Here is a 144,179-nt window from a genome sequence, read left to right as displayed (position 1 = left end):
GTAGTTTGGTAAGAGGACTCGAGAAAATGGCAATGTGTTTGTAGGTCATAGGCAAACTAAGACAGCATTCACTAGGTATGACGGTTGGCTGACTTTCAGCCTCTTCAACATTGTGCTTGACAATAAAATGAAAAAAACAAAAAAAATCTTTCCTAAAAGCAAATGTTATCCAGGAGAGGTACCTTTTGAATTGTTTTATATTCACAAACTCAAACCCAGTTTGTGAATCTGTTTTCCTCTTCCTTGGACCTATCTGTAGGACAGGGTTTTTCAGTGCCATCTTCTGGTGGCATGATCATCAGGAAGACCGTGGCACTGAAACTGATGTAGGGGTGAGAAGATGAAATGTAGACACAGATATTTATTTCTGGCAAAAAACAGAATGACACAATTTGGTGGCAGACTTTTTTTCTGCATGATTTGTATAGTTTGTACCATGCATTGTCATCCTTCAGTACATACACATATACATATATGAATTTACTTATAAACAAATAAATGGAGCATATGAAACATTGTTACTTCTGTCTAGAATATGTGAGAAAGATTTTCATTCAAACAAATGCAAATGTGAAAATAGCTTCTTAAGGGGAGTAAGCTTGCTTATTTTACCATCTAATAAATACTTGCTCTATTTGGTACACAACAAAATGACAGCCCCATCTTCTCTGCCAGAGAAAACATGTAATTTTTGCAAAGGAGAAGAGAACAGGGCCTTTATCAACACTTTATTTGCTTACTTAACAGCAACCTCTCTGTGCCATCTTCAAGGATATGTGTGCTGAGATGAACTGAGGACAGAGCTGGAGAGAAAGGAAAACTTATGCTCAGATATTTCTGCAGTTCCAGAGTAGAACTGAGCATCCATAGACAGAATCCTTCTCCTGTGTATGAATAACACAGTCCTGGATGACAAACAGAGGAGACCATTCTGGAGACACAACGCTATTTCTGTGACCCTCGATGGCCCCTGCAGACCATGGAGCACAGTGGTACCTTTCTGCACATTTTAATTGTGCAAAGCAACTGGCAGCTGCTGTAAATTGGAGACATTCTTCATCTCCTCTAATTTATTTGGAAAGTTGATTTGGCACGCAGTGGGTAAATGAGCACAGAAATGGTTTTAAGTTACCTTGTTTTGTTGCCTCCCCCACTCCTCCCACTCATCTGCACAGCGCTGCCCTCATCACCATTCATCTCTCTGCCACAGCAGTAATACGCCTAAGTGAACCTCTGTACAGGTGCTCCATTTCCTTTCTATTGCCTGTATGAAGCAAAATATTTGATCAAATTATTTTTTTCACTTCATTTCATATTCTAATACCCATATTTCATAGAAGGCTTCTTTTCAGTCCCTTGTAAACAATCTCACATCATGGTCAAGAATATTATCTCCAATTTGCATTTTAATGCAAAGAAATGAAGATGTGTTCTCTTGCAGTTAACAAGAAACAAAATGAAAAAAAGCTCTGCTTAAGTTCATTGTGTTTAACATAAGGCTTACTTAGCAATCCCAGGCATTTAAAGAGAACTTTTCTTCTGTTTATAGAAAGAGTTCATAGAAAATACTACATTTTGTAATCAAATAAATGTTAGCATTAAAGTTAATAGAAACAAGACTCTGATGGTTGAAAGTGATTGTATATTGATCATGTTGGCTGCACCTTGGAAGGACGAGTTAGCTGCAGAAGTGCAAGAAGTCCTGTGTCACTAGTGACGAATCCTGAACGCCACCTTCTCTGAGTCTGATATTGACTCTTGCATGTTTCTTCCCAAATATCAATTACAGAACCCCCTCCAACCTAGTGTGAAAGACCATCAGTACCTCGCTGGATATTTTCTTCCCCATGGAACTTGCTAGTTTGATTTCTGACTGAAACAATACCGTTGCCCAGATGAAGGAAAGCTACCATGTCTTCAAACTAAAATTGTAGATCTAAGCAGCTTCGTGCATCTGTTCTTCAGAGTGAACAAGCACAGGTGACACATGAGGGTGAACTTGGGGTGAGAAGAAAACACATTGCAGGTGGACAGTGCAGTGGGTAGGATGACATGGGGTTAAGCCATCCAGGGAGACTTCAGCCTTGCTGAAGACATCTCAGGGATCAGCCGTTCAGAGATCCAAACTAGGATAGGCAGGAATTCCCTTCTGCCACTGGCTGATTCCTACAAAGCTAAAAACAAGGAGAAGGACAGAACAATGTAAACATAATAACACAGTGTTCCCATACTGGACCAGAACGAAGGTTCATCTAGCCTGCTAATCATATTTTCAGCAGGCCCATCCTGGATGGTTTAGCAAGGAGGAAAAAATGGCTCAATGCAGTACCTCATTGCAGCAGAAAAAGTGAGGCTCTCCTCCCACTCCCACTCCCTTTTCCCCTCTCCCCCTTTATTCTGCTCCTGGCTGCGCTTTCCTGCCCCTTACCGCACACTTGTGAAGGTGCTTGTCAGGTCTTCCATGAAGCCAGTGTAACCTGTTCAGTGAGGAGGAGTTTTCTAAACTGAATCTTGCAGGCATCACATCTGGTTCAGGAGATGGAGCAAATTACACCGACAAGAGCAAGGGAGAGAAACAGAAAAGGAGGCAGAGGGAGCGAACCCTCCTGCCTTAAGCAGCAGCAAGCTAGTATGTTTATCTGACTGCACATGAAAAGACAGCAAAACTGAAGTGTTTATCTATTTCAAAAGCTTGGTGAAATAATGCCCTGCTTCTAGTGGTGTAGACTTGTGAGCTGGAAGATGTGCAAGTGACCACACTAGTTTTAATGAGATCCCTCACATGCTTGACATTAAACATACACCTATATTGTCACATTGGGGATCATTTTATCAGAATGAAGTCCTTAATCGATGGGTGGGAATAGAACAGTGCTGCCGACAGATATCCAAACCAGCTCTGCAGCGCTATTACTTCCACTTTACAGCTCTTACATGCATTTATTCACAACAGCTATTGAATGAGCTGCCCCAAAATTTCAACAGATAACTTGAAATCAAGACGATCCAAGAAAGTTATAACTACTTGTGTATGTATAGTAGAAGAAATGTACTATAAATCGCCTTTGAACGTGATTACATGCCTGACATTGAGGCTACAATTATATCTATATTTTATCCTTTTCAAGAACAATTTATTATGGAAATACAAATTTCTCAGAGATAAAGATTCTTGCTATTGTGAATCTTGAAACTGTGGTTAAATACAAACAAACAAAAAAACCCCAAACAACAAAAAAAACAGCTGACAGTTGCTTTTGAGTTCTGGAGTGATTTTTATTTTTTTCGGTGAGGTTTCTCCTCTAAATCAAAATCAACATGGACAACTGAAATCTACATATTCCTTCCAAGATCTTCATTTTGGAAGGAATATGTAGTCCTATTTACTGATAGCTTTGCAGAGCACCAGTCTACCTAGAGATGACACAGATACAGAAGAACTGCAGATGATGTTTTGAAATAGATCCTTAAAAATACATCTTAACAGTATACTCTATATTTCTGCCTCCACCAACAATTCCAGTCAATTTTAAAAGATGGTAAGACTCATTCTCCATTGCCCTGCTGTTGGTTTTAAGGTTTTCTGTGTTACCAAAAAGTTTCTGCCAAATACCACAGCAAGAAATGCCAGGCTAAATGTTCTCAAATGCAAAAAACAGATATTTGTTCTCCACTGCTTTGTATTTCCTATTGTCAAACGCAGCTCTGCAAGCCACCTGAAGAGTGATCAGGTGAGAATTCTCCACTCCTGTCAGGAGGGTAGGTTTAATACCTCCTTTCAACCGTGCCTGTGCTCTGCAAAACAGTAAGGAGGAGGGTTATTTATGTGTTCTTGTACAAGTGAACATAAACAAGTGGATGCTCCAGCAAACTGACAATAGACTACTAACAAAGGGCCAGATGCTCTTATCCTCTTACAAGGGTGAAGAGGGACAAAACGAGTAAATATTTATATTATCATAGTGGCATGTAACTGGAGCTCAGTTGTGGAAGAAACAGTGATTTACCAACATGTTCCTCCTCTCTTGGGAATCCACATAAACCAAGTGAAGGTTCAGCAGTGAGAAAAAAATTCTGATGAAAGGACTAAGCCAGATGAGAGAGCTACAGTTTTTCAGGACGTACTTTTCTCCGGGCTCAGAAGATGACTAGCAAAGAGCCATGTTTTCCTGGGCAAAAGTCACCATAGATGAATATGAAAGGTCTACCTGAGCACATGAGAGAAGTTTATATGTATCATGGTTGAAGCCTCAGCAGCAGCACCTCAGAAATCTTCTCTCCCTTTGGGACCTCTCCCTGCAAGATGATTCCAGCCAGAACATCCTTAGCTGTTGTGTCACTGGCTGCTTGTGCCATAACTCCACCAAGGACAGCCTTCCTCCAAAGGGCACCTGGCAGGCTACAGTGTGTAGATCATTCCTCATCTACTGTTTTTTTCCAGCTTGTCCACCTTTATCCCACAATTACTTAATGTCAATGGTCATCAGTTCTCCTACACTGGACACCTGAACAAGGCTTGCAAGCCTCAAATGTTGGACCCCTGTGTATTCCCTACTGAAAGATCACAGAAAGCTAATTTTGCACAAGAACTTACAATACAATAAAATATTTTGCATTTCAGGCATGTTTTTGATCCTAAAGGACACTTGCTTTTGAGAGTCCTTGGAATGTGATTGCAGGCTATTTATGTCTATGCTGTGCTTGGTCTCAGTTCTAGGGCCTTTAATATGTCCATAACTCATTTAGGTGAATGTTAAAATTGCCCCCAGCCAATGGAGGGCAATAGAACTGCACTCTCTGCAGGAACCAAGAGAAGAACAAAGATGCTTTTTGGATGACAAGATGTCATCTCTTCAGTGCATCTCTGGAGTGAAAGAAGGCAAGCAAAGTGTGTTGCCTGATGCTCGTCCTGTCCTTTGTGGATAAGAGATTGAGACACCACCTTGAGATGCAGATAAAGAGCAAATTATATATTGGTGGAGTGTTGGGGAAAGCACACTCGTAGCTGGGGTATTTACCATCCCAGGAGAATCTTTGAAAAGCAATCACATGTGATGACATGGACTCCTGAGCATTTCCTACACTATTATGAAATACCAGTGGCAATCATGGGGATAAACTGGAAGTGATGACAGGAATGGCAGAGGAAGGCAAGCACTCAAAATGTGGTGCTGTATATAATGAAGAATATCCCCATATGTACTTAAAATGCTTAGCAAGGATTGTTCTATAGCTGTGGAGGTTACACTGTACTGTGTTGGAAAAATGATTCTCCATCATGCCCAGCTCACTGCAGAGCACCTACAGCACAGGCCCAGGTGTGAACTTACTCCGAGAGGTAAAAACAAAGCCGCATTATGTAATAAGATTTAATGATTATTTGAATCTCTTTTTCCATCCCTGTGGATCATTGATTTGACCTTCCTTGTTTTGTTCTCGGAATATTGCTAAAACAAGTTATCATGTTCTGAAATTAATCAGGATCATTTTTTGTGTAACCCTGTAAAAGTGTTTTGATTCCTGCTTTCTCTCTTCAATAACGGAACACTAACAGAACCAATATCTTTGCTAGGAACTGCAAAATATTTGCAAAATGTTCAGATTGCATGGCCATAGGGAACAAACATGTAAGCTATTATGTGCATTGCCTGGGGTTCAACCCTTATTTTCTCTCAGAGGAAAACAAAAGCAGACCTTTTAAAGCCACCACTAAGGAGATTTCTATTTAGAGAATATGCAATAACTCATATTGAGACAAGATTTTAATCTCAGCAAAGCTTTGGATAATCTGCTGGCACCTGTGTTTGCTGCTCTTCCACCCCATTGCACCGCTTAAACTGAAGGCCAAAGGCCGGATCCTGCAAGTTGGTTTGTGGCAGTGGTCCTGCTTATGTGAGTGAGAGTCTTGACAGAAGAGAGGCAAAGCTTTTTCAGCATCTGCCCCTGAAAGTGTCACCTATGAGGAAATGACACCAGCGTCATCTTCTTTTATATTCCTTTGGACCTTCTTATTCTTTTCAGCAAGTACTGCACTAGTCAACATTATTTGCCGTGATACATATCACACTGATACAGTATGCTGACTCGCTTGAGGAAAAGGTGTGAAGTACTAGCAACTCTGAGGGAAAAAGGTAGAAAGACATTATCTAGGAAGATTTTTGAAAGAACTGGGAAAGGTTTCTCAGATGTAGATCTAAGCTACTGGACACATCAACCTGTGTGTGCTCTGGAGATAATTTTAGAGTGGATTCATGGTATGAGCAAGTGGGGACATTTTTCAGTGCTGTGTAGATACTATTACAGATACTGTGGAGTCTTGTTGCTGCTGAGGTCTCTGTACCTGACTAAGATATGAACTCCAGCTAACAAGTGTCACATTTGTAATAGTTAGATTTCTGCAGCTCAAGGAAAGAGAAAGAAATGTAAAAAAAAAAAAAAAAATGGTTTTATGCATGATAATTCGGGCATGCAGTGAATGGAGTTGTAAAAGGAGATCGCGTGGCTGGGAATTGAAAAGAAAAAGATACATATGATGTATTTTACATGGGTTTCATCCTCTTAAAAATGAGCATTATTCATTTGAAAGCGTTAAAAATAACACCAGATTTCTCTCCTTTGATTCTGTGATTCATGCTTCCCATTTTAAAGTCTACACCCTGTGAAGAGGAGTGCATTATCAAGTAAAGGAAAGAGGCTTGCCAGGGACAGAAGGTAATTTCCCGTAGCAGGTGCGTACAGCAGGTGGTACGCAGTGTACCTGCAACGAAAAGGTAGATTTAGGCTAAGATTTTATTTAATATGGAAAACTTATTGCATCCTGAGCCACTACTGGGGACGTGCCAAAAATTGTGTCTGCAGCATGATTTATTACGTGAAAATACCACCAAACTAATCAGTGGAGTTACTAATTAATACAAATCTGCATTTTTGCATAAGCAATTAGTGCAAAGAGAGTGCAATGAAAGAGGAAGTTTGACTCATTTAATCTCAGTGTCTATTCAAGCGGAAAGACCCACTAGGGCAAGGCACTAGGATCTACATTTGGATTTTTTTTCCTTTTGATTAGTTAAAGGAACTAAAAGGTCAAATTATCAATATTTAATTCAAATGGAAATGCATTTGTTCAAGAGGAAAGAAAACACTTTATTTAAACAAGGTGGGACTCTGGGGGTAAATGCCTGGATCAAAAATAATTAGATTTTGCAGTTATAACAGCATCTAAATCCCGTCTGATAAGAATCCTTTTCCTTAATAACAGAGGTGGTTTGACACCGATAGCAAAGACTGCTGATGTTATTTAAACTCTAGTTCAGGCGGTAGCTGGCCTACCAATACAATTTAGACATTTGCTTTAATGATACGTACTTCTCTGATTTGTTCGGGTTGGTTTTTTTTTAATCAATTTGAATTATATTTTAAATCTATTGTGATTTCATAATTGTGTGCACTAGACTAAAAGAGTAATTTAAAAAGCTGATAATTAAACCTTGGTGGTGATGTATTTTCCATTAACTAAATAGAAGTTTACATTTATAGAATTAAAACAACAACAGCATTTATCTAACGGGGAAAGGCTCAATAAAATTAATACACTGAATCTGAAGGGGGGAAAAAAAGAACAGAAAGGCACCGTAATCATTCGTACCAATTTCGAGCCCAGCTGTACATCTATCCTAGAGAGTAGTCTGTGCGATACAGGCGCACGCCAGCCCCAAACCGGTACCCGAGCGGTATTTTAAAGCCTTATTCTCCCTCGGTCGTTTCCGAGCCCAGCAGCTGGAGCTCGCTGATGGTGGCTCGGAGCGTTCCGGGCAGCCTGCGGTGCGGTTATCCGCGCCTCCCGTCCCCTCCTCTCGCCTCAGCGCCGGGCGAGGGGCGAACGGGGGACCCGGGCGATGGGCCCGAGCGGGCAAACCCTAACTGGGTTAGTGCAAACCCTAACTGGCCCTGACCGAGCCCGGCTCCCCGCGCCTGCGGCCCCGCAGTGCGGTGGGACGGGATGGCGGGGCCGTGCCGAGCCGGGCCGGGGAACTGGAGGAGCGGGAAGGGACACTTTCCCTTCGCTTTTTTTTTTTTTTTTTTTTTTTAGTTTAGGATAACCCTCGGGCTTTACGTGGGAGCCCCGCTGGAGAAGGAGGGAGCGGGGAAGGTGACAGCGAAAGGCGAGAGCGCGAACAGCCCGGGCCGCTCAGGCAGTAAATCACTCGCTAAATTGTAAGCGCGGCTTCCTCCCTCCAATAGCTTTAAGCTATTTGGGGAGGCATCCTTTTCCCTCACTCTCGCAGGTGCAATATGAATCAATTATCTTAATTAAGATAATGCCGCAAACCCAAGAGATTTCCTCGGGAGCGGATTTCGCGCTCCGGACAACTGTAAGGCGTTTCCACAGCGCTGCTTCTCCCCCATTCCCCCCAGCGATCTCCCCCCTCCCCGGCCCGGCCCGGCCGGGCCAGGAGGGCTCAGCCTCGGCGGCGCCCCGCGGAGGGGCTGCGCTCCCGGCCGCCGCCCGCCGCACTGGGACCCAGCCGGCCCCGGAGCTTCCCTTGCTGCCAGGGCCGGGAGACAGCAGATGAGGCGGGAGCCGCCGGGGCCGGGGGCGGCCGGGCCGGGCCGGAGCTTTGTTGGGACGCGTGCGGTTCGCGTGCCGCGCCGCGGGGGGGGGGGGGGGGGGAAGAGAAATAGAGGAAGGGGGGAGGGGGAAGGAAGGGGAAGAAAAGAAAAAGAGAAAGAGAAAAAGAAAGAAAAAGAGAGAAAAAGAAGGAAAAAGAGAAAGAGAAAAAGAAAAAGAAAGGATTCGGGGGGAGGGGGGGGATAATAAGCAGAAGCCGAATTAGAAGCCAGATGGAGAAGGAGGAGTCTGTAGGTCAGGGGAAAAAAAAGAGACGCTTGGAGCGATAAAATCAAGGGGCTGGGGGAAGAGGAGAGGCAGGGAGGGTGGGAAACCGGAGCCGCAGAGCCAGGGGACGGCCCGAGCGGGGAAGGCAGAGCCGGCCGCGGGGAGATCCGGGAGAAGAAGCGGTGCCGGAGCAGCGAGAAGAACGGGAAGGATGCAGCCGGCGCGGCAGAGCCTCGCCGTAAGAGGAGCGCAGCGCCGATCCTGCGCCCCGACGGGCTGCCCCGGGGAGCGCCTCATACCTGCCGGCCCGGCTCCTCCACGGCCACGCGTGTCCCCCCTCGCCCAGCACCGCCTTGGGCGGACCCAGCCCCCCGCGCCGGGCTCGGCGGGCTTTAAGCCCGTCTGTCCGACTGCCTGGCTCTTTATTTGTCTATCTACTTATCTGTCTATCGACAATTTGTTGAATTTATTTTGTTCTCGGGGAAGCGGACCGTACTGAACACGTTCAGAGGCACACGAGCATCATCCCACAGCTCTCACCGCTCCCCGGGACTCAGACGGCTGCCGCTGCCCTCCTCCTGGTGCTTTTGCCCAGTGGTTCCCCAGCGCCCCACATGCCGGGTGTATTCCCAGTCCGTCCCATCCAAAGGCAGGTGACATTTTCCAGCAGCCGAGACAGGGCTGGCTCAGCCCCGTTCCTCTCCCGCGCCCTCAAAACCTCTTCAAATCTCACCCACTTCCAAACCCGCTCCCCTTCAGCAGCGCGGCAGCCCCGGTAACGGGGTCGGTCGCGCTCCCGAGGGGGCGGCCGGCCCGGGACACGGGCATCCTTCCGCCCCGCGCACGGGGGGCACCTCTGCGGGCAGAGAGGGGCGAGGACTGCCGTTAGGTGGGAAAGCACCGGCGCTGCCCTCCCGGCCGTGCCCCAGGGAAGGGCCACAGCCGCCGGTGACCCGAGCGTGCCCCGCTCCGACCCGGCCCGGCGGCGCACGCCGCGCTGCCGTCCCTGGCTTCGCAGGGAGAAACCGGCCAGCTTGGAAATTAACAAAACGGTTGCCGGTTGCCCTTCGTATTTGATTACCGAGGAGGCAAACACCCCCCGGAGCCCCCTCCTGCCGCCCCGCCAGCCCCAGGGCTATGTAGGTCACGAACAGGAGCGAAACGTTTTAAAAATAACCCGACCTGGAAAAATATCTTTCGAATTGGTCTCCGCGGGGCGGAATTATCGGTTTCGCGTTTAAAGCCGCGTGAGGCGAAAATAAATTCTTTCTTTTATTTTCCTTTTATTGATTAAACCTCCGGATAACGCGTGCCGGCAGCAAAGCTCCCCGCGTAATCACGCAAGGGGGAAGATCTCCCTGGCTGAAGCGCACCTCCAGAATCTGGCGGCGTTCGCAAACTCTGCCGTAGAGACGTTTAAAGACTCAAAAAAAGCCATCGCACCGGCATCTTTCACCCAAACTCCCCCGTTACCCGGCGGCATTTCCATCGAAAAAAGAGCCCGACAAACCAACCAAACGGGGAAAGCGGGAACAGACGGCGGGACACACCAAGGGGCACAGCAGCCCCGGGACGCCGTTTCGCCCGCCCCCAGCACCGGAGAAACCCACGGGTGCCTGTGGCGGCGGGAAGGACGGGGACAGGGAGGGCTCCGGGGGCCAAAAGCTGCTCGGGGGGGTGGCGGCGGGGACCCGCGGAGGCCGCGCCCCGGAACAATGGGAACAATGCGGATCCGCGGGTCGGGGAAGGCGATCCCCCTCCCGGCGGCGGGGCGGGCGAGGTGCGGAGCGGAGATACCGCTCCACTCCGCTCCTCTCCGCACCTCGCCCGCCGCCGGGGGGGGGGCGGGGGATGTCCGCTCGGTGACAGATGGCGTCGCCCGGCGGGCCACAAAGGGCGTGGCGGCTCAACGGGCGGGCGCGCGGCCGCATACAAATAAGGGGCGTCACAAGGCGGGGGGGGACGGGGGACGGCCACCGCCGCGTCTGACGTGGGCGGCCATATGGCGCGTGCCGGCGGGCGGGGCGGGGCGCGGGGCGGGACGCAGGCGCGTTGGGGCGGTGGCGATCGGCGGCGGTAGAGCCAGGTCCCGGTGACCGGCCTCCCCGCCCCCCCCCCGCCGCGCATCCTCGGTCCCGCTATATAACGGGGGAGCCCGGCGCTGCGCAACCTCGGGAAAAAAAAAACACACACACACACACGCCACACGACCCACGCGGCGCCCTCGCACGGAGAGGTTATGAGACCGTCACCGCGCCGGAGAGGCTGAGCAACGGAGGTAACGGGAAAGCGGGTTCCCTTCCTACCGGGGAGGCTGCGGGGTCGGGGCGGGCGGGACCTGCTTCTGCCGGAGCGGCTTCCGTCTAATGTTGTCGCTTGCGGTCGTGGGAAGCGGCGGTCGTTCCTGCGGGTGTGTGCCGGCTGCTGTGTGTGCGCACACCTGTATCCATCCATCCACAGACACATATATGTAAATATATATGTGCTTCCATACATATGTATGTAAATGTATATGTGCTTCCATACCCATATAATATGTATATGTGCGTCTGTCTACACACACGCATATTAATATATGTCTGTGTGCTTCCACCTATACACCTCCTAACTTCCAGCTCCCTCTCCTGCACGGCGGATGGCCGCCGCGGTCCCCCCGCAGGCTGCGCCCCGGCAGGCGGGCGGGCGGGCGGCATTGTTCCTGCCCGGTGTGCCCGGTGCGACCGGGGGGCGGCCGCAACCCCTCACGAAAGGCCGCCGCGGGGAGCGGGGGGAGGATGCCCCGTCTGCGTCGGAGGGGATGGCGGAGGCGGAAAGCCGGGGCTGGTCCCGCACCTGTTACCGCGGGCGGGGACCGCGCGGCGCCGCCGCTCGCCACTTCGCCACGGGCAGCCGGCGGCAGTCCCGGGGACGGAGGCGGGACTGGGGGAGGCTCGCCGAGAGGGGTTGAGCAGCGTCGGTCGCGGGAGCAGGTGCCTGGCGCTCGTCGGGGCGGCGCGGGAGCCCCGCACAAGTCGGCGGAGAGCGGCGGGGACAGGCGTCACGGGCGACCGTCCGTCCCTGTGGGAGTCCCGTGTGTCCCCGTCCCCCGCCTTTCACCTTCCACGATTCGGCAAATGTACTTTTTTGTATTTTTTGTTTTTTAAAAAAGCCCCGCTTGCTCTGTCCGCGTCGTGCCGCTTGGGCTGCCTCCCGCACACGTAATCTGCTTATATTCCCCGCTAATATCAGCGAGTTACATAATGGCATTTGAACATATGTCAACTTAATTATACGGGAGGACCGCGGAGACAACTAAAAGTTTGCGCTGGCACCGTGGGGAAACCGCGGCTTCCCTCGGGGGCGCCGGGGCTGGGGGAGAGTGTGACGGGAGGGGGGAGCGGGTAGCTGCGCGGGGCCGCGGCCGCCGGTGCGGGTGCTGACACGGCTCTGTTCTCTCTCCTCGACGGCGCAGAGGCTCACCATGACCAAGTCGTACAGCGAGAGCGGGCTGATGGGCGAGCCCCAGCCCCAGGGGCCCCCGAGCTGGACGGACGAGTGCCTCAGCTCCCAGGACGAGGAGCACGAGGTGGACAAGAAGGAGGAGGACCTGGAGGGTCTGCACGCCGAGGCCGAGGAGGACTCGCTGCGGAACGGCGAGGAGGAGGACGAGGAGGACGACTTGGACGAAGAGGAGGAAGAAGAGGAGGAGGAGGAGGACGACGACCAGAAACCCAAGAGGCGGGGCCCCAAGAAGAAGAAGATGACCAAGGCGCGCATGGAGCGGTTCAAGCTGCGGCGCATGAAGGCCAACGCCCGGGAGCGCAACCGCATGCACGGCCTGAACGCAGCCCTGGACAACCTGCGGAAGGTGGTGCCCTGCTACTCCAAGACGCAGAAGCTCTCCAAGATCGAGACCCTGCGCCTGGCCAAGAACTACATCTGGGCGCTCTCTGAGATCCTGCGCTCGGGCAAGAGCCCCGACCTGGTCTCCTTCGTGCAGACCCTCTGCAAGGGCCTTTCCCAGCCCACCACCAACCTGGTGGCCGGCTGCCTGCAGCTCAACCCGCGGACTTTCCTCCCGGAGCAGAGCCAGGAGGTGCCGCCACACGTGGCGGCGGCGGCGGGGGGCGGCCCCTTCCCGGCCCACCCTTACCCCTATCAGTCTCCGGGCCTGCCCAGCCCGCCCTACGGCACCATGGACAGCTCCCACCTCTTCCACCTCAAGCCGCCCCACGCCTACGGCGCCGCGCTCGACCCCTTCTTCGAGAGCGGCCTGGCGGAGGGCGCCAGCCCCGCCTTCGACGGGCCCCTCAGCCCGCCCCTCAGCGTCAACGGCAACTTCTCCTTCAAGCACGAACCGGCCGCCGACTTCGACAAGAGCTACGCCTTCACCATGCACTACCCCGCCGCCGCCGCCGCGCTGGCCGCCGCCCCCGCCCACGCCGCCATCTTCCCGCCCGCCGCCGCCGCCGCCTCCCGCTGCGAGATCCCCGTCGACGGCCTGGCGCCCTACGAGGGCCACCCCCACCACGAGCGGGTCCTCAGCGCCCAGCTCAACGCCATCTTCCACGACTGAGCCTCCCCCCCCTCCCCGCCCCTCGGCGAGCCCGTCGCCCGCCGGTGGCCACCGCCTTGTTTACAGGGGGCAGCCCCGCTGCCTTCGGGGGCCGCCGCGTCCCCGCTCACCTTCTGTCTCGCTTCTGCCCCTCGGGGCGAGGCTGTAAATTCGGGCGTAGGGGCACTGGGATCGCGACAATTACCTGATCGGGATGACAAAAAAAAAAAAAAAATCACAAGCAATAATTAGGATCTATGCAATTTTTAAACTAGCGATGGGCCAATTACAAAATATATATGAAATCTATATTTTTCAACCAACGTTTTACTACTTGTTACCTTTCCCATGCTGAATTATTTTGTTGTGATTTTGTACAGAATTTTTAATGACTTTTTATAACGTGAATTTCCTATTTTAAACCATGCAGCTTCATCAATTTTTATACATATTGGAAAGGTAGAATTATATCTAATTTATACAAAATAATTTAACTAATTTAAACCAGCAGAAAAGTGCTTAGAGAAGTTATGTTGCCTTAGCACTTCTTTCCTTTCAAATAGTTGAAGAAGAAAAAAAAATGCACAATCCGGGCAATTTCTTTCCCATTAAAGTCTCTTTTTTATTGGTTTTATTTTCTTTTTTTTTTTCTTTTTCCTTTCCCCCCTACAACAAGAACCAGATCCCCTAGGTCTTGAGAAGATATAAGAACGAGAGACTTTTATTTTCTATTAAAACATATCAATTCAACACATTACTTGCACAAACTTGTATATAAAGATTATAAGCAAATGCCAACACCCTTTTTAAATCGAAAGCTGCTTGACTATCACATACAATTTGCACTGTTTCTTTTTAGTCTTTGAACCCCTTGGCATTCCGTGGTTTTGGGTTGGTTTTGGTTTTTTTTTTTTTGAAGAGAACTTGAAGATGTTAATGTTTCCAGGCGATATAAATGCATGATTTTATACATGTTCACACAATCCGTGGTTGTCATAAGCTCATCTTATAAATCGGAACCTAAAACTAATCAGGTTGTTAAAGTCGGGCTATATACCTATTGTAGTCGATTAGTACGGTAGCTTGAAACAAATTCAAACCATTTAATCCGTAATTAGAACAATAGCTATTGCATGTACAATGCAGTCCAGAATAAGTGCTGTTTGAAATGTAACGCTGGTTCAACTGGAATCAATCTGTACTGTAATTTTGTTTGTAATCCTGTATATTATGGTGTAATGCACACTGGGAATTTAGAAAAACATCCATCCTTTGGCAACAACATAGTATTGAACATTTGGTCGAATGTTGCATTTCTCCTTAAATGTGATTTTTTTTTTTTCTTAGTGTAAGTAATTCCTATGGGATTATTGTTTTATTCGAATAGCTCATGAAAGGTGCAACACTTATTATTTGTAGAATAAAATTGGACTAAAAAAAGAACACGGATTCTTTCCTTACCGTGAGGGGTTTCGGGGGAAGGGCGGGGGTGTGTGTGTTGTGTTCGTTTGTTTGTAGCGAAACCGGCCATTTGCAATGCTGATTTGTTGAATTAGGGAAACGGGGGCAGAAACGCGGTTTCTCCCCCCAGAGCTGCGGCTGCCGGTTCGGGCTGCGCCGAGCGACCCGCGCCCGCTCCGGCGGCCCACGGGCGGGGAGGGGAGGCTGCCGCCCACCCGCGGGTCTCCCCGCCCAGCCCACGGGCCCCCTCGGGACCGGCACACCGGGAAAATGCCGTTTCGGCCCCGCCGGCGGCAGGTGCTCCTTCGCCCCCCGCAAGCCGGTCCTGGATCCTGCGCTACCGATTCGCCTTCCCGCCCCCCAGACGCGAAACATGTGTTTCTTTAATCTTCGCTGATTATTCTGGGGCTTAAGAAACCCGGAGACACGACCTGCGGGACAGCAATTCCCCTAATGACCAGTAACAATTATCAACAGGTCTTTGCCTTCGACCGTCAGAAACAGATTTAAGAGGTTCCCTGAAATACCTCGTATGAAGCCTTATCACAAAACTATTTGTATTTCCGAAATATTCCACTTAAACCCAGCCGAAAATGAACAGGCTGTCCCGTGGCTGAGGGCATTTTTTTTTTTTAATTTTCCACGAGAAATCAAGTTACTGACGTCTATTTTAAAGGTGTTTATAGTTACAGAAATCCAACGAGTAAGCGCTGCAAACCTGTATTAGTACCGCAGCACCTTCACGGCCACTCTTTCATGCTAAAAACGGGCTGAAAATTAATTGCGACGCCGGCTCATGCGTTTTTGCAGCATCTCCCTGCGCTTTGCCCGAGCGCGCAGCTCCACGCTCCGAAACTGCTGCTGCATCTGAAAAGGAAGAAAGCAAAAGGCAACTTTTCAAGTACCCGATTAACCTTTCCCAGTCAGCGGCGACGCAGCTAAATATACCCTAGATAACCCGAGGAGGGGAAACGAATGACAATTTTTCAGATAAAATTGAAAGAGCTGACCCAGGCTTGCTCGCCTTTTGGTTATGCGCCTTCTTCTTAAACATAAAGATTCTTCTAGTCAGTCAAGGGGCAACTCACATGCCACCATCTTTTATTCAAAGGCAGGCACAGATGTTCCTTCTGCAGGGGAGGTTTTAATTTATGAAAATGATATTGTTTATGCATGAATGCACTCTGCATAACACACAGTACTTCCATCTGATGAGAGAAATACCACAGAACCAGTGCCAATGTCAGGAACATATTCTGCAAATTTAGTCGCTTAAATGTTTAATGAATATTTGGAAGGCATTTCCAAACCACAAGAAACCTTTTCAATTACCTTTTCTTTTTCCATGGTTAATAACAAAATTCAACTCCTCTAGCCAATGCAATTTACTTAAAAGATCTACCTAGGCTATCTGAACGTTTGCTACTGTGATACTTTAGAGAAAATAATATTTTAATGTTATGAACAACCTAATAAGGAAAATTAATTAGGCATTTTGGTAACTAGAGGCTCCATTTTACAAATCACTTGTGAGTTTTGTTATTTCAATTAGTTTAGTGCTTTTTTTCCCTCACCCTCATAAAATATTTGAGATCTTCCCCCCCTCCCCTGCCCCCCACCCTTTGCTGATGCTTCCATGATATTTAGTTTTTGTTACTGTTAATATCAAGCCAAATCTTGAAATCTCTGCTCATGACTCCCACAGGAAGGTCTATCAAGGTCTCTTTCAATGGAAAGAATTACTCACACTGTTCCTCTCCTATGAACATATCGCTAATTAACTAAGGCGACAGTGGGATTATCTAACTTCCACATGCAGAGAAAACTCTGGGGTTGAGTCATACCCACACACATGCTGGTCATCCAGTGGAGGCCTAGGACTCTATTTTTATGCCTTGTTGGGACCAATGGCCTTTGCCTTCTGCTTTATGCCACGCTTCCAACAACAGAAATTATTCTGCCACCAGTGCACACCTGAGAAGACCCTGGTGAAATTTTTGCAGGTACAGTGCATGAGTAGCAGCCATGACTTGCAGCTTTTCCCGTCTTGGTTTTTGGAAGCAACAGAAGAGGGTCTGGAGGTTGTGGCCCCATCGTTGCCTGTGATACAGCTATGACGAAGGGGTCTGAAATCATGGAATTCCAGGTTACATCCACAAGATGTTTGAGAGGCTGAAGCCTCAGGTGGTACCTAGCCCAAATGAAAAATGTGCCTGAACATCATCCAACTTTGGCCCAGTGCCTTCAGGAGAATTTTCCAAGCGAAGGGAAATAGATTCAAGGAGAACCAAGATCCCTGGAGACACCAGAAGACAACTGAACATCACTTTCTCCAGAAGACACTGTTCCACAATTTTAATAAACTAATATAAAAGGCAACATACAATCCCAGAGGTAATAGGAATTAATAGAAATAATCCTAAACTAAGTCTCTTTGAGCAAGTAAAACAAACCTTTTCTATCATCTGAAACTGTAAAAATTCTTGCAATTATTTCAGTATTGTAACTGGTCAAAAGTGGATCCACCATGACCTTAACAATTCCTTTTGACATATTAAAAATGAAACTCTTTTTTTTTGAAAGAAAAAAAGCCACCACAGTACTTCTGTACAAAGAACCGTCTTGTCAAATAGTTTTAGAAATCACAGAGTTAAATTTCACTTCTCTTGTTTATATATATAGTATCTAAAGATAAAAACACACAAACAAACCCCACTCAGTTCTCACTCATTCCTATTGAGGAAGAACTCACAGAAATGAAAACTTGGAGCTCTGCCTGGTGCCATATCAGGGAAAACACGCAGAAATTGGTCTTTATTTTTATTGACCATGAGGGGTTGTAGAGTAATTATTTCAGAAATTGTAAATGGTCTACACTCTTCCCTTAGCTGAAAATCCCATATTACAAAAAAACCTTGAAAAATACAGTACATGAGTATGTGTTGAAACAGTGTGCTGAAGATCTACAAATAGACTGTTCTTTAAATAGGTACATAAGTGTTTTTTAAATAATTCATATATGTATTTAACAAACTGTCAGAAGCTATGCAATACAAAATTAAAACTGACAATGCTCTCAAAGCATTCTCTTAAGTATTTAGGTTGCCTACAGGGTATGTAAAACACAGAGTATCAGTGCTGGCTTTCAGTTTCCCAGTTTGTAGTAGTTTGCAGCATAAAGTTAACTGCATTTTGTACAAAATAAAATAGAAGCAACTAAGTTTTACACTATTTGGTGAACAAAAAATGGAAAACAAAATTCAAAGTAAAACTTTATTACCTCAAAAAGATAGCATATCAACTTTAACTCGAAGAAAAAATAAAATGTCTTCTGGTCAACACATTCTTATTTTATATTCCTCCCCATTATCACACTTTCGTCTATTTTGAATAAGCTCAGTTTCAGCTCCCGGTGCTCATACAAATGACTTCAACTTCAGACTCCATTCTTGCTGCTTCTTATTCTTGCACAATAATTTCACTCGTTCTTGTGCTCCTCTTTGCAGAGATTTGTCCATCTCCACAATTCTTCAGAACAATTTATGACTACACTTATTGTGTGAAAATTTCGGTGTTTTGCTTAATGTCTCTTCTTTGAAGTCAAGGAAAAACAACACAGCAGACATGAATTAATATTGAGAACTGTAAAAGATTCTTTTCTAGAGTAGCAACATAAGAAGGGAACGTAGTTAGGAGAGCTCATATTTGGGAATGAACAGCTGAAGTGTAAGTCACTACATGCTAAACTTCCATCGTATAAACAAACCCTGTAGCCAGAAAAACATACAAGTCAAGGGTATGCTGCCAGTTTCAAAATTCAGATTTATGTAGAAACAAATCTCTATTAGCCACTGAAACAAGCCAGCTACAAGAAGTGTCCAGTTGAATCCTCCAGATTGGACATAAGGTGTTTTCCCCACAGCATCCCTTCATCTCTTCTGTCTTAATTCCCATTCTGTAACTTCAGCATCATATTACCCATGAATCAAAATCTGGCCTTCCCATTTCTTGCCTATTCACCTCACTACATTTTTCTACCCATTTTTGTTGAGGTTAGAGGACTTATTTTCCAATAGCATGCTTTAGCTGCATACTGTCCTCCAGTAAACACTAGATATACTTCCCTTGCTATTTCTGCCAGAGGTTGTCCTATCTCCTATCTTTCTTCACTTCACAGGGTTCTTCTAGAAAAGACTTCTGAGACTTCCACTAATTCCTAGACAGCAAGAGATAACTTCTTTCATCCAGAGGGAAACACAGTTAATTAAGGGGAGGTTAGCTCATCTCCTACTACCTCTCGTCTGGGCCCAAAGGATGCTCTCCTTTCCTAGTTTAGCAGCCTTGAGCACAGACATGTGCTCCCTAGCATGGCCCAACATCTCCTCCAGGTCCAGACCGCTAAGAACAAGCTCTAAGAAACCACAAGGGGGATCTCCCCTCCCTCACTCAAGAACTGTGTTTACGAAGCAGCTCTCACCCCTAGCATCTGCCTTGATGATACCGCAGTCATGCCTGTACCTGGCCATATCATGACCCTCTCCACAGATCTCATATCCTCACTAGACCTTAGACCTGCCTTGACAGTATAGACTTTCCTGGTGGCTGCTGGGCTAGTACAGACACTGGTTCCTGCCACCAGGCCAGACCCTGACCTGGTGATTCTGCTTTTCAGCTTAATGTCAGACCCACCTCATTGCAATAGGTTTATCTAACTCTCTGAACTCTTAGTTGAACTTAGCTACATGAAGCTCTGTTCACCTTGGTCAATTATATGGGGCCTTAACTGATTTGTAAATACTCTCAGCTGCATTCCTTTTATAAGGTAGCCCACCCTTCCTGCCTCTTAACACTCCCTTTGTGCTTCTGGCTGCTAGGGCCCTAAGGCTACTACTGAGCCGTATAAATCCTTATCGGTCCCACCTGCAACCTCCCACCAACCCCGCCCAAGGGTCTGGAGGTCTATTTAAGATCAGCCTGGAGGTATCAGTCCTTTTAGAGATGCTGTGGGATGCTGGTCTCCAGTTCAGCTGTGGTCCTTATCTGGCTACAAACACTACTAATCCAGATTTGCAAACTGATGTTCTGGCCTTAGCCCTGACTCATCATTGTGAACTTTTCAGATGACTTAGATCACTGGGGGATCCTAGCACCCTCCCCTGAGTGACCTTGCTCAGGTACCACCAGGTAGGTCCTAACCAGAAAGACCTCTGCCTTCCTCGCCTTGGGGGTCCCCCTTTGCTGCCTGGCTGGTAAGGAGCAGCTGGTCCTTGCTCTGACAATGGTTTTGCTTTCCTTTCTGGTCTGCCTTCTGCACCCTTCCCCCTCCCCCCCCCTTCTAATTTACTTAAGCTATTTGTTTAAAAAAATAAAACAAAAAAATGTTAAGACAATTTCTAAGGTAGCTCCACTGGCTCTCTAAGTAAAATAGACTAATAGAGTAACCTGGGATCCAGCTTATAAAACACAGTGCAAACTGTTTTGTGGATTTAGTTCTATGATTTTTTTTTTCTATTCCAGGTATACTATAAGAATGCACACTTTCCATACTTATCACTAGAAAAAGAGAATAGCTATGTTTTGCAGAGAATTGCTGATGAACCAAATGTCCTTGTGTGCTGCATATTTAGTTGCCCTTAAATTGAAGGAAGTACATTAAATTCAAAGGCAAAGAGTTACTTCATGCATGGAAAACACAAAATATTTATAAATATTTGAAGAATATTTCTGGAGGCTATCTGAAGAGCTGCAATATTTAATTTTGCAGTCTACTATAAAATTCCTGCAACACATTTACTGTTTGTCTTGTGTCTCACTTTTTTTCCCTCTGATATGGAACATCACACCAGATTCTACATGAGATCACCAATACATGCAACCCTTTTTACAAGAAAATGTAAGGCAGTTCTATGTGTGAGAGTACTAGAAATAGTCTAGAAATGGATAAAATGATATTTCTAGACTATTCTCTGCTTTTTTCCAAATTCAATTTACAAATCTGGAAGTTTTGAGTTTTTTAAAAAAGTCTATTAGTGTAGATTTGCTTAGAATATTATTTTTCCACCCAGGAAAAACTGTCTCTCTCAGACTTAAAAAGGATTGTGGGGATTGAGCATTTGTGAACAGTAGTAAACCAAGAGTGAACAGACTTGTATGTTCCTCCTATGGTTTTTGTTAGTATATACAGTTCTCTTACTATTTTACGTTTTTGTCTACTACATTAAAAGATGTGTAGATGTAGTGCTTAGGGACATGGCTTAGTGGTGGACTTGGCAGTGTTAGGTTTACAGTTGGATTCAATGATCTTAAAGGTCATTTTCAACCCAAATGATTCTATGATTTCAGTATCTTAACAGTTACTGATTTAATACTCCCTTCAAGCAACATCAATAAAAGGGTGTTAGAAGTTTTAATGACATTAGTTGAAGGGTATTACAAGTCTCTTAGGAACTGTAAGTCTTCCAATGATGGTCATAAAACCAGCATTATTTTATGGTTCTAAGACAGTTATCAGCTTATCCTTTCCTGTACCTTATAAGAAATTATCTGGTGACAATATATAATATACGTAGATGGGATGGGTTAATAAACATCCCAGAAACAAATATAAATGACTACAAGGGATTATAAAGGTCATAGAGCCCCAAAATTGATTCAACTATATCCAGGTTCACATTGTGCTTTATCTTCTAGTTAATGATTTAGCTTTCCTTTTGAATGACATCAATGCAAACACATTAAAGATCACTGATGCCAAATAACAGACACACGTTTAATTGGTACATCTACTGTTGTACCAGAATGATAAATTGGTAAGGCAAGCTTGTTTGTTTGGCTCACAGTTTTTCCTGCCTTGTCACTCAGTTATCTTTAGGCAAAAAGAAATATTATTTTGCACAAAACTTTCATAGTTTACATACAATTTCAATTGTTTACACTTTATTTTATCTGATTACTCTGCAGTCAAGATATTTATATCCCAACAAAGAAGATCTAAGGGACAAAAAATATCGACACAAAGTCAGAGTAAGACTATTGACACTAACAGCTGCAAGCAAGCAGAAGCTTTATGAGATCATGTTATGATTCAGAAAAGCAAATTAGTGAGGGCTATATTGCAGTGAAAGCTGTATCAATGGCTCGATGCAAACTGAAGAGCATTTACAGACTGCATATTTAACAAATATTCAGAGCATACTTTAAACTTGGCAAAGTAATAGATGGAAATAAGTATAAAAAAGCTGTACCATAGTGACTTTTAAAATGTGTGTTAAAACTGTTTTCTCGGGTACATCATTAGCGGCTTGGTACAGGTTTTTCTGGAACTATTAAGAAAGGCAGCTTAAAAGTTGTGAACTCCTGTATCATCTCATGGACTCTTGGCTGGTTTGATTGCAATCAGATTTCCTTACCTGTAACAGCATTTCTCGAGTGATGTAAATCACAGGAAGAGCCTTGGATATTTTGACATGTGGTTTGAGCTGTAATTTGTATCGATCTGTAAAAGGCAAAATTTTTCATTTATTGCTTTATTTATTAGGGGGACAATGTATATTTGTTTTATTACAAATACTAAAGATAAAATTACTAAACTGCTTATTTTAAAATGTCCTTCTTATGCACTAATAATGTACTGTGACATTATACCACTTGGAACTAAAAAAATCCTTGCTGTTCTGCTTCAAGTTAATCCCTTATAGGCTCAGGAGCACCTTATAAATTGGAGTTGATGCTGGAGAGCTGTAACATGAGTGCCATCAGTGAATCTTACAGCACCTGTGAGCAAAGCTGTCACACCTCCAAGCAGTAAAATCTATCATTTACAGAGTGGGAGCAAAGACGCATGTCTCCCTCCTCTGCATTTAAGCTCTGAGGGTGAGGGACGACTGCGCAACGTTCTGCGTACTTTCTGCTTTGGCCTGCTTGATAGAGAATCTAGTGTTGTAGGAGTTTATATCCCATTCTGAGTCACTGCGTTCCTCAGTTGTTATGGAGGGTACATGTAATTGTGATACCTCCACCTAGGTTTAAGATAATACTGTTTTGCAGCACGAATGTCAACATGGTATTTATCTTAAGGCTAAGCCATAGTCACAACCTGTGAAAACTTGACCTTTTTAGTATGAAAGGGCTATTATAGCTTCATGTCATAGTTTTCTAAAGCTAAATAATGGTACTATTTCAGTGACAACAGGGAAGCAGAAGACATGCGGGACCCTGACAAAGCAAACAGACGTCTGGAGCTAGGGAGTTCCTTCATTGCTCTCCTCGGGGAAGTAAGAGTAACTTAGGGGAGTGGAACCGTAAGAAGCCAGAGTGCCTTTGGGCCGTTCTCGCTGTTACCGTACCCGATTTGGGGTCCCGGTGCCCGAGGCAGCCTCCTGTGGGCGACAGCAGGGCCGCCGCACCGGCCTGCGCCCGGCCCGGTCTCAGTGACTCGGCGACGCCCTGCCCCGCCGGTGGCAGCAAGGGCTCCGCTCCCCCTCAGCGGCGGAGGGAGAAGCTTCCCGCGGGAGACCCCGAACAGCCCGTCCCGCTCCTCTCCCGCCGCTGCCTGTGAGCGAACTGCCGTACCTTCCGGCGGGCAAGCGGCTCCCGGCCGCGGACGGGCGCCCTCCCGCCGGCCCCGGGGCGGCCGCGGCCCCGCCTGCGGGGCGGGGCGGGCGCTGCCTTGGCAGCAGCCGGGACGCCGCCAGCCGGCCGGTGTGGCGGGACGGCGGTGCCGCCGCCATGCTGGGCGCCGCGGCCCCCTTCCTCCGCCCGCAGGGACGGGCCTGGCCCGAGCGGCGGGCGCAGGCGGCGGCGCCCGAGGAGAGTCGGCGGAGGGTGGTCCCGCTGTCGGCGGCAGCCCCGCCGGCCGAGGTGGGAGAGGAGCCGCTCCTCAGGGGCATCTTCGAGATCAGCAAGAGGAGCTGCGACGTGGTGCTGAGCGCCCGGCGGCTCCGCTGGAGCCCCATCCTGCCCGAGAGCCCCACAGGTGGGCCGGGGCGGGGGGTGCCGCGGGGGCCGGGCCCGGGCCCAGGCGGGCGGCGGGGCAGGGCCGGGCCGGGCCGGGCCGGGGCGAGGCGGCCTTCCCGCGGCGCTGCGAGGGGAAGGCGGGCCGTGGCCGGGGCCTCTCCGGACAGGGCGAGGGGGGGTCGCCTTAAAACGGGATTACAGCCAACTGGTTAAAGTCGGTGGGGTGTCCCTTCCCTTCACGGTTATGCTGGTGATTAAAAAAGAAAGAGAAAAGAAAAAGTTCGTCAGGCACTGAGTGTCTTGTATCTGGACCGACTCTACCTGGCAAGAGCCTTTACTTCTTGGTGGGTGATAAGAAAAGGAGGAAATGAGAGAGATGTGTTTTTATGGCTTCTTAGCCCCAGGCAGAACAGTAAGAGGATTTGACTTTGTTTTTGCTGCATCAGCTTTTTTTGGCTTAATCTCTTTGACAGGTACATAAACTAGAGTGCGTACAGGTGGGTATGGTTTTGTGAGATGTGCCTGGGTTTTGTGATGAGGCTTCTGTGGCAGGTTATCCTTGCCCCATGATTTTCTGATAAAGCAATGTGCTGCAAGAAAGTGCTGTTATAAAGGATTTGATCAAGTGAAACATTATACACAAAAGTTTTAGAAGAAAGGGAATGCTCCTTAAACTTATCCAAATAGCTTTTTTTTTTTTTTCCTCATAGGAACTCTGAAAAGATGAGCTAACTTTCAAAACTAAATAGATGCTCTTAAAAGTACTTGTATACCGCAGTGACCTCCCAGTGCTTACATGAAGGAGAAATCAAAGTTGCATTCAGGAATGCAGTTTCCCAACAGCACAGTTGCCTTCTGGTATGGCACAATTAGCTTGTCTAGGCCTGGAATACCAGTTTTATTTTAGTACTGTTTTGGATAAAACTTAAAACTTCATATATATGGGTAAGATCCAACAGCCATAAACTGGGCATACAGAGAAGCAAAGTTTCTTGCGCATACCAGTTTTTTCCATGTTATGATAATCTGTTCCTCTTCAAGGTAGTCTGTATGCTGCAGAGGCTTGAGAGTGGTGTGGAAGCCTGCGATTCCAGTGCTGCTGCAGAGAAATACTCAGATGCTCACAGCTGAAGTCCTTATGCTTCGTTTCATGTAACCATGTTGCTATACCAGAGCTACTGAAATCAAACTAATGTGGTGCCATGCACAGCTATTGACTCTTATCCTCCGAATAGCATAACCGTGTTAAGGCAGTGCTGTGTCTGGACTAAAATACCAGCGTTTCAGCAGTTCCTTTTCTTTACTAGCTTCAGTAAAAAAGACAGTTGTGTCTTCCAAATGCTGGGTTTTGAAGTCAGTGGGAGGCTATGAGTTTTTTCTATAGGATTTCCAAATTCTTGAATGTCAAGTACTGACATTGAAGATAACGGGATTTTCAGTTCCTCTGTTGGTATAGATCCCACCATGTCATCTGTAGCTGCTCCAATCTCTCCTTGAAAATGAAATAATCTTAAAAGGAAAGCTATTAGGTTGTTTCTGAGACCCTTCTATCCTTCTGGCCACTTTGTGATGGGAACACAATGATCTACCTCAGCATTCAGAATACTTGTGACCCCTTCCTTCGGGCCAGCATGGCTCGGTGTTTGCCTGCTGGTGACTGCAAATGAGCTGAGCAGGAGCTGAAAAATTCACCATGTAAGGCTTGTTGCCCTCACAGGGATGAATCCAACAAAAGTCTTGCCTGTGTTCCCTTCCATGTTGGATACAGTAGGTCAGGATGGTTTAACCTCTACAGTTCCTATTTTAAGACAAGACCTTTTTTCTGTGATGGTCACTCCAGTCTGTCAAGTCAGAGAACTACCAGGTGGTTGCTTTCTCCCCTTTTCTGTGACCTCCCATCCCCAATAGTTCCCCAAAAGTACTCCTGTCTTGCTGAGGTTGTCATTTGTCATCTGTAGTTCTGTGGTTCCCATCATATGCTCTTACGTGTGGTAGCTTGTGCAGCCTTGGCTCCTTCAGCTTCTCCTAAACAGAACGGAGAGCTCTAGCATAAAGTTCCCAAGCAGGTGACATCTGCTGTGCCTGGGCTTGGTCATATCATGCTCACATGTGTGTAGTTCTGCCCCATTGCACTGCTTCTGTGGAGCTTTTGACAGCATGATTAGCAGGCAGACTTCCTTTACTCTCCCTTTGATTTCTGCAGCTCCTGTCTCCTTCAGGGTTTTGGCTACCAGTGCTCGCTAAAGATTTTTGATGGCCTCCTTTGTTGTTCGCTCTTCAGGCTCGTAGTAAGCTCCCCAGCAGCCTGCTCTCCCCTCTCAAATAAGCGTAACCCATTATGAATTTTGCGTGATCTCTATTACAACAAAGCTTTGGGCAGAAGTAAGGCCTGGGCAGGCAACTGGATGTGGAGCCTGAGGGAGCGAATGTGTCCAGTGGGAATGTGGGCAGTGCCAGGCATGGCTCGGCTGCCCCCTCTGAAACGCTGCGGTTACAGCCCGGGCGTGCAGCTTGGCTCAGCCTTTGCTTCTCCCTGGAGCCGGATACCCTTTGACCCATCGCTGGTTGCCTGCTTTTAATGATGCACTGAGCACTGCAATGAGAAGTGGAGCACACGGTCAGCAGTTATTAGTTGTTTTTTTTTTTCCTTTGGCTTCTTTCTATGTGGTTTTCCTATGCTATAAATGTAATCACTGAAATTAAGAAAAAACAAGACTTTGCTCTCTGTGTTAATAGTGCAGCCCCAAAGTGTAGAGCTTCTCCTTTTGGATGCTGCTTCAAAACTATAGCAAGGAAAGCTACCTTTAGTACAGATTTAAAAATTCTGTGTGATTTTTAGAATTTCCCAGAAGATAGTAAGAATGACTGCATGATGGAAAAAAATAATCATTTACATTTAAGAACAAATGCTCAAAGTGAATTTTTTTTTTTTTTTTTGGTGTGTGTAGCTAAAGTTTGAAAGCTAACGAAATGTAGGGGATCAGCAGCAGTGGATGCGGGAATCGTTTGTATTTTAGAACAGTTTCAGTACAAAGTGTCTATTCAGTCATCTTTATGCTGTTCTTCTAATATGGCTTGTTTTTTGTTGTTGAATGAGAACTTTAATCCCGATGTTTCTTTAAAGCCTTCAGCACCTTTTTAAAGATTGCCACAGAATTTCCCGATTTACAATAATTGCAGTTTTTCAGCACATTTCTGGCAGATAGGAAATGGAACAAGAGTGGCGCTTGCTGAGTGTTTTACTGGTATGTGAAGTCCAGAGGCTTTTGATTGTTGTGGAAAAACTTTTTTTAAGTGTAGTTTCTTGTGTGTAGTGTACTTGACTGAAGGGTGTGTGAAGTTGTTCTCTCGGACTGATAGCATTTAGGCTGGACTGAGTATTTGGATAATAATAACTTCGATAAAAATTGCTTTTAAAATATAAGTATTTGAACATAATATTTTAAATTAATTGACCAATAAGAAAGTAAGATCTCTAGAGCAATCCAGAAGTTAGTGTATTAATGAATATATATTTTCATAATGAAGTAAAAAAGATCAATGCGCTGTTTAAATGTACTATTCTTATATATAGTTCTTGTTGATATTAATCTAAAATATAGCTTTATAGATATTCTACATAAGTGCAGCAATAAGAAAAAAAAAAAGCACTGATGTATTGCAACAGGGAAAGAGTTAGGAATAAAGGACTTAAAATTAATTCCGAGTGCATAGTGGCCTGCTGCCAAGGCTATTTAGGAACAGATGTGGCTGAAATAGATACCAATAGTCTGTTTGGGATCTCTAAAGTAAGACATCTGTCAGTCTATCGGTCAGTTAGGAATAATGGAAATGGGAACTGGCTGTTACAAAATGTGAATTTCTGAAGTTCCACATTGGTCAAATTCAAAGCTTTTGATTCTACTTCTGACGTGTAGAGAACATAATTTCTCTAAGTGGCTTATCTATTGTCCAAATAAGAAAACTATTTTTAGGGAGGAGACATAAAAATAAATAATATGAAGTGTATGAGGTGTACATGTATCACATTAATATATGACTTTAAGATGTAAATTGAAGGAAGAAAGCATGCAGTTTTAAATAATTTCATGGTGTCTGAACTCCTAAGACACTTAAATTTTTTTCAAGGAAGTCTATAAAATTAATGTCTTTTAGATAGGTGCTGCATGAAACTGCAAAAGAATTTATTAATTTACATCTTTCTGGGAAAAATTAAAAATATTTAAGGAAATGGAGTATACTAATTAAAGGTCTCTTAAAATTTGTTCTTTATTTCAGGTGACTTCTAGACATAATGTCTTGATTCTCTGTGTGTCTTTTATCCTTTATCAGCAGATCAGTTTATGTGTATTTGTGGAACAATTTACGTTTTTTCATGCTTTCTGGTGTTTTTCTTGTATTTCATATCTTTATGCACCTCTCTGCTTATGTTGAAAGGGATTAACATACCCTGGGCGTCTAATAGTAGCCTTTGCATGTACTTTAATTCTCTGCCTCCAAAGAAAGAGATCAGATATTTAAATCTTCCCGAGAATAAGTTTCTATGCTAGGTCTTGCAAATTGTATTTGTGTGTGTCTGGGTTTACGTACATGTTGAGTGATGTGTTAACATCATACATGTTAAATCACGTGTGTTAGTGAGTTGTAGGGAGCTATGTAAGTTTGAAATAACAAGATTTATTTAGCTTTCACACAATGTAGTAGTTTGTGGCCTTTTCTTTTTAATGCAAAGCGCTTTTGTATTGGTGATACTGTGGTTTGTGTGATCTTATAGCTCTTGTAGGCCATAAAATGGCAAGTTTTGAACTTGCCGAAAGGTGATGGGTTTTGTTTTAGCGGTTGGGTGGGTTTTTTTTCTTCATTTCTCCTGTTGCACTATGTAATAATTGCACCTTGCCATGTACTGTTATAGATAAAGTGCTTTATTCGTCTCCTCTGCCTGCCTGGCGAGCGAGGGACGGTGGCTGGCCGGGTGCTTGCTGTATTACGCATCATCAGGCACTTGGCACACCAGTAACAGGCCAGATGTAGCTGGGGCTGTGTTTTGGCTGAGGAGCAGGCCAATTGAAGAAAGACAGGTTGGAATCAAGGAGCAATCAAGAATACTGCAGTGGGGGTGAGCTGATATATTATGGGAGTATAAGGGTTTTGGTGAAGTACTATAGGGGTGTGGGAGGGATTTATGGGTTCTATGGAGAAGGATATTAGTGAACGGAGGGGACACTGAAGGTGTTGGTGAGCAGGTAGGAAGCCATGCAAGGTGGTGCTGTAGTGTGTGAGATATGCATGATACAGGGTAGGGAAATCTCTAGAAAGTCAGAGGAGACATAATAAGGTGGTGAGGGAAAGAGAGGTAGGATGCAAATTTGTTAAAAAAAAAATAAAAATTCTCAAACTTCCATAGAAGAATCCTGTTCATAGAATAACTGCCAACTCTTTTGTCTATGCTTTCTGTGCAAAGGTGTGCAAGAGTAAATTGATGGTTTTGCTTATATACCGTGATATAAAAAATCCAAAAGTGCATGTTAAAAACACATTGGTATACTAAGCAATCTTTGATGTCCATGCTAGTGCTGTTTTCATGTCCGTGATAGTGCTATAGGGCTAAAAGATCCTTCCTCAGTGTAGATCAATCTTCTTTTTAAATCATTAAAAACAGAATGCAGGCAAATCCTTTATCTAAGCTTAAATCTTATATCTCAGTTTCCAAATTGCCCTGTTCTTCAGCCTGTTTTTTTTTTTTTTTTACTCCTCTTTCATACTCTAGATGCTGTTGTAGTCTTTTCTTGATTGTCATTTTACCATATCATCCCTGAATTTGTACCCCTCTACTACGCACCTTTACATGTTTTCTGTTGCATCAAATGTTGCCAACTTAACTTGACTTCCAAGTATAGTTTTTTCGGAAAATGCATAGTTTCATTCAGCCAATCCCTTCCATTTAGAAGCAGTGCTCTATAAACATCCAAGAAGCTACATAATTCCTGAAGTCCTTTCCTAATTTTATAGGGGTTTTATAATGTCCACAGGAAACAAATACAAAATCTGATGAATAGCTTGGCCACTCAGAATCTGAGACTGCTGCCTACTTTCTTTGTCTGTGGTTGTTTCTCTCCTTGGACTGCATGTAGAACGTGGTTCTGTAGCATGTTGTGTGAGCTAGTTGTGGGCATCATGGTGCCTAATTGGGTCTTCTGCTACAGTAAATCCATAAAAACTTGCTTCCATAGTTGTTACTGTTCATGGTATTAAACAAGTCTAAATTCAGAATATGATGTTCCTTTGCATTTTCGTATTTTGCATCTCAGAAAAAGACATGTTCAGGTTAAGGCATTTCTGTCTGTAATTTACAGTTACAAAATTGAAATGAAATTAAAACAGGAAACTGTCATCTGCTCTTGTTGGAGACAAAATAAACAAAACTTAGATAAACAATTTTCCTTTCATTATAGATATCTTATTTGTTAACTATATATGTTACAAAAGCAGCAGGTAAATAATAATTGTTGCGACTCTGCAAAAAAACAAACAAATAGGTATTGGATAAAAGGACTCCTTTTATGTTTGCTGTTTCATTTAGGTATATCCAACTATATTATGCACTTTCTTTAGAAGGAAGTTTATACTCCCCTACACTTAGTACTCCAAAAATACTTTTATTCTTCCTAGACAATTTATGAAAAAGGCTAAATGGCTGAAAATCTGAGAACATAAACCTGAACAATTGAATAGTCTTTGTGTACCTTTACATTAGTGGGTCATGGAACTAATGTTTTCCTTTCAAGGAAATCAGTGGTCCTGGTTTTTATAACTTATGTTGTAACAGTATGTGCAGACAAAAAACCATAATGTGTTGAGTATGTGATACACGTATTACCATATTGCCATAAGGAACCGCTATTATGTTAGACACCAACTGATTTCGTGATAGTGTTGGATTTCTCTCACATATGCTTATGTTTTTGTACAGATGATCCTTTAGGAACATCTGCTAGTTTTGTGGTGGTATCTGCTGTTTCCTTTCAAAATGTGACCTTTTTGTCATTTGCTACTGGAACTGCTATAGGATTGCATTATACTAAGATCCTTTTCTAAATTGATTCCTGTCTCGTAGACTTTAACTGTCAATGTTTGAGTTAATTGGGTTTCACCAGTCTCTGACATACTACGGAGTTGTGTGCAACTGTAAAGTTAATAAATCAACCTTTTAAAATACCATTTAATGATTTTATTGTATTTTTTTTTTAACTGCTAACTTGATAGTGACTAGAGCTTCCTCCTTCTAACTGTGTTTAGGTGGTCTCAAAAATACTTGTGTCTGCAGACTAAGTATAAGGATGGTATTTCTCAAACTATTTCACTAGGGAAGAGGTTTTGGAACTCCTCTCTTGCATTTTAGCAACCTTTCCCCCTTTAGTTGAAGTGCAGATAATATCCTTTGGACACTGATACCAGTTTAGGATCATATCTTCAGGTGTAGCTGAGTAAGTGCAATTGCAAGCACAACTGAAATTCAGTTGTGGATGTGGCACTGTAACCAGCAGGGAAGTCATGACCCTGTAAATGCAACCAAAAATATGGGTTCCTAGCCCATATTTGGCTAGTGTTGGAAACTCCTCCTTTTGGGTGAATTACCAAGATGTACTATAATGTCTCTTTCACAGGTAGAAGTTATCTGGGTAACTGGATTTTATGTAGTTACGATGAAGAGTTGAAGACTCTGGTATTTCCTATTTCTGCACTCTGGCTGAGCATACAAATCCTTTTTGTAGGACTTTTGTAGGATTTTACAATCAAACTGTTTTGCTGTGGCCCTCTGCAGGAAAAAATGGTGTGTTGATTTTTTGCAATTTGGAAATGTGGCTAATTATTTTGTTTCCAACATACGATGTATGCTTGTATAGAGATAGTAGTTACTTTCACATAATACTTTTTGTGGTTTTAAAAGTTGAATGTGTATTTAAGCATGCATGAGACTTAATATTTTGAAAAGTAAATAGATTTCCAGTGCTTCTTTAGCTTCCTTTATTGATATGCATTGTCTTCCAATTATACTTTTTTAAACTGTATTAATTCCAAAGGTGATTTTGAAGTTAAAAGTAATGGCTTCTAGTTTTCAGTAAGAATGCTTCTAAATGTAAAAAAAAAAAAAAAAAAAAAATTAACTCATTTAAAATGTGTTTATGGCTTTCTTGGTTGAACCTGAATTTCTATATGAACATGTATTTTATTACTGTCAAAGTATGCAGATTAAAAATGCACTGTTGAATGAGAACATTTTGCTTCCTATAAGGTGTTAAGGTAACTATTTTCCTATTGTGTTTCCTCATGGAGTCATAAACACCCCTCTCCCCCCTCCCAACGTAACTCCAGCAGAGCAACAAGAAATGTCCCACAAACCTGGAAGTTTTGTGATACTCGAATTACCAATATCACCAGCTCTTCTTTGGAGAAGAATCAATAAGCTGATTTTCACACAACATCCCAGTCCCCATGATTTAGGTATATTTATCAGGAGTGGCTTGTTTATGGTGTAGGATAGTATTAGCTGAGTTTATCTTTCAGTAATGAGTTTGGTGCTCGGAGATGACTGCATTTGTTTGAGGCCTTGAGCTGTATTTGTATCTTTATGATGCTTGTAAGTGGGAGTGAGTGTTTGAAAACGCTTATGTAGAGATTGAGAGGGTGCTTCTGATCTTATTCCTTTCCCAAATTTTCCCAATTTGTTTCTTTATAAGATTAAAGAATATCCTCGGTTTATTCTTTGATGGGTGGGTATTTGATTAAAAGATGTTTTTGGTGTGATTCACGTTTTTCACCCTAGCTGAATATTCTGAAATATTTCAACAGAGTGTCTACTGTAAATGCCAAATATTGAATATTATTTTATTAATATTAGAGATTAAAGGAACAAAAAACAAAGCACGGAACTCATGTGGAACTCTTTATGTCATTTATCAATGACAACATAGCTCTTAGCAGCTTTGAGATTGATGCAATAATAATAATAAGTGTAAACCCTTAAGCTGTAAAACTGAGAAAATGCTTCATGCCACACTTAATTTGGAGGTTTTGTAATGTCATTGTAAGCCAGAGCACGTGGAATGATTGTAAGCCACAACACCTTAGTTTTCGTAAAATTGGAGCTCAGAAACCAAAGTGGATCACAAATTATTCACGTGATCCCAGGATAACTTGTATAAGAATTAAAAATTATTTTCCATGTCCACGGCTGGCTTTATGTTACAAGGAATGATTAGTTTTCTTTACAAGTGGTAAGGAAGCTGCTGTTTTCTCTCATGGTCTTTTCGTAGTAGCCGACCCAGATAAATGTGTTTTTTTTTTTTTTTTTAAAAAAAAAAAAAAAGAAGAAAAGATAAAAGGTGTTTTACAAAAAATTAAAATTGTAGTTCTGAATTTTCATGTGAGCCTTCATGTATGGTAGCATTTCTGTAAGGGATTTGATGAAAGAAAATTCTACTTCATATGTTTAAGATCTGATGCAACTTCCTCTTGCTTCTTGTTTAGTTGTAGATGTAGGAATATATTAAATCTCTTGACAAAAAATACAAAGGTACAGTAATTTGGTTTACCTCTCAGTTCTCTAATCTAGCATGTAGCTGTTTCTTGTCTGTGTGTTGCAATTTTAAACAGACCTGTTCATGAACAGAATTCAGTGCCTAACTCTGAATTTCCTGGCCTTTGTCTATTTGGCTATGTAAGATGGCAGTTACTTAAATGCTTTTCGGCATGGAGTGATTGCCGTAGTTGTGGGTTTATTTGAACTGTGACAATATATCTCTTCTGTCAGTCCATACACTCAACTGAATATAGGAAAGTATGCTTTGCAAAGCTCCGAAAATGCAAAGCAACAGATGTTATGTACTGCACAATTATACGTATCCTGGAAACAGATCTTTACACAGTGCAGACAGTCTTGGAAAAACAAAATTTGACATATAAATGATCAAGTTAAGGGTAACAGCAATAAATGCTTACAACTAAATATAATATTGCAGATGCTGTTCTGAGTTTAAGTAATTAAATGCTCATCATTCTATTAAAACACCCTGTTTGACAGATGTTTAAAAATCATCTTTGTATTTATATTTTTCTGTATTGTTTCAGTACAGTATAGGAGAAATAAAATAAGTATTCTCACTTAAAAATAATGTCGTAGGAAAATGGCTTTTAAAAAAAGCTTAAGTTATTCTAACTTAAGTGACAATTCTTGTAAATAAATTGCTAAAAGTAAATAGGAAAAATTTCAAGGTAACTTGCTGGCTTTCTGTGTGAAAGCAGCACCTCTTTGCTTGGCTGATCTGTCGACTGTTCTGAAGATGGTTCAAAATGAGATTGCTCTTGTCCAAGTCCTCTCCCTGGTACATTGTTTGTCACAGGGCCTTTTGGAGACTTGTCAAACAGCTCTGTCAAGAAAGGTACTGAAAGATTTCATACTTGGATGGTTTTGGACTTCCCAAAGGCCTGCTCTGTCACATCCATGTAGTGTAACTGGGTGAGGTAATTAGTTAGGGACCAAAATTATCATAGCACCAGTGAATAAAATTATCGTAGTACCAGTGAACAATAACAGTTAGATGGCTATAGATAGTGCTAATACGTTGACGTCAAACTTTGAACAGATTTGTGGTTTCACGTAGTAAATTCTGCAGTTGACACATTCCAGAATAAACCTAAATATATTGGTGTTACAATAATCGGGAGAAGGTTGTATAAAGATGTTTATTTTTAACTTGGTATTATTAAAGGAAAAAGAATGCTTCTGAATATTTCATGTGAAACATAATGTTTCTTGGTCTCTTGACTACAACACACTCATTAAACAAGGCTGTGATTAAACTAAGAATATCCTCCAAATCCTTTTCTGTTCCATATATCTTTTGTGATGGAGGAGTAGTAATAACTACGATTGCTTTAGGAAACAATGCTTAGCAGAAGAGAGTACCTGATAAATGTTTGTAGTTTTCTTTTTTCTTTTTTTCTTTACTGTAGCACAAACAAAAATGAAATAAAAAGGGGTTTTTTTGCACTTACATTTGTTGCGGAGTTAATTATTTAAAATATGATGGAAACAAGCAGGTGGTGTTTTTGAAATTTCGTCCCTAGGTCTCACTTGTTTTATGGAAACCATTTGTGGAACGTACACACAGAAATTCAGTACTAAACTTACAATGTAATTTACACATATAGGCTTGTTTGTCTTCGTTAAAGCAGCTACTGCTTTTTACATTTGCTAGGTTAACAGTTTAGCAATATTAATTTGTATGCAGAAGCCGACTAATAAAATGAACTTACAGTAAAAAGAAAGCTGTTCTTAAATGTATTTCTCTTTGGTTTATGTTTCTAATGTTTGTTTTCTTTGTCTAATTGCTGAAGCAAAGGCTGTCTGAAAAGTTTGTAGTGCCTTTGTTATATTAACAATGTGGTCTGGAATGAGTACGGAAGAGAAAAAATAGCATGGAATAAACACAGAAAAGCAGAAATGTGTATTTGTTTGTTTGGGGACTGTTAAAATAGGAGTGGAAGAGCATTTAGAGCCTGTCAGTTATGTCTTACAGCACAGCTTCAGAGATATGACTGTTTTACAGATTGAACTAGCTAATGGGACAATGGGTCCAAAAGTTGATATAATTAAGCTTAGTATAATGTATTGGTCTCTTACCTGAATGCCATTGGCTTGGGATCAAGATCAGGAGCTATAATTAGACCATTCCTAACCTATATTCTTATATCCTCAACCTATATTCCTAATCTGGGGCCCCTAACAGAAGAAGGGCATGGACCTGTTGGAGCGAGTCCAGAGGAGGGCCACAAAGATGATCAGAGGGCTGGAGCACCTCTCATAGGAGGACAGGCTGAGAGAGTTGTGGTTGTTCAGCCTGGAGAAGGGCAGGCTCCGGGGAGACCTTATAGTGGCCTTCCAGTACCTGAATGGGGCCTACATGAAAGATAGTGAGAGACTCTTTATCAGGGAGTGTAGTGATAGCATGAGGGGTAAAGGTTTTAAACTGAAAGAGGGGAGATTTAGATTAGATATTAGGAATAAATTCTTTACCCTGAAGGTGGTGAGGCACTGGAACAGGTTGCCCAGAGAAGTTGTGGATGCCCCATCCCTAGAGGTGTTCAAGGCCAGGTTGGATGGTGCTTTGAGCAACCTGGTCTAGTGGGAGGTGTCCCTGCCCATGGCAGGGGGCTTGGAACTAGATGATCTCTAAGGTCCCTTCCAACTCTAACCATTCTATGATTCTGTATGATCATAGGTTTATTATGTGGAAAATGTCATCTGTCACTTAAACAGTTGTTAGGATTATTATGTTAAGGATCATTTGAACATAAATAGAGACTAAACCAGATGTTTGTATGCTCTATAAACCAACGGTTATTTAACCACATCTTGATTAGTGTGTGCAGTTCTGGTGTTCTCAACAAAGACGGTGTGGGACTGGAAAAGGTTCAGGGGGTGACAATGATTAATCGTAAGGAATGGCACCTGGATGAGAGTGATGGACTAGGCTGGCACTTTTTGGTCTGAAAGGGAGGCAGTTGAGATGGGGCCTGGACAGAGTAGATGGCTTTCCGTCTTCCAACATAAGAAATATGGTGCATCTAATAAGACTAAGAACCAGGCTCAAAACAAAGGGAATAATCATGCAGCAAGTAAGAGAACTGCTGAACTTACTGCCAAGGGATATTGTTAATGCTAAAGGATTTTGTGGATTCAACTGGAGATGGGAGACCTCATTTGAGTGCTGTTAAATGTGTAGAAACTGCAGTTAGTTCAGGGTGTCCCAAATGAAAACAGGTGGGGAGTGGAAAAGTATTAGTGGAAAATAGAATAAATGCTTGCTTTATTCCTTCTCTTAACATCTGTTTATGGCTACGGTTTGACATAAGATACTGGGACAGATGGACTTTTGCTCTGATCTGGTGTTGCTGGTCTTACATACCAGAAACCTGTTAAATTATATTTAAATTATATTTTATGTAAAAGCACATCACTAGTCTGTAACTCCATCTGTATTTGCACTACTAAGCAAGCTTTCTTGGTAGAATTTGACCTTCAGTTTGCCTAACCTTCCATTTGAAAGATACTTACTTTTATTGGTGGATTGATACAGTTTAAAGAATGTTCTTGTCTGACAAAATATCAAGAGGTTAATTTTACTAAATGTTGTTAGGAATTACAATACGATAACGGGCTGTAGAGGAAACTTGTATTTCTTAGCCATTAGTGCCTTGAAAATATTGCTCATATGTATGTTTATAATTACTATAGTGTTGGGGGTTTTATTTTTATTTTGGAGAAGGGAAGTTAGATTCCAAACACATTAGGTAAACTTGTATAGGATATGAGTCTGAAACCATTACAAACCATTCCAGGAGAGTACTTAGTTTCATCAGCCTCAAGATTAGGAAAAAGTGCAACTTCAATATGCTTAGCTGGAATTTTTCTATAAATCTCTTTCAGAAGATTTCTGATGTTCACAGGGCAGAAGATGACCCTCAATGTAAAACATCCATTCGTTATGTCAACAACTTAAAGATGTATGCCAAAGTATCTATTGTAATTAATCCTTGAACACAGGTGGTGATAATTTTCTTGCACTGTTTCACTTAAAGGCTGTCAAAGATTGTCTGATTTGTAATGTGTGGCTGGCTATGTTTAGAAACTCAGATGTGTTAAATTTACTTTTAAATGAACAAGGTAAGCTTAATATTGTGATAGAGGAAAATTTAGATAGAATAGTAACAATAACACACATACTGTGCAAGTGCCTGTTGGAGACAGTCTGAAGATGCATCTCTGTTAGTTGCTGTATGAGTGGTTTGAATATGAATCTCCCTCTGATCCTGTAACCATATGCGGGATCTTTATGCCATTAGTAAAATTCTAGGATCTGCAAGTAAGATACTTACTCCAACCTCATAGTGGTAATCCCTGTACCTATGTGTCCATGTGGTGTAATGCTAACATTTAAAAGTTTGGGGCAGTAAAAATTCATATGTATTATGAGAGCTTTGAATTGTATCTGTCTCATCTGACATGTGTTTCTCCAACAGTGAAAAATCATCTAAAACTGGATTTTTTGATATGTCGATCAGTAGTCTTTCTGTTAGGTTTTAGTACTCCTTAGTACTATGATAAGGAATAGGCTGCAATTAAGAATAGTGGTAAAAGTGGTATGTAGCTACAGTTACCATACTGGAGTTAAGAGGAGTAGAGAGAGATGTCAAGGAATTTGCTTAAAATAGCTAGGAGACTGCTTGTTTGAGGCTGTTGGTGTGTGCAAGGATGAAAATCATTGTGGAAAATTTTGAGGTGTTTTTTTGACTAGTGGCTCTGTTTTGAAGCAGTTGGTATACCTGTCAGAAAATAAGTAGGTTTCTGTATGTAATAGTATACGAATGTAGTTTGATGTAAAAGTGAAAGTTATTTCTATGCTGATAGTTAATTTTGAATTTCATGGTACTTAAGACTAAAATTTTATTCACAAAGCATTTTATGTATGCTGCATGTTCTTTAAAATGCATTAACTTATTCTACTTTATGCACTGGTTATTACATAAATCAAAACCAAGATGGAGATCTTTTGATTTTTGAGAATCTCATGAAAATTTCAAATCATGTGTTTTCAATGACTCATTGCCATTTATTCTTATAATTCCTGAACTGGATAACAACATAAAATATTAACATAACTCAAATTACTGGCTTTACCTGATAATTTTTGAGTGTATTTTGATTTCCAAAATAGCACTATTTATAATTTTCTTACAGTCTAATCAGATATTCCCCAAAATTCTTTTTTTCTGGAAAACATTTTGTAGAGCTATTGATACACTTTGCCAGTGTCTTCGGTACATTGTTTAAAATTTAAATTAGGTTAAAAACAATTATTATTTACAATTTTAGTTTTATTTCAGCATAAGTGTATTGCAGTGTGTGTTCAACAGTTCTGCTGCTAAATGAAGTAAGCATATCCTTAGCTTGCTGCGCAGATACATGGGCACAGGTGGGCATCTTGGTAGTGTGCACCATGCAGTGAAACACATGGCACTACACAACATGGGGCAAAGAGCACACAGTTTGAATTAAAGTCATTTTATGGATACCTTGTAAATTTGTGCTTGTTCATATACAGGCTGTAATTTCTGAAAAGGGTGTACATGTTTTTATATTGAACACTTGTGATACATGCGCCACTCTAATGTAGTTGTCCTTACTTTGTGGAGAGAGGCAGTATTGTATGAGCCTGTTTATGTCAATATTTTAATAATTTATCTTTATAACTGCTTTTGTCTATATTTATAGTAACATTGGCACCCTGTGTACAGAAGATACAATCAGTGCTGAAAGGAAACTTGCATCCATCTGGAAGCAATAAACTTTTCTAAAAGACTGCACAGTGTTACTTAATCCTGTGATTTCTTACTGTGAGTGAAATTAAGGTTTGGTTCAATTGTGTCACATCATATTGGTATCAAATCTTCTGTGAGAGCTTTGTCATAGTGTTAAGCTACAAACAAAATTTCAAAATTGATGGAAGTCTGAGAATGTAATTTCCTCAGTCACAGGATTATGCATCACTGCAAGTGTAGTCAATTCTATATGACAACATTAATTGTAATACCAGAAAGCTTCTGGAGTATTGCATTTTGTAAGCTTTCTCTTTATATGAAGGGCTAATTTGTATACTGCACAATTGGCTAAGCATACCTTAAATGTTGCATTGAATTCCAAGTCATTTCTGCACTATACATATATCATGTGTAAAGTATATTTTTAATGTGCCAAAATATTTTACAAAGTTAGAGAACTTTAGAGGAAGGGGGGGAAAAGCCCATGTATTATAAAGATCATCTAACAAAATTCTGTGGGGTTTCTTGTTGCTTTTGTTTTAAGTCTGTTACAAGTGTGGTGTACATGAACAAAATAGGATTCATTCATCCCTGCAGGCAAAGTGGTGTAGTTTACATTCTTCCTTTTCCTATGTGGCAACTGAGCTGAAGAGCGTTGGGGCGAGGGAAGGGATTTATGCTTGTCAGAGGATTCTGGTGGTGCTGTTGCCGTCTTTTACCCTTGGGCTAGCGTAGAAGGTACAGATAGAATGATACAAAGGATGGCTGAGTTTATGAAGAAAGCTCCTGAAAAAATAGATCAATGGCTTTATCAATGAGGATAAAGCCAAACACGTAGCTGTTAATCAATGAGAAGTTCATGGATGAGCTTATCTGGCAGCTGATAGCTCTGCTTCAGTACCTAAAAGCATGAATTGTTAATATACGTGAATTACCAATAGCTTAGGGAAGGAAATTGTCCTCTGTTTAGAATGGGATGTGTCTGTTCTTTTTTCCTGAAGAAAATGTTGGCTTGAAAATCTTTTCTACAAAAGACCAAAATTCAGATATTTGAGGCATGTAGAGTTCTCTGAAATGCTGATGTTCAGCACTATGGGTGGTTTGTAAATCTGTATTTGAGGCTGAAGCAAATCTTGTGCCAGTAAGAGTCCAAGTAGAACTAATTATTAACTTGTAGTTAATAAAACTCCGTGATGTCATGTGGCCATAAGAGGCTATTTTAATCCCCCCCATCTTATTTTCTGAAATGACAGAAGTAATTGCCATGATTATGACATAAATTAGTAGGTACAAAACAGCTTGTACTTGTGACACTTTTTTCAAATGAATGTAAAATTAAGCTTATGTTTCCTCTTTGGGGATTCTCCATTATCTTTCAGCTCTGCAAGCCCACTGTATTGAATCATGTAAGCCATTAGATCCCAGTCTTCTGTTTTATTTCAGAAATCTCTCTCTTTTAATAAATTCCATTATATGATGGTTGTATTGTTGGTCTGTGTAAAACTAGTCATTTAATCTAATGCTTGTGCTTGCAGAGGTTTTACAAAATGATGGAAATAGTTGATGTTTGTTATCATGTTATTACTCTGAAATTCATTACATAACTCCTTTAATATATTAATATTTTATATTAAAACCCCAAGGTTTCAGGCACGAGGTTTGCTGCTACTTTTCCAGTCATATGAAATTAGGCAGTATGTGGGCCATACTCAACATAAAATGTAGAGCTTTCTATAGTAAATTTATTTTCAGTGGCCTCTTTCTTGGTGTGGTGTTAATGAGGAAATTTAGCTATTAAAAAACACAATCTTTGCTGTATGCATCCTCTTAAATGCTTCAGGTTCAGAATCACTCACTGTCTGCCTTGCTTCCTTTCAGCTAGTGGTGGTGTTCTGTTGTCGTGGTTTCAGGCGAATTTACCAAAACCGGACCGACAGATGGCCCTTCCCCACCCCCCTCCCTCCCCCCAAAAGAGAGAGAGAGGAGAGAAAGAGATAAGGAGATTCAAGAAGTTTAGAATGAACTAAACTACTTTAATGAAGAATTAATATTAAAATAAAAATAAAGAAGAAAATAATGAAATAGATACAATATATACAAAACCGTATCAAGCTCCCAGGATGACAGTCATGTCACCGGCAGGCACTGGGGAAGTCCTGGACTGGAGTCAGCGACGGATGGGAACTGGATTCCAGCTCTGGAGTCAGGAACACACGGATCGGGATCAAAGGCAGATGAACAGAGTCCTCTCTGGACGTCGGCCATCGCAGGAAGGGTAGTTGACCCTTTGATCCCTCAGCTTTTATACTGAGCATGGGCAGATGGGGCAGATGGGATGGAATACCCCAGTTGGTCATGTTTGGGTCACCAGTCCTGTCCACCCCTCCCCACTGATGTGACCCCTCTACGTGTTTTCTGTTTCCGACCCTCTAAGGGGGCAAATAATGAAATTGGCTGACCTTGGTTGTTATAGCAATAAGTATAAGCAAGGGCCTCTCTGCATCCCATTCCTTGGCATGGAGCACAAACATTGGTCTGATCATTCTGAGAACGAGCAGTTTTCTCCACAATGTGCCGTTAATTTCAGAGAGTTAGAGGAGGCCTAGCTAGGATGTAAAGTTACAGAACAGAAAATTGGTTCAGTTTTACTTCAAACCGGGACATCTGTACAGCATTATACCCAGTAGATTATCTTGTTAAGGGGGCTTTTTTTCATTTCATCATCTCCTTCAAATTCTTTGTTGGAGAACAAAGGGGAAACGCTTTCTGAAGGTGGCACTTCTTGCGTGGAACAGCATTAGGCCTTGTGCTAAGCTTTAGTCACTCTTTTCCATGGAGGTACTTATTCAAGAAGCTATTTGGCTTCGTTTCAAACTACCAGTTTTGGTATGTTTTTCTGACAAGGTTCTGCTGTTAGCCTGTAATTAATAAGCAAGGTACTTCACTGCTCTGAAAAAGAGATGGGACAAGACATTAATGAAAGCTTGATGGATACATGTCTAATGAGCCTCTTTACAAGAAGATGGGCCTTGTTCATGGAGACCCAGGGTGCACTCACTCTTGAGATCTGGTTGCACTCAGAGGGGGAGTCCCCAGGTCTGGCTCCTCTCCAGGGGGGTCTGCTCCAGCAAAGATGACCTCTGAACTGTACTAAACTCTGCCCTTATGCTATGGAATTAATTGAACTGTTCCCATGTTTGCTCTGCCAGTTGCCAGCATCATCTTTCATTTTGATTCAGCCAGAACTAGGCAGTTTGGCGGTGGTGGCTTTTTGACAGAAATTTGCCTATTGCCATCTTTTAAAGTTGTAGTGAAACTTGCCCAGATTTTAAGTCCTTGAGCATGGCGCAACTCAAGACTTCAAGGACTACACCAAAAGTCTCCTGAAGCTGCTCTTCCTGCAGCTGCTGTGATGATATGATGCTGGGCACAGAGGCATGTATCTGCAACAGCCCTCTAGAGTTGATGAGGATGTTCAGAAGTATGAGGCTTAGTTCTTAAACGATACGATGGAGAACAGGGATTGGAATCAGTGGGTCAAGGGGTCTTGTGGGAAAAGAGCAGTTTGAAACATGGAGAGAGACAAGAGGGAGGACGAAAGGTAGGAGGTTGTAGTTTTAGATGTGCTTACACATGCTATGCATATGGTAAAACTGTCAAGAAATACTCTGAGCAAAGAAAGAAAAAACTTTTCACTTTCTGAAGAATGCATTGAAACTTGCACAAGACTATTAAAGCCAGTTTTACATTGCTGCATTTATCACATTTTGTCTTTTTTAAATTATTTGTAAGAATTACTGGGCAGAGAAATAAAATAATGTAAGTTCTGTTACCTAGTATAAGCCTTTATCCCATGATCTCAGATTTGCATTGGGAAATTACTGGGGTTTTGGTTGGTTGGTTGGTTTGGGTTTTTTTGGCTGAGTTTGAATTGAAAAATTGGAGCCTGAAGTACAGATTTGTCCAAGAATATTTTTTTTTTTAGTATATCAATTATTCTTCATAATAATCTTATTTTTAGAGATAGGTATCTATGATAGTACTTCAAAATAAGATGACTTCTCTGAGCCTAAATAACGAATAACACTTTTTACTGCTGTATTAAAATAGTGTGTAACTTCCTATCCAGGAAAACTAACTTAATGTGCCATTATAGGTTTATAAAGTGGAGTTTTATTCTGAGTCTTATAATTATTTTAGTTGATAAGATGTAAATAGAGCTCTAAAAATTAAGAGAAAACATGGTGCATCTTTCCCAGTTCTTGCTGACTGTTGTTGATCTGTGTGTGTGATCACTGGGGAGTTAGCAATTGGAAGTGAAAACGCACAGCAGATTGGCTCAAACCATGTTGACTTCCTGCTGATGAAAGGAGACAGTCCCAGTCCTTCCTTCTCCCCTGCTGTGTATTTTCTTATCACTTTGAAGCGTCTCTGGTTTTGTAGGACTTGTGTTGAACTGATTATATCAAACAACTTGTCGGAAGACTATGGCGATGCAAAACCTAAAAATAAAGTGGACAATCTGTGTCACTTTAGGGAGTTGAATTGACTCAGCTTGGTTTTGCCAAGTGCCAGACATAAGGAAAAGGGCTGGAGTACGCAGTTGTGGCAGGTGAGTGACGAGGGTAGGTGCCTGTGTTGGAAGAGGGATTAGTGGCAAGGTATTGCCTTGGCTTGGCAAAATACATCCCTTCACCCTCAGATTTTCTAGAGACGGAGAATGAAAATTAGTTGCATTCCTGCCAGATGTTTTTAAGCTCAATTTTCTGCCCTGAAGGAATACAGCTGTTGCTGCAAGTGAATAGCTGCCGTTAAAAGATGAAGTTAGTAGTTACACCCTGCTTTTAGTTTCCAGCTCTGGAGGAACTGAGATGCATCTCTTCAGTGCTTTGTAGTACTTTCTGAACTCCTTGATGCTCCTGAGGAGGCCAATATGAGAAACATTTTTCGAGACTGGGGCCTTGGTTGTGTTATGCTTCCCTTACAACACCATTTAAAAGGACTAGAGTAGCGTAAAGGTAATCTTTAAAGAAAAAACAGCCCCTCCCCAACTTGTACCTTGCTGTGCTGCCTTCTCCTCAGCTTACTGTTTGATACTCTCAGCAAGCAGAAAGTGCTATTTTGCTTTCTCTGCTTGCAGAAGGGAGTAAGAGGCATAGCATCAAGTTTTGCCGAAGGTGTTGCATGACCTGTCTTTTTGAAATAAAAAAAACCTTGAAAATTCATATGTTCTGCAAATAGCTTTTCTGCCTCGTGTTTAGAGTCTTTAATGTTAAATAGCCTGACAAGCTATACAGTGATTGCCAGCTCTTCTGGCAAGAATGATCATACTTGCTCCTTTATATTTCTCATTGCTAGTCCTTAATAGCTGTCGAGGTTTTATAAATCAGTTGCATGCCGCTTATTGTGCTTTGCAGACTACAGTAAGGAAAAAATGGGCTCAAAGAGTTAATAGTTGCTGGTTTATATGCAGTAGGCATTATCATAGTAAATTTAAATACTCCTAAGCCTAAATTTGTAGATGTATTGTCAAAACTAACTTAATTTATGATTCTATTTATTTCTTTTTGTTTGTTTGTTTTACATTACGGCAGTTATATTTTATTGCATATCCTGAATGGCTCTTTTGAAAATACTGTTTAGACAGTGTAGGATGATCTGTAATCAGTTCTACAACTGCTGTAGATCACTGTATTTTCTTTGGTAAAGTCTTGATGATTTTTATTCCTAATTATTTCTATTATGTTACACTGCACTCAGCTATAGCAAGCAACTATTAATGAAGTAAACTTTGAGAGTGTAATGGGACGGAGGACCTAAAATGTGTAGGAGATTTATCTATTAAATGTGGTTAAGTGGGACTAGATGCCTTACCAAAGGTCATAGGAAGAACTTATGGCCAAGGAAGTAAAACACATTTTCCTTGGTGTCCAATTATCATACTTGAATTCTATAGTCACTTTTCTTGTGTATTTTCTACTGTTTTTCTACTCCAGATTATTTCTTACAGAAATTAAGTCATCAAGTACCACTTCTAGATGTTGGGCCTCTATGGTAGAAAACTGTCCGATGAGTGTTTTGTTCTTGAAGTGTTGGTGTTTGTATTTTAATAACACACTTCTTTTTATGAACTGTTCTATTTTGCAGTAATACTGCTTTTTTCTTTGTGTATGTTTTCATCAATTTTGCTGTAAACGTGATAATCTATTTGTTTAAAGGCTAGTCTAACACTCTTAGCTAATTCAAATTTGGATTTCTATTTATAATTAAACTGCATTTGAGTGTATTAGTCCCTCACTCTCTGATTTAGCTCAGTGTGGTGTGTTTGGACATAGTTTTTTGTTAAATAAGAGATTAGACTACCATAAATAGGAAAAATGTAGGGTAGTGTCATTGCTTGAAATCAGTCAGAGGATAAATAGGGGCATAAAACTTCCTAGAAATTCATATATCCAGGCAGGCTTTTTTCATGCTGTATTTGGAAAAAAAAAAGTGGACATGTGCAGAAACTGTGAGTACAATTAGCGTCAAGCAGATAAATCCAACTCTAATCCTGTTTACGCTCTACATCAGACAGATGTGCTGAGATTGATTTAGACAAGCCCTTGGCTTATAGCAATTTTTTTTAAGTGCCATATATTCTGGTTTTGTTAGATCTTTGTTAAATGTTAAGTGCTGTTAGTTTTACTCTTTCTAACGCCTGTAACCTACTTTATACAGGTTTCCTCTCTGCTGTCATGATGACAGAGCAGCCTGGTAGAAGAGATTATCTTTATTCCTTGTAATTAAATTGACTTTTTTTTTTCAGAAGATACAACAATGGGAAGTGGGTACTGAATTAAATAAATAGCATGATATCTAATAGATGTATACTTAAATCTCTTGCAAGAACAGATGGTACCCAATATCTTTCTAAGTAATGTGAGAGGACAGTTAATGTCCTGAAACAGCTAGCAATAACCAATATGATACTAACGAACCAATAGGTTTTTGGAAGTTTAAAAAAGTGTCTAATCCGATATATACTTTCTTTTTAAACTAAACTTGGTTGTTATCACATACTAGAAACATTTTATAAATGTAGCTCATCACTTAATTTTCTTTATCTGAACTGTTTTATAAAATTTTACTGTATTTGTGATGATCTATTTTCAGTAAAAATAAAAGGTGAAAATTACAGAATGTGCCTAGGGACTCTTATGGAGATTTCTTTTCAACTTTAGTAAAAATTGGCTGTCCTAATCCTACTAGCTAGTTCAGTATTTCCTCTGCAATTTAAAACTCAAGGATAATGCTTTTGTATGATTCAGTATTCCTACATTTTATGTGCTTCTGCAAGCTGTATCTGGAAATGTATTCCAGTAGAACAACTAGACTCAAATCCTACTTTTGAAAGTGTAGTGCTGCCTGGTAAGAATATATTACTTTAAATTTCAAAAGATTTGATGTGCATCAGAGCAACACAAAAATTTGACAAATACATAGTAAAGGGAAGTTGTATAAGCAAATAAAAATCTGGCTGAAATACTAGCATGAAAATAATAGACAAGATCTGGTTTATGACTAAATGTCATTCTATAAAGCTAATGGGGGAATAAAAAGTGTTTTAACAGGCCTTCATTTTACTTGATTTGTGCAGGAAGGATAGGCTAATGTTTGTCATTCATTTGTGATGCGTATGCATAACATTAGCATTTACCCACAAATATTTTAGAAGAGCAATACAAAGTTTAAAAAAAAAAATAATCAAGATCTCTGATTTGGTAATGTTAGTATTAAGGTTGTTTGTACAGTGTCCTCTCGCCCTTTGAGTCTATGCAGAATCATAGTTCAAATGGGATCATACAATTTTTTTCTCCTCAGTCCCCTGGTTTCATTCAATATATCTTGTAGAAAATACTCTTATAGCATTGATTACGGTATTTTAAGCTTTGTTGTGTTGTCTGTTTGGTGAGTTTCCTCCTGTTTATTTGCTGCGTACTTCTGAAGATCTGCGCTACAGAAAATTTCCGGTGTACTATCTCAGTGCACACAAACGTCACAGTATTTCTGCTAAGAGTGGGATGATTTTAGTCCAATTTTACACTTTAGTAGCTGAGCTATGGAGAAATGAGGATGGTAAAATGTAACAAGTTGGAAAAACGTGTAGGAAGTATAATAAGGTCATGCTTGTATCTGCAGTGGGTTATTTGGTATGGCACAGGAAAAAATGGGTTGGCTAAGAATTGTTAGGAGAGGTAATACTGACTTAAACTTTAGCTGTGTTAGCATTGCTGAGGTGCAGTCTTCCAGGATTTCTGGACAGAAGGATGATCGCGCATAGTCTGATTCAAGATACGATGTTGAGAAATGCCAGTGTCAGACTATTATGAGAATTGACACAGGCTTCTTTTTTCTGCTTAGAAAAAGTACAACTCTCTGAAGCCCTCAGCTTCGCGTGGTGTCATGAAACAGGCGATAGGTGGTTTTGCAGTCTCACACCTGCAGTGCTGTCCATCTTCTCCAGGAAGACAGTTAAAATAGTCTTTTGCAGCTTCTCCCTGGCGCTTCTGTACAGCATGCAGCAAATATTAATCAAACAGAATCTGTTATAGCTTTTGTTATTGAGAAGCCACTTGACTGGGCTGTTGCTAGATTTGGAAAAGGTTTCTGGTTTTTAGCATTTCTTGCCTTGGGCTGCAAAGGGACCTTTATTGGTCTAGCATATCTGATCTGCTGTAACCACAAAGAAAGCAGGGAAGCTTTTCTTTTCGTGTCCAGAGTATCTGACACCTACAGCAACGGTGACATTTTTCCTTCAGTCCGTGTGTCTGACTTTGTATTTGAGGAATCGGGTGTTTCACAGCTCAAGAGAGCAGTAGGAGGAGAAGCCTGTTACCACGGTGGTTCAGTTGGTACACCTCCAAAAGGCATTTGGAACTAGTGTCACTGAAGTGATAGTGTCTGCAGCCATGGTGTCCACGTGCACAACAGCCCCGAGATAACAAAACCTTCACCTAGAGTTCCAGCCTAACACAGATCTCCCCTGGGGTGAGGGTCCTGAACTGTCAAAAGAACTTCTGAAACTGTTTTTCTTTTACTTGTCCTCTAAAGTGAATTTGCAACTCGAAAATGAAAGATAAGATGGGAGACATGCTTTTTGGGTTTATTTTTCTATTTTTACTTCACTATTTTCTGATATGTCTCTAGTCTAAATCCAAAAGGCAGAAGTTGTATCAAATGAAAAAATACATTGAGCATATAGTCAGCTTGGGCCATAGTACACTTCCTGATCTATGATTTAGGAGAATACAACTACTATGATTGCTATGATTTAGGAGAATATAATGAAGAATTTGCTTTTTGAATGCAAATACAAAAAAAAAAAAGTGATTCACTGTTCTTAGTCTGCAATTTTATTAATTTTTTTTTTTGAATATCAGAAAAGGGATTAAGTAACCTCTTTGAATTCGTTGTGTATGCTATTTGTATGGCTGGATATCTAACCTAAATAACAGAAAGTTGTTAAAATATAAGACCAGTGTTTGAGGCAAATGGTGTGCAGTAAGTTTCTATGTAGGCATGAGCAGATGCAACAAGTCAGGCTCGAGATGAACCTAGAAAAATTTTTTTTTTTTTTTTAGATATTACTCCTAATTATATTGATAACACTTTTTTCCTTTTTTTTTTTTTTTTTTTTTTTTTTTCCCCTACAGGTGATTCCAGTATGGTGTTACAGGCTCAAGAGGAGTTTATTGAAATGAAAGATGTATTTTCAGTAAAACTGAAACGTCGTCGTTTTGTAGGGCAGAAAAAAGGTGGTACTACTTTGGGTATCACCATTTTTAAATGCTTGAATAAAGAAAAGAATAAACTAACAGACTGTGCTATCCATTTAAATAACTTAAGTGAAGATCATTGTCAATCATGGTTTAGACATCTAAAGGAAATTTTGAATGGTAAGCACTTAATTGGGGTTGATGTCATTATTATTTCAGACTTGTTTCTATTGGCAATACATAAAGTTGAGTGATGCCTAGAAAAATATTTTGCCTGTGGAAATTAAGACACACAGATATGAATATCATTGCTGGAAAATGTTTACTACTCAAGTTTTACATGGTGAAGTGTAAAATTTAGGAAAGTGACAATAATGGACTAATGCAGCTGTGAAAATTAAATTGATGCTATTTTTTGGAAGTGTTTTGGAAGCTTCTGAAAATAAGTAGCTTACTATATTCTGACTGAAGAGTCTTCTGGGAAATCTGTTTCTTAAAGAAATAAAATACCTTGTTGATATTTTCACTTGAATTGCAGCACATCTAATGGGACTACAGATGTTGCGGTCCTGGGCACTTTTCAGGGACTTCCCAGTGACTGTTTAGGACCTCCCACTTGAGACCCGCAGATTCTTTAAGAGACTAATGGGAGAGGCTTTCCTTCTCTTCTTAAATTCACAGGTGGAAGTTCTCTTGAGGTTCTGTAGGACTCTTACAGTATAATTTTATACAAAAAGTATTGACATTAGCTATTGATAAGAGGCTACTCTTCATTTTAAAAGTATCTTTCTGTGTTTGCCTGGACTAATGCCAGTTTCAGGATGCTTTGTTTAACACGATAGTTGCATTTTTCTCATGGAAGCTGTATCAAATTTAAGAAAAAAATATTCACCATTTAGGGGGAAAAAAACCAACAAACCAAAATCTTTCACTGTAAGTTAATACCAACAATGTTGGAAAGACTCAGAATATAGCACACTTGTGATTTAAAAAAAACCCAACACTAAAACACACTACAAAAAAACCCCACAAACCAAACTCGCTGATTTAGCTCGAAAATGTGTCTTTGTTTACAGACTATAGCAAATGAGTTTGTTTATTACAGAAGAAAAACAATCCATCTTGTAATAGCTGAATTGTTAATACTGAGCCAGATTACAGAATTAAAATCTTATGCATCTGTACAAGTGTTTGTAGTAACACTTTCAGTAGTGATTTATAGTTTACTTCTACTAAAGTGACTTTGTCAAAAGCAGGTATTAGAGAAAGTAAAATAATTTGAGTTATTAGTGGAGCATTCTTACATTGCTTATAATATGCTTTGGATTTTCCAAATAAAAATATGTATTAAAAAGTGTCTTCCCTTGCCCCTTTTTGAAAGACTTTATTATGAAATATCCAAATCTGCAGAAGTGCCAAGATTCTTGCAGATCTCCAGCTACCCATAAAGGCAAGGACATTTGCATAAGGAGCAAATGCCTGTTTTGTTCCCAGATTACCCTCCATCCATCAGGAGCAGTGATACCATATGTTCACAGAAAAAAAAGCTGCAGTATCTCCTGCTCAGGTTGTCTTGACTTCGAGGTGCAGGCTCTGTTCTATACCTTTGTAATTGGAAGCCACCTGAACCTGAAAGAAGCATTCTGTGCAATGTTGTTGCTGTTTCTACTTCTTCCTTCAGCTTCAGTCTTTTTCCAGAAGCTCAAACCTTGCACAGATTTTTTTTTTCTTGAGCTCTAATCTGTACGTTTTTCTCCTTTCCTTTTAGTTCAGGAGCAATCAGGACTCAGAGGGGGAAAAAATAACCAAACGCAAGCCCCAGAATATCATTTACTATATGTGTATATTGTTCTGTAATTACAGTAAAAGTTTTTACACTGTTACGTTTTGAAGACTGAGTAGATATTCACACTGCTTTTCTATCCAGAAAATCAGCAAAAAAGCAGCAACATTTTTGCATCTAATGTGGCAGAGACACATTACAGTAATTTAAACAGTGATGGTATAGTAATGGTATAATTCAGAAACAAAAGTATTCTTATTTAAAACATACCAAACATTGGCAGGAAGTTCCCAGTGGGATTCAAGTCTGGAAAAGTATAAAATGCAGTTAAATTCTGTTGATCCCTCACTAATTGAAATCTCAACTGTATCTCTGCTTGAAACAATGATGAATTTTCATAGGTTTTGTTGCAGCTTGTTTTCGGAACAGTGCCTGTGACATCTCTGTTAATGAACTCATATTGGCTCCCTTTTGGTTTCCTTATGAACTGAAGGATAAAGTTTAAATTTCATCCTTCTAAAATAGTTGAAATTTAAATGTATGTATCTTTTTCTAATCTTTCTGATCACAAAGTAGATTTTCATTAACTGTTGCATTATTTACTTTAAGGTTTTTTATTACTTCTAGGCTGGAGCAAGTGAAAAGCAGGTGATTTACCGAAGTAGAGTGTATATATCTTTGGGTATGGCTGTCAGTAAACATGTACTTTCATTTGTCAGAATGGCTGAATATTATGAAAAGGTGTATCTCTTGAAAATAAATGCAATTTCTATGTTTACCTTACTCTGACAGGTTTTTAGATTTTTATGCATATATAGTAATTTAATGAACAACCATAGCAAGTTTATCAGTGATGACATGAGCTGGAGTTTTATCTGGAGATTTTTTCTAGTGAAGATTTAAGTTTTTTTTTCTGAAACGCCATGTGCACCGTTTCCCTTTTACTGCGTGTTTTGTGCCTGACGCAATGTTTCTTGCATGTTTTTTCCTGTTTATCCTTACTCTGCTCATAGTGAGTATCCTCTGATGCTTTGAATTGCTGTTCAGAGTAACTAGGCTATAATTTTTCATGAAGCCTGTCATCATATAGGTGAGCACACAGATATAGTTGCTTAGAATTTAGTTACTGTGGCTGCTATTAATGGCTTTGTGTGTGTGTGTGTGTGTGTGTGTGACAGGGTAACAAAACACATGTACTACCATCTTCCCATTTTTAACTAAGTTCTTATTTTCTGCATAAAGTTGCTGCTGTTCATATGCATGCCAGCTAGATATTAAGAGCTTACTCAATGATACGGGGGTCAGGAAAACTGGTCTTCTGTTTATCCCATATTTGTTAAACTGATGTAAAATAACCACTGCCATTTTAAGGCATGCACCTACGGAGCCTCGGGTCTGGACTGGCTCCTGGAAAGCCCCAAATGGCAACTTAGACATTGTAGTTTGCTGTTGATTTCCTGTCAGACCTATTGTATACCTGACTCTCGGTGCTTTTGATTGAAGCATTCGCTTCTGTTTGTACTGGACTTATGGGCATGTATAGTGGACATATTCTGTCAGTGGAATTCACTGTTTAATTTAAAATCCTCTGTGCAAATGCCCAGTGTTACTAAAATGGTTTATAGCCCCAGAAATGAGAGAAAATGCCCAATTATCAATGCTTATCCATTTTTTTTTTTTTTTAGCAAGGTAAGACTTATTTTTAATAACAGTTGATTTGAAAAAGTTTTACTCAAACGTAAGCTATCAGAAGACAATAAATATAGTTATGAATAAATGATAAAGTAGCAAAAACATGCATGAAGTGCATTTTAGTTTTATCTACTGCTCTAGTATCTCTCTCAGTGGGATTTGATATGAATGTCTGAAACTTCATGCATGAAGTTTTAATTAAACCATTAATGTTAAACATTAACTTTGGTTAGTTAATATTAACAGTGGTGTTTCCATAGTTACATTAACAACTCTGTCTCATATTGTTAGTTTTCCTCATGTATAATATTCTTACTGTTGTATGAAGTATTTATAAATGTATGCAATAATGACATGATTCCAGGCTCTTAACTTTTGTAACATAAACCCATTTTCATAAAGCTAAGAACTGAAAGCAGCACAGATGTATGTCTGAGCGTAGCGTCTCTGCTGCCCTATGAGCCTTTGTTTTCAGAACACCCTGATTGACCCACCACCCTTCATGGTTCACTGATTCACTTGATAGATCAAGTTTAAACTAGTGCATATTAGCACATTTGTTAGTACTAGAGGAACAGTTGGCCTTCCTGCTTTAGGCTGCTGGTTCATTTCAAATGGAGCAGCCACAGAAAACAATAACAGAATACCAGTTAGGAGGACACCAAAAGGCTGACAGACTGAAATCGGTTGCAGTCTGTAGTAAATGAGATTTAATTTTCTTTAAGCTACATCTATATGAATGAATCAAAGGTGATTATTATTTAATAATGCTTTTAAAAAAGTTTCACTGCATAGTTGTGTGAAAGTTTAATTTTTTGACTGTTATGGGATATTCTTTCATTAAACTCAGTTGTTTGGTGTATTATAACATGTTAAGTTAATGATAAATAATAATTTTTGTCGTGATCATCCTTTCTTGTCAGTTGGCAATCATTTGGCACAATCAATAGTGTACCATGTCACTGCTCAAATGCCTTGGTTGTGATACCTATTTCTATAAATAAAATAGTTTCCCTCTCTAAAAATGTAAATTGATATTCAGGTAGTCATAAAGAGAATATTCTAACACTTAGTCTGTGAATTCATTTGGTTCTTGAAAATCTCACTAGGATTTATGTATTAACTCTGATCTACTTTTCAATGATAACATAATAGATATATTATCATAAATACAGTTCCTGGTCTAGAATAATTTTTGGTTAAAAAAAAAAAAGAAACAAATTCAACTGTTTTCTTAAAAATCTAGGATTTCCCTCCCCTCTCTGCCCCAATTGAAAAGTCTGTATTCTTTTGCCTGCTTATGCTTTCTTTTAAAACTTTATAGTGCCACCTGGGGCTTAAATTTTCACACCTAAAACTCAAAACCAGTTAAGTGAGATACCTATGTTTGCTTTTTTCCCTTCAGTTTTCTCAGCAGTATTGTAACTCACACTGTCTGGGTCACAGAATTTATGACACTTTATCACCTTTCTCTACTTCTACAAGCTCTGTGCTTTTCCTATTCTTTCCCTCTGCTTCATGTGTTTTATATATATAATAGTTTAAAGGTATGTTCTGCTTACAAATCAAAGACTCTGTAGTCAGTTTTTACAGTTTTGTGGCTCTGGGTGTTGGTGGGGGCTGAGCATTTAGGGCCAGCTGATCACAGGTAGGTCTCTTGTAGAGAAGATAAGAAACATTGCAGCACATATATCAATGTGGCTAAATCTTTTATCTTTTAAATCAGGAGTCCTTATTCTTTTAGTTTTCAATTTAATTTCTATGGACACTTTAGGCAAAACTATCAGGTCACAGAAATTATTTTTTTGGTCTTAATATTTTTATGATTTCTAAGAGACTGCAACAATACCAGATAGCAGATTTACATTAAGTGTTTTGCATAATGATTATTATAATGCCTTTATGATGATGATTTATGTGTTTTAATAGTCTTTGAAAATTTTTATGTAATATTCCTTATTTGTGTGGTAATTCCTATGATTAGAAACTACACTACAGTACATACCTGCAGTGCTTGTTTCTGCTTCCAGAGACTCAAGAATAATTTAGGTTGGAATGTACCCCTGGAAGTTTTCTGTTCCAGCTTCCTGCTCGGAGCACTGAGCTTCTAAACAAGATCAGGTTGCTAAAAGCCACATCCAGATAAGTTTTGAAATTCTCTAAGGATGGGCATTCTACCACCTCTCTGGCAATGTGATCCGTGGCTTAACCACCCTCATTGTGAAGAGTGTTTTCCTTTATTTCAGATTGCATTAGTCCTTGCTGCAACTTGTGTCCATTGCTTTTTTGGCCTTGCCCCTGCAAGGAGTCTGGCGTGGTGGTCTGTTTTACTCCCACGGTAGATATTTAAGGACAGCATTTTGGTAGATTCTTTTCTTAAGGCTATAGAAAGCCAGCTACCTATGCCTCTTGTATGTCCTCTGCTGGACTCACTCCACTTTATCAGTCTTGTGCTGGGGACCTGAAAGCAGATGCAGTTTTTCAGAGTCAGGCTCAAAAGATGTTGAATGCAAAGGCATAGTGATATCCTTTGCACTGCTGATTGTCCACTTGTTAGTGCAACCCAGTAAGCACTTGACCTTGATGGCATCAGTGGCACACTGTTAACTCATGTTCCCACTCCCTGTCCATCCGGAACTTCAGATTGTCTCTAATGAGGTGCTGCACGGTTGGTCGATCCCCAGCCTGCACTGTTAGGGTTTGGCCGGTCCAGGTGCTGGACTTCATGTTTGCCTTTATTGAACATCTTGAAGCTTTTGTCAAACCTTTCTTGTAGCTAATCGAGGTCCTTGTGAATGGCAGCCCTGCCCTCCAGCACATTGACTGTCCTCACCAAGTTCCCTATTTGCTTTTAAAGGAAATACTTTTAAATATAGGTACTAAGGCTTATTACTGAAGACATTCAGTATTCACCAGACATTAAGGATTCATCAGGATTAATTTGCCATGCAATGACGTGGCACTGTGTGTAACATTTTACCATAAATATAATTAGAAATCTTGTTTTTTATGTGTGCTTTCAGGTTATAGCAGCAAACTGATCCAGTAATTTCCTTCAGTATCTAAGAAATCTAAGATTTACTAACACAAACTGGATAAAGTGCTAGTTTTCATTGCCAGATTCTCTGATGTGTTTAAATAGGTGAAAAAAAACAGTCTATGGGGTTTCTATAATTGTTATGTTTTGATCTGAAGGAATATGTTCCCCTTTGATGCTGAAATAGTATTTAGCTATAATTTCTCTGAAGAATTGTTCCTGTTCAGGTGTTGAGGTAGATTAAGTGAGAAGAGCTTCAGAAAGTCCCAGCTGATACTCTGAAGGTACATGTGGCTGTAAAAATTGAAGTAACACTGTAGATGGGGCAGAAAATCAGGCTCTCACTCTTTGTTCCTGTTGGAGTTGTGGCCTACTGCTAATTTTGTTCTTGAATGTTGAAAGCAGTGTACTTGCCAGGTATTCTAGCTTTCACTTGGCTAAGAAAGTGATGGTGTAACCTGATACTAAAAGAAAATTTAGAATGTATAAATGAATTAATTGAATACAAAATTGTTCAAATCATATATTTTAGAAAACTACCGAAGAAACAGCAGTATAGCATGCCACCAGTTGCTTTTTGTAGCAGACCAACCTCACGGAAACATGACAATTGTAGGAATTCTAGAAAAGACAACTTGAAAAGTGACGTTATTGGTTTAGCATGAATTATTTACTATTTAACAAAATGCCATATTCCAAATAATAGAATTACTTCATGGGATCAATGTACAAGACAAGGTACTGTTTGCATAGCAGTATTTCTCAGTGTTGTTTGCTCAGAGTTCATTACTTTGAAGACCCAAATGTAACTTTTTAAAAAAATAAGATGAACAATAAATCTCAGGTTTCTGAATAATATTCCCAGGTTTTCTATTTCTTTGTATTTCATAGAATGGTTTGGATTGGAAGGGACCTCAGAGATCATCTAGTTCCAACCCCCTGCCATGGTCAGGAAGACCTCCCACTAGACCAGGTTGCTCAAAGCCCTATCCAACCTGGCCTTCAACACTTCCAGGGATGGGGCATCCACAGCTTCCCTGGGCAATCTGTTCCAGCCTCTTTCTTTCAAGATGAGGGAATTTACTTTGCATTGTTTGATTTGCAATTTCAGAAAACAAAAGTATTGGATTGTAGTATCAAATTTGTTGGGTGTTACTGTCATACGCCTGCTGGGAGTCTTTCATATTAAATTCCAAAAAGGATATGTTTTGATGTTTGGATTTTTTTGTTGCCCAATCTTGTAACTTCTCCACATTCACTCTGTTCCTGTATCAGGGTTTAACTAGGCTATGACATATGCTTTTTTTTTTAATCTGGTTCCTACAATGTTTTGTTTAGTGTGTTTATTAGCTGTACACAGAAAAGTAATCAGTACTGTAATTTTAATATAAATACTACACGTTCAAGAAATTCAGACTTTTTTAGACTATAATTTACTTATCCTGTTAAAGTAATGTAATTGTTCTAATATTAAAAATTCATTTAAGCTGTAAAAATAGCTGGGCTGTGTGTGATTTTAAATGTTTTGTGTTTTCCTTTAGGCTTTCAAGATAGACCAAAATCCTTAAAAGTGTTTGTTAATCCAAGCAGCCACAAAAGAGAAGCCACTCATGTTTACTATGAACAAGTTGCACCTCTTTTTAAGCTTGCTGACATCAAAACTGATGTCACGGGTAAGTTGCTTCAAAAGCATAGTTTAATCCTTTGTGAAACTAGTACTTCAGCATACAAGACAACTTGAATTTACTCCTAATCCTTACTGGCTGTGCCTGCAAGTAGTGCATTTGGAACGATAGTGGATACAATATATTTTTCTTTAGTCAAAAATTATTTTAGTAATTCTGTTATTCATGTAGTATTTTTCCCCTATAGTATCAATACTAGTAAAATATTTTTTGTATTCTTTAAAGCAAGTGTTCTATTAAAAGAAACCAGCATTTACTGTCTGACAGGCCTGTATATGGTTGCTAAGAGTTGTTCCTCCATTCTGACAAACACATGTCCTTACTTTTCTGAGAGGGTCCATTGGCGTGACATCATAAGAGGGGCTTATCCAAAGGACACATTATTTCTGGATTCTGACTCAGTTTCAGGGATGACCTGGAAGCCTAAGAGATTAAGTTCTGTGGTGACAAGGGCAGTTCTCATGAGGTACATGGGCAGAACTTGGTGTCTGGAGAATGCGAAGGGACAACTTTAACGTTGTAATGATGCTGTCTTCTGCTCAACAATGGGTTCCTGATAGCAGGTTTGGATTTAAGGCCCCAGTTTCCGTCAGAGTTCTGCTTTATGTCCTGAATTTGCCCTTGGACTGTTTCATTTGATTGTCTTTTTGTAAGAAATTGAACAGAAAACCAATGCGTTTTCATAAAGCAGTAAAATATTAGTGATCTTATAATTACTTTCCCCCCCCTCTGTGAAGAGACCAAAACTCATGCTGCATCAAATTTTGTCCCCAAACCCACCCAAGTTTACAGAGAAATCATGTTAGTATTTCCCATTCCAAATAATGTTTTATCCATAGTATTACAATTCCCTTTAATGTACTGCTGATTCTTGATTATGCATTTCATATCCATGTGAAGTGTAAAATTTGGTGCAAGATATTCTAGCACCAAAAAGTCTTTTTTCCTATGTTTGTTGTAATTGGCTTGCAAAATAATCAATTCCAGCTTAAATTATGACACAAGAGGGCTCATCCTACAACTTAAACTTCCAGTCCCTTAAACTTCTTGTGAAATCCTGAGTAGTTCAGGTTGTAGGCCAAAAATCATTCTGAGCAAATCTAATTTAGGCATGAGGATATAATAATGCAATAAGTGTTCGTATATGAGATTTATCTTGCTAATTTTATTACTTGTATCTATATTTTTTTTAAATTACTTAGCCCCCAATTTAAAGTAAAATCAATCTAAGATTAAAGATACATGAGAATAAGTGTGAAAAAGTTTGTATTAGAATTTTGTAGTGATAATTCATTAACTTCCCTTAATTGATAAGGGAATATCAACAGCTTTATATAAGTTTCGATTCTCACATATTTCCCACCTGCAAGGCATAGATGATAGTGTAAACAGATTAATGATAGTACAGTTTTCTTAGAAATTGAATTTAGACTTGTTTAGTCACAATTTTTGAAAAGAAGTTTTTTTTTTGTCATGCAAACCTCAGAGATGACTGTCATATTGTTCAATTCATTATTACTTTAAGCAACTATTTAAAGAAAATTACTTTTTAAAAATTTTATTCCTTACTACTGGTTACTGTTTCTTTTATCTTTACTATGAACATAACCTTGTTTGTTAGACTCTGTTAAAGGCAGTGTTATCATTAACATGTATAAGATGACATTTTTTAGTTACGTAATGTCACCTGGAATCCTAAAGCTGAACTAATAAGCAAATCTGTATCAATAGTTTTTTAGATTAATTAATAGAATTTAATATAAGATATGAATATAAACTGTAGTGGTTTAAAAAATATTTTTCCTAATTGAATAAAACCAGTTTAAAGTTTCTTTTTTCTATGATTTTTTCTTTTAAATTTTGAAAAGAAACTTCTGGTTTTAGCCAGATAAATGTTTAATGGCTTATCCTTAAAATAAGGTTATTTTGGCAATGTCGTAATACTGTTGTGCTTATTAGCTGCCTAACACTCCTCCTACAGGCAAAATGAGAAAACTACATTACAGTTTTAAATGCTAGTAGAGAAATAAATAATTAAGAACTATGTATTTAAAAAAAAAAAGGGGGGGGGTTGGTGGTGATGGGTGCTGAAAGTCTTTTCTACTGTTACCATCTTCTAATAAAACTACGTGCCTCATTTCAAGTGAATTGAACAGGTTTTTTTCCCTCCTGTAATTGTTTTGGATTTTGTGAAGTTGGAGTGTGCATCTTGCTTATTACAGCTCTTTTGAAACATGGCAAATGTTTGCATACATAGTGGTGTACAAAGGTGCATTAGGTAGTAAAAGCTGAAGGCTTTTGTACAATATTTACACTGAAGTTAGTTTACTTTTAGTCTTTTCACATACACATATTTAAAGCATAAAATTCATTGTACACAAAAATCTTACAGCAAATTTGAACCTCTGAAGTCACTTCCAGTGCATACATAATGCAACACTTGCAGGTTACTAAAAAAAACCCCAAACCACCGGACTTTGCCAGTGGAGTGCTGAAAGACACAGTCCTCCTCATCCAGTCTTGTATTTTGGTAGCTGGCTGCTGCTTCCTATATGATCAAATTTGCCGGATCTTATTCTTTATGGTAACTTCTGTTGGAATAAGCTTTTTTTTATACAGCAGTTAAAAGGCATGTATGTAAATAAGCGGGTTCTGAAATAGCATTTACTTTCTCCAGTTATCATTAAATTTGGTAAGGTTTTCTTTTTTTTTTTCCAAACTACTTTGCACACTATGGGTGTCTTAATTTTAGTGAAATTAACCGAAGGTCTTAAGGAGTGGATTGTATTTTGTTGGTTTTGGGGGTTATTTTTGTTACATGCAATAAACAAATCTCTGAGGTGCTTAGTGCAGTAGAAAGTGGGAATTAGCAAATCTTAACTGAAACAGTACTTTAACTTATAACTAAGGCTAAGCAATACTTAAAAATTGGTCGTTATACTAGTTTGGCAATCTTGAGGGCTGCATCTTGGATATTAGGAAAAGAATGGTGACTCTTCTAAAAATTCAGTTCAACAAAAGCTCACTCCACCTACAAGTACTGGCAAATGGTCATAACTGGAGCTAGTATTTTAGAAACATATTATTATCTTGCAAAATCTTACACATACTAAAGAAAAGGAAATAACAGTAACCCCAACAGACTCCTAGTTTGTCGCACTTCTTTTCCTGGCTTTGACTCTTCTGCTTCTGTTAATACACAATTACAAGCTGGATGTTTAGGCAAAAACAACAGCATTCCCTACAACCCCATTCTTAGGACAGGATCAGGAAGGAAAATAGAGTGACTGAGAATTGGACAAGTAACAGTGGTTTAAACTTACTTTAGAGTAAATAACATCAATTTTTTTTTTTTATCCATTGTCAACACTGGTTAGTCTGGTGTTATCATTAGCAGTTTTAATCCTATTGACATTAGTCTGTGACATGAGAGCCAGTATTTATTGTGTCATATGGAAGCGTCCTATGTTTTGAAGTGTTGAACTAATTATATGTTGGGGTTTTTTATATGCAGGGGCTGAACCCTTAGTTTCTTGTTGGCTACGTGAGAATAGGGTATTGCGATGTTTTGGAGTATGTGTGAGACTGTTCAAATAAGGTACACTGTCCATGCCCTTCTTTCAGAATGCTATTACTTGAAACTGGAATTTACAAGCTGGGAACAAAATGTCCTTGAAAAAGGAAAACTTTTTCAATTATGCATTAGAAATGGTTGAAAACAGCATTAAGTATTTTTTGTGATAATATTTTTTCCAAATATATAATCTGAATCCTTCTCAAATGGTCAAAGAGCTCTTTCATCCTCTTACCAAAATGTATTGTGTGGGCTTTTTGGTTTTGTGTTTGTTTTTGTTTTTTTTTTCCCCAAATTGGAACAGAACCAAATATTCAAACTTCTAGCTTTTTTCCAGCTGTCAGAATGACTTTTACGTGTCCCTCTGGAGGTTGTCAAGCACGCAGAAAACTTTTTAGACATGGTCTTTTTATGTCTGTGTTGGATTTTTTCAATTTTTTTTTTTTTACTTGATTGATGTTCTATATGTTAGGAAGTTTTTTCTTGGAAACTTCATTTTTTCATTACCTTTTTGTTACAGTGTTTCAAAACAGATGCCGTGTACCTCTGTCATTCTGTCATCAAATTATAAATTTCTTGGAATTATCCCCAGTGTTAAGCCTTGCAGTAGTCCTCCTGTATAATTTCCAAATTTAAGCCATTAGATGCAAAGAGGATGGAGCCCCCATCAATCTGGCTAACACTAGTCATTTTCACTGCTTTTATTGATTTCTTTGACATGTCTCTTTCTGAGACGAGTCCTCTTTGTTTTCATGTCCTTGTTCTTTGAGTGAATTAATTTTGTAATAGTAGATATAACTTACATTACATTAGGAAACCACTGAGCATGTTTTCTTTTACAAAATGAAATTTTATGTACTCATAACTTTCTAAATGTCGTCGTGTTCATTTAAAAAGGCATGTAACCTGGTAACCAACCGTATGTTTTCATGGGAAGAGTTTCTTTCACAGTTAAGCAATGGTGAGGTATCTGAACCTTTCTTCGTTTTTGCATGATGCACAGTTTTATTGGTCACTTTTTTCCACAATCTACAGATAATGCTGAAAGGATAGTTCCTATCAGTAGAGCAAAACTGAGTATGATAGCTTAAATATTGTGCTTTAATCTTCCAGAAGAGGTCCTACATGCAAGTAAATTCTGTAAATCATTCCTGAAAGCTATTATAGTGGTAGATATTTCTGTAGCAAAATGATAATTCTCTGCCTTCGATAGAATCAAAATAACTCCGGGTTTTAATTAAGAATTTCCAAAGCACCAAGCGCTAGACCTTTGCTAGTACTGGTTGGGAGATATTTGAAGTTATATGCTGATATACAACTGTTTAGTGTGAAGTGTAAAAATTTTATCACTCTTATTTTTTGTTTTTTCAACAAAGTTATATATATGCACCTTTGTGTGTGTGTATATATAGGGAGAGAGAGAAGTGGCTTCAGTTCTTTTAAGCAGCATTTGAATACTCTGTAGAAATGCTGTTATAACAGGTACAGATACGGAATGATTGTTTTAGACACCAAGACTAATAATTTTAACAGTGTTTAGAAACACTGGAGTAAAGCCTTGAACTATGCTAGCACCAGGGACAGACAAGCATGAAAGATTAATGTAATTTTGCATATAATGATGCACATTCTTACACAAAAAATCCATCTGCAAGTGTCATGTCAGTCAGCAAAAATCTTTGATGGGTGCCTGCAGCTGGGCTGTCTCTTCTGGCAAAGCTGGCCTAGAAAATGCTAAATGTAGTTATGATGCTTTGTGCCATCTGTAGTATGCCAGTTTATCCTGTCTTCACTGGCATTTACAGTACTATGTAGGGTATCAGCAAACACAGAGACATCAATGTAGAGTGACAGATTCATTTCCTCCAGAGGCTATGAACTCTGGTGTGTACTCGTGCCACCTTCCTCTGTGTGTTATATTCTGTTGTCACTGGTATTTGGCTTGATTTCATACTTCTGTGTTTAACTCCTCATATTTTTGATTTAGCAATTTGCATATCCGAACACAAAGGCAATTAAATTTGATTGATACTGAAATAATACAGTCTTAACTGAGGATATGCTTGCATTTTCCTGAAGTTTACCAACTGTGGCAATGCTAAAACTTGCATTCTGATGCAGCAAACATCTTCCTATTTCTCTGAATTTAAATGCAGTAAATAGCCATGTGTCTGATGGCAGCTGAGTTTTCATGTGCCTTGCCTTTTAGCTAGCATAACTGTAAAACATGCCTTCTCATACTTTTCATCATTTAAAAAAAAATATTTGAACTGAATTAGTCTGTTCCTTAGGCTAGAAGGGCAAAAATTTAAAAAACTATTTTAAATTTTCTAATCTTCTGATAATGTTATTTTCCACAGTAACTGAATATGAAGGACATGCTCTCTCAGTACTTAAAGAATGTGAACTTCAGGCATTTGATGGGTAAGTTGGTTAGCCACAATGAATGTTAATAGACGCCATTGCATTAGTTCCTCTTTGTATTCCATCCAAAACTATGCTAGTAGGTATTTCATGAGTTACTCTGCTTCACATATATGTTAAGCCTGAGAAAATCAGTTCTTATTAGATGCTTTGTTTTTTATTACTTCCTGACAATAGCTATGTATTTTAGATTCATAAATAATGATAAATAAAGCTTTCTTAAATATGCTTCATGAAAGCTTCAGTCTCTGTATTTGCAAGAATGGCACAAGTGCCTTGTATTTCACTCTGTCCATTCAAATGGTTCTTAAGGAGAACATTTTATCTAAAAGTAACTTGAATGTTTTTTCCATTTAAAAAAAATAATAAAATTCAAACTTACTTGACGTCAAGAATGAAAAATGCTTGTTCAATCAATTTAAAGACCTTGCGATGTGGATTAATCATGCAATCTTTGGTAGTCTTACTTTAATCATTCAATAATAAGATTCAATAACATATAAGAATAGTTTTGCATACTGTGGAAGTCTTACAGCATTCTTATAACTCTTTCTGTAATATGCAGTGAGCCATACAAGAATGCTTAAATAGTGTTTTATAGTTTAATCAATTTCTATTGGTTCTAGAAACTCCTGGACTTAGGTGAGAAAGTATATCAGAAAATGTGTGTATGTATTCAAGATTCTGAGGATAATTTCTTTCCAATTAAGATGTGCCTTTTGGGGTGCTAGCTGGGGAGCTGGTTTATCCTGGGAAGCGGATACTAAGTTAGAGAAGAAAAAGCCTGGGTTGAATCTTCTTGCACAAACCCCTTCTGCTCTGAGTCATCTGTGAGTTGTTTCATCTTTGATCATTGGGTAGGGTCACTGGAGTACTTCCCCTGTAAGACTTCTCTCCAGTAGCCAGAACTAAGGGCAAATAGGAACATAAGAAGCTGGAAGAAAATAATCCTTAAGTTGATAGGATGCTAGGAGTTCTGAGGTGAAAAGATCCCTGTCCTTTCGAAGTTAGCTGTTTAAGTGTTGGGGTTTTTTTTTTTTCACATGTGAAAATTAAATACATTTTTTTTATCAGAGGTTATAAGCGAAAATGAAATTTCTGAAGTGTTTTAAAAATGAGTTTTACAACTTCTCAAATAGCCTGGCCTCCATCTACGTACTCATTCAATAAAGCACAATCCAGAAAAACATCCTATTAGCTAACTTGAGATGCTTTTTGATGCAAGATCATAGGGAAGATGAGTTGCAAGGGTAACTCTTTACACTGATGTACTTAGAGATATCTTAATTGCTCTTTTCAAGTAAAATCTACAGAGACTGATGGGATGAGGTCAGCATTCATATTATGCTAAAGGACTGAAAAAGAAAGCTACAAAACATCCCTAGTGTCTCTTCTATTATCTTTACAGTTGGTCTTAAGAACAGGAAGAGAATATTTGAAATTGGGATTTTCTTTTTCAAATTGTTTAAAGGCTTATGGTGTACTTTTGATTATGTTCCTGTGAAGTCCTTTGTGACTTCTTCATTGCTGTCTAGCCTAAGAATTTTTGCCATAGATAAAAATGTCTTACAGGCTCCCCAAACCATCTCAGTGTTTCCCAAATAAACTTTGAATTACAATTTTGGTTTATTGAAAATGAAACCAGAAAATGTATGGGATCTGTTTTGAATTGAAAATTAACTCCACAACAATGAAATTGTCCTACTGATGAAAAGTCATGCTTTTAGCAATTCTAGCAGCCACATCTAGCATAATGTCATTTCACTTTTTCCATTAAGCCTTGAGAAGTTTCCGTTGTTTATTGAGCAGCACCGGATGTGATTTGGCCGACTTCAGTTCTTTACTGTTTCGCCCTGGCTTCCTGGCCAGTTTTGTTCGAGTCAGATACTGTATCTGTCACTTAGTTCTGTGTTTAGAAAATAAGACCAGCACTTCTCTACCTCTTTTTAGATGTGGCAAGCCCTGTATGTGGTGGTAAGAGGTAAGGTAGGTTTTGCTCTATTTCTTCATGGCAGAGTTCATGTCCTGTAGCCCTCACGCCTTGCCCAAGCTCGGAAGTGATGGGAGGTGAGTTAAGTGTGGACTGAAGGCCATGCCTGCACGCGTCAGGCTGCTGCTCTTAGCTCAGCTCATGCTTTTCAAGTGTTGCCTATTTCAGATTGACTGAAAGCTAATTCAAGTAAAAATGTATAAAGGGCAAGACACAACAGTTTTTTATTCATTACAGTAGGTGAGCAGTGTAGCAGTATACAATTTCTGATCTTGAATTTCTCTCTAAGAGAGTTATGGTTCCTTACGTGTTAAACAGCACATGAAGTAAACTGAAGCTTATGATTTGCAGTAGTAAATTGGAAGTTTGTCCGTCAGTGCTGTCTGTAAGGAATACCGCTATGTCTCAATTCTGTGTGAAAGCTTTTTGTTTCTATATGTAATTTCTTTTCTCTGATTTTTCCAGTTCCCACTCTGTTTTGCAAGATCATAGGCATATGTCACGTATCTCATACACTCCACCTTTTTTGCTATTACCCTTTTTTTCTTACTGACACTGGAAATGTAGGTACTTTGCCAGCTTGGCAGAGTGCTTTGTTCCCTTCCTTGGGGCCGAGCCTTGGTGACAAATAGAGTGCATTTGTGATGTTGCTGTCTCAGCTGCATTTTCTTGTTTGCACAGTGACAGAAAACACAATATACATGCATGTGTTTCTTCCCTAATCAGGAGCCTAAGATATTACACATATTATTTAGAGTAGCCCAAGTTAGCGAGACTTTAGTGAATACTTAAGAAACTTGTCTGATGGTTGAACTGATGGATAGGCAGTAGTCTCTTCCTCTAAGAAGCCTTTTCAAGATCTTAGTCAAATCTCTTTGCTTAAGACTTTCTACTCCTTATGCATAGTAGGTTCCCACTGATCAGCTTTGGAATCGCTGGTCCCTGACGCTCTCTATTTTCAGCTAAAAAGGCTACTCTCGATGATTGATTAATGATAAATTAATAAAAATTAGTTAGCAGTATTTTTTATGTTATTCCTTGGACTCTTCATCTATTTCCAATAACAACAGACACAGCTCCTCAAAATGAGAAGAAAATATATCTGTTTTCAAAAGATTTAATAGCCATAAGACAGTCCATCTAAGTCTTTCCAGGTGTACAGTTTATCAGACTACAAAGATTAACTGATTTTACCGCTTTGGCAGAAACTTTTAAGCCTAGGAATAAACCAATCTAAACTAAAAATAAGACAAGAGATGACTCCTAATTATAAGCAGGAAGAAAATGTGCTCCAAACTTATGCTATATACTCTTCTTTTTTTCTTAATTGTGCAGTGTTTCACTAGATAGAGGAAACATTTCTAAGAATATAGAAGTTAAAAAATAACTAGGAAATAATAATAGGAACTGAAGAAAAATGTAAAAGGACGTGAGATAATTTAATTTAAACATTTAATAACATACTGAGCATTTTCTTATAACCAGTTTTATCTGGTTGAATTATTGGACGTAGTTTTACAACTGCATTCATATAGATATATGAAAAAAGGGTATTTTAAGTAAATGCCTCCTAAAGTGAATTTGACATATTGTAAATGCTTGGAGTGTACAATTACTATCTTTATGATTAAAATATGTTTACTTTAAAAACATTTAACTTTCAAACATTACTAATTTGGAGAATCAATTTAATAGTTACTTAAATTAAAAAAAAAAAAAAAAAGAAAAAAGAAAAAGACCAGGAAAAAAAAAGACTTTTGCTGTAACAGAGCTTTTATAGACAAATGCATTCCTCTCTATAACCACAGCAGGTGGGAGTTTAATTACATGCTCCAGAAGCAGTGATTAAGTACCGTCATGCGAAGGATTGCTGGCACTGGGGTTTTATACCTTGCTAAATCCCCCAACTGCTTGCGTACTGTGTGGAATTAGCTGTTTTCAAGTATTTTTAATTTTATTGTAATATTTTGTGAGTTGCTATTATAAGGGCAATTAAAAAGCTTTGGAATGCTTGTGTAGGTCAGCACTGAGACATTTAAAGAACTTTTCCACTGAGGCACTTGAGCATGTGCTTAACTCTTCCAGCTGATCAGTTCACATGCATGATGTGTGATAAGGTAAGAAATATTTTGTGAGTTGTTGCCTATATTTACTCCTACTCAGGCAGAAGAAAGCAGAAATAAGGATTTTTACATCTTGTTCGTTAACATCGACTGATCTGACAGTGAAGCCCTACCTTGTTCTTAAGGAAATAATGATTTTTAGCTATTCGAAATATCGTTACGTATATGGTGTGTGACAGCTGCCTTCCACTTGTTTGCTCAGCTATGGAAGAGTTTATTTTGAACCGTTTGGCATTTTTGTTTTCAAATAGGGTAGTTTGTGTCGGTGGAGACGGATCTGTCAGCGAAGTTGCTCACGGTCTACTACTTAAAGCCCAGATAGATGCTGGAAAAGACACAGACTATATACCGACGCCTGTCAGAGCACCAGTTCCTCTTGGAGTAATACCAGCAGGTGAGACTAAAAGGTACTGGTACATTTTGTTAGTCATCCGTTTTAAGTCCCTCTGGCACGTTTTACAGTTTTGGCTACTGAAAGCAGTCCTTGGTGGTAAAGCTTCAGTCACTTAAGGGAGATATTGAATAAATGCCCCAAATTACTGATTTAGATTGATTACAAATGACTAGATTTTAAATCATTATGATAATTTATAGTAATGGCACAGATGAGCTCTTTGCCTAAAGGAAGAAGCTCAGGAAGAAGAAAACTAAAATAATTTTCAGCTGATCTATGTGAAGATCAAGTTTTGCCCTTATTCGCTGCCAGAAATGATACCAAATGAAAACTTTTTTTCTAGAATTTCCTTGATATAAGGCATGCTGTTTCGCTGCTCTCTCCAGTTTTCTTAGCAGGATTCTCCATTGTGTTCATGCTTAGGGTCTATTTTTACATGGTTACCCAGGAATACATTGTGTGGTTTATATTAAAAAAAATAATACTATCCACACAATTGCTTGCTTTCTTCTTTGCGTCTACAGACCTGAAAACATATGCATGTCTCTTGAAAAGTCCTCTTGCTCCTTTATTAACGTGTACTTGCATCTTGTGGGGTGTTTTTTGTGTATTTATTTGGGGGGTTTTGGGGGGGTGTGTGTGTGTCCTTTCTCCCAGTTTTCGTGTTTGCCCTTCTCAGAGTATAACTTGGGCCGGGCAGGGAGGCTTAGCTAGAATTAAGTACAGGTGAGGCTGATTATCTGCTTTTATATGAATTACTTCTCTTTAAAAGAGGAGGGGTATTTTTGCATGGACATGACCCTCTGGTGTGGATGTTGATGTGACTACTTGATGTAATTTCTCAGATGTTTTTAACTACTAAGGAAAAAATTCCTTCAGCCAGGTTAACAGCAAATTGATGTTTTCAGTTTTCTACAAAAGAAAAGGAGCAAGTTGCTTCTGAACTGAGCAAGCAGGTCATAAGTGCTCTGACTTGCTTCGCACTTCTAAAAGCAGCATTAAGACAGGGACTAGTTGCTTGTAAAAACAAAAGACTACACTAGCTTTTTTCAAGTTAAAAAAAGCTTGGAAATGTATTGGTAAAAGATACAGTAATCTCAAAGACGTGAAGCAAATGAATTTTAGGACAGCAGTCAGACCATCACTTACCAGTTCAGTTGCTGTGAATATCTTGATGGTGTTGAGATGGAATCTCTCCAGCACTTGACTCTGCGGTCTGAGTGTGCTTAGGTCACTGTGCCTCATCATTAGTGCTTACTCTCTTCAGTTTAAGACAAATATGTCATGATCAAAAAGGATTTGTAAACCCAAAAGAATGCTGTATGGCTTTTTATACAGAATGCCATAGACTTTGTTAAAAGAGGGTGAGAACAATTTATAGAATGATAGTGTGGAAAATTCCTTAGTAGGTTCTTTAAAATAATCTATAGCTTATTTTATTTCCATATTATTGATATTCCAAAAAGTAGACAGTTAGGAAACAGATAATTATCCTACTTGTGTACATGAAGAAGATGGAACTCAATGGTCGATTAATTCTGCCCTGCCACAGACATCCATTGTGCCAAACTATTAGGATTCTCCAGCTCAGTAAAAATAGAAACTGTATTATGGGATAGCATTATTTGAGTGGCTTAAAATCTGGTTTTGGCCTCTATTATAAGTAGTTAAGACAGCATTTTGAAGTTTCAGCCAACTTGGTGGGGAGGAGCTGCTCTTGAAACCGGTTACTTCCTGCAGAGAAAGGTCCAGAGGGGAGTGTGTTTATACTAAAATACTCTACTGAGCTGCCTTATTCTGGTCCAAATCAGATGGGTGAGATGTGGGGAAGCCTGCAGTTGTACTGCTGGCCATTAGCAAGAGCGTTTGTTGCTATGGGAACTACTGCTAAGAAACTGTACTGAGGGGGAATGGGAGGAAGGGGAGGGGGAACTGGAAGGACATTAAAAAAGCTATCCAGTTGTTACAGAACAAGAGACAATCTGTATCTGATGACTGGGAACCTTTTGGTCCTAAATGGTTCATTTAAATAAATTCATGATTTCCAATTAATTCAGAAAATAAAATATTACTGAGGGACTGTTAATTTCTGTGATATTTCAGGCAAAGAACCAAAATGTTGGTGCAGTTTTCATCAGAATTTTAGCTATGCTTGACTAGGAAGTCATTACATCACATTTATCTGTTTGGATGGGGGAGACATTAACAGCCTTATGAATATTCATGTTGTCTGGTTAATTAAGTTAATTGTACTGCAGAAGTGCTTGCACTTCCAAGGACAATTTTTTTCTCTACAATTTCTGTTTGGTACCTTCATCAGTCATGCTTTACATGACCTGCAGATACTTTGTCCTTACTGTGATACTTTTGCACTTTTCATGGGAAGGAGGTCGTAGGTAGTTGTTTGTAATGTCAGGAAAATGGGTTAATATTTTGAAGATAATTATATTTTTTGAATAGTAAAATCTTCTTTGTTTAAAAACTGTTGGTGACAGAGATGCTGGAGTTGTATGGATGAAACCTTTTTACAGTAAATTGAATAGTTGGAATGAGATCTAAAAATGTGACTGTTAGTAATCTGTGTGAGGTGCAAGCCCGTACATGAGCATCAAAGAAGGTTATTAGTCTCTCAAGTAATATGATAGTGTTCAGGGGAACCATCTTGTTACTGGTAAATAATATTCAGAGCTGACACAGGGGGGAGAAAAAGGTTTCGATGACGTAGGAAGATGAATAATAGCATTAAAATCACTATTATTGAATTGCCACTTTTATATTCTAGTTTTTTTGTATGATAACTTCTTCAGTTGTTTGGTTCTGTTTATAAGCTTTTTTTTTTTTTTTTTTTTTTTGGTGTGGCATCCTGCTTGTATAGGACCTAAGTAATGAGACACATTATTCAGTCATTACTGGAATCTAAATGCTGTTAGGAATGTATTAAGAGGTTTTTAGAGAAGGTGATGGTACTTGCTACTGCAAAACTGTGTGTGTTCTACCTCTTCAGCTTGTGGAAGGGTGGATGTTTTGGAACACAGGCAGAACTTATTTTATTTTCCCAGGACTCATGAAAGGGTGGGGTTTTACCTTGTTTACTTCTGCAAATGTTAATGAGCTCTACAGATTTAAGTGAAGGATGCAATTGCTTGTGTCTATCCTGTTTAGTAAGAATGAGATTTAACTCTCATTAAAGTCAGTATGAAGATTGGTCTTGACTTCAGCTGTGGTCATTTGTTATCTTGCTGCCATCTGTATTGACTCTTACTTAAACGAGGAATCCCAGTTTTAAGACGTACCAAGCTTGATCTTCAGAAATATATTCCGCCTTGTGCTCTCTTATTAACTTGATCTTCAGTGACAAAAATATTTCTTCAGAATAACAGCTTCCCTTTTGTCAATTTACAGGAAATAAAAACAACTTGCATGATTTGCAATGATCTGCTCTTTTTGTGTGTTTTTTCCTTTGTTTTGGAGAGGTTCCCATAAAAGTTTGTGAGTTGGAAGAATTTGATTGAAGAAAATATTTGGGTATTTTTGAGCTGCTGCTTTAGCTAGCTTTACTGGCTAAGCAGAAGTAGTTGAATCTAGAGGTTAAATATCGTAAGTCCTTCAAACATGAAATGCTGTTGGGCATATACTTGTATTAGTCTGTGAAGGATTGTTTTTTAGGTCCAACCTATTTTTTTTTTTTGTGCCTGAATTTTCGTTATAGAACTGTAATTTTATGTGACTGAATTGAAAAACTCACTCTTTTGCCCCATCTGTTGAAGTGTTTAAGGCCAGGCTGGATGGGGCTTTGAGCAGCCTGGTCTAGTGGGAGGTGTCCCTGCCCATGGCAGGGGGGTTGGAACTCGATGATCTTTTTTTAAGGTCCCTTCCAACCCAAACATTCTATGATTCTCTGATTTTTGCATAGTAAATGGTATCTAAAGCTACATTTTTGCCTTTTCTTTTTTATGTCTACTGGGCAGAAAGGAAAGTTCAACTTACTTTTAGTTGAGTTGTTGGATATAAGTTATTGGATATAAATGATTGACATTGTAATATTCTTAGGAATCCTGTTAGTGTATCTAGAGAAACTTTACTTTTGAGAGAAAAAAGTGAAGAGTTGCATTTAGCTTTTGAAGTTGTCAATTTATGCTTCTTTTAAAGTATTTCATAATAGCATATTCACCTATAAAATTCTGAGAAATGTGTGAATGAAATTACTTTGGGGTTTTTTTTAATTGTTTGAAGAATGAAACTGTACATAACCTGATTTCTTTCGTGTACCACTGGAGATGTAAACTTCAAAGAATGTTTTGTATCTGTTATCTTAATAGATGTACTTCACTTATTTCCTTCATATAGAAGGAACCCCGAGAGCCTTACTCAGAGCTTATCTCTCTGACATTATAACATTTTCCATGAGGTTCTCAGTATTCTGAATTACTTTCAGAGACTAAGGTGCTATAAGAACATAACAGGTGTTCTGTGAGATACTGAGATACAGTTCCCAGTTATTTTACAGATTCTTATCCAGAGAAATTATTGAAAAAAATTGAAGCATCTACTCCTGAATAAGAATGATGTCTTCAGAGCTTTGTAACTATGTATATCAGTCTTTCCAAATTTAGTATTTTTTTCCTACCACTAACGTGACATCAAAGATTGCAGAGTTTTGGGATAAACATAATTTTTCAGTCTGGTACATGATGCTTTTAAAGTGCTTATTTAAATATTGAGTGCCTCTTGTTTGAAATGTGATAATCTTCCCTTTCCCTTTCCTCTCTTCTCTCCCTGACTTTTGAAAGACAAGTTTAAATATTTCTGTAAAACTTAAAGCAAATTAACATCCAGAATTGTCTCTCGCTGCTGTAACATATTAAATAATTCAAGCAACAGGAAAATGATTTGAAAATGTAACTGAACTCATTCCTTTACGGAATATTAGGTTCTAAATTGTTCTTTTGTAACTTTTGTTATTTTAATTAATCTGTTATTGAATTATTCATCCCTTAATCAGTGATGTGAAGAAGCTCAATATTCTGCCTGCTTGGTGGCAGGCCTTGGTTCTTGTTTTTGCAGAAGTGAATCCTATGGCTTTGCTGCTTGGCTAAGAAACATCAGAGATGTAATCAATGAGAAAAATCAGCTTGAAATTCTGTTAAAACTGTACCCATGTAGGAAAGACGCAACCATTCCTTGTTCAGGATTTTTAAAATAAATTGCTGTTTAAAAGTCAGCTGGTACACAGATACACAATCTCCTATCCATTAATGCAGAAGGGCAAAATTTACATGTATATCCATGTTTTTTACACAGGTGAAGTGACTTGACATATCAATCACCACCAAACATGGGGCTCCAGAACCACGCTGCTTTCTTTTACAAACTGATAGCTAGTTTTCCACTCACTCTTCCAACTCCATGCTCACATTGTTAGTTCTTAACTTTTTTATTCTATTTACCAGCTGATTTACTACTCACTCCCTTGTTTCAAAATAAATTAATCTCTTCTATCCAGTGGCTAGTAGCGCAACTGGTCTGCCAGTGTCCAGGCAATGACAATGACAAGTCAGATGGGTTCATTTTAATGCACTGAATGCAAGTTGTCAATTTGTCAGATACACTTCAAAATCTATGTTCTCTCTGTGTTTTAGTCATTAGTGTGTTCTCATATGTAAAGCTGACATGTGGTAATTAATTTTATTCGCTATTGCTTCTAAGAATCTAAAATGTAGCCTGCAAGATGCGCAGCAGCTCTCTTAGACTAGATCTAGTAGAATTTTGTCTGGGACACGTACAGTTTTACACTGGCTGGGTAATACATTATTTTTCCAACTTAAAAATATTCCCCAAATATATCTTATTAGATAATCTGCTTTCTAGTACAGTTGCTCAGTACAGCACTTAGGTATAGAAGAAGTGATTTTTAGGGAGGTACTTTAAAAAAAAAAGGCAATTTTTCTAAAGCTTCCCCTTCACCTCCATTGGTTTTTAAGGCACTTTATGAATGAATTTGCAGAAAGGATTTTATAGACCTCTGGAAGTTTTAATGGTTTTAGTTTGTACTGTTCAGCATTTCTGCTGTTACCAAGACTAAATAATTTGTGGGGAGGCTTTTTTTTTTTTTTTTTTTTTGAGAATGCAATAAGTGTCTCAATTTCTTCTTTCATTTTCTTGCTGTTCTGTATCTCTCATTTTTACAATAGTTTGTGTTCACTTTTACAGGTACTACTAATATTTTGGCCCACACTCTCTATGGTATTAAGCATGCAGTGACTGCAACGTTGCACATTGTAATGGGTAAATATTTTTACATACGTTATCAGATTTTAAATAATGAGGCAGCATTTAGAAGTTTGCCATAACCAGTGGTTTAATAAAGGCTTACCATTATGCTGTATCACTGTAAACTATATTGTAAGACTTTTAAACCCAAATGATTCTCTCCTGATTTATAGTGTATTGGAAAGGTTCTAATTCTTTGGGTATAGTTTAGTAGCAAAGGTTGTGGACCTCATCTTTTGGTAAGTAAAATCTGCCTTGGAATAGTGTCTGATTTTAGCATCCATGCTCTGTTATCGATCTTCTAATGCGATAAGTAACCATTTCCAACCTGATTGTGTGAATAGTGTTACTCTGTGTGTGTTATTATGCAATGATTGGCTGCATAATCACTTGATTATTTTAATTTAATGTACCTGCTGAAGACAACAGGAAATTATATAGTACTTTCAGCTTGAGGAAGTGGTTAGGATTGGACTTTTCAGGAAAATAGTGTTATATTTCTAAGAAAGTATCATTCAGCTTTTTAGCTCTGTTGTGCATTTCTTTTAAATACTAACAGTTTCCATAAGAAAGCTTTATTAGTAGAAAACACTGTATCACTTGCCATTTGGTCTGCACAATAAATAGTTTTTTGAATGTGAAAATGTAATTATGCTAAAAGGAAAAACTAGGTTGCTAGTGCAAACCTTATTTTCAGGCCTTAGGAAATAGCAAATACTTAGTTGATCAATGTTAATATTCCTCTCAAAGCAATTTTTCTTTGGGATACTTTTTTATTTTTCCAAATAAAAAAAAAGAATAATGGGGAAGGTTCATCTTGAGTATCTATTTCCTAGAGCTTGTAGTCAGCATTGGAATACCCTTACAGAAAAAATCCAGAACTGTCGCTTTTAATCAGAGACACTCAATCTAATGGAAAACACCCAGATTCTGTTACAGAAAAGAATTTATATACCCTATCTTGAAGAGAATTGGATGTCTAAATTCCAGAACTGTAAGCATAAATACAGTTAAAACCTATATTTAAGAGCTCCCATATATCCTCCAATACAATTTTCAGTCATTACAAATATTTGGTGTTGCAAATATTTATGTAGCAATATTACATTTTCTTTTATACTAATTGTTGAAAATTTGAATAGAATTGAGTCAGACCTTTTGCAGTTTGATGAAGTAGCTGAATTTTTGCCATAACTTTTTTAACACTTTGAAACATCTGAACATTGTTCTCTGAAACGACTAGTTTCATAGAGTCTTAATTATATCTGGATTGATTCTGGTTTCCATTAGTAAAACTTGACTTCCTAAAGACAGAAGAGTCTGGAGTTTTTTCCTGAGGCTAAATTAGATGCAAAAGAAATGTTAAGTTGTATTCCATTTGTAATTTCTGATCTTTATCTTTGAAAATGTAGGACATATTCAACCAGTGGATGTCTGTACTTTCAGTACTCCAAGCAAGCTGTTGCGGTTTGGGTTCTCAGCTATGTTCGGTTTTGGTGCAAGGACTCTAGCTTTGGCTGAAAAACACCGTTGGATGCCCTCCAGTCAGCGGAAGGATTTTGCTTTTATCAAAACACTGGCAGATCTCAAGTATGCCGTGAGCTGTTACATTTTTCTAGTATTTTTCCTTTTCTTGAGGAAAATGCAATAATTAATGTGGTAAAGATATAGACAACAGTAGTTTAGCTATGTGGACGACTTAATTGCAGACAGATTTAACTCAGATGTGATGTATATCCGTCTTATATGTTAAAGAGGAGATAAATTCTGTATATTCAGCATCTGCTTAAAATCATCTTAACTTTGATAAAATCTGTCTAGCAGCTAGAATATGGGTTTACATGATAGTAAATATCAATACTTTTCTAGGCCAGAAGAATGTGAATTATCATTTCTACCTCTACAAATTCCACAGGAAGACTCTCATGAGAATGGCAGGTAAGTAAAACTGAGTCAAACAATTCCAAAGCTACAAAAACATGTGTGTCTGAAGACAAAATTGTAAAGTGGTTCATTTTGTTCAAATTTGACCACTGGGTAAAACAATCTTTAAAAAAAGAAGATTTATTTTGACAACTCCAAGTTTTCACACTTTCTAAAACATTCCCTGTAGACTATAGAGGATTTGTTACAAACCGGTCTTCCACTCGGTATTACTGGTTTGTTCAGTTCCCTTAATCCTTTCTTCCATTGAGATCTTACTTTTTTTCTAAAGTAGATGATGTTTAATTGTGCTAAAATGACTCTAAATTCTTTTACCTACATGTTTCTGACCTTTTAGAAAGAAGAAAGAGAAAATTAAAAAAAAGGGTGAGTTTTTTGTTTTTACGGTTATTTAAAAGCGAACTGTGGCTTGTTAAACCGGAGTAACATAGAATTACTCTGTTATATTTAGGTGGCAAGGATCAATGGCACAAAATTCAGGGTCACTTCCTGAATGTGAGCATTATGGCAATCCCTTGTCTGTGTTCAATGGCACCAAGAGGCTTGGCACCTAATACGAGGTCAGTAGGGGTTTAGAGAATTAGTCATGTCTATAAATTCTGACATCTTACCTTAAGACCTTGGCTTTTCCGAGAATACAAGCCTGTGTTTAGGTAGTCTAGACCCTCTGGAATGGGGGAGGGAGCATGGACTGCAGCAGACTCGATAATCCCGGGAATTGTAATCAGTTTTTGGATCAGGCAAATAAGGTCAAGCAGTCTAACTAGAATAATGAGTGGATAATTGCTGTGATCAAATTAGTTGGCAAGTCTGACTTAAGTAGTAGTCATCGAGCAGTCATCTGTCATAGGATTTGACTATATGTAGGAACTTCATTCTTGGATTTTATTTTATTTTATTTAAAATATTAAGCTGCCCCACATGTGCTTTACAGCCAGCAAAAATGAAGCGTGACTCTTTCTCCCGTTATGAAGAACTGAAATTCACACTTGTCTTCTTTTTTTTTTTCTTTTTTTTTTTTTTTCCCCCCCTGAACTTAGGAAATGCAGGGTTTATACATGTAGGGTTTTGGGAAACAAATGAGTATGTAATCTGGTTGTTGGCATTGACTCATTTTGCCTTTAGCTCATTGTCGAGAGCATGCTTTGTGGTGATCAAAACAGTTTATCAGGTGATAAATATTTGTACTTGATGTACCCTGTTGATGATTAAACAGAGTGGCAAGTACGGACTTTGTAGTTGTACATGAAATATACCATGCTCCCTCAAAAAAGAATGCAGAAACTCATATATACATATATATATATGTGCGTTCAGGGAAGTTTATGCAATGACTCTGTTTTGTTTCATTTGATTATCATTAGGTGAAAATAGGTGTGCCTTAGAATTGATCAGGTATTTTTCTTCAAAAATAATGGCTGATCTGGTAGAATTTGACTTATTGGAAACGATGTAGAAACAAATGTTTTTGGTGAAACTCTTATTGAGTATTCTTTGCTACAGAGGTCCTGCTAAGCCTTGTATACCACAAGATAGTGCCCTGATGCCATCCCCACTTAGGAACTTATTCTGTTCAGCATTTAGTGTGCTATATTCCAGTCAGTAGAAAAATTCTGACAAGAATTGAAGAAATTATTCTTTTTTAGCTTTGCTTTCTCTTTCCATCTGTTCTGGCACCTGTTTCTCAGTGACAGGGAATTTTATGACAAGTCCATGCAATTATTGCCGGCTTGAATGAGCGTGTTTCGCCCACAGTATAGTTGCTCCGTGGATCCCCCCATCCTTTCATCCTTTTTTTTTTTTTTTTCCTCTCTTAAAAAATAATCTTGGGATTGGAGTCAGCTAATAGGGTAGGAAGAGTAGCCTCTTCAGACAAGTGCTTCATTTCTGATATTGAATAGCATCTTGACGGTGAGGCTTTTCAATATGGGAAACATAAATGTTGCACTAATTGTTAGAGACTCAAGACCCATTATGGAAGTGTCAGCCAAATTCAGCTAGGTTTCTTTACTCTGTCCCATTTTCCCCAAGAGGTTTTTTTGCCACGTGAAGACATTAGAAGTGGAATGAAAGCTTTGACTGCTGCCTGTAACTCCAGTTACACTAGTCTAAATATCCAGAAACATGCCAATCTACGTTTAACTGTCTGTGCTGTGTGAGCCATGTGGGACGTTTGTTTCTCAGAGCATAGGTGGTGTGCTTCGGTGCAGACTGGACTTTCAAGAGAGTTAATGAGAATTCTTAGTCATCTTTCAATATAAAAGGCCGTAGTGCCAAATGCATTGCCCGGTAGCCTGCTGCGCCCTTTATTGCAGCAAACATGATAAGGAGGCAACTTTTTCAATTTCACCATCACTGTTTCTAAATCAACAAAGTAATGCAACGCCACCTGACATGCTTAATGGTTACGTAAAAATTACCTTCTTAGATTGTGCTGTATCATAAAGGTCTTAGAACATTCCTGATGCAATTGTTCGTTAGCCAGAGAACTATGAGTGGGGAGAGATGGGTGGTGGTAGGCTGGAAGTGTTTTTTTTAAACGTTCTCAACGTAACTTCCAAGCATAGATGCTGACTAAATAAATATATATATGTACGCATATATAGTCTGAAGATATAAAATACATAATTTCTATATAGAATACAATTTTATTGTATTGTTTATTGCAGTGTTACCATGTTAATCAGATACTCTTGTTGAACCTTGATTTGTCTGTATAACTTAAATGGGACTTGGGCATGATTGCATTGAGATTCAGGTTGTTCGCTTCTGTGACAAGGTACAGTTGCATTAAGGAATCTGTGAATTAATAATAGCTCATTGTCTTACCCAAACTCTCAAAGATGCTAAAATATGAATGGTGACTGGATACCCTAGGACCATTGAGCATCTGCACTGTAGGGTTTCTTCTTGATTAAGCTCTAGCATATGACTGCTTTATCTTATGCAAAATTCCCTTAGTTTTTAACCTTTGTGTGCTTTGTGAAATGTGTAAGTAGAACTGTACTGAGAACTGCTTAGAGAGTTTGAATAGTGGCAAAGTTGAGGATCAGTATCTTTGTTGGGACAGCCATGAGTGTTAAAGGAGGAGGAGAACGAGCCCACCTGCACTGGGTTGTGTGACGGGGATGTGCTTGCGTGCATCATAGGAATGATTTCTTGGTAAAGCTCTGCCTCACGGCATTTATGGTAGTCATTATACTTTGCTGGAGAGAAAAGCGAAGAGGTAAATTTGTGATGCCCAATGTTTAAAAGCCATCAGTTAAGTAGAAAAGCAGGGTTTTAAAAATTATATGTATTGCGTTCAATAAATTATGGATATTGATAAGGGAGTACAATTTTATTGTTACAGTGCATGTTATAAGTCTATCGATGCTAAATAACCTCAATTGCATAGTTTATATTGATCTTGAGGGGGTTGGCAAAAATGTAAAAAACCATTGAGACTATTCTGTTCATTTACTCTTGCTAGCTTTTTTTTTTAAATCTAGGCTATCGAATAGTCTGTTAAACTTCCAAATTAATGATTTTTCTTTTGGGAACTAAATTGGTCCGCTTTTCAGGTTGAATAATGGAAGCATGGCTCTTATTGTTGTACAAAATACATCTCGAACAGAGTTTATAAAACATCTGAAAAGATACGCCAGCGTAAAAAATCAGGTACTGCTAATTTATTTCTGGTGATTATAAAAAGAACAGTTAATCATGAAGGTAGATAGGCTGCAAGAGTTAATGTTAGCATCCTTATAAGGAGACTTAGGTTCCTGTCAGAATACATTAGCCCCCTTTTTATCTGATTTTTTTTTTTTTTAAATCACTAGACTAATACCGATTAGCCTATTTCAGCCCATCTGTTGTGGTTTAAATTGTGTTTGTGTTGTACTGTAGTTTTATGGGTGTAAAGCCCTTTTACCACAATAAAGGAAATGCGTGCTGTGTTTAAATTTTGTGTGGTACAGAGATGCAGAACGCAGACTGGGGGGCATCAGGCAACTCTGTCAGAAATAGGTAAAGACCGTACCTTCAGCAGATCACTGCACGCTATGCTGATAGCAGTGGATTGTGACCATTGATTTTCAGCAGGTATGAGTTCCATCTAATTAGGAATGTTTGCAGAACTGCATTTCAAAATTGTGGTCATTATTCTGTCTGACGAGAAAAAACGAAGCATCCAAACATAGTGCCTTATTGCTGTCCTAAATACCCAGTGCACAGCCTAAGCGCACTGGTACTCATTCAAATGTTTCAGGATTATGTGAAATCACTTTTACAAGAAGGTTTAGGTTTGAATTTGTCAACAGTCAGACTCTGGGGGAGAGGTCACAATTTGCTGTCACAATCCCATGTGACGGCACTAACAGCTGCATTTAGGAAATAGTTTATGCTTTTGGAGGAAGGCTTTGCTTTTCTCTCTGTATTTGTAGTTAGAAATTAGACAAGGTGATGTGGACCCTCCTTTAAAGGTAGGATGACCATTTACTAGAATTCCAACTAGCCTTGTTTAGGACAGGATTACTAGTAATAATGAAGGGAGCACAGGAAAAAAATCTGCTTGGACTTTCGCATTATCCTGAAAGCAAGTGCCATTTTGGTGTGTGCAAAATATACCACCTCACCTGTAAATTGAGCAAGTCCAATATGGGAATGCAAATGGAGCGCTACGTTTTTTCTGAGGCACTATTTAGGATAAAAATAGCATGTTAATCTATAAATGCTATCTGGAATATATAATGCCTCATGTGGTCAAAGCTTGAGTTAAGTGTTCCCATTTACGTAAGACCAAAAAAAAAAAAAAAGGCAAGCTTTTTAATTTCAAGTAATCCAGTTTGTTGCTAAGCTACCACTAATATCTTTCATCTTCTTTTAATATGTATCTGTGTTTGGTTTAGTTCAATTTTCCCTTTGTTGAGACCTACACAGTTCAAGAAGTAAAAGTACAACCAAGGCTTAAAAGTGGGCTTGATGCCAAAGAAAACACATATTTGAATGCTGCTTCTGCAGAAGGAAATTACCCTTGGAATATAGATGGAGACTTAATGAAAGAAGCATCAGAAGTTCACGTTCGGTAAGGCTAAGTGTCATGTTTATGGACCGTATACCTGTAACAGATTAGTACCGCAATCTTAAATGTATTACATCTGTATATACTACAGATGACACCAAAATTGGGTGTTGCAAATGCTGTGAGAGTGCTGCTGTTGTGCACTGCACAGTCTGGCCCTTTTGCCATTGTTTGGGCCTCTGCCCTGTTGCCTTGTGCCCATCTTTGGAAAGGTTTGTTATGACCCGCGTGGCCTTTCCTTTCAGGTTCCTAATCAGCTTCCAGCTCTATTTCTTCTCTGCTTTCTGCCTGTTACTTTACCCTGCTGATTCTTAGAGGAGAACAGATGCATATAAAGGTCTGTGACTCCTGGGAGGAGCTCCTTTTGGGATAAGGATTCCTGCTTGGAAAGCAGTGCGTGTAAGGTTAATAAACACATGTAGTTGTTCAACTGCGGGAAACTTAGTGCTGCTTGAGAATAGTCTCTGCATCAAGGAACTGAAAAAGCGACTGTGAGCGCACAGGGAAATAGGAGGATTATTGGTGGAATTAAATGGGCGGTGGCTCATGCTTCTGCAACGCACACAGGATTAGTTGAAGGCAGAGAGTTCAGAGTAACAGTCTGGTATGTAAAATAAAAGGCAGATCATACTATAGAATATATAATATATAGATCTAAAGATCATAGGATCATACAATTGTTTGGGTTGAAGGGACCTTAGAGATCATCTAGTTCAAACTCTCCTGCCATGGGCAGAGACACCTCCCAATAGAGCGGGTTGCTTACGGCCCCATCCAGTCTTGAATGATGACCTTATACGGATTGCCAGAATGCAATTCACCTGATTTTATTCTATACAGTAGTTGATATGTAGTTGTCCCCTCCCCGTCCCCCACCCCCCCCCCAAAAAAAAAAAAAAAAAAGTGGCACACCCATTGCAAGAGTTAATTAAACTGATAAAGTTTTACTTCCTTACTTCACAGGGTACATCCTCAACTTATTAATCTCTATGGAGTCAACACTGATGACTTGGAGAGTTCCCAAGCAACGTGCAATTGCATATAGAAAGGACACACCGCAAGTCCAGTATTACAGACTCCTTTTCTCACCTCTATGCACAGCTTTCCAAGGTCCCAGGCTTTCACTGAATTCATTTTGTAGCAGAAGCTTAACTGGGATGTTTGTAATATTTCTGGACTTAAATTTATATCAAGTAATACATCTTTATCTAGTCTTATTTAATTGTGAAGAAGCAGGCTTAACAAGGAAAAATGAAAACTGATTATATTGGTCTCTTATAAATTTGGGGGTTGAGAAGAGTCCATCAGAATAGAAGTAAATACTTTTTTTCTTTAAAATTATTCTAGCTTTTGCAATAAATATAGTATGAGATACTTCTAAGTCTGCTGCTGCTATCCGTATTGTCAGGTAGCTCAGTTCAAATAGAGCTGGTGAGTGGAGGTATGGTACCACCTCATGCTGAAGAATGGTGGCAAAATACAGATTTATATTTTTTTTAATCACGTACTTCCATTTCTAGTTATAATTTTTAATGTTGCCTTAATGTATTTGCTTTCAGGTAGTTTCTAGTGAAACAGTGATACAAAAGAATATGCTGATGTCTTATACAGCTTTTCTTTGTTGAAGTGTACTCTTTGTACAAAATAAGTATTTAAAAATATTTTGTCTATCCTAGAACTGAAATGATATTCAGCATAGTTTTTGTTGTTGCTGAGAATAAAGTTGTGATAAATAAATTAAGAGTTGATCTAAATTTTTATAAGTTTGCTACAGGGCATAAACGTAATTTTAAGAGTGTTTGGGTTTTTTTCTAACTTATTAAATACAATTATTTGAGATGACAGCAAATTAAGACTATATTCTTTCTGGGAACTGGCTTTCTCTGAGATGATGAAAAGTAGTAGACCAACAAGTTCGTCCGTCTGCAGGACCACAGGGATAATGCCAGTTTTCCTGGTTGCTTGTCTATGAATGGTTGAGAAGGCGGCTAACGAATAAGGGTGTGGAGGCTGCATTGTCTCCTGGCGAGAATGAGTTGCTTTAAGCTCTTTCTTCAGTAAGCAGTCAGGCATAGCGTGAAATCCAGTCCTTTAAGATTTTGTTAAATCAAGGGCCTAAGGCTTTAACATAGGATCTATAGCTACTGACTTTTTATTTTGAATGCTACTTGTGAAAAACTCTTACCTGCGATAAATACACAAGACAAAGAAGTCCTGCACCTAAAGTATGGCCATTATTTGTCTTCTAAGAACACACTGTTACTTGTTGGAAATCTCATGCAGTTTCTGCAGACAAACCTGGCCAATAGTAAAGGCGATATTTGTAGACAATCAAATGCCTGCTTCATAGGCAATTAATTATTATAGGGATCTCATAGCTAGTTCTCTTTGAAGTGGAGGTGCTCCATTCCCTTGATTGGCTTTGTAGCTCTCCACTGGACCCTTTCCAGTAGTTCGCTTCTTGAACTGGGGGGCCCAAAACTGGACACAGGACTCCAGATGTGCCTCACCAGGGCAGAATAGAGGGGGAGGGTGACCCTCAACCTGCTGGCCACGCTCTTTTTAATGCATCCCAGAAGACCATTGGCCGCCTTTGCCACCAGGGCACCTCCTGAGATGGGTCAGAGTGGGTCCAGCTATGAGACCAGATCTGGTTACTTGGGGCTTCATCAAGTCCAGCCTTGAAACCTCCAAGGATGGAGATGACACAACCTCTCTGCAACCCTGTACCGATGCCTGACTGTCCTCGTGAAGAAATGTTTTTCCTCACGTCTGGCTGAAACCTCTCACTTCAGGTCATACCCGTTGTCTGAGTCGCAGTGAGTAGTCTCCAGTTAAACTACTATAATTGATACTATGTCACATCAAATATTTTTAGCATGTTAAGACAATCCAAACTAAACTTCCTACAGTTGTCTAAGAAGGAGATTCCAGCTACATTTAGTAGATTTAACTGGTTTTATTACATAACTGAAAATTAACAAAATAATTGAACTTGCAGAAGAAACGGCATTCACGTGCTTAACTTGTTTGGGTTCTTTTTTAACAAAATGAAGTTGAGTGATACTTTATAACCTTCCCACCATCAGGACAGTGTACATTCATTTTTTGTCAACCTGGTTTATAAAAGCTAATTGAATTTTGCTTCATATCCTAAGAAGAGGCAGCCAACATTTACATGTTAATAATAAAATCTGAATAGGAATTATACAATTTGCAAGGCAACATTATCACAGGTACTGACTTAATGTAAACTATTTCAAAGATAAATAAAATGCTTTAGTTTCATTTCTTTGCATTGCTTGTACTAACAAGAACGTTAATGCTTCTTCCAGTATTTGAGGTATATTTTTCACAATGTGCTGTAATATCAAACTGATTTTTGTTCAAAGATATTTTAGTAAAGTGCAAAAATTCACTAAAGCCATTTGGAAGAGAAGCATTTTGTGTATGTTTTCATAGACTTGCAAGAAAATATTTCATTCTTAACAGACTTTATTTTGATTTTTTTTTTAAAATATATGCACATTCATTTGTCTTTACACTACAGAAGATTTTACGTAGAAAATTTACTTTAGAGTGATTGACATCTTTGGCTTCAAATGAAGTGAAAGGAAATTACAAAATGGTCCCCAAAACCTTTAGAATCTGTGGACAATGTGGCTTTTATGGCACCAAATGCTCTATTAGCAGAAGCGCTCGTTGAAGGCACTCTGTATTGCTTTTGAGGAGTCCCAGGGTAATTCTCGTATGGTGGTGCAGCTTCGAGGTGTGTGTACATACTACATTCATTTCTCCTTGCAGTTCAGACAGACATCAAAGGCATGGCAAGAAAGGCCATATTGCTACTGCCATTGCGATAAATTCAGTTATTGAAGAAGTTGTACATTCTCCAGTTAGTTGTACTGGGGAGCAAAGTAAGAGGTTTTTTGGTTTGGTTTGTGGTTGGTTGTTTTTTTTCCCCCTGGATTGTGCTATTTCACCAAAGCTAGGTGGCAGTGCAAACTTATCTAGCTGAAGAAACTTCCTGTAGTAGCAGAGCAGTGGTTTGAACCATGGTTCTATTCAGGCATTTGCCTTTCTGCTGAGTGGCTTTGGAGGATGCCTGTTTGGATGGTATTTATCTGAAAACTTCACAGGAACCCAAGCTAGCTCTCCAAATGACTTCTTTCAGGTAAAGGGTGACATATTTGAAGACAAAATTTGGCCCAGTAAGGTTGGCATTCAGAATCTTTTGGGTATGCGCTTCTTTGTTTTGTCATCATGTGAAGTCTTTTTATTTTTTTCAGGTCCTGGAAGAATGCCAGTACTAAATACTACTATGCTAAGTACTATAGAAAAATCTTCAAATAAATAAAAATAAATACTTGCTTTAAAGAACCCCACATAGAAATATTTCATTGGAGAAGTCCAAAACATCATGGCAGCAATATCTGAGGAAGGGATGAAACAACTAATTCTGTCATGCTTGCAATTACCATGCTGAAGATGGCTACAAATAGTGATTTCCAATGCATGACTCTTTCTACAGCTGAGAAAAGATTCCGTGCTGCATCTCCAGGCTACCCCATAGAATTCCCTGCTCTGAATCCACCTTTGACCTTCCTGGTTCGGGCTTGCCCGGGTGTCTGAGTCTCTGCAGTCTTGTGGCTGTGCCTGTGAAGCCAAAGCTTACGAGGTCCTTCAGAAGCCCAAGAGAGCTTCTGATAGCTGTTTTCTACATCCGTGCACTCTACTTATGGTCCTCCTACTGGTTTAAGCTAATTTACCCTTGGAAAACTGCCAAAGCAAGATGAGGGAGGATATCTTCTTCAATGTCTAATCAAAAGATTATTGAAACTTGAAAGTGAATAGAATAACTCATGCTAATGTGTTTGAGATCTTATTTTCCAGGATTGGCCAAACGTTATTACTTTCTAGAAATTCTCCTCTCCGGTAAGTAATTCTTCTTTTCTTTATCTTTAGTGTTCTTCTGTCTGTTTGAAACCAGATATATACGTGGCATTTCAAATATTACTGTGAGACTTCAAAACAAACTGCTTTACCATTTTCATATTAGAAAAACAATAGTCCTCTAAAGGTGTAGTCCTCCATACAGTTCAAGGAAATAAAGTGTATTTTGTAAGAGCGAGTGAGCTCAAGACCAGTTTTCTTGTCACTGATGTTTTTCCTGTGAATTAACCTGAATCTTAAATTCTTCATTTTAAAATCAAACATTTATTTCCCATCTTAGTCATCTTTGTTCCCAGTTGTAAAACTCCAGCTGTCTCTTCTGTTCTTGTCTTGAGAGACTGGTTTGTATTGCCTTTTGAAAAAGCCAATCTGAAATACACAATTTTGGAATTTGTTGTCAGCAAATCTTTATCATCAAATCTAAACCATAAAAGATGAACTAAAATAAAATGCATATATATGGTGTTTTCTGAATGATGGTATTTGCCATTGCTTTGTCATACCAGGTAATCAAGGGTTACTCATCAATCAAAAAAGTGGATTTGCTTGTTCTTTTACTTTTTGGGAGACTAGTACTCTCCTGCAAGGAGTAAGGACATGTGGGCTCGTGAACTGTAACACTCCACAGAATCCAGTACTTTTTTTTAAATGTGAAACGGTAGTAAAACTTTCCTGTTAAATTTGTTTCATTTCTACACTTTCCTGTTAAAAATGAGGGACGGAGAAAGTCTGCATGTAGGTATAGAAGTTAAAAATCTCTTAATCGCTTGTCAGAGAAACTGCATTCTTCATAGTTTTCTATTTTACTTATGCACGGGATGTTTTTAGCATTTGTGTTTCGGTTTAAGATCCTAAACATTTTATTCTGGCATGAAACTATGTTGCAGACTATTAGTCATCATGTGTCAAGTGACATTAAATGTGCAGCACCATCCCACAAAAACGATCCATTTGATTATAATTAAATTCTAGAAATCATTTGCAAACGTGAGATGTCATATAACACGTGGGAAGCGGTTTGTGGTGTTGAGTAACAGATGTACAATAAGCAGAAGATAATAGGAAGGAAAATGGAGAAGTATTTTGAAAAAATGCCACCAAATTACAGGAAGAATTATGTTTCTTTAGAAAGCACAGATCATAATAAAATATTATTTATCCTTTAACCTGCATTAAGAGAGCAAAAGATCCACCAACAATGTGAATTCTTTACTTGAGAACAACTGGGAAATACTGAAAACTTACCTTCCATAATATAAATGAAAGAAGCAAAAACAAGGTAACACCAACTATTAAGCCTATTCCAATAATTAGCACAGTAACACGGAATTTTGGGGTTTGGTGGTGCATTCCTTCCAAATAGACCTGGAAAGCAGAAAATAAATTTAGTGCTGATTTTTTTTTTTTGTTTAAAATACTAAAATAAACTATGAAAAGTAATTACATTCTTCAGTAATTAACACTATATTAATTGCCTGTGCATAGATGTGTATAGTATGCCACATTGTTTTTTCTAGTTTAACAAGTTTATCACAAATTCATGAAAAGAATTCTTACATATGCAACTTGCTTGTCCTTGTGTAGTTCAATAACTTTTGCATTTTCTTCTGGTGAGGCTGTTGCTCTTACTTCAAACTTCAATGCTGATGCATCGTCCTGATTAAAAAAAAAAAAAAAAAAAAATCCTCTCTTTTAAAAAATCACTTCAACGCATTAATTTCTACCCAGCAAAAACAGTAACACAGCTGCTCACAGAAGAAGAATCTCACACAAACACACAATGGTGCCTTTTTCTGATCACAAAACAAATTAGTACCAGAAGCTGGAATGAAGCCCAGTTGGATTTTACTTAAGTCCACATCCATGCTGCTTTTCTTAGAAAAGTACAATTATGAGTTGAAATTAAATCCCAATCCTACATAAACCAGGCAGAATAAGCAGAGCAATACATACTAGAAAATAAAGTGGTAATATTAAATACATATTTTTCAGTGGTTTTCATTTTTCATATTTCACCTTGAGACTTAACATTGAAAACATAAGAGGTTAGCACCTACAAGATTTTGGATTTAATCATAGTTTGTGAAAATATATTAATACCTAGAATTTACGTGTAAAAAATATTGCAAATATACTTGAGGGGAATATTTCAAGGCATGAAAAGTTCACGTGTTACCATTTCTAAAAGTGAAGGAGTAGCCTCCAGCTGCAGCTGAACAGTTGCTTCTTTTCCACTTTCCATGTTTCCAAGCTTGCAATGTATTTGTAAGCAAAGGCTGTCATTTTTCATGCAGTACTGCAGAAGGGAGGGAAAGATTAAAACTTATGTTTATCAACTTTATCATCTTAGCAAAAGTCACTTGGGAACTGAGTAAAAACAAGAAGATCCATGTTTGTTCTTGAAAAGTCTGGGTGTAACTCCAGGTTGTCATTCATCACTATCAATACATAGGTGCTAAAGGAACAGTACAAGGGAGCAACCTCCTTGTTATAGAAGACAGCAAATAATTTTTCTTAAAAATTCAACTTTTTTTAGACTGAAAAATAACAATTGTAATAATTTGGTTACATGTGGTTTTTTACACTGTTACTTCAAATTAGCTTTTATCAAGAATGATAAATGACAATGACTATATGATATCTAGTATAAACAGTATAATTGATTGATCTTTACATTTGTACACTGACAGCTACCACCATTGCACTCAACTTTGGAGAAGACAAAAAACCAAGCCTGTACATGATTATATTCTTTGTCCAAGTCTGCAATGCCTAAGCTCTAATTTGATATTCTAGCACAGGCTGTCTCTCAATCAGTGGTTGATTGTAACATGCTTACCTGAAGTCCATAATGAACATATATAAAATGTCCAGCTTCTTTTAAGATGAAAGTATTAAACAAAATTGTACTTTATTAAACACAAGTTGCAGGATGCAGATTTCTATGAGAACAAACCCTCAAAAATGTAACACTAGGATGGCAATTCTGGTTTGGACTACACAGTCAACTATCTGATCTCCAGCAGGGTCCATAAGCCGGTACAGAGGGACGAGCCTGTACAGGCTGGGCATGTACAATATTCTCCCAGCTTTCCAAACATTTTTAATAAGAACTTTGCAAGCCAAAAATTATTTCCATATATTTTTTTAATTCTTGATGACTTTCAGTCCCGTTAACTTGTATAGTGTCCCTTGAAATTCACTTACTTTTGGCATTCATAACATCCTTCAGTAAGAAGTTCCACCGTGAGTACTACTGTTTTTTTTTTTTTAACCTGGCACCTATTAGTTATATTTGATGGCACTTTTTTGATGTGGAAAACACAATGAATATTTAATCTGCATGCTTCATACAATTACAATTAAGATTGTTTTTCCCACATGCATCATTTTTGATTTGTTACTGAATTTCATCTGCCGTTCTCTTTGCCCACTCATTCAGGCACATAACCCTTTGGCAGTTCTTTGCAGGTGACCGCCATACACGCTGACTTCAGTGACGTGTCATGAATCAACTTTCTCATCTCAGTTCTCAGCTCTTTTCACTAACATCACTTACGACTATGTCGAACTTCTTATCACAGGTCCCACCACAAATCCTTGGAAGACTGCTTTGGTGACCTCATTATATAAGAAGATATACTGTTGTCTTAAGGCTTATTCATATGGTCACTTATTTCCCACTGATGCTTAAAGACAGACCTTACCATGTGTCTCTTCGCAGGCTTTGAAAAGAAAGTGACGACCTCCTTTAATATGTTTTCATTTTTTTCTGCTGCACTACAGTTTCTAGGATATTTATTATAGGAGCACTGTCCAACTGTAGTCTGGAAATAAAAACAACATCATCACTGCTAGAATTTAAACACCAGCTAATAATCAGAATACAGATTTCTGAAAGGCAAGAAGCTCCAAAGGAATGTAATTTTTACATTCAGAATTCTAAAACACATCGAGCTGAAGATCATCCTGTTCTTGTTCATGCTGCTTTACCATACCTAACAAATTGAAGACATACTTAGTACCTAGTTCTGCTATGCTCTGCTTCTCTTTTTCATAGAATTCATACAGCTAATAAAATTATATTAAGTCACTTGTGCTTACCTTGATATCCAATGCGTTGAATAATTTGTAGTCATTGGGTGGAAAAGCATTAGGTATCATTATCTCTAAGTTTGTATTTGGAGCCATGCTTGGTCCTGCACTGATAACCTTGTGGGGAAGAATGTTATACATTTAAAGCTTTAATTCATGGTAGCTATTCAAGTAACAAAAAAAAAAAAAAAAAATATATATATATAAAAGTATAAATACATAAAACTTTACAGAATGGGGTAGAACCTGTATTATGATTATGCTGTCATGAAAGTGGATTCTGCTAGGAGTAGTAACATTTTGCTTAATTCATTCCTTATGCTTACTGAACCCTTCACTTCTCTGAATCCAATGAGTAAGCAGTGCTAATCTGCAATGACTACCCTGAGGTCATACACGCTGCCTTCCGGGAGAATATGCAAAAGGAACTAGGAGAGATTAATGTCTAACTCCTGCTTTTAATCCATTGGAGACAAATCTGATACCTATAGATCCTCTTATAAGGAGCTCCTAGTTCCTTTTGCTTACCGTAAGATAATTCCTTTTAAAGTGTTTCTTAATGGAAGAAGTGGCAAGTCAGAAATGCTTTACCACTTTCAGTCCTGCTTGTGCTTAGTATTTTTTCTGTGACCATTCAGCTGAAGATTGTCCAGGCCAAAAAAAGTGTTCAAAGAGGGACTGACAGCCACTTCCCAGGGCTAATGCTCAATAGTTGTTCACCATGGCCTTAAAAAGTTCCCTTATTGACCATGCACACTGCCATTATATACACTGGAAATCTGAGCATTAACCTTCAAAACAAGGATAATAGGGTTTACAAAGAAAAACTCTTACATGGAAAGTGAAGTTGATATTCTCCTTCATACACGTAACTGGTGAATCTTTCTCATTTGTTCCATAAACGAATGAAGCCGGTGATACAAATCTACAATGGTTTAGAAGTTGTAAATTAATAAATTGCTATATATTGCTAGCATAACATTCTGCTCCATGCTATCTCCAGTGAGATTGGTTCTAAGGAAACACCTGAGTTTGCGTTTAAATAAATCCATGAACACTCAGAAGTCCTCTACCTTTGTACTCTTTCCTCTTAAAAAGGCAGATGAATCAGAAAAAGTCATAAATCCTCACCCAAAACTATACTCCATAAATGTCCCCCAAGAAACCCAGAATATGGTCTATGTTAAGCAACCTGAGGATCTGCTGTGCTCTTATTAAATACCTCTTTCTATAAAAAGTATTCCAGTTCTTAAAAAATTTTGGTCTGTGAAGACACAAGTTTGAAACACCATAGAGATTGGTCTCATCTCACAGTAGTGGAAATAAAATCTTAGAAGTGGAGGAGTCAGAGCCCAGGAGAGCTGTGCCATCTCATTTCCTGGATTTTTCAGCTACATCACACTTCTGCTTAAAAGTTCTGGGAATTTAGAATAGTTCTACAGATGTGCAGGTATAGCAATAGGTGACTTACCCATGAGCATTTAACTCAATCTCGTATTTTAGAGGTACAACTAAAGTTAGCGTGTTATCCAGCAACATGTTCCCATCTTCATTTTGACTATAAAAATACAAGAGAAAAATGAGTATCGAATGCATCATCATATACTATGCATTATTTCTATACACAAATATTAAACGGACCTTTTGGCTTACTAAAACAAAACTATTTTATTGGTAACACGTCTGGCGGTAAAAAAAAGAATATTTTACACAGGCAGAAAGCTGCTCATTATTTTAATATCTGTTATCTGGGGATTGGTGATTTCCTTTTCTCTACAGATTTGCAACTAATGTGCTTTCTTGCAATTGCGCTTTGCTAAGTATTTCCAGTGTTCCTGATTCTGTTTTCCAAAGCTAGTAATATTTTTCATTAAGCAATTTTTATTAGACTTTACCAGGTAGCATTAATGATGATATTGAGGTCATCTTCTGCTCTGGTAAATGAGCTTGCATCCAAGAGGAAACTAAAATCCAGCTGTAGAACAAATAAAATTTTCTTTGTATCAAATGATAGCGTGTCTTAACACAGTTTAAATAAAAATATTTTATTAAACTCATTTAGAATTTCCTGCTCTAACAAAATTCAGAACTAAGAAAATACTTGCTTTTTGCGTCTTCTACTCCCTTTCTATTGACTTAACACATTTATTCATAGCCCGAGTCAGCTACCTTGGCTAGGAAGCCAAGCACAATCAGTTGATGCATAATACAAACTACGTTGTCCCTTAATGAATTATTCCAGAGAATGTTCGAGCGACCGATTTTAAAAGTAGCAGAGAGATTCAGACATCAGCATGACAAAAGGCGTTAGTTGGGAATGAAGGAGAGATTCTGAAAAACAATCCCCCCCCCGGACAAATCCTCATAACGTATTTAGGGTGTTTTTAAATTTGAAGCTAGGAACTTCATACATAGCTTACCTTTGATTTTTGATCTACATATAAATAACCAATGCTGCACTCAAGTTTCACTGCATGAATGTCTTTATCTAATACATCACAATGTATCTGTTTTTCTTCCTAAAATAAAGGAATATTATTAATGATTAAAAGAAAACTGCTTTTTTCAGACATTTCAAATTACACGCACACACTGAAATCGGGTGGCTGTTATTTCACTGATGCAAATATACAGAACACTCATATTATTCCGGACTACTTTAACATATCTTTATATTGATTACTGTATCCTGTTACTTCATCTTGTGTTTGCTAATAGTGAAGCTAAGGCGTGTGCATCAGACCCACTCAAGTTTAAAGCCAACCTCTGAAAAGTGTCAGGGGGATTCTACACAGAGACGAGTTATTTAAAAAAAGAACAGAAAGAGAGAAAACTTAGATTTGTGACTTCTTCATAAGACTATGTCTCTGTGAAAAACAGAACATTCAATGTGATCACTGAAAACATGATCATCAAACAAAAAGTAGCAGTAACATCCTGAAATACCTTTAGAAACCAATATTTTAAGAATTTGTTGTTACCATCACATCCTGTTACTGAAATTATTTAAGTCAGCTGTATTGATTTAATTGTGCACACGCATGTGTGTAGGTTGTCAGTATCTAAAGAAACTCAACAACTTTAGTTTCTTTATATACTGACATTTGAAATTTGAAAAATGTTTGGCTGAAAAAGAAAAAATTCCAAAGGATTACTGTTTGACAGATTTTTTTTGTTCTTACCAATTCTAAAACTCGGATGAAATAAAGACCTTTAGGGATTTGAATGTGGAGGACCGTTTCATATGCATCATCTCCAGCGTTAAGCAGAGAAACGTTCAACATTAAAGTCTTCATACTTCCAACAGCAAGATATGTTTTCTTATCATATGGCCTATAAAAAAATTATTGTAAGTGAAAAAGTTTCCACTACTACTCCTTTAATTAATTTCATTTTTTTCTGACAAAGCTCAGCTGGAGATCACTAGGAAAGTTTTCACCCAGGCCTGTAACTGAAGGTACTACGCCAGTTACATGATGGCCAACTCCAGTACTGTACTTTTTAAGGCCTGAGGTTATTAATGCAAGAGCAAGAAAACTGTTATCAGAGCAGTCGTGCTTCTGGCTTCTACAAAACAGGCCCTTTCCTCGACAGACAAGAAGAGCGACGTGCTACTGCTACAGTATTTTCAGACATTATTTCAAAATGCACTCTTTGTACTCAAAGTATAGGACTGAGTTAATATGAAACAGGTCACAAAGAGGGCGAGTGAACATGCCTATCTTATGATCTATGTAATGTTCTATAATCATGTTACAAGTACAGACACCCTATGGGGGGCTAAAAGTAAACTTCAGCCTGACATTAAGGTTTAATTAAGACTTGTAGAAAGGCTGCCTAGAAATAGACATTTATCAGATATTCTGGCTTGAAACCAAAACATTAGTCACTGAACACCTTTGGGAAAGAAGCTGGCACTTAGAAAAGCAACAGAAGGTAAAAGCACTGCATAAGCAGACAGGTTCCAAGACAAAAGCGAATTAAAGAAAAACACGATAACATTTCAGTAGCTTGATTAAGTTGAGGTTAAACTTTAAAGTTGGTTTACTAGTTATATGCTTACTGTTCAGTTCTCTTATATGCATTAAAGCCAAGCTCATTAACAAGATGCTGTCACAAAGATGCCTCCCAGCTTAACACACAAGTACACAAAAGCACCAGGTGCACATCTGGGACTACAACAAAGCTGAACCAGAGCTTTTCCCTGGTAATCATATTTCATTCTTCATTAAAAAATGCATGATGCGGACTAGAAATTTACAGAGCAGGCCAAAATCTAAGCAATTTAAACAAAACATGATAGTGTATACATGAAGACTCATAACTCGGTAAGTAAAGCATTACGTTGACACCCCTATTTGATTTCATTCTTTTAAGACTATAAGTGTTTGCTTTGCTTTTCAAGGATAATGAATGCATTCTGTCTAGACAAAATAAATTAACGCTTCACAGCTAACTAGTTTTTAATCGAGATTCCAGGGGCACAATGTAATTTAAGGTGATACTTCACACTTTATCAAGATATTTAGCCTATTTATTTACACTGAAAATCTGCTACTGGTACCTAATGCCAAGGAGGTATGTTCTAATCTGTCTTCCTTTCTTAGAGCTTTGAAATACTTAGAAAACTGCAGTGCTAATGTCACACATGAAAATGCTGCACAATCTTTCTTTCTGAAAAGTTTATGATCGTTCAAATAGAATAACCTTCAAGCCTAAGAAAATGAAAGGGCTTAAGACTCACGCTAAAGGCCACGCGTTAAAGCAGGCAGAAAGATACTAGTCTTATCTGTGAAGATGAAAAAGCTTGTGTTCAGGATCACACAGGTGTGATTAATCAGCATTATGTGATTATCACCATCCTTCGGTGTCATTTTAGGTTGGTTCAACCTTGTATGTCCATTAAAGCAGAATCAACTTTAAAAGTGATACATTTCACATGAAAATCCAGGTCGCACAAAATACCTATCTAGCTGAGATTCACAACAGATACAATTTCTCTTTTTGCACAACAGCCCATATTTCTTGTTTTGAATAAAAAGGTTGTCATGATAAAATATAACTTAAATCATTAAAATCCATTCTGAATAGAAACAATGGTACATAGCTTAAAATTTTCCAAAGACGATGCTTAATAGAAGCGTATCTCACATATTGCAAGGCAATAATAAGTGTATGTAAATACTTTGAAAGTGCATTGATTATTTTGCATAATAACAAGATTTAAACATCATACCTAATAGGAAGGAATGAGGAAAACTAAAACATGCTAAAGGGTATAAAAAAAAATATAAAATACAGGGATGTAAATGAAAAAAAAAATAAAAATCACAAAACAGAATTAATTTTGGAAAATGCAAGCTAATTTATGTAGGGAAAAGAAGTCTAAACCTCACGTAATACTCAACCATCTGGTGTCTCAATCAGCAGTATAAAACTGAAGATGTAATATTTTTAAGTAAACGAGGAAAAAGAGCCACTTAATTAGTTTATAATTGAAATAATGTGTATAACAATGTGTTAGTACAAAACTGAAGTATCTTCTTTGTACAGTACCTTTGTAAAAGCAGCAGAAAAAATTGATAGCTTGTCAATTTAAGAGTACTTATGATGTCTACATATTTCGTATGCACTGTGCACTGTATCTTAGCCCAGATATATATGAAGCGTAGAATACAAATTTACCTTTTTGTGAAGAAGATATTTTATGAGCTGTAAAGTCTTCTAATTATGCAAGAACAGTTCTTCAATTATTTACATTTCTGTTATATTTCCTGGAATATTTACAATTTAAGAGTATTCTTCAACTAAACACAGCCTCACTCCTCATATTTTCTCAGGGAGTCCATAGTCTACTTTTGCAAATTAATGTTCTTTACATACAAAAGATTAAGGAATAATTTAGATGAAATTTTATTAAACCTCTTTCAAAAAGATGAATTCCACATTATACTTACTTTGGAAAAGCAACTTTTCCAGAAACTCTCAAGTCAGCAGAACAATTTTCTTGTGAGCAAAATCTTGCAAAAACAAACTATAAAAGACAAATATAAGAAAAAAAAAAACAACACTCTTTAGTGGATTATGCATATTATAGTGACAAAAAGTACTCCCAAAGAAAGAAACCTATCACCTTGTTGCTAAGTATCTGGAATTGGCTAATAGCTCTTGCTCCTAAAAACACTTCAATCAGGCTATGATTTGCAATTTTCCGAACACATTCTGTGCACCCAGAATAACAACAGAGAGCCTTTCCAGACTCACAGTTAAAGCAGTGAGCGTATGTTCAGCCAATTTTTTACAAGTAGTACATATAAAGGGCAAAGCATTTCAGAGGATCCAGAACTGAAGCCTCTGCAGCCTCTCCTGTGATACATCACATTAACTTTTGCAAGACAGTTTCATTACACAAACTTTACTTATCATACTGTTAGTAAGGTTTGATGCGACAAGAGACACCACGACTTGCATGTGTCCATGGTTATCAGTATGCTGTACAGCACGTTTATATCACTATTTTCAACAACACCCGCTTTGCCTCTAACTCTGTGGTTTCTAAAACAAAATTTTGAATAAAGATGAAAAGGAAAAGCATGCCATTTCAATGGAGCTTTATATATCTCAGAGTTCTGATAGTCAACTGTATCTGAATTACATGAAGCTTACTTTGTGAAAAGTCGTAATATGTTTATGACCATTTGGTAGTTAAAAATTCAGAGCATCCTGACTTTTGCTTAAGTCAAAGCAAAAGTCTATTAACGCTTAGGAAGTTTTTTGGGGAAAAAAAAGTTAATTTCATATTCATTTAAGGATACAGAATACACTTTCTTTTCCCCACAGACTTTGTTTTTGAAAACCTGCAATATCTTCACAGAACTAATATTTCACAACGTCGTTGAAATACTTCAAGATTAATACCAATACGATGTTATGTATTTAACACAGAATTAATTTTAAAAAACAATTTTATCTGGAAAGTGACTCATCATGTGTAATTGAAAATTACAAAGAGTAAATTTCACACCTGTGTGTTCTGAGGTATACATTATATATTCTTGAAAGTTCTCTGCAAGTACCTTTTTTTTTTAAAAAATCATAATCCAAATTGTACACCAGGTCTGCAAAGATTTGTTTTAGCGAAGTGTTAGGCATTTTTTAGCATGCTGGTTTATTAATTAAGACCAAGGGACTAGGTGCTGGTCTGGAAAATGCATTCCTTCACATGCTATGGATGTGTGAAGCTTTTTTTAACTGAAGATTAACATGTGCATTTGAAAAAAAAGAACTCATACACTAACCTTGCTTTTTATAACATCTTTTTCTTTCCTCCGTTGAAGAACTGGTTGAAGTGGTGAAAATTCTTGAGCATTTCTTTTCTGTAGAATATGATGCCCCAGTTGATAACTTGCTTCAACATGTACAGGAGTCAAGATATCCCTTACATCTTTCTATGAAAATTGGAAACCTAATGAGTTAATCATATAAGACAAGACATGTATGCTTATGTTTTAAAGATTATAAGGTTCCCTACAACTAACTTAAACAGGAACACTTATTTTTTGCATGTAAAATAATTTCATATGGCATATGGCCCATATACTTTTCCAGACATCCTTGTCCCTGAAAGAAGTAATCAGAAACGCAGAAAAGCATAATACGACAGCATCAAGCATTTCAGAATGGAAGATTCTTTTAGTAAAGAAGTCTTATTCAATAACGAACCTATTTCTGTCAACAGTAGTGCCTTACACACCTATGAAACCCTGCAGTGCCCAAATAGAAAAATAAGCAAAAGCTGGCTAAAATGGAGAAAGTTAACAGTGGCATGATGTCAGACAAAACCCATGGATACTTCTGGATGAAATCAAAAGGAGTTCTCCCACAGTACCACTAAATCAGGTCATGACTGCATTTTATTTTTCTGCCTCTTTATTTCCTGTATTAAAAAGATTAAACTCCTCAATAAATGACCAATTTGTACATGAAGCTTTGACTGTGTAGGAATGTTGCAGATCAGAGCCCGAACTACCTACTTGTGAAAACTGAACAGCTTGAAGCAACTACTAACAATAGCAAACCTGATTAAATTACTCCCTAAGTGGAGGACATAGACAGACACTGATTGTCCCTCCACATGGCCACTACTTTAATTCTTATCTGCAAGCTTGCTTTGGCCAAATCACATATTATCTAATTCATAATAATTTTCCACAAGGTCTTCTCTGCATCTGCTTTATATTACTTCCATTATACTAATTAGCTATTAATTAGTCTTTACTCAAAATACATAAAACGTACATCATCTCTCTCGCAAGGACTGTACTTGACAGACATTCACACTTACTTAACTTTAGGAGCTTCATACAAGTACAGAAATCTCAGTGGGTGGAAGGAAATGCTTATAATGCTATTAATTAAGAATTAAAAGAAAATTGAATTATATGCAGGAAAAAATACTAACGATACGACTATAGGAAGCGATGAGCCAAATCATATCCTTCCTCCTACACAAATACCTGCTGATGCTGGTACAGCAATCTGTACAAGGTCAGCTGTCAGTCAGCTCTCTCTTAGCTTACAAAACTCTCAGAAGTGGCAATTTGCCATTGCTCCTCTCAGTAACATTCACTTAGGTGCAACTACCAGTTGAGATGCATCTGGGCAATTTTCCAGTAGATAACATAAGCTTTCCTTTCTACCACGAAGTTTTAGCATGAAGAATTGGTTTCTGATGGGTGTCATAAAGGAAGAAAAAAGAAAATTATATGGAAGACTTCTCCATACAGGTTTTTTTGTAGCTGTAGAAAATTAAGTGTATTTCCCAGCCTCTGTGCAGGATCAATTTCACCAGTCATTCTAATAGATGTTTGTTTCAAAAGGTCACAGAATTGCCACCATGAGGATTTTAAAGAAAAGGCGAGGCAGATTAATCCATTATTTTATTGCTCTTGTTTCTCCTTATATCTAAATGTCCTTAGTATTTCTTGAAAGAATTCTTTTCCCACTTAGATAAGGTCTTACAGGAGGTAATTCAAGGAACCAGTGGATGAAGCTGCTAAGCCATTATTCATCATATTTGAGAAGTCATGGCAGTCCAGTGAAGTTCTCACTGACTGGAAAAGGGAAAACCTAACACCCATTTTTAAAAAGGGAAAAAAAGGAAGATCCTGGGAACTACAGGCCAGTCAGCCTCACCTCTGTGCTTGGAGATGATTAGCGACAGCCAAAATGGTTTTACTAAAGGCAAATCATGCCAGACAAATTTCGTTACAGTGGCGTAACAGTGTTGGTGGATAAGGTAAGAGCAACAGACATCATCTACCTGGACTTCTGGAAAGTGTTTGACACTGTCCCGCACAACATCCTTGCCTCTAAATTGGAGAGACATGGATTTGATGGATGAACCACACAGCGGATAAGGAATTGGCTGGATGGTTGCCCTGAAAGAATTATGGTCAACAGCTTTATGTCCAAGTAGAGGCCAGTGATGAGTGGTGTTCCTCAGGGGCCAGTACTGAGACCTGTGCTATTTAACATCTTTGTTGGTGAGATGAACAGGGGGATAGAGTGCACCCTCAGCAAGTCTGCTGACACCACCAAGCTGTGTGGTGCGGTCAACACTCTGGAGGGAAGGGAAGCCATCCAGAGGGACATGGACAGGCTTGAGAGGTGAGCCCATGCAAACCTCATGAAGTTCAACCACGCCGAGTGCAAGGTCCTGCATGTGGGCTGGGGAAATCCCAAACACAAGTTCAAGCTGGGCAGAGAACAGATGGAGAGCAGCCCTGAGGGGAAGAAGCTTGGGGGTATTGATTGAGAAGCTCAACATGACCAAAAAACCAACCATATCCTGGCTGCATCAAAAGACACGTGGCAGGAGCCCAAGGGAGGTGATTCTACTCCTCTGCTCTAGTGAGACCCCACCTGCACTAATGCATCCAGCTCTCCCAAAGGAAGAAAGACGTGGACCTGTTGGACCACCTCCAGACGTGGTCCACAAAGATGATCAGAGGGCTGGAGGAGATGATCAGAGAGGCTTCACCTCTCCTATGAAGACAGGCTGAGAGAGCTGGGATTTTTCAGCCTGGAGAAGAGAAGGCCCCAGGGAGACCTTATAACGGCCTTGCAGTACCTAAAGGGGGCCTACAGGAGAGACGAGGCGGGACTTTTTACTAGGGACTGTAGTGATAAGATGAGGGGTAACTGTTTTAAACTGAAAGATGGGGCATTTAGATTAGATATTAGGAAGAAATTCTTTACTGTGAGGGTGGTGAGACACTGGAACAGGTTTTCCAGAGAAGTTGTGGATGCCCCACCTCTGGAAGTTTTCAAGACCAAGGTGAAGGGTCTTTGAGCAACCTGGTCTAGTGGGAGGTGTCCCTGCCCATGGCAGGGGGGTTGGAACTAGATGATCATTAAGGTCCCTTCCAACCCAAACCATTCTATCATTCTGTGAAGTCTGTTTCTTCCAAGTTTAGTAAAACATGGTTCCTCTGTGCCCACTAGTTTTCATTGCTTGATTGTGGTTTAGAACTTCAAGTTCTTCCCATTCATTCTCCAAAATTTTTGTTGGGATAGGCAAGCTTCTAAGATGTTTGATAGACATTAGATAGATATTATTATGCACATTCTCACTGACATAAGAGGTGGCAGACCCACTGACTTCCCCACAGAAAGCTGAGAAAGCATCAGAATTAAAATATATTAACTGTGGAAGTTACAAACACAAATATTTTACTTCCAAAATTACGTGGTGTAATTGTAAACAAAATAGCTTCTTCTGCAGTAGGTGTGCTTTTCAAAGGAGAACTAAGGGATATACAGGGCAATACATATTGAAAATTACATTACCCTCATAAATGCTGGATGGTCTTTGCAGGCAATATTCTTGCTGTAAATCTCTATATTTCCTGAGATTGTATCAGATGTTCCATTGGAGGAAAAATAAAATCTTGCTTGTGTATCCACTTTTCTGTTCACATCAACACTCAGATTATAAAGCAGTACTGCAAAATAAAACCCAGGGCAAATAAAAGTTATCAAAACTTCAAGTGTTATAATTTCCAAAAATTTATGATAGAAATTACATCTTCTGACTCACTTCGTTAAGTAAGTTCCATAATATCCATTTTGAAATGCTCCACTTAAGAATTCCCTGACATAAATCCACACCTAACGAAAACTTCTAGTCCTCTGAAAATTGATTGCATCATGACTGATCCCTGATACATAATTTTACACCAGGGATAGTTTTGTCAAGTTATATTTATCGTTTTCTACCAGAATCTATTTAAAGAAAACCTGCTTCAGTTACTTACAGGGCTGACGTTAAATTTCAACAAGCCAATAAGTCAACAAACACTGAGAAATATCATTTAACTTCACAATTTTTTCTATTTAAGTCAGCATGAATTGCTATGATAACAGATTGCAAATAAGTTTCAGAACTTTACTTCTTAATCTCTGCCAAAAGCTGAGTTAGGATATATAGAATTTCCTCTGGTCTTCTCTATTTAAGATGAAAAGTCTTATGCCCAAATCCAGCAAGGGTAATCCAGTCTGACTGATCATCTTTTAAAACAAATATGTATTTCAAAAGATCTGAACTTGAAACTTTACTATTCATCATTTGATGTGTTCTCTGTAATGTGTTCCTAAAGGATACTGTAAATTGCTTGAATCTTCTGTATGAGAATATAATTTTATATCCATTATTTCCAGGGCTGATTGCAATTTACAAGTAGCACGTGACAAGCAGGTTAAAAGCACCCAGGCAGTACAGTCAAATTTAAACAGTAAATTATTTTAAGTAAGTTCACCATGAATATTCCCTCCAATAGATACTGCTTCAAGTAATACCAGGTTTTGCCAAAAGCAAAATATGCATTATATAAAATATCACACAAGATATATTTTTCAGTAACTTTGATGGGTCACCCTCTCTTTCACATAACGTTCCCTAATGGTATGATCAGGCACTCGAGCTGTTTTATGAAGGGAACGTTTTCTCTCTACTGTTAAATGGAAGACCGCATCCTGCCGCAATTCTGTATGGTTTGGTCCATGTCTGGGAGGACTGCTTTTAGAGGACAGCTGAATACCAGGCTGAACAATCCATTGGATTCTACATTAAGAAAAGACATTCACCCACCATTAATTCCCTACCTAATTGCAAAGCAACAGCCCAGACATTTGCATGTGGCAGGTTCAGACAAACTCAACAAGACACTCCTGTTGGGCCCTGCGTGAAACAGAGTATGGTGCCTGTGCAACTATGTAAAAGAAAGTGTTCACAGAATAACTGCACTCAGTTTCTTTGTGAACCCTAATGGCATACTATCTCATTCAAAAACCTACCAAAATGATGGATATAGTTACTGTGATGCCATGAAAAGGACCACCTGAAATGGCATAATTACAATGTAGTTCAAATGCATGAGCATGAATCTAATCACAATACTGTTAGGTAAGTTAATTTAGGTACCAGAATTAGCCTATGATGGTACTGCTGCAAAACCCACGTGAAAATATTACTAAGTGGTTGTGTGCAACCCCAGCTGAACTCTTGAGCATCACAATCCAGCTGGCTAGCTAAAAATTAGTCTTCGGTTCCCTAAACCAGATGCCATCAAAACTTCAGATTACACTGTTGATGCAACAGAGAACTTGGAGTTCTACCTTCTTCCTCACAGCATCTCACCTTCTTAACATCACTACCTCTTCTAGGCCATGTAACTCTGCTAGTCCTAGTAGGGATGTCCTGTTACTCTAAACTGAATAGAAGTGTAATGGCTCAGTCTTACAGGGTAATTATGAGCTAAAAAAGGTATCCATGTTTTTAATTTTCCATTTCATAGTGAACTCAGATTAATGGTCCAATAAATACCAGTAGCATTATTCTGTAAACAGGTGCATTTAAAATAAATACATATACTGGAATTTTTTCCAAGCAGCTTACCAATATAACCAGGTACCTCTCGTCCTGTATAGGTAAAGCATATCTTCAAATCCATACAGATGGCAGGCTGGTCATTTTCCATGCAGTTTAAATTAGTTCGATTTATTGAATTAGGGTGTTTTAAAAAAGCTTCAACAATTATCACTGGTTTTGTTCTAAGAATAGAAAAGAGTTAATATTCACAAAACACTTCAGTAGTAGTTTACAGAAGCACTGCAGAAGCTAAGAATCTCTAACAGAATCTAATCTTATATTTTATAATTATCATTTTTAAGGTATCTGCATTTTTCAGAATCCAAATAGCTGCATGCACATTATTTGTTGCTTCAAGAAGTTTCAGAATGGTGCTTTCTTTTCCTTCAAGGCGTTTACTTAAATGTTTCAGTTGTAGAGCACTCTAGAGCCTAATGCCTGAAGTTCACGACACCAAGAATATCATGAGATTAAAATATACTACTGAGTTTTATTAAATTGCATTAAAAAAACCAGCTAAATTCCCTGGTCTTTTAAAGCACTGAAATGCAGCATTCTCACCTCAGCACCACAGCAGAATCGGAGAGAAATGCACCAACTGCTACATCTGTACAAAAAAATAGATCAATAAGCATAATTTGTCAACAGCAATTACTTCTCAGGTACAAGCATTTTGTAGCATATTCACCTTTTGATCAGCATTAAAACACCATTTGCCCCTTATTAGAAGGCACATGCTAATGTTCAAAAGCATTCTTCCTCTAGAAGATGATTCCTCAAATACTTGTCCACTGTCCATTAATGCTGTGTGCTAACTTCCTGGACTTGCAGATATTGGTAATATGATGATTTGATTTCTATTCCACATTTCAGTGGCTGATACTGAAGGACAATTCAGCTAAAGAGGAGGTACTTGCCTCCTTTTTAATCCAAATATTCATTATTGCTATACAGATACACACATACGTAAAGAATTCAATTATATATATAACTATATATAGTATATGTATGAAATTATACCTAGAGATAGAAAAAAAATATTTAATTTATTCCAAAATAACTGAAAGCTATTCATGCAATAAGGAAAGAAATATGCATAGTATATACACCTCTCAAATGAGGTAGCAAAAGTTAATTATCAGATGAGTCTAAATGATATAAGGGTCTGAGGACGTGAATCCCAAATCAGTAAACAGGCGACCTGACAGCAGACTACTTGTACACTACCTCTTAGCCCAGCATTACAAATTAACCTGGATAACTTCTCTGTTGCCACAGCCACAGTATAGAACATGCAGTTCATGGTAATTTTATGTTTTATGGGGCAGGACAGGCAATACCTGACCTAACGCTTATCTGCATAATGTCAAAATATTTTGGCAATACGTATAGAACAACGAGTATATACTTGGAACCACCTAAGTTGTTTCACAAGAAATTAGCACTTCTGTGTCATGCCTACAAGAACTCCACAACAGTCTTAATCCAATGCCGTGAGTCCTGACTCGGGTTAATGTATCGTTCTCACAGACTGAGAGTCACGGAGCTCAGTGACTCCTGCCAAAATGCAGACTATGTGAAGACCAGTAAGAGTTTTAGGTTAGCACACTAGTCTGGACAACAAACGTGCTTTCAGTGCCCAAACTAGCTCACAGTGACATCTGCAGATAAGATGGCTGCCATTAAATATAAAACCTACATTTTTTCTTCCTCTTGTGCACTATGATCTTACTATTACATCATTCTCAGTCCTTAAATAATAATTAGATGACCATGAAAACTGACTGCTTGGCCTCAGCTTTACCTCCTTTTATATTTTTGTTTCTCTTCTCACAAAATGCAAGATGCGATATGTCATCTTAATAAAAGATTTTGCTTCTGTTAAAAGTAACAAGTAGCATGGTAGGGTCGTTCCTTATGAATCTCTACTCTTTTAAAAATGAAAAATAAACAAAAGTATTTAATTCACCTTGATAACCATTGTTATCTGCATCAATGCCACTTGCTATGGACTGTCCAAACATACTCAAAGAGTTACTGATCTGATGTCCTTGTATTCTCTGAGGAGGAAAAAAATAGAAAATTATTCTTGGAAAGCTAATCTTTGAGTTGCAATATCCAATGAAAGATGTTACCACAACCATCCTGCTGCTGAAGGCAATTAGATGCTTACCTCCGAAAGTAATATTCCTCAATTACTGCAAATGTTATATCCCGTAAACCCTGTCTGAGTCCTCCAAAACAATTTATTTTTCTGTTATAGGTTATATTATGACTGGAAAGCATAGAGTACGTAAAAAACTTCTGAAGTCTTTTACAGCACCTGAGACCGTCTGAATGTTAAATGAAAAGAAAACAATCTCAAATTTAAACTTAAGATTTTTCCAGATTGATTATTTTTCATTAAAAAAAGCATACCTGTGAAAATGATGGTGTTATTCCATCTTCCCTGCCATTGTATATATAAATAACCCCTTTTAGATGATCTTCTTGTGGAGCCCCAATTGCTACATCTGTGGAAAAACAATTTAACAATAATCAGTTGATTAGGAAACATGAGCAAGGAAGAGTTAAAGAAATCCAAATCATGATGCATGCAATGCCAAACCAAATTTATTTGACTGAATTCAAAAGAAGTGTTGAAGGTAGATATAATGCAAACAGAAACAATATGGACCGGCTCAGTAACCTGCCTGCCTTAAGTACTATGTTTCTGGGCCAAATAACAGCCATTTTGTTCAAGACAAAGTCTGTTCCTACCAATACTGAATTTGACCCTTAAGAGGCTAAGAGGTTATTATGGAAAATAGCCAAAATGATCATAGTTTAAAAAAAAGAAAAAGAAAATTAAAAAAAAGCCTTGTATTCATGAAATTATGATGATTTTCCTGAACTCTGCACTCTGCTATTCCCACATGGATGAAATCACTGAAGCACACGAAGGATTCTTATTATACTGCCTGAAATAACCATTTATTTTTCCATGAAATGTCCTTAACAGCTGATAATAGGCTTGAACAGGCATTTAACAAGGAAACGAAGGCAGCTGGTTTGTACAAAGAGGGGTGGCGACACATAAGCAACCAACCCACCCACACTCAACAGCCTTTACCAAAAAGCCCCAGGGTTCAAACAGCCAGAGGTTGTTAACGAAAAAGTGAAGGGGGAGAGCAGGAGATGAATTAACATCATCTTGAAATCCACTAATATAAATTAATGACTGTGAGCTTTCATTCATATAAGCAAAACTGCACTATCTGCAAATCGGAAATGCCGTATGCTGAACCAAACCAAAATCACAAGAAAAGCAAAGCTCTGACAATTTGGTGTTACTGAACAATTCTCTGAATCCATACTTTGGTGACTGAGACACATGAAATACATTATGTCTCTCTACTGGTGAGATGAAAATAGGACAGCCAAGTTGTGCTAATTAAAATTATGCATATGTTCTTGAGGAGGTTAGACTCTACACCAACACGCATACCATTATATTCACAGGGTTGATACTGATGGTTTAGATCACTGAAGAAGTTGGCTCTGCTGTGCTTCTTTATTACTTGCTAAAGACAAATGGTTTCTAACACCCAATTTCTCTTTGTATGTTGCTTCCAGCTGTTTTTCTTGCAAAATTGCTTTTCCTACTGCCACTCTCAATATTGTCTACACTTTCTTTTCAATGTTTTTGCTCCCTTCAAAAGCTAATCCACTTGTTTGCTCCGCTTTTCCCTGCAGTTTTAGGATGCTCGTTTCACATTATACTCCGTGTCATACATCTACTTTGCTACGCAGCTATTAATTTGATTCTACTCTGTTTCCCAGCCCTGCATTTGGATACAGTTTTCCTTTGCAGTTTGAACATGTTTTAGGGCAAAACCTGAAAGCTGTGTATAGGAACGTGAAGGTAATGCAAAACAGGAGAAACTAAATTTAGCGAATCACAGAATGATATGGGTTTGACAAGAGTTTGAGGAACAGGTACCAATGGTGTGTGTGTGTGAGGGAGAAGACTACTTTAAGGAAAAAGAGACCAGATAAGAGAATGACTATTCCAAGCTTTGCAGGTTACAAAACAGGACCAAGAACACAAGACAAAAGGAAGAGTGAAAGGAGAACCCTGGACAGTATCTGCAAATAAAAAAGGATAATTCAGAAGTGTGAAGGACGACGTGGACCTGGTAAAGATACAGCCCAGAAAAAACTGACAGTTTTTGCACAAAGTATATTAGCTCCCTGCATACAGTCCAAGTTTCGATGAAAAAAATGAAACTATGAATTTTTGAACAGTAGAAAATGCCTGTTGTATTTTTATCCTGTCCCTACTCAGCCTATTGTGCCTGCCCTTCTGCTACAGAGGAGCACATGCCAGTTTTTCAGAGAGGAATACTGGCCATTCCCATTTGTTTGAAACCATGACAAGATGAATGAAGCCACCGAAGGTCCCCTCTGCTTGTCTTCAGTCTAGCTGGAGGCCTCCCAGTTGGCTGTGTTTTTGCAGGCTACCTGAACAACTAGCGAATGGTCTTGTGAGGAAAGAAACAGAGAGCAGGAGATCATGGGGCTTTCAGCAGCAAATATATTTTAGGCAGCCTGACTGGAAGCAGAAGGGAAGTAGGCGGCCACGAGAGTCGTTCTAGATGTTTTAACACATCTTACATCCTTTCATCTGTTTTCTGTAACTAAAATACCTTTTATCTACAACTTTCACATGGCATTCTCTTTTCAATGTCTATTAATTTTTATCTTATTGCAGAAGTTAGACACAAGTCTGGAGACTGAATCTCTCCGCCCTCTGAGCACGTTTCACCTGAACAACATCAATGGAAATTTCAGCCCATATCTCATCATATTTAGAGAGGGTGTTTCAGCCTGGGTGGTGGGGAAGGGAGGGAGGATATTCTCAGTTTCTGTTTAGGCATCTAATTTTATGTGCCTGAAATAGATACTCCTGCATAGACAACAGGGAGAAAAAGCTCCCTCAGAGTCCCTTCAACATTTTGAATTCACTACTGGGGCATGGCCATCAAAGTCCTTCCCTGTTTTCTCTCTCTGATCCCCGCTGGGAGCCCATGCTAGCCAATTCATGAGTTGCCCGAGGGCCTGAGTGGGAAGTACTCTCACAACAGTCTCCCAACTTGCAGGTTGCTTTCGACATCCCCATGAGTTTAGTACTTCCTATTGGTGACAGAAGCAGATCTTGACTCAATGTGTAATTTTGATCCATGATGTTACAAAATTGCCAAATTGTTCCCCGACCATTGTCTTAGATGTCTAAAACAGGATTAGGGATTCCATTTGAGGTCCAGCACCCAAAAATTACAGACTATGTTATCGTGCTTATGCTCACACTCTTTATTAAAGCGACAGAACCTAATCTCTTGGTATTACACATCAATGACTGTGAAACTGCTATATTTCACATCAGTGGCCTAGAAAAGAAAGGCCAGGTCACTAATTTAAAGTCTTTTCAGACTTCCATAATCCTCCTGTTTATCGTGACAGTTCACTGCTCAGAGAGAATTAAACCCAACGGATTTTCTTTATATACTTACCTTCAAAACCATCATTATCAATGTCTCCTAGATTGGCTATGGACTCTCCAAACCTGGCTGCATACGAGTCACTCCCGCTGAGCTCTATGTTCAGTTCTACCATCTTTGCTTCCTGAAGGAAAACAGAGTCAATGGGACATTAATAGAGTGTCTTGAGGTGACCTGGAATATTACTCAAAACATTAGAACTGCCTTGGACACCAATATTATAATCCTACTGAACTCCTTGGCGCAGCATTATAAAGCATTATAAAAATTATTTAACTGTATTAAATATAAGAATAATAAAGAATAAGAAAGCTGTTCTTTAAGAAAGAGAACAGCAATGTGTTCCTGTAGCAAACACCTGTAAACAGCAGCAAGCTTGTATCAGAAAACAAGGGCATATTGCTCTGCAAAAACTGTGTTCGCTAAACAGTAAACAGCAGCTGCTTCAGAGGGATTGTGTGTGCCTTAGGTAGGTAGGCATCCCAGAGTGACTTAGTTCTCTGTGAGCAAAACACGTTAAGAAAATGCTAATTGCAAGCATAAGAGAATAAATATGTATTAGTGTGGAGAGGGAGGAAGGGAAATAAGATGCAAAAATAAAATTTACAAAGCCAAATTCAAAATCACACAAAAAATAGCCCTTATACTTTCATTTCTGATCCTTAAAAAGAATAAAAGGAAGCTAATTCTAATGCCTGATCCATCTAGTTAGTTACTTGCCAAACTGTGGACTACCAGTCTCTTTCCTGACTTGTACCACTAACTGAACACAAATTTTTCACTCCTTGTTTGTTTCTGAAGTGCTAAATAAGTTGCTCTTCATACGCCAGTTGAGTGGTAAGCAGGGTAATGGAGGAGAGCTTGCAAAGAGGCTGCAGAGGCAGGTTGGCACCACCTCAAGTTACTATGAAGCAAAACCAGTCTGTCCTCAGTTCTAACAATAGCCTGAGTTTATACAGCTAGCCTGTGCAGTTGTGCTACAGTCCTGCTGGGACTGTCATCGCAGTTCTACAGCTGTTTTTCCTATATCCTGAAATAACGTACGATAAAGAGAGAGGAAATCTCTTCCTTCTTAGCTTGTTATACCAGAATGACTGCGTACCATGTGTTTTTAAGAGAAAATACTTACAGAACCTGAATTGATATAGACATAAACTCTTCCTTCTTCTCTGATGGTACTTTGCATTGGAGCACCGACGAGCAAGTCTGAGAGACCATCTGAATTCAGGTCCACAGCACAAACTGCAGCTCCAAAGTAAGAACCAAGCTGTGTGCAAACAAGAAATCACATTATCTTTGAATTTTGATCAAGAAATGCTAGAAGTTTTAAGATGCTGAAGAGTAGTATGAAAGATTTACCTTTTTACCCCGTAGTTCAAATAGAATATTTAGTTGCTTCTCAATGCTAAAAATGTATGCCTAAAACGAAAATAAAATATAAGTGGAGTTCAGCAAACAGTAATCTGAGATACTTTCCCATGCTTTCTCTACATCATGTGCTAGAGAATCAGTAAAGCAACACACAATATCACAAGGTACAGCTATTTGGTATACCTACCTGTATCTTTCTTTAACATCATAGCTCAGAGCAATGTTATCTAGACTATCTCCCCTCATTCCTTCTTCGACTTTTCTCCCCAAGAGAAATCATACATATCTGATATTTGTCTTTAATATGTTAATCTAAATTTGAAAATCATGAGTCGGTATGTGAGGATATATTCTTCAAACCAATAGTACAGACAATGTCTTACTTTACCAGTCTGCTCCTGTTGGGGTGCCCCTCCAACTACTTCTATACTGGTTGATGTCAGAAAATGTCCAGCTCCAACAGAGTATCCTGTAAATTAGAAATGCATTATTCAATATTGGAAATGCTATATAAAGAAAAAAAAATGGGAACATGACGTATAAAAGCTGTCAACACCACAAATTATTGTGAGTCTGACATACAGACCTCATGCAAGTTAGCAATGAAAACAGAAAAGAAAATTTCTGAAATATAAGCAAAAGGTCAACACAAATAGTAAGTTCCAACAAGCAGAAACAAGTGTCAGAAACACTCATTTCTTCCCAGGATCTCAATTATCTGCCATACTTTAACAGCCAATAAAATAAATTGCAAACACCTTCTGCTAATGCATATTCTACAATTGTTCCGTGAGTCCATATTGTAATACAAATAAAAACAACCAAATGTCCATATAGTGCAATGTGGAAATGCTCAATTCAATTGTTACTCTTTGAGTATTGCTGTAACTGGACTGCAGAAAAATGAAAAGTAGAGCTACTTATATGCATGTGTACATAAACATACACAGACACATAGAACATTGTGGATATACATAGACGGAAATGTCAGGAACAAATTGGAGCAAAAGCTTGATTATGAAATAAGAAAGCCTTGCATCAGCTCTTGTAAATGAATCTATGTAACAAAGTATTTCTGTATGTGGAGACAGCTCTTAACAAACAGGACCATATTTTGGTGCTGACGACCAGCCAGAGGACTGCAAACCGAAGGCCAACACCTTAATCTGTAGCTACACAAGTCATCCTTACTCTTTCCAAAATACATTATGGCGAAGTTGAAACAGGGAAGACAGTTACCATCTTCTGCTACTCTTGCATTTACTGAACAACTGTTGATTTTCACAGCATACAGAGAAAATGGAAAAATCATCTTGGATCAGATGAAAACGAGCCTTATATCTTTCATCTGTGAATATAATGTCTACAATTCAAGTTCTCATTAAGCCAGCTTTTTCTTTTCAGATTTTAAGCTAAAAGAGGTGCACAAGGCAATTTATCATTTAAAGACCAACAGGTCAACATCTAGTTTTTACTTATTCGACAAAAAATTAAGCTTAAGTGGGTGAACCTTAATTTACCTCCTCTGACCTTTATTTTCTAGTTATTTCGGTTTTGCTGAAGTATAAACATTAGTAATTCTAATGAACTTGGTCTTTGTATTTTTTAAAACCCAACAAAAGAAACCCCAAAAGCCAAACACACTAAAAGGAAGTATAGAAATCAGACAGCCCTCGTGTTTACTGTGGTATTAAAATGTTTAGGGGAGGGTTGGGGGGGTATTACATAATCAACCCTTTACATTTAAAGGCACAGTCAAATGAAACTTTATTTTCGATCTCAGAATTCTTTCCTCTGCCATTACTACAGACTTTCAGTTTTCTGATATGTCACTTGCCATTCTCAGATTCCTAAACCAAACTAACTATTACCTTGGGATTTCTTTAAGGCAGTTTCTAAACTGCCTACAGTTACTCCTTGATCAGTCTTAGCTGATTTGAAAGACTGATTTACTTATCTATTTCATTTAAAAGAAGTTAGATATTAATCTTCAAGATACTCTGAAGTAATCAAGTAAATACTACCAAACATTACGTATTACCAGCATCTAACTTCTTTCCTTTAATTGTGTGGTACTTAAACAGCTTTGTTTTTTTCAACTCTTAGAAAATGCAACGATACTTTTGCACATTCTTCCTGCAAACTCTTATTTATTAATTATTACTCTTTGACAGTTTAATGAAAAATATAAATAAAGAGGTCAGTCCCAGCCAGGAGGACAGTCTAAGTAGATAATAATGTCGAATATACTGGTCACAATATACTTCCACCACTTGGTAAGGATATTTTTATTCATTATTTAAGGGGGAGGCAAACTCAGTCTTCAAACAAAAGTCTTGGTAACAAAATTAACCCTAAATAGGTTTTGGCCTTAAACAATGCCAAAGATGGGACAGAACAGAAGCTGAGGGAGGTGAAGGAAGCTACCTTTACTTTCTTTTAACCACGTTATGTATTATCATAAGGGAACAAAGTGCAGGTTTAAGTGGCATGGAACAATGCAAAATTTAAGGTTTATCACAGCTGCTGCTGTAGAGACACAGTAGCCAGTGGTCCCTTTCTTCACTTCCCTGTAGAAAGCGCAAGTTTAGAGGACTCACGGCTCTGCCAAGACAGCGTGCTGGCTGTTATGGCTCCACCAGGTCACTGGAGAAGCGTTTGTGAAGCAAACACCAGCTGATCTCAGGACCTGGACAGCGAGGGAACTAGGAGAGAGACCACATGTGCGGGAAGGCTTTCCCTGCACCCTTCCCGGCACACTCCTTCTGCAAGCTTTCACCTGTTTGCCTGTTATCTGGCCTTTGGCTATCAGTGACTTCACTCATTCATTACAGAAATTCTCACTCTTATACTTGTAGGAGCAGAAATCTGGAATGAGGTTTTTCCCCAGACAAGTACATTTTTTTTTCTGCTACTGGAAAGCTGGAGCAAGAATTTTATGAAGTTTTTTTATGTCCTATGAAAGGTTAGAAACATTATGAGTTAACCATAGTGATCTGGGTATCTGATCACCTTTTACCACCCAGCATCTTGTTTGCTCTTGACTTTTCCCACAGAGCCCAGGTGCAGCCCTTGCAAGGCTCAGTGCCGAGCTCTGAAGTGTTAGCCACTTCGTATTTCATAACAGTTATTTCATAACCTACGCCTGCTTCCTACTGTCAAAAGAGTGAAATCAGAAACAGGATATGTTTATCCACGTGAACCCGATCTGTAAATGGGAAAATGCAAAAACCAGTGGTCACAGGCAAAAATATTCTTGCTTAGGAGCTCAAGAAGGACAGATGAGCTTTTCTTAGTGTGTACTGAGAAAACTGAAGCTGCTGATGTTTCTAGCACAAACCCGTACAAATTCTAGCACTAAACCCAGCTAACTATTCGGATACAGGTACGTATGTAGGAGCTTCATGGCTTTCTTTGCAGACATTTGTAGATAAGGTTTGCCTCTGCAGACCAAGATAGGGTTGGAATAAAAGAAAGAAAGAAAGAAAAAAAAAAAAAAGGTCTCCATTGGAGTCAAGTCTGTCTCTTAAGATCATAGCATACTTCCCCTTATTGACAATGCAATTAAGACTTGTTTCCTTGTAACTTTCATGGTAATCAACTTTTCATATTTCTGTTATATGTGAAATATTTTTGTGAAGTCTTTTGCTATGAAAGTCCTTGGCAGCATTTCAGACTTAACAGTGAAGAGTAAACCATTGCTAACCAGAAGCATATCCCTACCTTCTAAATCAAGAAATGACAGAAACTCAGTGGAGAGATGATAAAAATCAGAAATCCAATGTTTGAGAAGCTTCCACGTAAAACAAAGAGGAAACCTTATAATTAAACAATATTTAACAAACTCAGAACACATATCTAGAAGCGTTGCTTCTGGGATTAGTAAAGAAGCACTGATAAACACTCTGCACTCGCTTCAAGATCAGCTATTTAGCTAATTCTTTGACTTTTTTTGTAACGTATTAAATATTTTAAAGTACCTAGATAACTGCCAAATTTCACTTGGTTATTTGAATCTGCATAAGCAGCGATTGTATTTGCAGTTGTATTGTATACAAAAACAGAACCAGTCCAATAAAATGATCCAGGGGCTCCCATTATAATTAAGTCCTGAAAGAAAAATAAAACAAAGCCATGTTATTCATATTTAAATATTCATGAAGATAAGCAAAACAAGTCAAATGCTTTTCTTTAGATCTCCTGTGAACTCAATGAAATGCTACTGGAGATACACCTGACTCCGTACCGGGGGATTGCCACTAGATCACAGACAACATTCTTCAGACTTTCTAAAAATGTGTTTATTAAAAACTTTGAGCTGTGAACAACTTAAAATAGAGTAACAAAAAGGATATTCTCTTCTCAAAAGAGTTTTTTGGAAATCATAATCTTAGGGTGAAACGGAGATTAAATAATACATAAATATGTATCAATATTACTCCATAAAGCAAGATGTTATTAGTATTAATGTTACATCAAACAGATTACTCATACTCTGTTATATTCATGCTCTTTTCCCCAGACAAAAAGTAATTTTGCATTTAGTCAGGTGTAAAAGTGTTTTTGGGAATAAAAAAATAAAAGTGTTAGTTGGGAATTATTATGCAAGTCTTATCAAGACGCCACTAAAAAAAATGGGAAAAGTAGGATTTGTCCCTCCTGTAAAAAGAAAGACAGTGTTAATGTTTGCATTTACGTATGTATGTATACATACGAATGTGTACGTATATGTAAGTGTATATATATATACATATATATACACGGAGAGAGAGAGAGAGAGGTTTGGTATCTTTAATACACACCTCAATGTAAAAACTAGACATTCCAGCCTGGCATGACCCATAGTTTTCTCCAAACTTTCGCACATGATCTAGGAATAAGCAAGAAATATCAAAAAGGATGAGAAGTATGTAGTTTCAGAACTTGTTACCAGGTCTTCAACAGAAATTGAGACAAATTAAAAAAAAACAAAAAACATGGGTTTTCAGTTCTGTAATATAACTAAAAACACTGGTTTCCACTGTATAGCTTTTAGCTTCAATACAGTATTGTAACAAACTCAAAGCACTATGTATCACTTGATCACAGCTTCCTTTGAAATCTTGTGACTTTAAAAGCTGTAATTTTCTTTTTCAATTGTTCCATGAATGAAACAGCACAAATAGTTTGAGCTGCACAGCTAGATAAACTTAACTCTTCTCTACAACTCTGTATAATTCATGCACAATCTGGCCAACAGGCTTTTGTATCTGGATAGGTGTTGCCCTGATGCTCCACTACTGCTCTGAAGGGCTTCTGTTACAGCTGTCTTAGACGTATTTTATCTGTTGTCCTTAGCAGTTGTCTTTACATCCAATTCTCCCAGCCCTGTTTTCCTGCTTTTCTTTGCTACCTGCTTCCCATCAGGGTTCCCTTCACCTCATCCATAGATTTGTTCACTTAAAAAGTCACTGAAGATAAAAGCATAATTTCACCAGTGCTTGTAACAGTCTCCAAAGTCAGCAGTGGGACAGTTTGATGGCATTACTCTGTCGGTCTGCACAGAATGGCCAGATTGCCAGCTCTTCCTTGCATTGGCAAGGGACAGGGTCACAAGATCGTTACCCTGGATGGGAGGGAGGTATAGAAGGGAAGGCTTATTTGATAGCTTCAAACTTCCTCAAAGGAAGGACCACTGAAGGTCTCGCATCACAGCAGTGGCTTTGTCAGGAGGCAAGTAAGGAAGAGGGACACATGCTGTAACGAGGAACCACAGCAGCTGTGTATCAAAGGATAAGGAGCCAACAGCAACAATCACTGCTGCTCTGCTGTGAGGCACTCTCCTGAGCAGAGGAAGCAAATGAGAGAGTAAAGGAAGGATGGATGTCCTCTACTGGCCTATTTTTGAGAAGCACACATCTTTCAGTGATCCAGTAAGTATTCTTATGCCCTTTTTAAACAATTTTTTTGCCTGTTGAGAACAGCTTTTCCTTGAAGTGATAAACTTCTTGTTAACAAATCTACATCATAAGTTGGGCTCATGTCATCTGCACTCAGTCTTCACACCTTTGGCTGCAGAAAGCCTGCTCAGAGCAACGCAGGCTCTTGACAAACTCCACACCATGCAATTATGTATCTTAACCTTCCCTACAAAAGACCCAAGCATTCTCCTTACCTATATAGCATGGGCGTATTGATCTGCTCAGTTCAGTTCGAAAATCAGAAGAGACAGCAAAACATATACCATATGGGAGTTTGTGCTCATTTTTCGTGTAAAAGACGTTTTTCCATCTATGTCCACAAGCCTATGGATAAAAAACAAACATGACATTTGACACAGAAGTGTAAGAAAGGTGAAGGCAGTCTGACAAACAGACACGCAGCTCCAGCGGTTAATACATACAACAATAGATCCATTTTCTTTTGGCTGCCTTGATAAGCTGACACCCAGCCACTGATTATCACGCTCTTCCAAACAAGTCTTCCCACAGCGCTCTCCTTTGGGGTTGCCTAGGACACAAAGACCAATGCTCTGAACAGGGGGACAAGCCGAAGGGCCACATGGAGAGTAACAGGAGCATCCAGGAACCCTACAGGGAGACTGCAGTAACTTAGCTTTGGTAGACCTGACCTCTGTCTTTGTCTTACAGAGGCCACTTAGACCTTTCACTTTCTTCTTGAACAAAGGTAGGGCTGCACGCAGCCGAAGGGAGCATACTGGTTCTGAACACGATAGGCTGGCGGTGAGGATTGGCTTCTCCATCATTATTGAAATTAAGATAGAAAGTAACATTACAACCAATCTGATGAAGGGCTGGTTTTTCAAGTGTTCTTCGGCCTAAAAGTTCATAAGAAATACAAATAATTCACATGAGTGCTACCTAAGCTCTAGTCTGAAGCAAGCATCTCTCAAACTATGTATCTACTGGTAGTAGGCCTTTAAATTATCTCTACTGCAAATAGCCATCAAATAAAGGGTGCATAACTGCAATCTCTACTGGGGATGCCGGATCATTATGTATGCATATCCTGTGTACTCCTTGCACTGTTGCAATTATTTAGCAGTAGCTCTTTGGTTTTCTTCTTAAGAAGAGTTAATTTTTAAAACCTTGGAGAACATAGTGAAATTTCTTTTAACTCCCCCAAAAGGCTACAGTATTGCCAAGTTAGCAAGTATTTGCTTCCTTCTGGAAAGCAGTAGCAGTACCCATGGTAAGGAGAAGCTACACATTTAAAAGTATTCTAAGTTATATAAAACAAGCTTTTAATTTGGAAGTTTTTCATATGACTAAGCATTAACCAAATTATTGAAACAGTCAGTTACCCAGAAGAGGGTGTCAGTACAGATCACAGAGTACCCATGCAAACAGGGACGTGGTTTGAGAGGAAAACACATAAATCAACACCCCCCTCTCCCCAAACATTCTGCTGACACCAGAACTGAAATTTATTACTGTCCAATGCATTAGAGAGTTTAAATAAATACAGTCCTAATTTAGTGGATTTGTTGAATTCCTTTTACAGGACATACAACTGCACAATTTTGATTAAATATGGAAATAGAATAAAGGGATACACCTTGTCTATTCAGTAGCCTGGAGAAAGATGAATGACTGTGAGCTTTGCTACACACATTCTCACAACCAACACTGACTTAAATGATTTTATACCTAGGATGTCATGGACGTTTTGAGATAAAATACCAGATTAATGGAATCAAGATAAATCTTTATCACACGGGAAGAAAACGTAAGGAAAAAAACATAAGGAAAAGCACTGTAGGAATAAAACCCAACAACCATCCTTATTTCAGAGATTATTCCCTAGTGTATTGTTACAGGCCTAGCAATTGACATTTGTCTGAAGAAACTTTTGGAGCCTTAAGTTCTTCTACTTCCATACTACCTCTCCATTTTTTTTTCAAACATCACTTTTTCTTGCTGCTCCGATAGAAAGACCAGAGTAGTGCAGTCAGGAACCCCTCACCATACTGCACAGAGGACGACGCACCCTGCGCACTGCAACTGTACTCCACCTTCTTCCAAAAACAACACCCTTCACAGTGTCAAGAGGCATCTAACCCTCCTTCATCTCTTCGTTACCACTTCCTCCTCCATGTGCCTTTCCCAAGACATCAAGGAAATAGAACGCAATATGCAAGTAATCAGGAATCGACCTTAGAAGTCACAGTAACATCGCATTCAGTTGTCTCTGGGCCAAGTGATTTTATGTTACTGTAGTTTAATAATTCCTGTAGGTCACCTGAGGAACAGTAATTAACAATATGTGGACTTGTACTCCAAGACAAGCACGAAGTAAAATACCTTACTTTAAAAACCTACTAAAAAAGAGTTGATTTTTCTGCAGGTTGTCAGTTACTGAGGTTCAAGTAATAAGCTTCCGAATTCTCCCACCTAGCTAATGTCAGTGACATGAACTTCCATGTACTGAATATAAACCATTTTCAAACACAAGTTTGGAATTTAGTTTTGGACTTCAATTTTGGAACTCCTCACTTCCTCACAGAGACATTTCCACAATTTGCATGAGTTATAGAGCACGTTAATTTGACTGAAATTGCCTCAGAAAACTAAATTCCATTACGATCCCACATGTAAGAATTAAGCCCCTTTTAAATCAGAAAAGGCACTTCTGGTAACCCCCTTCAAGCAATGCTTTCCATCCTCTTATGACAATGACTTACCTGGGACTTGCTTTAAAGTGTATGTGGATTTCCCGGAAATGGAAGAAGTGGAGAAGACCCGTGTTGTAAATTTAGATCTCAAGAGGCTGAGACTTTCTATCAGTAAGTCAAACAAGACCAGATAACGATGACGTGAAAGACAAGAGGAAGTTTTGCTCATCTCAGCGCTTCATTCCTGTGCCTATTTCAGAGGTCCGTACCAAGAAAAAGCACCACCATTCCTTCATGCTCGTTGGATTGTATTCCCCTTTTCCTTAGCTCCAGCATAAGCTCTTGATTCAGGTACACTTTGGCCTTCTGCTGACCTGCTAACTTACATCCCCCCTCTTTCTCTGACTGGCAAGTACTCGCCCACCTTGGAAATGACAGGCCTTCGTGAGTGAGAGAAGTGTGAGCTTGATATCCCAGACACCGTGATGAGCCCCTGCTCAGGGGATGACATTATAAAAGCTTTATGGAATGAGAAGAGAAAATGCTATATTCTGCACAAGCAACAGAACAGCACTGCATAAACTCAAGAGGACATGGCAGCTTGGTTGCCTCAGGGAAAAGGAGCACGCGCTGTCATAAAGTCACCGAGAGATAAGTAATTGCCCAGCCTGTGTACATTACACAGCTGGAAGATACACTTCCGCTATAATCCCCCCTGCACGCATCCACAGAAACAGCACAATTGCATCTTAATAAGGTCACAACTTATAAAGCCACTTCTAGCTTTGGCCTCAAGGACTTTAATACAGATGTTTGCCATGTCATCTGAGAAGCCAGCTTTATGTAACTTGCTCCAGTGCTTCCCATGCCCAGCAGCCTCCCACGATCCTTTTTATCCTTCCAGAATGCCCCTGGCCCTATTGCTAATTGATTAAAACTACGAAGTCTACTGCAAAGACAACAAGCCTTCCGATATCCTGCTCCTACATGTCAAGGCCCTATCAGACACTTTTTTTCATTCATCCAGGGCAATCTTTTCTCTTTTCACAGATTTGATAGGTCTTATCCCTCTTATGTCCCTCAAACCACTTCTACCCAAAATATTTCAGTTGTGCCAGCTGTTTCCATAACTCTATAGCAGACCTGTGTCCAGAAGGTCCTGTCTTCCTTGGAATAATATGGCTATTTCAAAAGAGATCACTGTCAGGGTACGAGCAACACAAGTGAGATCAAAAAGCCAAACTACCAAAGGCAAACTGCAGTCAAAGTTGAACAAATACAGGTCAGCCTTTTGGGGAAAACTATTAACTGTTCATTTTTCCATTGTAATGATTCAGCTGGGGGAGCTAGAGGGCAATTTGTTCCTAGATTAATTGTAGCAACAACTTAAAAGAAGGGTGGAAAGTTGAAACTGCAGGGAGAGCTTTCCAGCCTTATGCTAAACAATATGCACTGAATTTACTGTGTACACTCGTAGTTAAAACTTTCTTTTTTTTAGACTGGATGGAAAATTTTATAAACTGTTTCCTCTATTTTTAGTCAATGTATCACCCTGTTTCAAATCTGAGAGCAATTTTGTTGAAGGATTTCTCTACTGTTTTGCAAGAACAAAATGTAATAGGTCAAAAACAACTAAAGAACTTCGTGCGAGTCCCTCTGCAATGATCTATGACTACCCCAAACCGACGTGAGCAAGAACTAATTCAAAAGACCAGAAGACTGGTAGAAGACGGACACTTAGCGCTCCAAATAATAAACCTGAAGCACTGTATTTTGTATTTGTGCCTAGAGCTTGATTACAAGCCTCTGCACCTAACATGTCATCATTTAAAAACACTCCAAAGACAAATAAATCAGCAGTGTAGAACACTTGACAGAAGTACTAGAACTAGAAAAGAAACCCTTAAAACACTACTCCTCTGTTCAGCAATCAGAGAGAGATTTAAAAGTGTCTGTGAGGCGCTAGGAAGACAAAGATTTGCTAGTCTGTCTCATGGCAGCACACCTCATGTCTCTACTCTAAAACCAGTCCAGGCCCATGCAACACCCTGAACAACATTAAAATTCTCTAAGGTATACCTGGATGAGTTATTTCCAGATGCTGAGATGACTGCAGTGCAGGACTACTCCCAGCAACTCTTCCACTACTGAGGAAGCAGATAGGAATGTGTGACATAAAAAATACAACAGCAGTTTTGTGTGATCAGTCTTCCTAATTGCGCATGAATCCTTCATTAATTAGTTATGCCAAATTCAAGGCTACTTTCTCGAAAAATAGCAACAAAGTGTTTTAACATATTTATGTCTCTAAGTTATTCATATCCATTTATTACAGAGGCCCAACATTTGGAGTTCTAACCCAGTTCTACTGCCTGTTGTCAGCTCTACGTTTCTATGACTCATAATTAGAGACTTATTACCTCAAAGATTCTTTTACTGAAAGGAATTCAAGTATTAAAGATAGAAATAGCTATTTCTCAATTTGCCTGTCCCAGCAATGTAATATATCCCTGCACGTTCTACAAAGGAAATTACCCTATTCTATGAGATCAGAACCCAAACTTGTCACTGGCAAGAATCCAAGCAGAACGACGAGGAGGTCACTGACTGAAAGACACAGCGTTGATAAAACCATTATGTCCAAAAGTTGCTGACAGCCTGAATGAGTTAGACAAGAGATAATTAAGTTCAGCTTTGCAATTCTGAGTTCCCTTGTGTATTTCTGTGACTGCCTGACAGGATGGCAGAGGCTTAACAAACCTCAGATACTATCCTACTTCATTTACATCCCATGCACCACAGCCGCCTTTGGCTTCTTCATTGACCTCACTGACCTGTTTTACAATAGAGCACTTCTTTTCACTATCTATTTAACTTCAGAAATACTGTAGATGTACCCTAGTGATGTAAAGCACTATGGAAACTAGCACTAAGGGAAACAAACATTTTGCAAACATCTCTTGTAGTACCACTACTTTTAAAAATGCGGGACAAGACAGTAAACATCACTGTGTAACCTGCGGCCTCTAAACCCTGCAACAGAAGCTGTGTTAAATTAAGCCTTTGGAATCACATAAACATTTTCATTCACCTGTTACGTCATTTCGTTTGAATCCCCTAAGATACTGAGGAATCAAAGCCCATTGAGTTACTTGGTTAGAGCTTTTTTCCTCCACTGGCAAAATGAGTAAGTTGAAAAGTACTGCAGATGTATGTATTTTTCAAAGAACCTGAAACTTTCTACCCTTCCCCTCCCTTCCTTCCCCCACACAGTGAAGGTCTATTTTTACCTCCAATGCAGTAGGGTTTATTGCTTCTTAGCATATGCTATTTCACCACTTTAGTTGACTCCCGACTTTTGCAAGCCTCCACTTAAAAAGCTGCAGTTGGAGAAAAAAGTTCTTTGCTATATAACATTTTTCAATAGATCTAATATTGGAATGAAATTATTCAAAAAAAAAAAAAAAAAAAAGGAACTTCTTGGGCTGGAATAAGTTTAATTGCAGTTCTTTCTCCGAGCAACTGCTTGTTTTTTCCTTATGTGGCTACAAGTAAAGCACCACTTAAGTATCCTAAGTTTTTGTAGCTCAGTTAAAAAAAATAACTCTTATTTCTATCTGTCAGAGAAAAAATGACAGAACACATCAATTCCAAGCGTTATGCATAGATGTATAGAGAAATAATTGTTTCAACATTTTTGCCACAGAATGCTGCATTCTGCCCCGAAAGCCCATCAGTTCATGGTGCGCTATCATTTTCACTGGTTTCAAATATTTTGAAAACCCTTTCCCGCGCTTCTTATCCTTACTGGGCGGCAAGTCCATAGTTTTAACGAATCGGATAGTCTCGGTCACAACAGGATAGAAAGTTCAGGAAGCTTTCTATGCATAGCCTAAGGATAGAATGAATGGCACTGTATGCAAGGGGGACAAGAACAGAGCCCAAAGCAGTTAATGCGTATTCATCATAACCCATTGCAAAGTTTTCTCCTTTTTAACAAGTATCAAACACTTGGAAGTTGGGTAAGTGCAAACAGTTACATCTCCCAGGCACGGGGACTGGGGAGGTAGAAAGGAGCTAGGTCAAATGCAGAAGCTAGAAAAAACTTATTCAGTCAAAAATAGCTTTGTTCCCCTGAAACTCAATTTTTCAGCAAATCTGCAAGTAGGGAGAACCCATCTGCAAGAGGACTCTGGTTCAGAGTTACTCTAGGGTGGCTTCTACGAAGGGGAAAGCTTTGCAGAAGGAAAGACGATTTAGGCACGTACTTCCACCCCCCCACCTCTGAGCTAATTACATTCGCCCCCTGCTCTGAAAGCTGAACCAGCTTTCTGCTGAGAAGCACGAGAGACAGACCAAAACTCTCAGGAGGCTTTTGAACTGTGGGGGCTGAAAGGTGCGAAAGAAAACTGTGGGAACGGGAGCTGTCTCAGTCTAAATCAAGTTTTGGTGCATTTCTATCTGTCTAGAGAGAAAAAAAAAAAAAAAAAAAAGGCGCCACCGTTACCACTCTTGGTCAATAGCGTTGATCTCGCCCTCCAGCGAGAGGCAAACGCCAGTTTAATCTGGCAAGGACCCAGGAGAAACGGCCCGCAGCCTTGAAGGCAGCAGAGCCGCGGTGCGCGCAGGGGGGGCACGGACCCTCCCGTCCCGCCGCCGTCGGGTCCAGCCCTGCCGCCCACCCCGACCCCTCCGCCGCCCAGCGCCGGAGTCTCCCCGCCCGCGCCCCGCCGCCGACTCACCCAGTTGGAGCTGGTCACACTGCCCGCTAGGATTTCTCCCGATCCGGCACCGGAAAATGGCCCCGGGGTTGGCCACCGAGACGTTGGCGGGCCAGTTGGCCCGGGGGGCGCCCGCCACCAGCCTGCGGGGCAGAGACAGCAGCGTGAGCGGCCGCGGCCGACGGAGCCGGGAGAAGGCGCGACGGACGGTACGCGCCCCCGCGAGGGCGGCCCAGCCGGGGACTCACCATCTCTCCTCGCCGTGTTCGTGCAGGAGAACCGAGTACCCGAAGAGGGTCCCGTTGTCCCCCCGGAAGAGCAGCGGGTGCTGGGTGTCCAGGTTGTAGGGCCGCGCCGTCGGCAGGCACTGCCACAGCAGGAGCAGCGGGGCGGCCCAGCCCGCAGACCCCCTCGCCCTCCCGCCGCTCCTCATGGCTCCGGACGGCCCAGACGCAGACGAGCGCCCGGCGCCGGCTTTCCCGCCTAGCTCCGCTCCCCCTGCTCGGCGAGAGGGCAGCGCCGCGCCCCCGCCCTGCCCCGGGACGGCGGCAGCCGGCGCCCTGCACCGCCTCTGCTACCGGCGGGCCGGGCCGAGCCGAGCCGGGCCGGGCGGCCTCCTCGCAGCCCGGGGTGGGGGCGTCCCCTCCGCGGATGGGGGGAGTCGCTCGGCCGCGCCGCCTCCTCCCGCGCAGCGGCGGCCCCTCTCCCTTCTCCGGGCGGCGGGGGTCGGGTTTCTCCCCGCCCCGTCCGCGCCCACGGGGGTGCTGCCGAAGGGGGCACGGTCCCCCGGACCCCGAGTCCCCGGGCAGGGCACGGCCCTGGGGGACGTGGCCGTCCCGGCCCCAGCGGGACAGCGAGGGGGTCGGCTGGGCTCCCCTGCCCTCCGCCCCGGTACACCTGCCCGGAGGGCGGCGCGGGAGAGCTGCCTGCGCGGCGGGCGGCCCGCAGGATGTGGCGAGCGGTTCGGTGGCAGAGGGGGAAGGGAAGGGCCCGCAGGTTTTTCCTAAAAATCTCCCTGCCAACTCTGTCTCCAGCCGCCCTTGAAGAACCCGGTCCCAGTTGGTTCTGTTTGCTGTTTACAGAGCCCGTCTCCCTTGAGCACCAGCCGGGGACCTCTAGGCCCGCCTTCTGGGAAGGAAACTGTGTGGTCAGACTTGCATTTTCCTTTCAAATTTAGAAAAAATCCCAGTACCACTGTGTCGTAAGCCTTGCTGCACCAGCATGGTGCTGAGGGGTTCTTCCCTGAACACCCCTTCCTGGGGGGGAATATTTGAGTCCTGAAACCAGTGTCCTAGCAGCAGAAGACAGGGCTTCCCTTTTGCAAGGGCATGTAGTGTTAGGATGAGGTGTAATGACTTCAAACTGGAAGAGGGTAGATTTAGATCAGATATCGGGAAGAAAATGTTCACTATGAGGGTGGTGAGACACTGGAACAGGCTGCGCAGGGAAGTTGTGGATGCCCCATCCCTGGAAGTGTTCAAGGCCAGGTTGGATGGAGCTTTGAGCAACCTGGTCTAGTGGGAGGTGTCCCTGCCCATGGCAGGGGGGTTGGAACTAGATGATGTATAAGGTTCCTTCCAACCTAAACCATTCTATGATTCCATAACCTATGTATAATGGTGTTTTGAGCCAGAGGAACGAGAACATAAGCACTTCTTTGAAATGAAAAGCTTAGTTACAATGATTACTTATTGCATCTGGAAGACCAATCCACTATCATTTCAGCTATCAAATATTATACACATTAGAAATAACTGTGAGATGGTAGAGCACCATCCCCTAGTGGAAATTCAGAATTCAGAGTTTTAAGCCTCTTGAAATAAACCCCTTTTCATTTCTATTCAGTTGGTGGAAATGTGAAAAGTTTAACAATTCTGCAAAATGCTGAGCAACTACCAGAGTGGGACACTGAGGCAACACAGGAGTGACGCATCTTGCCACCCTAAGTGCATTCAGATGTGTAGCTCCTGGAACAAGATCAGCATGTTGCAAGATCTGACAGTTTGTCAGTCAGCAGTGTGTCTTTTTTGAAGTCCTCATCTCTAGAACTATCAGAGGGCTTCCCTGGATCATAGTGGTGTGGAGCAGTGGACTGTTTCGTGTGAAAGAGTTAAACAGCTCCTCAGCTGCTATTCATCTCCCTTCCAACTACCGACATCAAAGGAGTTACAACAATCAACAGCAGCTGTGAATCTGCATTTCTGCCAGTCAAGTTTCCACCGTCATTCTGAAAGCAGCAAAAAGCAAGCATGATTCAAAACTGAAACGCTAAAGTGTGGTTTAGTTGGTGGGAAACCATAACATTGTTTCACCACCACCCTGACCACTTAGCCAGGTTTGGGGGGTTTTCAGGCTTTTCTCCAAGAGATCCTTACGATTCCTGGGTCATTTCTTATTCACAAAAATGGACACAAAGCTCTATCCCTTGAATGATGGAGAAGGGAATGGTTTCTCAGACTCCTTTTCCCTGGCCAGTTTATGTTCTGAACTTCTCTCTTCTTTCTGCTAACTCTCAAGACCCATTTAAGTCTATCACTTTACAAAGAGCTGGTGCAGGAACCATGTGACTGTGACTGAGGTATTTCTAACCATTTGGGAGAACCCCACCCTAGCCCTTGATTAGATGACTTATTCCTCACACTTGGCATTGTAGCTTATCAGCGAGTGTCATATAGGCGAGGGGTAAATGTGTGCAAGCTGTTTATGGCACTCAGAGACAAACTGCTGTCTCTTGAGACTAGTATTGCTGGGAGAGTGTGGGGAAAGAGAGACACTGCTGAAAGATAGAGGGACTGTAGAACCTCCAGGCTCGTGGCCCTTGGACTGCTAAATCACAGAATTGTAAGGGTTGGAAGGGACCTTCAGAGATCATCTAGTCCAATCCCCTGTCAAAGCAAGGTCTCCTTGAGCAGGCTGGACAGGAACACATAAGGTGGGTTTTTAGTATCTCCAGAGAAGGAGACTCTGCAACCTCTCTGGGCAGCCTGTTCCAATGCTCTGTCACCCTCAAAGTAAAGAAGTTTTTCCATATGTTCAGATGGAACTTCCTGTGTTCCAGCTTGTGTCCGTTGCCCCTTGTCCTGTCACAAGGCACCACTGAGAAGAGCCTGACCCCATCCTCTTGACACCCACCCTTTAGATATTTATAAGTGTTGATAAGATCCCCTCTCAGTCTTCTCTTCTCCAGGCTAAACAGACCCAGGTCTCAGCCTTTCCTCATAAGAGAGGTGCTCCATTCCCTTGATCACCTTTGTAGCTCTCCACTGGACTCTTTCCAGTAGTTCTCTGTCCTTCTTGAGCTGGGGGCCCAGAACTGGACATGATACTCCAGATGCAACCTCACCAGGGCAGAGTAGAGGGGGAGGATGACCTCCCTCGACCTGCTGGCCACGCTCTATTTAATGCATCCCAGGAGACCATTTGCCTTCTTGCCCACAAGGGCACATTGCTGGCTCATGGTCAGCTTGTCCACCAGAACTCCAGGGTCTCTCTCTACAGAGCTGCTTTCCAGCAGGGTGTCAGGTTTGCTTAAATGATCTCTAACCCGACCCTCTGCAGTCGAGGGAGTCTTCCTTACTGCAGGCTCTCCCTCCTACTTCCAGGGTCTGGGGTTCTTGAGGGCCAGCCTTAGGAGTAAAGACTGAAGCAAAGAAGGCATTCAGTAATTCTGCCTTCTCTGCATTTTCTGTCACCAGGGCACCCACCTCATTCATCAGGGGGCCCACATTTTCCCTAGTCTCCCTTTTACTGCTGATGTACTTGAAGAAGCCCTTCTTATTGTCTTTGACAGCCCTTGCCAGGTTTAATTCCAAGTGGGCCTTAGCCTTCCTCATTGCATCCCTGCATATCCTGACAGTGCTCCTATACTTCTCCCAAGTGGACAGTCAAAGAGAAGAGGCCAAACTCAGCTCTCCTGAAGTTTAGGGTTGTAATTGTACTTTTTGTCCTGCTTCTTCCACACAGGATCCTGAACTCTGCACTCACTGCAACCCACCACCTGTACTGAAGTTTCCCTCCCTACCAGTTCTGTCTGTGTGGACGCATCCGAGGGGCTTTCTCTGTAGGGGCACTGGTTTTAGCTCTAAGGCAAGTGCCAACCACTTCATCAGAGACCCTGAGCCCTACCCTGGGCTGGGGACCACCAAGCAGAGTACCACAAACTGCTGCACCACGTCCTGGTCACTGGCGCTCCTTGGGGCCGTTTAAATCTCTTGCGGTTGCTTCCAACAAGGCCCCCTTTGCCACGTCAGCCTCACTCGTGAGAGCTGCCAGCTCCTGGCAGGGCTCACTGCTCTTCCCGGGGTTTCCCTGGCTCTGGGAACCCCCTGTCCGCCCCCATCTGGCGTAGCTGTCAGACTGAAGAGGGCATTGGGCTGGTGGCAGGGACCCTAGCTGACAGGAAAAGGTGGATGGTAGAGCTGTGGGATTCCGCTGGTGGCACATAAATGGCTGCTTATGTGATGCAGCTGAGAACTGTATGGTGTCTTACCTGCCAGGAGGAAACGTGCCTGTTATCTTCTAGGCTGTGCTGGAGTAGATGTGGTCATGAGCCACCAGACATCAATGAAATGAGCAGGACGTAAATCTACTGGAGGGTGAGAAATCCATGTTTTGAGAAATAGTTGAGGGTTTTAGTACTGATCACATGCAGGATGAGAAAGAGAGAAAAATCAATGCCAAACTAATGAAAAGGTGTAATAGAGAGAGAACTTGAGTTTTATTAAAGATTAGGAGAATTTGCAGAAAACATGGAACCAACACTGGAAGCCAAGAACCTGTATTTACAATGAAAATACATATTTATGTGCGTAAAGTTACCCTGAAACAACAAAAATTTATGCTGAAATAATAAAAAGAAATTCTTCCCAAAACATGTTGCCACTATACAATCTGGACTGCACATCTCCCATAGCCTGCTGTGATCTAATAACACTAGAAGCAAAATACCACAGTGACTTGCTCTTCTGCTTGACAGTGGTTCACCATCTAAGGCAATTTCAGAGAAGCTATTGGGATGGTTTGTTAGATGAGAAGTGTATTAGTCCACAGTTTGGCAAGCACTTTCTATAGCAGATGCGTGCACTTCATCTGGCTGTTCTCATCTCTTGCTGCTTATTCTTGAATCATACTGCTGCCTATGTTACTCTGATATGGTTCTGTGTCTGAGCAGTGAACCGGATCAGAGAAGTGATCTGGATTAAAAATAGCCCGGCAAAAGCCCCAAACCTCAATCAGATTTGCAGCTCATATTTTTGTGGCTGGTTAATTGTATTAGTTGTGTTAGCAGGGTGGTTTAAGCTGGTGCTGCAGCTTTAGCGGCTTTCTCAGACAACAGCCTTAACTTTCTACAGGAAGCGGCAAGAGTCTGCAAAGTTAAAGCCTACATATCTACCTTAAAATGGAAGCACAAATCCATTCCCCCGGCACTGGTCTCCTGCTGGAATTCAGGGATCTTGGTCCAAATACTCTTCTACCTAGATCCTGAGTGGTCCAGCTTACAGAGAGCTATATTAGAGTAAAGCTGATTTACTGGTGCCTTAAAGGTCAACATGATGTGAAGAAAGTGACCATACAGTTCTATATAGGATCATATATGGTCTTTCAAGATTTAGTATTTCAAATGCAATTATGAGGTAGTAACTACTGCTGAGATTTTCATGTGTTAGTTTTTGCATTTGGAAGGGGTATGAAAGGAAGCTGCAGGGAAGTAGCTGTTCAATTTGGGAAAAGCGATGGTTTGGGTCTTAACCACTCTGTCAACATTGCTTACCTGTAATACATCCCACTGCTGGTGAGAAGAAAGGAAAGAAAATCACTCCAGGAAGAATATATTCTTTCTGAATGTCTGTCATTAACTTTCTTCTGCGTAACTTGTACTACTCCCTTTTTCCTTCCCTAACTTGGAAGGCATTTGAATTAAATTAAGCCCTGTGTATGCGCAGACATTGGGTAACTAATCACGAGTGCTTTCACTATGTTGCAAATACAAGGGGAAGCACACGTTCCTACAGATCTTCATGCATGTGCCTGCTTCCAGCTGTGTCTGTCCTTGTTCTCCTTTGTGTCATGTAAGCCTACCACTGCTTATGGAAGACTGTGTCCAAATCTACTCTCAATTAGAAATGAAAATGATCACTGGTTGATTTCCTGTTCCTAATTAGAGTTGAAAGTTTCATTTTGAAATTGGCTAAGTACTTAAATATTGGTATTTCAAACTGAAATTTTCTAAACCTCTGTAATTCACTGAAACATGGAAAATCTAGGGTTTTGGTCAGACCAGAACTGTCTTGTTTTTCTGTGAGCTTTTTTTTGTTCTCCCCTCAACAATGGCAGTGGGCCAAAAAGTCTATTATTCCTGTGCTGTCATCTGAGAAATTATAGAAGGCAAATATACAGTTACACTTACCCCTAAAATTCTCTTCAAGAAACTTCATCTTCCCTCTGCTGTAAGATATATGTGAGCTTGCATGAAGAGGATATATTGTCCACTGACAAGTATAATTAAGCACAGATGTCTGAGGCACCAAAAAGCAGCTAATATTAGCAAGGGTCTTTATTTTTATCGTTTTGCTTATGTTTTCTTTAGAGATCCAAATTTCATTTAGAATCAGTTAAAGAGGAAGAAGCTTTTCATTTAATCAACAAATAATCTCATCACACTCATGTGATGTCCTTTTAGGAAATACTTTAAAGAAGTTTTTTCTTCCCTTGAACACTTGTGTTGGTGAAGTAAAGACAGGCTTTCCAAAAGAGATTTCCAATTTTTAATAATTATGGTGCCATACAGACAATGACTATGGCATCCTGACTATGAGAAGCAAACAGTAGATCATTATAGTTAACAGCTCAACTAATGACTGCATTCTGATTTATAGAGAGGTAAGACTGGAACTTAATCATTAGATGTGTATGTGTGATAAATGCATTGCGTATACTTTTTCTTCCTTAGAAATTTGTCTAAGAATTCTGAGTTGCAAGATCAGATCCAACCATAAATAATTAGTTTTGAGTCTTTTCACATCCCAAAGGAATTACTGAGCTTTTGAAACTTTCCCATCTCAAATTCAAACAAAGAGTGTTTTCATGTGCCATCTCTGTGTCTTCCATTGCAAAAGTCTGGATCAGCACAGCTGTAGCATTTTTCAGTATTTTCACCTTTTGAAACAAATATTTTAGGTTGGTTACAGTTATTTTGAGATAAAAAGCAAATATGTATGTGCAGAGAATTTCAACATAAAATAGTATTTAATTTTCTTTTTTTTCAAAATGAATAATTTCTTTCAATCGACCCTTTCCTGCAATTAATTTTCATTTCAACATATTAGTCTCTCCACAGAAAAATTCCTACCCATCTCTTAATATTGTGAGTTTCTATTTTTTTCATATTTCTATTCTTCCATAGGTTCCACATGTCTGCTGGAGAGATTCGGTGCAATGGAACAGAATCCATAAGAACTTTGCCTAGATTTATTTCTTAGCTGCAAAGGAACTTTAGGTTAAACATTGGCCTCTCATTTCTGCTAGGCAAGATAAACCAGAGGACAAGCTAAAAGCACAAGCTTTGGTTATTTAACCAAAGTAGTTATTAGTTTTGCTGACAAGAAGCTTCAGTTCTACACTCCGGTATGAATTTGTACAGCCCTTATCATCACTAGAGCAAAATCACTTGGACATAATGATAGTTTCAATTTCTATCAGCCCTTGAGTATATGCACGTCAATACAATGAGACCATTATGATACACAGTTGTGTTAATTGTTGTTATTTTCCAAAGGTGCCCATTCAAGGATACTTGAATGACAGAATATTTTGAGAGGAGTGGGGGTGTTCTCTCTCTTTTCTGTTTTCTTTTTTTTTTTTTTTTTTTTTTAATAATTTGTAACAAAAATAGGCATAGTGAATGATTGGTGAAAGTTGGACAATTAATAGTTTAGAATTTGTGGGTCAAATGATGCTGAGGATAAAAGCCTTTGGCTCCATAGGAAAAGTGAGCACTATGAAAACAGCCCCCAAATTATGAAGGTTTTGGTTGTGTGTGGAGCATGTTCTTTCAGTAGTGACAATGGCTATGTTTCAGATAGGAAACAAATTCACAAGACCCCCTTATTTCTTGGAAAAAAGCAAACAAACCAAAACAGTTGTTGAAAGAGAACTGTTGAAAGGAAACATCTGGAGGAAATGCCAGTCCAATTTCAATCTTGTCTTCAGGATACCATAACTTACATTTTCCAGGATGTGATACTGTGCTTCATCAGACAACATCACAATGAGATCATACCACTGAATATGGACTCCAGGCCACCTTTATGAAGCATGGCAATCATTATGTCTGATTCTGCTTCCTGAGAGAGTCTATTAGAAATATTTCTCATCCATTGGTCATTTCTTTGATGCTACCATGGAATCCTAGATATGCACAAAAATGATTACTTCACGAACGCCAAATCTATGTGAGGATGGAAGTAGGCATCTCTAACCATGAACCAGCCCTGAGAGTTTGACACTGTTGCAGAGAAAAGCCTAAAAAAAGCCACAGCTAAATCCAGGACAAAATTATGATAAGAAGGAATTATGGTAGAAGGCAGTGAAAATTCAGTGATTTTGTACAGTCAAATGCAATGTCAGAATTTTGAAATTTTTCAGAGGAGAAGAGGAAAAAAAAGGATTGTTCTAGCTTTTTATGTACCTGTTAATATTGTTCTAGCAGTCCTTCAGTTTATGCCCTTATTATGAGTATAAAAAACATCCATTCCTCATAATGTCTTCATGGATTTATTAACCTCTTTAAAAATTTGGGAAAACAAAACCTTTTTGTCAATCTTTCAGAGCTCTAGTTGTTAAAATGTTGACTTAAAATATCCTTGCTACTGGCATAACCTTCACAGTAGTTATTTGCTAGCTGTGTACCTATGATTTCATAGTAATCAGGTCCAATAAAAGTTTAGACCCTCACACGTAAAGAATTTTTGTTGGCTTGCAGGAACAAGACCAATCCAAGTACCATTGTCGTGTAGTCTGCAAGAGAGGGTTTTTTTAAAGTTGCAGTCCCATGTTCAAGGAAAATGTAGAAGTATTGGGACTAAATAGAAAACAAAGTATATAGAGAATATACTACTAAGAGTTCATCCACTTACAGGTTGTTGTCCTGGTTCCTTTTTTTTTGCTGAAGTAGGCTATGTCTATTTACCAGAGTTTTTTTTCCGTATGATGATCTACATAATAGGCACCATAAACAATGTTACAAGTTGTTGCTATAAAACTTCTAATGAAATGAAACAAATTGCTGCTGTTCTACTTAGAGAACTTTATTTCTCCGAGTTGTCTCGGCTCCATTTTAGAGTACCACATGTAGTAGCCTTAATTTTTTTTTCAGTCTTTGATTTTGACATGTCCTAATTCTCAATTTCTTTCTGAATTGTTGTAATCATAGCTGGATGTATTTGAAATGTGTGTAGCCTTTTGTGCACTTGCAAACTCTACAGACTCAACACCCAACATGTATGAGCTATGTACATATGTATTTTAATCTCATATTCCCATGGGTATGTCTTCTGTTGCAAAATGGACCTAGAGCATTCATAGCATACTATTATACTCTTTCATTTACTTATTCTAAACATTTGCAAACCCTATATACATAGGGATCAGGTCTGAAAAAAGTTGTTCTTTTTCAGAGAGTGCTTGTCATACCTGAGCAGGTGCCCCACAGCATAGCCTGTACTGAGAAGAGAATAACCTGACTGCATTGCTCCTCCTGTTATCAAAGAATATTGATTTCAGCTCTTTGTTGCTAAAATACATCACTCTCAAAACAATTGTGTGTTACAGCAACACAGTAAGCAAGATGCTTTAACAAAGAAAAGCTTTGGCAAAAGACCCTTGTTATAAGAACAATATTATATTATAATTCTAGGACATCAGTGATTTCCTATGGAAGGAGTAAGGAAGAAGAAGAAAAAACTATGTTTTTTCCTTTTAATGAGACAGTACTTCCAAAAGTCAAGGAAAGGCCACGTGTCTGTCTTCCACATAGTTGCGGTTTGCCTCCAACTAATCTTTTCCTTGTGGGGGAGAACCATAAAGACACATGTATCAGTTATTTTATGCCAAACGGGTAAATGGTTATATATAAGCAGAATGAACAGTGAAACTAATTATTTAATAACTTCAATAACATGAAATGATTCAGAAAATCACTCATGTCCTGGAAGACCATGCAAGCATGTGTTCAGCTGTAGCACAGCCCTGAATTTTAGTGAACTTAAGGTTCAGTTCATTTGTGACTATCCTGGTTGACTCATTGACTGAGTATTTGTATAGTTCAGAGAATGTCACAGGAATACTGAGAATGTTGCCTAATTTATGAACTGAAATGTATTCCTTTTTAATTTCAAAAAAATCCTACCGAGATTTTTACACTCTATAGAGTTACAATAAAACATGTTAGCTAGTTCTTCCAAATCAGCGCTGCATGCATGGAAACTAGATGACTGATTTCTATCGTTTTCCTGCCTCCTATCAAATAGAGAAAACCAGTTGAGTTAATAAATGATTGACACGTAAACTGAGTTGTGAAAATTTGGGGAGAATCCTAGCTTCACTGGCTTTTGGTACACCTGGGACCACTGTTATTTTTGATAGATGGTAAAATCTGCCAGTTGTTCAAATTCTTAAGAATGGTTGTTCTGGTTCAGAGCAAGGGACTGCCCAAGCCAGTGCTCCTGCCTGCAGGGGCTGTCAGGGCAGACCATGGCAAGAACAGGAAAAACTGGTATCATACTCTCCCACAGACACTTTCCTGAACTCACTACCCAAAACAATTTTCCACTTAGGGTTTTGCTGATTATGCGTGAAGAGCAAGCTCCTAATGTTTGTTTTGAAGCTGGTTCCTTGAGCTATATTTCTTCTCCCTGAGCTCAAGAGGTAACTAGGGGCTGTGGGGGTTCCCCACCCTCTGATCCCCCATCTCTTCCCCAGGCTGAAGAGGCTTGGCCTAATCCATAACTCCTTGCATATGTCATGGCTTGGGCTGGACTGGCCACTGGAACAAATGACAGATGCTCTCTGACTTCTCTCCCTTCAGAGAAGGGAGAACATCTCCCTTTAGGGAGAGAAGGGAGAGAGAGAAAGAACTTTACAAGTTTAAAAGAAAACTAAGTTACTTTAATGAAAATATTAATAAAATAATAAAAAGAAAATAAGGAGATATATACAATATATACATAACTGTATCAAGCTCCCAGGATGATGATCATGTCTAAGTCCCAGTCTGGAGTCAGTGATGGACAGGAACTGGATTCCGGATCTGGATTCAGGAATGCATGGATCAGGGTCAAAGGCAGATGAACACACAGGGTCCTCCTTGGACACCAGCAATTGCAGAAAGCGGGCTGACCCTTTGATCCCTCAGCTTTTATACTGAGCGTGATGCAGATGGGATGGAATACACTGTGCGTCAGTTTTGGGTCACCTCTCCTGTCTTCTCCTCCCTGCAAGTGAGACCCCTCTAGCCCTTCTGCTTCCAACCCTCCAGTGGGGCAAATAACAAAGTTATCTGGCCTCAGCTGTTATAGCCATAAGTATAAGCAAGAGCCTCTCTGCATACTATTCCCTGGCATAAATTATAAACTATCAGGTCTTATTGCTCCGGAAGTGGACACTGTCTTAAAAATGCGCCATTAATTTCAGAGAGTTCATTTAGTTAGAAGAGGCTTAGCTGCAAAGTTAAATTACTGAAAAGAAAATTGGTTCTGTTTTACCTCAAACCAGGACACCATGGAAGCCATTATGCCTGTAACGACAGCTCGCTGAAAGGCCATTTTGCTTGTCTGTGGCAAGGGCAGCCTCTGTGGGAGGAGGCCAGGCGCTGGCCCCTGCCATACACAGCTGGTTCCAGCCAGTTCCAGCCAGCTCCTCAATGGACTCCCTGCAGGCTGGGGCAATCAGGGAAGCTGGTGGCACCTCTGAAAATATCTAACGAAGAGCAAAAATCTGCACAGGCAGTGAGGAGTGAGGGGGAAAAGAGTGAGAAACAGCCCTGCAAACACGAGGGGTAAGGGAAGGAGGAGGAGGAGAGGTGCTCCTGGTGACAGAGCAGAGACTCCCCCCAGCAGCCCGGGGGGAGGAAGGTGCCATAGTAGATATCCAGACTGCAGCGCGTGGAGGACACCACCCTGGAGCTGGTGGATATGTCCTGAAGGAGCTAGAGACAGTGGAGAGCCCATTCTGGAGTGAGTTCTCCTGACAGGAACCGTAGACCATGGAGAGCTGATGCTGGAGCTGGTTCTCCTGAGAGGAACAGCAGCCCATGGAGACCCCGTACTGTAGCATGTTTTCCTGACAGGAAAAGTGGCCCTGGAGAGCCCACGCTGGAGCTGGTGCTTCTGACTGGAATTCTGGCCCTGGAGGGCCCACATTGTAGCAGATTTTTGCTGACAGGAAAAATGGAGATCCCACACTGGAGCATGTTCTCCTTACAGGAGCTGCACCCATGCTAAAGCTGCTTCTCTCCTGACAGGAACTGTGACCTGTGGAGAGCTCATGCTGGAGCTAGTTCTTCTGACAGCTGCTGTGGCCCTGGACAGCCCATTCTGGGACAGGAACTGTGGCACATGGAGAGCTGATGATGGAGCGAATTCTCCTGACAGGAACTATGGCCCTGAGAGCCCATGCTGGAGCAGATTTTTCTGACAGGAGCTGTGGCCTTGGACAGCCCACGCTGGAACTGGTTCCTCTGACAGGAACTGTGGCCCCAGAGAGCCCACACTGTAGCCAGTGGTCCTGACAGGAATTGCACCCGTGCTGTACCATGTTCCGCTGACAAGAACTGGCTCTGGAGAAGCCCCTGAAGGTTCTTCTGACAAGAACTGGGACCCATGGAAAGGAACCCAGACTGGAGCTGGGGGAAAATGTGAGAAGGAAGAAGAGGCAGATAAGGTCTGTTATGTACTCAAAGTAACCCTACATTCTCTGTCTGTCTTGCACCTCTTATGTGTGGGTGGGGGATGTAGAGGACCTGGGAATTAATGTGTGAAGTTTAGCTAGGGAAAAAAGTTGTGGTGGTGGGTAAGTTGGTGTTTTAATTTTTTTCTCACTCTCCAAATCTATTTTAACCAGCATTATTTTTCCCCAAGTCAGTTCTTCTTTTCCTGACAACAGTAAGTGATTCCTCTGTCGTTATCTTGACCCACAAGTTTTTTCATCATGCTTTCTCCCCTTGTCCTGTTTGAGGAGAGGGCGTGAGAGGGCGGCTGGGTGGGTGTCTGGCAGCCTGACAAGGTCAACCCATCAGAAAGTTACAGACCCTTTCCAATTCCACAATACTGCTTTCAGTGTAAAGGGACTAGAGCTGTAAGATCAGAGGTACAATCAGTATTCAGGGAAATATCCAAGGTGTAAGTGAATGGATTTATCATATCATGTAAATATCACATAAATGTTCTCTATTTAACTCTCTTTATTTCCTAAAACTTGACTTAGCTTTTTTAATTTACTTTTTTTGGTGCTGCTTACCATGAGAGTCATAATGAAAGAAGGTTTAATTAAGGTCTAGTACCTGCAGAATAGTCAAGCTAGTTCTTCATAACTGAGCAGAAATAAAACCACACACTATTTGATTTTTCCAGACTTTAAAGTGATGTGGAATTTCTCATATGATATATAAGCAAAGGATCCAGATCATGGTTACACAGATATCTCCCTGGGGTTTGCAGCTATTACAAGCTCAGTATTGTATCTTGTGATCTTGCGCCTGATAACCCTTCCCTACCATGTCTTCCTCGTGAAAATCCTCCCTGGGCTGTACAGAGGATTGAAAAGTTCAAAAAGGGCTAGGGATCTTGTCCTAAATATGTGAATTTGTATCAATTTTAGATAAGGTAAGTGAAGAATCTAAAGCATAGTATTTATTACATAATGAAAATGCATCATAATTTTAATAACAAAGGATTTTCCTATTTTAGGCAGAGTACAGTTGTATTTTTATGTTCTATCATAATTTTAGAGCAAGTGAAAAGAGGTACTATTAGAAACCCCACACCTATATTTAAGCATCCTCTTAAGCCATATATGATAGCATTTAAAATTTTATATAAAAAGTTATATGGGATTAACCTACCACATGAAAAAAAAAATAACTGAACCATATTCTTTCTTGAGACATATCTGAACCATAGTTTTCTCTTTATTCTCCCAGTCAAGATTATTTCATGTACACAAACTGACCATAAATGAGCATGCAGTTTGCATCATAGACATGCCTGTGGGATAATAAGACATAATATGTCTTGAGAAATGAGTGTTGCTTATCTAAAAAATTTTGTTTCTGCTTACTGAGATTACAGAAGACAGTTCAGAGAAAAGTGAAACAGAATCTGAGTGTCATCACAGGTGGATAAAAATAAGACGAATATGTATTTTGTGTAGCTAAGACAAAATTGCATGTGTCTCAGAAAAACGAATTGAGATCTAGAGCTAACAAATGCTGAACATCTTCAGCAATGGGCCATGTCTCTGTAACCCTCAGTAGATGTAAAAGCTGTTTGGCATTTCACTTAATAAAGCAGAGATTTGCCCATACTATTCATTATCTAAGGTTTGACTGAGTTTGAAATTCTAGCTCTTTTAATAGCTAATGGAGTTTTTCCATTGTTTTTGACTATAACACAATTTTGCCCATCTGTGTATTTGTCTGAGACTGTGTGAAGAGTGAAGCGTAATCACATAGAATCAGATTCATGTGCTTTGCAGAGTGATTTTTTTTTTTTTTTTAGGTTTTCTGGATAATGAAAATTGATCTTCTAATTAAATCCCCCACAAAAATTCTGGCATATTTACTTAAAATATGATTACATAAATACTTGGCACAATGTATGAAAAAAGGATTATGTATTTTAATGAGTTTTCCCAAGATCTTTTTATTTGGAAATGATACAGTGTCTTATAATGTCTTTACTGTATCATATCAGTATCATCAACCTTCTGTTTTGTAAAAAAAGTTACATTTTTTCTTCATGTTACATAGAATGAAGTGTAATATTTTACATCTCTTTCTGAACAAACTGTGTTTCTGCTATAAATGTATAGCAATTACTATGAGGAACAAGTCACTGAACATCCCCTCTCATCCCACCCATCATATCCCAGCGATTCGTATGTTTACAGCAAAACTTTAAGTCAAGAGTAAAGGTCTTTACAGACAAAAAATGTATGAAAATGTAGAGCTACAAAGGCAGCCATCAGTTTTAAAAAAATAAGTTAAAGGATTAATTTTCTTGCGATAATTTTATCTGTTCCAGATAATTTTGACCATTTTGCCACTTAGTCGTTTTCAAACTTACAGCTTAGCATGCTTGAGAGCTAGGTATATCTCTGCATGAATACAGTTACAGCCTTCTGAACCCAACTGGATCATGTACAGAGATGTCTGCGTTGCTTTTCCATCTTTCTTTTTGTCTAGATCCAGTCTTTTATTTACTTCCAGTTTTCAAGACCAGTAATTTCTACTGTTTTGAAATAAATAATCCAAAATTTAGACTCTTGTTGTCTCCTTTCTCAGAAGCTTTTGAATATTGACGTTGTATTGGCTGCTTGTTCATCTTTCATGGTTAGGTCCTGAAAATGTAATTAGACGCAGTTTATGAAGACTGTGAAATTGAGTAGCACTAGTTTTATGTATTTCCAGGGGAGGCTGGTGATTTGAAATTAAGGAAGCCACATGCGTCAGTCCAGTAGCACATTGCTGTGTTTCCATGTTTAAAAGAACAAGCTGACTGATGGAAACCTCAGTGCAAATGTTAGTGTTCCCTGAAGCTTGTTTTATTGGTTTGCTCTTCTAGAAACTGAATTCTGAAATTAACTTTTTTTTTTTTTTTGTATTAATCATTTTTTATGCCTGCTGACTGTTAAGTATAAGCAATAGGCAATTATTCACAAGGGATGTTGCTTTTCCTTCATTTTCATATTCATTTGTACAAAACATTAGAGTTTCAGAGCAAAAAAAAAAGAATGTAATCTTGAAAAAAACACTTAGAATAATTTATTGCTTGAGTTCTGTTACTGTAATAAGTCCTTTAAATACAGGAACATAGATGTGGAATATAGATAGAGATGTAGCTGTAGGTATGGATGTATACACAAACACATATGTGCATGAAAGTGAAAATACTCTCCTTTAAAAGGGTTTAAACTGGTGCCTATGCATCTTTTCAAATCTGCAGTGTGGCAAACTGTATTTCAACAAGAGCTGTAGTCACTGAATAGAGAGAATGCAGCAAGCACTGTGCTACTTCCGAGTGGGAAAAGGCCTGTTTAAGTCTTGGGTGATATCTGAAGGACAGATTCATAAGCACAAAGGAAGTGTCATGCATAGTTCCGGTATTTGGATCAAAATTGCAGCTCTGGATCTAATCAGTTGAGCGCAGGGTCTGACTTCAATAGATGCATGTGGAGGAGTAACTATTTGCCATCTTAGGCTGTAACAGACAGCAGAGCTTATAATGAGCTGTGACTTGTAAAGAAATGCACCGTAGTAAATCATGCAGATCATATATTAAAAACTTTAAGATGCAGCAATACAGTTTGTTAGGCAGACTGCTGACTTTTATTCCATGTCTCAAAGCTAAATATTATATGCCTGAGGGACGGTGGGGGATGAGAGGTCAGTGGAGTTAGACTAATGTACACTAGCTGCGAGTGTGGTATGGTGAATTATTTCCAATCAGTCCTTGAGCAATAGATATATATTTTTATCTTTCCAAAATATTTTCCTCTCCACTTGCAGTGGTTGCTGACATTAAATATTTGAGAGCAATTTTGCCACAAGTAGGGCTAGTTTTGGTGACAGCTGAAGTTTTCCCATAAACTTGTATGGATTATGCAATTTAAATGTACAAAATTCAATCTTAGCTGCCTGTTGCGTTGCTCATAATCACAGTTACTTTTTAGAGAGTATTTTTGTAGTATTTGCACATATGATCTCTGCAACTCGGAGTGTTTGCATACCACGCAGCATCTGGCTCAGATTTTACAGGATCTTAACAGATGCAGTCAGGAACAACGCATAACTCCCTGAAGTCTAAAAATAATTGTATTTCAGTAATCTCTTATGCTATAATCACTATCCCGTACAAATATAATAAGCATATAGCATTGGAAATTACTCTGAAAAATCAGAGGAAATGCCCACAGCATGTAGCCACTGAATGTTTTATTTAACAAAGAAGAAATACTAGAGATAGAGAATACTTAAAGAAATATATTGAAATCCTTGTGTCAGAATAGTTTTAACTTAAATCATGTTGGAAAGATTTTGATTTTGAATATCAAAATCAAGATTTTGAATATCAAATTGACCCTCTGTAGAAAAGATGTAAATGACATTCACTTAAACGATTACTAGGATTTGGCCTGCATTATTTGAAGTTAAGGAACTTACAAAGTTGCTTCTATTTTCTTCACACCAAAAAGAATGAAAACTGTGTTTCTTTTACATCTGCAGTATAGATACACCATTGTAACTTACTGGAAGGAAGTCTAACTTCGCCAAACCACATGTTGGGCTCATACTTGTAGTTCTTCCACAGAAGTATCATTGACTGAAGTGAATGTTTTGCCTGAATAGATGAAAGTCAAAGAGAGCTGAAAGAAATGCTGACGAAACAGACTGCTTATAGTAACTTTAAAGTAAATATAATGTCCCACAACTGTAAGGAACTCTAAGTACAAATCACGTGTAACCCTTTCAGATCCATACAGCAGATCCAAAGTTAAATTCCATCCTCAAGGTGATTGCTGAAAAGAAGAAATAAATAGGTGCTGAAAAGAAGAAATAAATAGGTGCTGAAAAGCCTTCCCCCATTCATCAGTAAAACCATGTTTTGGGATATTGTTTTGTTGTAGAGAGAATCTTAAAGCTAACATTTGTCTAGGTTTTCCCTTTCTTCTATCCTGAAGTTTTGACTTGCAGGAAAAGAGGGGTATGGATGGATGTTGTCTGGGATTCCCAGGGTTCCAGCAGGACTCTGGGCTACAGCCATTGGAACTAGTAACCACTGGTAGAGTAACCACTACTGGGCTACACTTATTAGACCAGTAACCACTACGTATAGGTTTTTAATGCATGACATGTAGTGAGATGGAAAATGAGCAAAATTAAGAACAGCATTAGATATGACTCTTCAAGTTAATACCAAGGCCACTGGCATCAGGCCAAGAATGAAACAGGTGTCTGAAATAGTGTGCTGTTGAGGAAGGATGTAGTAATTCCTGCATAGACATATAAGCAATCGAAGTGAGAACAGGCTCTGTGGACAGTGTATATGAACTGCATCAAGCACGTCTCCCCTATTACTTGAGACTTGTTTTTCAGGGAAAAAGGAAATGAAAATTTTGTTAGGCAGCTCACTCAAACCGGAACGAGCTTTGAAATCTGACGTCTCCATATATTACCAGCAAAGATGTCTCTAGTTAGTATGATTTCCCCTGCAACACAAAAAACCCACCCCAAACCAAAAATATTCCTAGAATTAGATCTCCGTCTAATCACTAGAGATTCTAAAGGTAAATGATTTTCAGGTATGCTCAATTTTATGAATAAGAGATCATCTAATTAACATCTAAATAACATGTGACTTGAGTGATCTATCATGTATAATTATGTGCATATAATAGCCTTACATTTCAGATAATCCATAGGCAGTAATTTGTTTGGACAAGTGTCAGTGAACAGTGATGAATAACAAGCAAATTCTGCAAGATCATTATTGGTTTGTGGTTCAGTTCTAACAGGGAAAATGACATATAGTAAACAGAGTGTTAATTTTTAACGGTTCATCCAATTCTACTAAAAGGCTTCTTGGGGAAAAGATTACAAGGTTTCTGTTCCCATTTTCAGCAATTCATTTATGTATTGCAAATAACTCATAGTCAGGAATGTGCTCTCTTACAACATGAACAACTCTAGCACTGTGAACAATAAAACATTCTTTGACCACAGCATTAATCCCCAAAAGCTAGATGTATAATATTTTCACGTTTACTTTTCTTGTCCGTTTCATATGGTTCCAGTTTTCATCTCCAAAACCAAGGTTTTTGTTTTCATGAGCAAGGCATACGGAAGAGCACTCCAAATTATCTGCCTTCTTTTAAGTAGCGTCTTTCTGGGATTTCAGAAATTTAAAATGAAAGTCCTAGAATCTGAGAGGTGTACAGTAGCACAAATTATTTGTTAGCATAGTTTAATTATTTTGGGTACTGAATACAACATTGATCCAATAGCTAGTAGCATTGTTTGTCTTTTTTCCATATTACACAAGCCTGCCCTTTCATCTTCTGAATAGCACATGGCTGTTCTTCAGCCATCCTTGATTTGAAGATTGGTTCCATGAAAAACCTTTGCTCAATGCTTTTTATGATCTTGCATTAGAGAAATAACAGAGAGTGGGCATATTTATCTGCTCCTTTTGTGGCCCCTGTTCCTGGATGACCTGCCAAGGTTAAGTGTGCTCTGATATCCATGCAGAATCAGGTTTTCTTCGTATAGGCACAGCTTTCAACTCTAGAAGTGTCAACTGCAACCCCATAAAAATGAGGTTTCTCCTGTCCTCCAGTGAAGGAGGAGTGCTATACAGAGTTGTGTCTCAGTTATTGGGATAGAATATGGATATTTATACCCTAGGGCATATTTTACCCAGATACAAATTTTAAGCCAAATGAATTTTGGAAAATTTCTGTGAAAGAAAAAGCATCATTTCTGGTAGTAAGTTTTTTTTTGTCAAGTCATTCATCTATTACTAAAACAGTCCTCAATTTTTGTGATCTTCATTCAATGGGGATTAGGAAGTTCTTGATCTGAAAGTACAGTATAAAACAGAAACCAAAGCAGGTTTCCTCTTTATTATATTCTATGATACGTATTTTCCACTTCACTGCAAATTTATCTTTTTTCCTACTAACTGAAGTATATTGTAATTACGCTCTTGCTCATACAATATTGCATAATACAGCAACACCAGGAAGGTAAGGCATTTTGGATTGTTTTTATCAATTACAACAATAAATAATTTGTGCATGTGGGAAATAACAAAGGACTTCGTATCTTAGCTCTGTATCTGAGCTTAGTATCTTAGCTTTTGAGCCATCAAACTGCTTCCGCAGTTTGATGAAGGGAAGATGAACTTGCATCTTCTGTTCAATACATTACAATATTTGTTTCATCTATTATTATGAAGAGTATATTTAAAGCAACAGAACCAAAGCTAGGCACATGCTGAATTAAGTTTGATTTGTTAACGTCAGCAAAACCAGATCCGTCTGGAGGATATAATGCCCAAATACTCATGCTTCTTTTGGTCTTCCTGAAAATGTTTAAAGCAAGAGTAATATTTCTGTGGGGCTTGTGGAAAAATAAAAGCTTTCTCACTGTTAAGATTTTAGAATCTGGAGCTGATTTCTTCTCAACTAGGCTTTTTGTAAAATGAATTTGCCAATACTTAAACCATCTCAGAGGGGAATGAGAGGGCAAATGTATTCTCAGCAGCTGAAATGAACTATTTCTATTTGGATAGATCTTTCTGGCCTCCTCAAAAGGTATGGTTTGACTTCAAGCTCCTCATGCTCAAATGAGCATAGATACTAGCTAGCTTATGTTTCCAGTGATGTGCTAGAACAAAGACTCCTGCCTTGCAAGCACCTTCTTTCAAGATGAGAGGACACTAAATGATATAAAAGGCACTAAGGAAGGCGCAGGCAAATCAGCAGTTCAGTCTGTACAAAGCAGGGGAAATTGTGAAGCACTTGAACTTTAAAACTTCCATTTGACTATAGCAATATATATGCAAGAGGAATTGCTGTTTTCAAACAGTACAACATAATTGCCCAACTTCTTCAGAAAGTTTTAATTTAAAAAAATAAATTAAGAAAATTCTATTTTCATTTTGGTGACATTTTCTAGGGGAAATGAGTAGAAGGGATGGAATGTCCTTTTTCAGATTAATTTTACCAATGCTTCTCCTTTCTTGTTAGCAATTCTTTGTTCCTACTTTCTTCTGACTT

At 39.3% G+C, this 144,179-nt stretch overlaps 3 protein-coding genes across 3 annotated transcripts; 2 read left to right on the top strand and 1 right to left on the bottom strand.

The window, feature by feature from the left end:
• Window positions 1-12,290: 12,290 nt before the first annotated feature.
• NEUROD1 (neuronal differentiation 1) lies at window positions 12,291-13,391 on the top strand. The gene has a single exon (XM_074145347.1). It carries the CDS (start codon window positions 12,297-12,299, stop codon window positions 13,389-13,391), a length of 1,095 nt encoding a protein of 364 aa, XP_074001448.1. The 5' UTR covers window positions 12,291-12,296.
• A 10,167-nt stretch (window positions 13,392-23,558) lies between these two features.
• CERKL (CERK like autophagy regulator) lies at window positions 23,559-81,948 on the top strand. The gene is made up of 13 exons (XM_074145537.1): window positions 23,559-23,805; window positions 48,863-49,105; window positions 56,979-57,110; window positions 63,057-63,120; window positions 67,485-67,627; window positions 73,838-73,912; window positions 75,310-75,487; window positions 75,767-75,835; window positions 76,179-76,207; window positions 76,293-76,401; window positions 79,405-79,501; window positions 80,731-80,906; window positions 81,867-81,948. The coding sequence occupies exons 1-13, from the start codon at window positions 23,559-23,561 to the stop codon at window positions 81,946-81,948; spliced, it is 1,644 nt and encodes a 547-aa protein (XP_074001638.1).
• A 1,900-nt stretch (window positions 81,949-83,848) lies between these two features.
• ITGA4 (integrin subunit alpha 4) lies at window positions 83,849-123,561 on the bottom strand. Its single transcript, XM_074145040.1, has 28 exons — window positions 123,377-123,561; window positions 123,150-123,271; window positions 116,176-116,282; window positions 115,948-116,077; window positions 114,596-114,663; window positions 113,774-113,903; window positions 110,177-110,262; window positions 109,782-109,841; window positions 109,552-109,689; window positions 108,435-108,546; window positions 105,301-105,395; window positions 104,852-104,942; window positions 103,444-103,489; window positions 102,910-103,064; window positions 100,803-100,957; window positions 97,250-97,399; window positions 95,909-95,985; window positions 93,134-93,284; window positions 92,372-92,470; window positions 91,847-91,926; window positions 91,423-91,509; window positions 90,786-90,876; window positions 89,961-90,068; window positions 89,564-89,683; window positions 88,033-88,152; window positions 87,414-87,512; window positions 87,102-87,221; window positions 83,849-86,225 (listed from the first exon to the last, which is right to left on the bottom strand). Exons 1-28 carry the CDS (start codon window positions 123,559-123,561, stop codon window positions 86,133-86,135), a joined length of 3,075 nt encoding a protein of 1,024 aa, XP_074001141.1. The 3' UTR covers window positions 83,849-86,132.
• Window positions 123,562-144,179: the final 20,618 nt, after the last annotated feature.

This window comes from Numenius arquata, chromosome 3 (genome assembly GCF_964106895.1).
Source record: "Numenius arquata chromosome 3, bNumArq3.hap1.1, whole genome shotgun sequence".
Lineage (NCBI taxonomy): Eukaryota > Metazoa > Chordata > Aves > Charadriiformes > Scolopacidae > Numenius > Numenius arquata.
Note: the sequence above shows the minus strand (reverse complement) of the source record. Positions and strands in the feature narration are given on the sequence as shown.

Bases quoted from the DNA above. Each gene is read 5' to 3' on its own strand.
- NEUROD1 (XM_074145347.1), top strand. From the start codon at position 12,297: ATGACCAAGTCGTACAGCGAGAGCGGGCTGATGGGCGAGCCCCAGCCC.
- CERKL (XM_074145537.1), top strand. From the start codon at position 23,559: ATGCTGGGCGCCGCGGCCCCCTTCCTCCGCCCGCAGGGACGGGCCTGG. The intron at 76,208-76,292 runs GTGAGTTTTTTG...TGTTATATTTAG, and splicing joins AGAGAAAATTAAAAAAAAGG to GTGGCAAGGATCAATGGCAC. The intron at 80,907-81,866 runs GTAAGGCTAAGT...CTTACTTCACAG, and splicing joins GCATCAGAAGTTCACGTTCG to GGTACATCCTCAACTTATTA.
- ITGA4 (XM_074145040.1), bottom strand. From the start codon at position 123,561: ATGAGGAGCGGCGGGAGGGCGAGGGGGTCTGCGGGCTGGGCCGCCCCG. The intron at 123,272-123,376 runs GTGAGTCCCCGG...TCTGCCCCGCAG, and splicing joins GAACACGGCGAGGAGAGATG to GCTGGTGGCGGGCGCCCCCC. The intron at 114,664-115,947 runs GTAAGGAGAATG...GCTTATTCCTAG, and splicing joins AATACGCCCATGCTATATAG to ATCATGTGCGAAAGTTTGGA.